This window comes from Eulemur rufifrons, chromosome 9 (genome assembly GCF_041146395.1).
Source record: "Eulemur rufifrons isolate Redbay chromosome 9, OSU_ERuf_1, whole genome shotgun sequence".
NCBI lineage: Eukaryota > Metazoa > Chordata > Mammalia > Primates > Lemuridae > Eulemur > Eulemur rufifrons.
In genome coordinates, this window is record NC_090991.1 from 34,604,182 (window position 1) to 34,729,394 (window position 125,213).

At 51.3% G+C, this 125,213-nt stretch overlaps 9 protein-coding genes across 13 annotated transcripts; all 9 read left to right on the plus strand.

Annotated features, from left to right (window-relative positions):
• Positions 1 to 11,205: 11,205 nt before the first annotated feature.
• On the plus strand, positions 11,206 to 16,423 carry HOXB9 (homeobox B9). Its single transcript, XM_069481270.1, has 2 exons — positions 11,206 to 11,811; positions 14,430 to 16,423. The coding sequence occupies exons 1-2, from the start codon at positions 11,295 to 11,297 to the stop codon at positions 14,663 to 14,665; spliced, it is 753 nt and encodes a 250-aa protein (XP_069337371.1). The 5' UTR covers positions 11,206 to 11,294; the 3' UTR covers positions 14,666 to 16,423.
• Positions 16,424 to 22,343: 5,920 nt separating this feature from the next.
• HOXB8 (homeobox B8) lies at positions 22,344 to 25,330 on the plus strand. Its single transcript, XM_069481272.1, has 2 exons — positions 22,344 to 23,368; positions 24,174 to 25,330. Exons 1-2 carry the CDS (start codon positions 22,945 to 22,947, stop codon positions 24,479 to 24,481), a joined length of 732 nt encoding a protein of 243 aa, XP_069337373.1. The 5' UTR covers positions 22,344 to 22,944; the 3' UTR covers positions 24,482 to 25,330.
• Positions 25,331 to 26,746: 1,416 nt separating this feature from the next.
• HOXB7 (homeobox B7) lies at positions 26,747 to 29,506 on the plus strand. Its single transcript, XM_069481273.1, has 2 exons — positions 26,747 to 27,146; positions 29,253 to 29,506. Exons 1-2 carry the CDS (start codon positions 26,747 to 26,749, stop codon positions 29,504 to 29,506), a joined length of 654 nt encoding a protein of 217 aa, XP_069337374.1.
• A 2,851-nt stretch (positions 29,507 to 32,357) lies between these two features.
• Positions 32,358 to 41,596, plus strand: HOXB6 (homeobox B6). The gene is made up of 3 exons (XM_069481274.1): positions 32,358 to 32,873; positions 39,148 to 39,672; positions 40,720 to 41,596. Exons 2-3 carry the CDS (start codon positions 39,258 to 39,260, stop codon positions 40,977 to 40,979), a joined length of 675 nt encoding a protein of 224 aa, XP_069337375.1. The 5' UTR covers positions 32,358 to 32,873; positions 39,148 to 39,257; the 3' UTR covers positions 40,980 to 41,596.
• A 1,973-nt stretch (positions 41,597 to 43,569) lies between these two features.
• Positions 43,570 to 46,108, plus strand: HOXB5 (homeobox B5). Its single transcript, XM_069481275.1, has 2 exons — positions 43,570 to 44,228; positions 44,889 to 46,108. The coding sequence occupies exons 1-2, from the start codon at positions 43,667 to 43,669 to the stop codon at positions 45,134 to 45,136; spliced, it is 810 nt and encodes a 269-aa protein (XP_069337376.1). The 5' UTR covers positions 43,570 to 43,666; the 3' UTR covers positions 45,137 to 46,108.
• Positions 46,109 to 47,124: 1,016 nt separating this feature from the next.
• On the plus strand, positions 47,125 to 88,623 carry HOXB3 (homeobox B3). 5 transcript variants are annotated; one of them, XM_069481277.1, is made up of 5 exons: positions 47,125 to 47,237; positions 63,511 to 63,688; positions 81,767 to 81,854; positions 84,814 to 85,413; positions 86,256 to 87,110. In XM_069481277.1, the coding sequence occupies exons 4-5, from the start codon at positions 84,966 to 84,968 to the stop codon at positions 87,107 to 87,109; spliced, it is 1,302 nt and encodes a 433-aa protein (XP_069337378.1). In that variant the 5' UTR covers positions 47,125 to 47,237; positions 63,511 to 63,688; positions 81,767 to 81,854; positions 84,814 to 84,965; the 3' UTR covers position 87,110. The 5 variants fall into 5 exon arrangements, with proteins under 5 accessions (XP_069337378.1, XP_069337382.1, XP_069337380.1 ...); XM_069481279.1 differs by lacking the exon at positions 47,125 to 47,237 and adding an exon at positions 55,077 to 55,165 and having other exon boundaries at positions 85,080 to 85,413; positions 86,256 to 88,623; XM_069481282.1 differs by lacking the exon at positions 47,125 to 47,237 and adding an exon at positions 62,416 to 62,474 and having other exon boundaries at positions 85,350 to 85,413; positions 86,256 to 88,623.
• Positions 59,141 to 60,752, plus strand: HOXB4 (homeobox B4). The gene is made up of 2 exons (XM_069481276.1): positions 59,141 to 59,597; positions 60,454 to 60,752. Exons 1-2 carry the CDS (start codon positions 59,141 to 59,143, stop codon positions 60,750 to 60,752), a joined length of 756 nt encoding a protein of 251 aa, XP_069337377.1.
• A 3,681-nt stretch (positions 88,624 to 92,304) lies between the features above and the next one.
• HOXB2 (homeobox B2) lies at positions 92,305 to 94,737 on the plus strand. The gene is made up of 2 exons (XM_069481283.1): positions 92,305 to 92,894; positions 93,646 to 94,737. Exons 1-2 carry the CDS (start codon positions 92,507 to 92,509, stop codon positions 94,320 to 94,322), a joined length of 1,065 nt encoding a protein of 354 aa, XP_069337384.1. The 5' UTR covers positions 92,305 to 92,506; the 3' UTR covers positions 94,323 to 94,737.
• An 8,746-nt stretch (positions 94,738 to 103,483) lies between these two features.
• HOXB1 (homeobox B1) lies at positions 103,484 to 105,934 on the plus strand. Its single transcript, XM_069481284.1, has 2 exons — positions 103,484 to 104,163; positions 104,607 to 105,934. The coding sequence occupies exons 1-2, from the start codon at positions 103,587 to 103,589 to the stop codon at positions 104,936 to 104,938; spliced, it is 909 nt and encodes a 302-aa protein (XP_069337385.1). The 5' UTR covers positions 103,484 to 103,586; the 3' UTR covers positions 104,939 to 105,934.
• The last annotated feature ends 19,279 nt before the right edge of the window (positions 105,935 to 125,213 follow it).

Consider the following 125,213-nt stretch of genomic DNA (forward strand, 5'->3'; position numbering starts at 1 on the left):
AAGGAGAGTGACCTGAGTGCCAGCCCTGGCTGCCCCTTGCTTTTGGGTTTATGGAGCAGTCATGCATCCGACAAGTTCTCTTAGTTATCCGGCCCTATTTCACAAAGTGTTCACGTTTTAACACATCCCTTTCCAGTAGGTCTTCTTTATCTGGGCCTTTGAGGGCCTAAGGCACTTGGCCATGATCACACAGCTGGGGAGGTTGTAGGTGACTACCTGGCCATTTCCCTGAAGGGAGGGGGCTGGATTTGTCTGGATTCTGAATCCTGGCTGAGCTCTCCCTATATCCACCTCCAGTTTTCTTATGCACTCTCCCAAATCTGAAATCCAGGAAACCCCAGAATTCCAACATAGACAGTCCTCAAAGGCTGCCTTTCTGAAGATGAATTTTGCTTACAAGAAAGACATGTTTAAGCCCAGCACAGGGGTGAAAGCCTGTAGTCCCAGCTTCTAGAGAGACTGAGGTGGGAGGATAGATCCCCTTGACCTCAGGAGTTTTGAGATGGCCCAGGGAACCTAGGGAGATCCCTCCAAGAAAGAAAAAGAGAGAGAAAGAAAGAAAGAGAAAGAATGAGAAAGAAAGAAGAAAGAGGAAAAGAGAAAAGGAAGGAAGGAAAGAAGAAAAGAAAGATGTTTGTTGGGTGGGTAGTCCTCATAATTTGGGGTAAGAACATTCGATTTGGAGTTTCATCACTTTTAATAGCTGTTGTAATCTTGAGCTAACCACTTAATTCCTTCGGAACTCAGCGTCTTCTTTTGCCAGTTGGGGGAGGGGGTTTAAGACGCTGGCGCTGTCCTCTAGCTGGCCGCTGGGGAGATCAAAGGAGATCCAGGCTGTGGAGGGCTCCCTAGCGTCGGGGATGGCGGTAGGGAATGGGGGTGGGTTGGGGCGGATGGGGCTTTGATTCGCTGTCATTTCTTTCCCAGCGCACTCGTTTAATCGTGTCTTTCTTGCTTGGCAGAGGGCGCCAAAGGCGACGTGTGGGCGGCCAGCTCCAGGCCAAGCCCTGTGCGCCGCAGGAATCGGCCCCTTCACCCGGCGCGGGACGCAGAGCTGCGCAGAGAATCTTGTTCGGCGCGGACTCAACGCCAGGGCGCCGCCTAGAGGTCTGTTTCTGCCTCGGCCTCACCCGCCGGAACCACAGAGCTGCTTCCTCAGCAGCCTGCCACCAGAAATTACAAAAAAGAAAAAAAAAAAAAAAAAAGAAAGAAAGAAAAACCCAGCTTGGGTCTCAGAGACTCGGCTTCAGGCACCTCTGACTTCTTCGAGACTGCCTCCCACCCCCTTGCCCCATAATGAACCCCAGAAAGGGAGAGAGGCCAGGAAACCCCAGAAATATTTATTCTTGTGGCTCTCACTAAATGGAAGAGGGTCTCAATTTTGGTTTCTTTAAGGATCTTGTGTTTTGCGTCTGTGTCTACACCACCTCCTCTCACCATTCAAATTGTCCAGCCCCAAGCAGTTATGCTAGAACTTTGCTTTACCTTCAAGGAAGAAAGGGAGTAGGGAGAAGTTGCCCCTAAATCCTACAGCTTGGCCAGCAATTTTCTGAATTATTTGGAGATTGACGTGCTTTTGGAAAAGTCTTTGGAAAACGTTTGAGTGTGAAAGGAAGCACTGCCTAAATGGCGTTTACTCACTAACCGGCAGCTCGGCTAATGTATGAGCAACATTCAGGAATGTGCTTGGCACCAGCACTCCTGTCTGTGGGTGTCCATGCTGAGCTTTTGAAAGTTGACTTCTCTTTTGGAGCCAGGTGACCTCGGAAGGAGACAGCTGGCATCTGTGGAAACAGGTCTGAACTGTCCTTCAGCCCCTTGCAGAGAGTTTAATTTTTTAAACTGGGATCCAAGGCCTAGGTTCTAGGGATGGGGGTAGGGAGAAGCCACAAAGCCCCTGAAAATGTATGCAAAGTGTATGTGTATGCAGGTGCACAAGGTTCTAAGGCTGTGACCGCTTCAGTTTTTCCAAAGAGTCCAAGACTATAAAATATTTCCATCGGCCACGGAGACATGGAGACTTAGATCAGCAATAGGCTGGAGCCAGCACCTGATCCACCCCCAGTGCAGGCTCTGATCGGGCACCCCACAGGGGATGGGTAATAACAGCCCTGAATGGTCCCACAACTGCTGGCCCCTCAGTCCAGCCCTGCTCCTAGAGGGAAATCCTGATAGGACAGGTGACAGGCAGTAGCTGCCTTCTCAGCATTTTAAATAAAAATGTAGCATGATAAAGAGCAAATAGAGGGAGTTGGGGCACATGGTAAGGAGGGGAGTTAGAGGGACCTCCTATCTTAGAATTTGAATGTTGGATAAAAATGAGATACTTCCTATCCTCCAGCTTTTAAAGAGCCCCCCCCCCCGCCACCCCCCCATCCTCCCTCTTGGTGCCAAGAAGGAGCCACAAGGCACTCCCCTACCACACCGCCACCCACCTCTGGACAGGCCAGGGCACAGTGGGACTGCCTGCAGCAGAGTTAGCCTTTCAGAAAATTTGGAAACTGTAGAACACAGTCTAGTATTTTCCCTGCCCATTCCATTTTTTTTTTTATCAATTTTTAAAAATCTCCCCCAGCACTTTGGCGCTTTTTCTTGGAGGGGGAGTGGAGTTGGCTGGGTCAGTGTCGCACCTGTGTGTCTGTAGGAAGGAGGGATGCCTTCCGTGCACTGAACCCCCTACTGGGCCTGCAGCTGGGCCGAAGTCCTGTGCCCGAGCCCTGCCTGAGCCCACGCTAATCTCAGTCCTTTGGGGTGTCTCAGACCCGAACCCTTGGTGTTTGGGGGGTGAGTCACTGTGGGGCAGGATGGAGAGCTTTTTTGCTCTCCTGCCCAGAAGGGCACCTAACCAGGCCCCTGGAGCAGACCAAAGGAGCAAGAAGTCAGTAACTTCCCTTCCAGTTATCTGAAGCCCAAAGCAAGAAGGGATTTTTCTTAGCTTTGGTTCACAGCGGCCTAGTGTCGAAATCTGGATTTCACAAAGTTTACAGCAAATAACCCAGAGCAGAAAATAACTATGGAGAGGAAATTTGAGGCCCGGGTGGTGGTCGTTTTTGTTTGATTTTGAGGTTTTTAAGGAGCAGGAGAAGAGCCGGGGGTGGCCCTCAGCAGAGGCCGATTTGGACACCACTCGGCTCTGACTGTCACTCCCACTCCGACGGAGACCGGCCCCTCAGATTTCTGCTCTGGGAGCCCCTGGCCGGCTCAGCCCCCTTTAGGCCTTGGAAGTCTTATCTTCTATCCCTTTCTAGCAAGTACCTGGCAATAAACGGGCGGGGCAGGGCAAAGGTCTGGACACTAGAGACGAAAAAAGAAAGAGAGAGGGGAAAAAACCCGCTTTCCGCGGAAAGATGCAAAGAATGGAGGCCACAGGGCGTGGTTGGGAGAGCCGGGCTTGAGCAAGGAAGCGCCAGCGCGCCCCGCTCTGCCATGGCGAGGAGCGGGAGCCTCATCCGGAGCCTGGCGGGCCGGCCGCTGGATGCGCGCGGGGCCCTGTGAATTTTGAGTTTAGGTGACAGCTTCCAGTCTTCGCCATCAGGCCACCCGGGCTGCGCGCGGACAACTCCTGCGAGAGGACAGCACGCCTGGTGGCGGGGACCGCCGAGGCGAAGGCCCGAGGCCGAGGCTTCTTCTCTCCAAGCGGACAAAGTCGGTGCAGGCGAAAGAAAGGGGCCGAGGCGGGTGCTTCTGCCGCTCGTAAATTTGTTTCCCCTTCCTTTGGCCGTCTTTCTTTTCAGGACAGGAGGGGATGTAAACCGTTTGAAGTTCATCAACACAGTGAAGTTTTATTGTATTTCCGGTCCCCAAGATTTATACCCGGGAGGGGGAGCGGGCGGCCAGGCGGATTCCCTCCCTACCTCGGACTTCCCCGCCGGACACGTGGCCACTCGGACACTCGCCTCCGGGGCGAGGGCGGGAGGGAGCCGGGCCGGACGGGGATGGGATTGCTCCTCCGCTCCTTCCGACGGCCGCTCCCGCCCGGCACCACCGGCCGCCGCCCAGGTAAGTCGGCCGCCCTCGGCCCGCACGCCGGCACGCCGGCGGGCGGTTGTGGATGGGTGCGGGGTGCGCTTTTGAGCACTTGTGAGGATGCGGGTGTTTGGAGAGGCAGGGGTGGCGAGCGGCAGCGGAGGATGTCAGGGGGGAAAGGACCCAGACTGAAGGTCAGGAAGGAAGAAGCAAATTTGTTCTCTGTGCCCCAATCCAAGTCCTTAGCCTCCCGTTCCATTTGTGAATTCGGAATGGATTGTCTTACCTGGGACAGCTCAGCGTCTGCAGAACCAGGGCTCTGGGACGTTTTCCGGAGGGTGACTTCACAGCAACTGTCTGGTCAACAGGCTTTCCCCTCCAAATCACACTCTTCCTCTGCTCCCTAGAGTTCTTAATACTTTCTGACACTCTGCTTTTCCGTCTTTCTCTCTCTCTCTCTCTCTTGCTTTCTCAGCACTCTTTGCCCCACTCTTCTGTCTACACCCCAGTCTCAAAGCTGGGGGATGAGGTAGGGCTTAAAGAATTGGCCTCTCAGAACTACTCTGGGAGGCTGGGTGACCCTGGAATACAGGGACTAGGCCCATGGTGAGTGTAGATACACCTTCATAACAGTTTGAAGTTGAGAATTCTTTTTATCTGTGGAGACCTCCAGCTGCAGAGACTGGCTGAGGGGCAGAGACCAAGCAGGTGTACCAAAGAGGCCCTGCCCAGGTCCAGGGATGTGCTAGGGGCTTCTCCTCTGGCCAGGGCTCCTGGAAGACAGCAAAAGTCTGGAATCTGCAAGGATCAGCTCCAAAATGGTTTTGCTTGGAGTCCTGGGTTCAATTCTTTGGATATGTTGTTTACTAGCAACTGGGCTCTTCTGTTTGGGGAAGAAGTAGAGAAAAATGAAGTTAAGTGGCTTTTTGACCCACAAAAAGGGCCACAGGGCCTACCCCAAGTGAGCCCTTGACCCGGAGCTTGACCTGGAACTGCTGAGTGAATTAGGTAGTTTCATGTTGTTGAGCCTGGGTTTCTGAACACAACAACACTGAACCACCTGATCCACAGCAGTTACTGCTCCCCGCTTAGCTGGAGGAGTAGGGGGAGGAGGAGCAGAGGAACCAGGACTGTGTATCCCCTTTGCAAAATGGTGAAGAGGTTTGAGGTCCCTCATCCAGAAGCAGCAAGGATGCTCCAGAGAAGCAATCTGGGAAGTGTCTTCCCACTTTGGAATGTTTTTAGGGTGTGTTTGGAGGGAAAGGCAAATGGGGAGCATTCAATTCTCCAAAGGCACCTTCCTGGCAGTTGTTGAGCTGTTGTGCAGAGCTGAAGGATGGCAGTCAGAGCTCAAGCTTCCTGCCTTAGGGTCTTAGGCTCCTGTGTACATTCTAGAAACTTCTGGAGACTTCTCTAGAAACTTCTAGAGAAGGTCTCCTCAACTTCACAAATACTTGGTTTCAACGGAGACACAGGAGGTCCTTGAGGCTTTTGTAACTCCTTGGGAGTCCACCTCAATAGTTAGCTTCAGGTCCTTGAAAAGGGCACAGTAGGTCCCATTCTGAAAGAGAAACATTGGGATCTCAGGGTCCCACCTAGGGCCCCCTAGTGGACCTGGACCTACAGAGGTAGGTTAAAAAAAAAAAAAGTACTTCATTTTCTAATCTCTCAGTTGGCTCCTTTCTTGCTCAGTGGCCAAAGGGTTCCCACTGGCCCTTGGACTGAGCTGGGGATTCATATAGGTCCTGCAGGCCACCCCCTGGGAGAGGAGCCTGACTTGCAGACTAGTGGGGAGCCCAGGCTATTGGGTGACTCAGCCCAGACTGATGCAGTGACAAGAGATGGAGCAGGGGGGTGGGAAGGGTGAGAGACTGTGAGACCCTCTCAGGGACCCCAGCCCTCTTAAGGCTGCTGGCTCTGTGCCCAGGAAAGGAATAACCAGAAGTGCTGGTGGAAGGAGGGGGACTGTTCCAAAGCATAAGCTAACTTTTGTTCCCAAACTTTCCCCCTGCTCGAGGCAGAGGAAATGTGCAAAGGGGCCAAGGAAAGAGGCCCGACCGGATGGGGCTCTGGCGCCAGGCTGGCTTGGAGGGCCAGGGGGGTCTTTCAACAAGGGGCCTCTGCTAGGGCAGAGGAGCACTGGGAAGAGCCACCCCCAGCCCAGGGGAAATGCAGCCTTCAACCACTGTCCTGATAAGCAAAGGCTAAGAGCACTGTCCCTTGACAGTGTCTCACCCTCCGGTCTGGGTGAAGATAGTCTGGCATGTCCCTGCAGCCTCATTTCGCTTCTCCCTGGGCCTCTCACAAACCTGCCAAGTCACTAAAAGCCTGACTGTCTTCCATCCCTATCCTCCCTTGGTCACCCCCTCCCAGGAAAAGTGCTGTAAAAAGAAAAAAGGGGGATGTTAGAGAGAAAGGAGGAAATAAAGTCTTTGGAAAGCAGAGTTTTACAACAGCCACAGGTTTTATGGAAGCAATTCTGTAATAACCTTCTACCTGCTCGCCCCCTTTCCGCTGGCCTGCCGCCCACTCCGTTTGGCCTCCTGGATACCCCCTCCCAAGGAGTCAGCCACCCCCACTGCCTGCCTTGGATATCCTTGATGGCTGAGAGTTGGTAAGAAGATTCCTGAGGTCGGCTTGGGCCACTGACCTCTCCGTCCTTCCTTTCACCTCTGACATCCTGGGAGGGAGGTTTGGCAGAAGATTTCATTACTTCACAATTAAGATCCCCACTCAGAGAGTGTGGAAGTACAGAGGTTTGAACCCGAGTCTGTAGATTCGATGTGACACCTGTTTTGGAGGCAGTTTTGTACAAAGGGCGAGGGTTCTGGGACCTTGTGTGCCTCCCCAGCTGGAACAAGTGTCTTCATGCCTCACACTTTCCCAGAGGGGGTCTGGACTCTGATCCTGAGTCAGAAGAAATATCTCTGGTGCTTGGGGGCATAGATTTGGGGACTTTCCTAATTTTGTTCTACACAGCAGTGCTTTTGCATGACCCCCATAATTGCCTGCGGACTTTAACACTCAGCTCAGCTCTGTCTGCCTCTGTTTCACACTTGTGTGGGACACATGTGTGCAAAAGTAACTGTGCTTCCACCCCTGTGCCCAACACTACCATGAAATAAGGATCACCCAGCACACACCGTCCCTGCAGTTTTGGGTAAGGTACGAGGCAAAGAATTTCATGGTCGAACAAAAAAGTCACAAAATTTCATGATCTCTCTTGGGTCAATTTGAGACATTTCCTTCACCTTCCTGAGAAATGTTTTGGAAGGAAATTGTAATAGAATCCAGCTTTAAGTCACATGCATTTGTTTTGTTTGTTGATACGGTATATATTTTTCCTTGAATATCAAGTCAAGGGACAGATTTTCAAGTGAGACTTCTGAACTAGCTAATATTATATTTTATAGCCATAATTCAAGTACACGAATACCCAAGTTTTTGCCTTCTCCATAGGTGTGTGATGGCTATTAAAATGTACACACAAATTTTTGGGTCACTGATCTTACATGAGCAGAATCGTAAACCTGCATCACTCACAGAGGTTATACACGCATCTACATACGCACGATTAGATCTTATATATGAACACCCAAAATACCCAAGTACATTTAGTATTATATTTGGGAAGATTTATTTATTACATATCACATTCTACATACAGTATAGAGCACACTATATTTGCACACTGGGTTCCCCATGCAGAAATATTGATTTGAAATATACAGAATACAAACATCTATTCAAGTACAGCATGCATAAATTTCAGCTTAGCTTGTTAATTAAAAACAAACTATTTTTCCCCTTTCTCATTTATTGTTTTTATTTTTCCTTTTTTCCATTTTCTTACCTCTCTCTAGATTTTCTCCACCTTCTTATTCCCATGGACCCTCCCAAAAGTCACCCCCAAAATACGAGCACTCACCGGCTGGTTCCGGCCAGCGTCGGTCTCTGTTTTCCAAACCTCAACCTCAATTTTAAGCTGCTCTGGGCCCCAGCATGGCCAGGGGCTGCCGTTTTTCCCTGCCTGCCCTTCGCCAAGCTACCAGCTACTGGCCCCAGCTGTGTTCAGGGCGAGGCTTCAGTTCAGGGAATGGTAAGAGGCTCCAAGGGAATGCAGAGTTTTTCCTTCTTTCTCTTTAGGATTAGGAGTGGGATGTGGAGCGGTTTTGCTCTCTCAGGACAAAGTGACCCCCACTAAAGTGACCACTCTGTTAAGTGTCTTTGGAAGCTGTGCTCCAGGGGCTGAAATCCTGTTTGCTCCCCTTCGTCATAAAGGGTACCCGTTGTCTGGGTTTAGAAAACAAGGTTTTGAGGGGTACACATTCTCAGAGCACCCATACAAGGGAAGCCTTCTCAACTGACCCTTTAATCATTTGCCTAGGCTGGGGTTGAACTCCAGTTTGAGGCAGCAATGCTTTCTAGAAAGCGTGGCTGGGGTGGGACTCATTGCTTGGTGTATCCACATCTTCTGGAGGGCAGTGAGCTGGGATGTAGAGTCCGGGACTTGGGAGCTAGTTCATTCTCTTCCCTCTGGAGTCACCTCTCCCTAGAAGACCAAGACCTCCAAAACTTGTCATTTTGAAATTGTTCCATGCTCCACCTTCTTTGTGAGCAAAAGCTAAGCTCTAGTCTCAGAAAAGAGGCCTGGGTCCCCTCCTCACCCAGCACCCAGGAGCCACCAGGTACTAGGGAAAGCTTCCCAGGCAGACAGCAACACACGACCTGAACCCTGTCTGCTGGGAGAGTTCACCCTTGCTGGGCACAAGTCATGAACCCAAATGTTCTTCTAACTTCCCTAAACTAAGAGGGTCTCTTGACTCCTCTCTTGTTGCAGGGAGGCAGCCGCAAAGCCGGGGAAGGGGAACCAGGAGAGTGTTAGTCAGAGCCCAGGGCCTGTAGAGCTTAGGTCTTAAGGACAGCCCAGTACTGTGACTTTTCCATAAATAAAAAAGCCCCAGTCCACAGTCCACATGTCCTTTTGGGCCGTAATTTATATACTACAGAAAATCATATACTCAGCCTGTCATGCTTCATAACGCCATTATTTATGTTTGGGGAGGGTTTTTTTTTTTCCTGAAAAGTATATTTATTACAGGTAAAGCTGACAGCAGACTCCGTGCGTCTGGCAAATCGAGAACAGGTGCTTTGCCTTAACTGTGATTCATTCGCTCAGCGCCCAGCTTTCTCTCTGGCGAGTCCAGGGAGCTCCCTCGACTTTCCCAAGCGTCCAACCGCTACTCAGAAGAATTTGCATCGGATTTTTGTTTCCCCACTTGGGTCCTATGGAAAAAGCAGATCTTCACGCTGTTTGATTCCGGATCTGCCGCGCTGTCGCCCTCGGAAAGCAGGGTTGGAAAAGGAGAGGGCCAGCTGGGCGCCGGCATTGATCTTTAAAAAATCATTTTGAAATCGCCATAATGTGAAGAAATATGGCGCTTCACCCTCGTATTTCACACGTAATGACACGAGATGGCTTCATTTGGAAAGAAAAGTGGGCGGGAGTGTGTCTGTGCTTGTGCAGAGGTGATCCGCAGCCTTCCCCAGGGCAGAGGGATGGGTGTGTGGCCAGAAAGATAAAACCCCAAGATAGAGTGGCCCCGCTTTTGTTAAAAGGACCCAGCTGAGGGCAGCCTGCCTTATAATGGCTCTGGGTCAGAGACTTGCCGAGAAATCCACCCCGATCTGCCCCTAAACCCAACCGAGGAGGAGAACTGGGTCTGTCTGGGGGCCGTGCCTCCCCGAGAGCGCGCCCCTTGCTAGGACAGCCGACTGCACCCAGGCAGAAGCTGGAGGAGCAGCGGCTGGGAGAGGAACCAGGAAGCCAGCCAGCGGCCTCTGGGGAGTCCCAGCGCAGGGCCGCATAGTAGATACCAATAAAAAGGGCTATTTGGAAGCTCCAGCGAGGGGCTCTGCAGGAAGGCAGGCAGCGAGTGGGTGACAGACTGACCCCAGGGGCTCCTTGTCCATACTGGTGTCCTATGCCGGTATTCAGAAGTCATCCAGAGCAGCAATCCGGAGTGAGAGGAGCAGCACAGGAGGGCGGAAAACTCGGCCTTGGCTCCTTCCTCTCTGGGTGGAAGGGGAGATAATTCGGGACCTCTTCCCATGCTGAGTGGGGATCTTTTCCCAAGGCCTCTGCTCTGGTGACACCTCAGGGAAGTGCCCTTACCCTTTTTCATGTTCAACTCCCTTATCTGGGCAATTTTAAGGACCTGGGTGGTTATTCAGTGGAGAGAAGGAGAAATGGTTCCCCTACCCCCTCCATCCATCCCCCTGGCCAGGGCCAGAGAAAGGCCCTAGACGTTTAAAGGAGCTCTGTATTAAACTCTTTTGGAGGCTCAAGTTTCCAAGGCCTGATGAATCCCTTTAACCTCAGGCAGGTTCTAATTTCAGGACAGATAGTGAATCCTGGGGCACTCATCCTGTTTTATTCCCCTCTCTTCTTCTCCCTCAGCTACTGAGGGGTCAGGAGAAGCACCCAGAAACCTAAATCTCCACAAACAGTGCACAGAGAGTCCCTTCCAAATCTGAAAACGTCCTAAAATCCCCAACTTCTCCCCCATCCCTTCTACTTCACCTCCTGTGGATTGCTGCTGCTGCTGTTGTTTAATAAACATCTTCTGTCAAGGGGACAGAGGAGAGGAAATGAGTGCCTGCGGGGTGGAGGTGGAGGTGTGTGTGCAGGACCACCTCCTCTTTAATTATGCTGTCGGGCCTCTCTGGCTGCTCCCTGGGCTGGGGCTCTCTCCCTCCCTCTGCCCTGGCTGTCCCTCCCTCCCTCCCCGACCCGCCTGGGGAGAGGGCTCCACAGCTTGCGTCCCTCCCCGAGGCAGCCCGCTGCTTCCCTCCGCCTCTCCTCCGCCCCCGCAGCCCCACGTCGAGAACTCCCCCCCCCCTTCCTGCAGCGGGCGTGGGGGGGCGGGCGGCCGGCAGCTCGGGCTGAGGTTACGTGGCCGCCGGAGCCCTGACGTGATAGCACATTGCATCAGCATAAAACAATCCATCCTCGATATGGAATGCGGTGCAGACGGATGACAGCGAGAGCGCAGCCCCCTCGCCCGATTGATTTATGTCGGAGCTGACGCTTTATCAGGCAGTCGGAAAAACTTTGACCAATCATTTTGCAAGGAGCGCTGAGCCGGGCTGCTCCACTGTACTTTGTTGGCTGAGAAGTTGAGCAGGGGGTGGGGGTGGGAGGGTGGGGGGCTGGGGGGGTCGCGTCCGAAAGCCCTCACACCGGTCCGGGTGCCACCTCTCCCTGCTTGGGCGCCGCCGCGCGAGTGCTTCCCTTCCCCCTGCGAGCGCCCGGATAATGTCTGAGAATGTCCATTTCTGGGACGCTTAGCAGCTATTATGTCGACTCGATCATAAGTCACGAGAGTGAGGACGCGCCTCCAGCCAAGTTTCCTTCTGGCCAGTACGCGAGCCCGCGGCAGCCGGGCCACGCGGAGCACCTGGAGTTCCCCTCGTGCAGCTTCCAGCCCAAAGCGCCGGTGTTCGGCGCCTCCTGGGCGCCGCTGAGCCCGCACGCGTCCGGAAGCCTGCCGTCGGTCTACCACCCCTACATCCAGCCCCAGGGCGTCCCGCCGGCGGAGAGCAGGTACCTCCGCACCTGGCTGGAGCCCGCGCCGCGCGGCGAAGCTGCCCCGGGGCAGGGCCAGGCGGCGGTGAAGGCGGAGCCGCTGCTGGGCGCGCCTGGGGAGCTGCTCAAACAGGGCACGCCCGAGTACAGTTTGGAAACTTCGGCGGGCAGGGAGGCCGTCCTGTCTAATCAAAGACCCGGCTACGGGGACAATAAAATTTGCGAAGGAAGCGAGGACAAAGAGAGGCCGGATCAAAGTAAGTTATAAAAAGTGAGGAAATACCCAGGCCGAAGGCCAGGCGAGGGGGAGGGGAGGGGAGAGGCAATAAACTGCGGACAATGTGAAGGGAAAACACGGCGGTGGCCGGAGAGCGAGCGGGGGGTGGGAGGAGGAAGGAGGGAAGGTAAAATCTGGGTGCCCTAGAAAGGGAGACTGAGGCCGCTGGAGGAGCGCCACCCCCACTACTTCAAGTTCTGCAGGGCAACTGGGGCTCAGGGACCAACTCGCTGCTCTCTCGCCTTCCCTTCCCCCTCTCTCCCTGAGGCCGCAGCAGAAAGCCGGGCTATAGACCGGCGACCGCCGGGAGAGGAGCTGGCGGGGGCCGGGACTGGCGGCCAGTGAGGCCGAGAGCCGGCGCGGGCAAGGGCCGGAGTGCACGGGGCTGCCCGGGACCGCGCGGCTGGCAGAGCTCACCGCGCCACGCGCAGACCGTAAAAGCCGGCCAAGGGGAAGGGGGAGGGGGCTCATTAGGATTTTATTTGCGATGCAACAGCTTGGCGGAGGATTGTTCCTAGCAAATCTCGCGCAGCAGCCGTGCAGGGTCCGCAGTCGGCCCCGGGAGGGGCGGGGGAAGCCCAGGACGCGGTGACTGAGCCTCCTCCCCGGATGCGCCGGCCCCTCCCGGGAGCCTTCCCTCCGGCGGCCCCCTCTCTTCCTCCGCATCCTTGCCTGGGCCGCAGCTTCCTTTTCTGCGGGCCACCTCCTCCCTCCCGCTGCTCTCCGCGGGGCTCCGTAGCCCAAGCCTCCGCTGTCCGCCTCGCGGGGAGTCTGGGAATCGCTTCCGAATTTCGGGGGCATCCCGAAGGGACCCAGGGGAGCGGAGGGGAGGGGAAAGAAAGGATTGCAGAGAGGCGGAGAACTTTACCCTTCCTGGGTAGTTTCTCTTCACCTTCCACTCCTCAAAAGCACTCCTGCCTGTACCCCAAGTCTGGCCAATTTCCAGGAGGTGCTACCCGGTGAGAGGAGGGGGTTCTTGTATTTTTTGTTTTTAAGGTTGAGAAGGGCAAATGGATTAGGGGGTTCTTAGCCCCAAACAATAACCCCGAAGGCTGGCAGGTCAGGTCCTCACCCCTGGCTCTTTTGGGGACGTAGGGAGTCCGATTTTTTTAGCCTCTCTGCCCTCCTTGCCAGATTTCCCACCAACAGAGTGGCCAAGGGCCCTCTGGGACATCCTTGCTTGCTGGAGAGTAAAGAGCTGCCCCATTCCTCTCAGGTCCCTGCTGGGTCCCACCAGCTTCAACCTGCCAGGTTGAATCAGAAGAGCTGGCATTTGGGGAACAGGGCTCTTCCCAAAGCCTCCCGGGCACCCCCAAACAGACTCCCTCATCCCAAACCCCCAAACTCTGCCTGGAAAGCTCATTATTGCAAGGCGGCCATTTGGCTGGGATCAATTATTAACAGTTTTTTTCTTCTTTCATATTTAATGCGACTGTGGGTCCCATCCCAGGCAATCACATTAAGGAAATAGCAGTGCAAATTGGTAAGACAGGGTACTTAGTGTAGGATGAACCGAATTTTTTTATTTTAAATATCCAGAGCTTTTCATTTGGGGAGAAGGAAGCTAGTAGCGGGTGGCTGTTATTTTTAATTGGCTTGGCTTCATTTGGCAACTTTCCACATTCCAGGGTAGGGGGTGAGATGCTAAGGAGAGGACAAGCCTATTTCCTCTTTTTGCTCCTCTTCCACTCAATTGCCCCTTTCTCTACCTCCCTCCCCAAACACACAGGGCCAGGTAAGGCTAGGTGTGCTGTGAAGGGCTTTCGGTTACCCTCACATGGTCTCTGGCTCCCCACCTTGGGACTGGAGCGATTTTGCTCCCCAATTTCCCTGCACTTGTGTTAACCAAACTATGAGCTGAGCAGGAGCAGAAAAGGAGAGACTATTGCAACCATAAGTTATCTGTGAGCCCTGGCGCTCCCCTGTCCATAGGCTGGAGTTGATAAATGGTTGCAATTGCGTTGCGTGTGAATTGGAGTGTGCTGGATGTTTGCGGCTCTAAGTGCAGACCTGTATTTGTGGTGTGTGGTGGTGGCAGAGTGGGAGATTTCTCCACAGACACACATGCCTGCTGCCATGTGGCCTAGAGATGCAAGCTTATGATCAAGGCAGGGTGTACTCCATGGACTGAAGGGCTGAGAGGTCTCTTGGCTGTGGCTGAACAGAAATCCCTCCTCCCCCACCCCACCCCTCCTCTCACCTCCTAAACCTAGAGCCAGCACCCTTCAGTTCGGCCACCCCTAGACAGTCTGGTGGCACTGGTGGTGGGGCTTCAGCCATTCTGGGCTCTGACCTAGGTCCTAAGAAGTTTGGACCCAAGTGGAGAAAAATTGAGACAGAACTTAAGATAGACAAAGCTTTGGAAGTTCTGAGGAAGCCTGGGCACACTCTGGCTCCATCTTCTCAAAATAACCTCTCACCTGGAGGTGTCTCTAGCAACTGCTGGCCCGTCTGTGGGACCCTTTCTGGGAGTTTGAAGGCTCAGGTGCCTCCTCTCCAATGCAAGATGGGGAGTGGAGACCAGGGGTGCACCCTCTTGGTCTGGGGCCCTTCACCCCCACCTTCCTTTCTTTGATTCTATCCCTGCTTCTCTTTCAGCCAACCCCTCCGCCAACTGGCTGCACGCTCGCTCTTCCCGGAAAAAGCGCTGTCCCTACACCAAATACCAGACGCTGGAGCTAGAGAAGGAGTTTCTGTTCAATATGTACCTCACCAGGGACCGTAGGCACGAAGTGGCCAGACTCCTCAATCTGAGTGAGAGACAAGTCAAAATCTGGTTTCAGAACCGGCGGATGAAAATGAAGAAAATGAATAAGGAACAGGGCAAAGAGTAAAGATTACCCTCAGCCCTCCCCTGCTCTTCCCCATCTCTTATTTATGTGATGGCTGCGAAGCCAGTGCTGTCTGGGATGTATTCAAGTGAATGGGGAAGGGCATCTTTATCTCCAAGTCCTTTTCCTGCACCTAGAGCCTCTCTCCTTTCCTTTGCCCTTACCTGTCTCTCTTTTCTCCCTGGGCATCAGGAGAAAGTTTTGTTGATTTAGAAGGTAGAAGTAGTTGGTTCCTAAGAAGGTGATGGGCCACAAGGAAAGAGAGACCCTAGTCAAGCTCCTAGCATCCCTTGTAATTTTTCCGGGACGCCCCAGCCCTTTCCAGCTTGCCTGTTCCCTCCGTGCACCTATCCAAAAGTTGCCCAGCGACACTCCGACTGCACACAGCCCAGCAGATACCCACAAACATACAGCCTGGAGTCCACAGTAATAACAGGGAAGGCTCACAGCCACCATTCAGTCAAGTGAACTGACACCCCAAATGCAGACTGTCAAATATCAAATCTGGCAGAACAGTCCTCAGACCATCAGGCAAGCCTGGGTTCTACCCCTGAAGCAAATACGCACGGAGAAGATGTGTAGAGACAGAGACAGACTCCTGAATGAGGCGCTGCAGCCCCAAGGTGTCAGCATTGCAATACCTTCCCTATGGAGTCCCCGACTATACCTAGGCCATGGGGCCTCAGGTAGATGGGACAAACCTAGCTCCCAAGTTGGTGGGCTAGAAAGGGCAAGAAAAGGTAGCAAGTGGTCTTAGGAAGATACCTTAGGTGGAGCTTTCCCCCATTCCACCCCCCACATTTTGTTGCAGGAAATATTTAATTCTGCATGATGCTTTCCTCTCCTTCCAACAAAAGGAGGTCAAACTGTGGGTCATAGAGCCCTGACAATGTCGTCCTCCTGTTCTTCTGTGCCCCACTTGACAGACTGTAGCTTCTCTTGCTCTCCACCAGCCCTGCATTATTCCGCGTCCTTCCTAGCTCTGAAATCAACTCTCTGTTCGGCCAAATCCACCTTGCACCAGCGAGCCAAGCTGCCCCTTGTAGAAAATCCCCTCCACCCTCCACACTCCCCCCACCCCAGGTTGACCCCACCACTGTAGGCAGGAAGTCCGGCTCAGTAGAACCCGATTGAGAATTTATTGTGAATCGATTCCTGAGCACCCTTCGGGGTAAGTTAGCCGGGACAGGGAGGAGCTATGGCCCCAGCGCGCAGAGCTCGGCGCTGTTCCTCTCCATCCTGCCCGCTTCCCTCGCGGAGGAGCCCTGGGCTAGGCGGCAGCCGACCTAGAGCCAGAGGAGACTGGCCCCAGCGCCCGGCTTTGCCTCCCGCTACACCGGCCTCGGTGGCGATCTGCGCGACTGGTGCGATCGCACGCTTCTGGGGCAGCAGTCCCGCATGCAAAGGAAAGAAACTAAATCGCACCTAAGCATCAGGCAGAAGCTTACTCTCTGTTTCCCCTTCTCCCCCCTAGTCCCCCAGCTCTCAATCCCCTCCAATTCCTTCTTGCTCCTGCTTCTCCTGATCCTGCAAGGGAGCATCCCAGTAGAAGATTTTTGCTTTGTCGGTGGCTGTCGTGAAATTGTGCTTGTGTTTTGTGATTTCTTTGGGGGTGATTGTCTCGCCTGTTTTCAGTTGTCGCTTATATGGGAGGGTTGTGGGTGGGAGTGGGGAGGGTGAGGGGCCTAGAGCTCTAATCGTTTGTTTTGGAAGAAAAAAAAAGAAAAAGAACAAAAAATATATATGAATCTAGAAAATAAATCTCTCTTTGTGTCTTATTCTGTGTTAGCTCTCCCACCTGACCATAGGTAGAGATCTCAGTTGCCAGAATCGAGGATTGGAAAAAAGAGACTGCTGTGCCCAAGAGCTTGCTCCTCAGACCCTGCAGAGCAAGGTGCCTCTGCAGAGCTCCCTGCTCTGGTGGAGCTGAGAGCTGGTCCCCGACACAAGGTCCCAAGACCACTGCTTAAAGTGAGCAAGAGTCTCCCAACAGGAGAACTGGAAGGCTGGAGGAGGGAGGAAAGGGAATATGGGTGGTTTGGAGAGGGTACTGGGTCTTGGAGAGCAATGAGGTCTTCTCCCAAAGTTGCACTGTAGACCTCCCCACCTGTGTAAGAGCAGGAGGGAAGGCAAGTGTCCCTGCAACTCCTCTTTCAGCCACTGAGAATGTCACCTTGGTTTGGCCACTTTAAAATGCCGAGCAAAAGAGCAGCAACTTCCCTCTGCTCTTCCCTGCAGCAGGGTGGCTGGGTGTAGACAGAGGCCTCAGGCAGGCTGGGCTGTCCTTCCTTCAGCTCACAGGGAGTGAGTCCCTTAGTGTTGTCAGCCCTCACTTGGGGTTTGAGGCACCAATGGAGGCCACAGGGTAGCTGCCTTGGTCTGAGGTGGGCTGGGTTTGGTAGGGGCTGAAGCCCAGGGAAGCAGCTCCCAATGGCCGGAAAGGGCATTGAGTGTGGATCAGAAATGTCTCAGGAGAGAATAAAATTCTACTCCCAAAAGGATCCCAGAATTAAACTCGGGTTCGGAAGGCACATTTCTGTCCCTCTGGTGTCCCACCAGAGCCTCCTATGAAGACCGCAGTTCTCGGCAGCTTGCCTTTCTCTCCTGGCGTTAGGATTCCACTTCGGCCCGGCTGACTGTCCCCAGCCGGCCTCCCGCCCGAGCCTGTCACCAGAGCCACCCGGGCGACACAGAAGCCCGCGGACATCCTGCGGGTTGGGGTAGTCATGGGAACAAAGCGTGGCCCAGTGAGGGGAGCCGGCAAATGGGAAGACCAGGCCTACCCCCCTCGAACGAAAGGGTGTCACGAAAGGATCGGAGAGATAGCAGGAACCTGGAGAAGCGAAGCTCCGGGCAAGGCAGCCAGGACAGGCACTCAGCAAGGAGGGTTCCACTGGGGATACAAAATGAATCTGACATTACAGCTGGTGTAGACTAGGCTGCCTCCCCATCTTGAGCTTCCGGAGCCCGGCAGGCGCTGAGAGCGAGCGGAAAAGGCCGATTTCTGCCAAAAGGAAAGTGAGGCTAGAAGCGGACGCCGTGCAGCGGGGTAGGGGGCCAGGCGCCTGGAGGGGCCTCCGGCGGCGGCGTCTGGATCCCGAGCCCCGGGTTGCTTCTTTAAAGACAAACAAAGGCAAAGATGCGGAGGCTCCGAAGCCGGAGATGGGGAAATCGGTTGTCATAAAAGAGAGAGAGATTCAGAGGGAGAGACCGGGAGAGTGCGAGGCAGAGAGAAGCCGGGAGAGGAATTCAATGCCGTGTGCGCAGCAATAAAAGAATATGACCGCTATAAAAGTTTATAGCGTATAAATTTCTGAAGGTTAAGAAACTAAACAGCAGCAAAGCAAACAGTGAGGGGAAACTTTCCGGAGCTTAGAGAGCCGCAGCTGGGCCTGGGCTCCGAGCCTGGGCGGGGGGGGGGGGGGGGGGGGGGGGGGGAATGGGTGGGCCCCGCTCGCAGCCCCCACCTTCACCCGCCCAGAACGCGGGGCTTGGGGCTTCCGGGGGCCCCAGGGGGCAAAGAGGGGAGATTAGGGAAGGCGGAGAGGGAAGAACACTTTGTTGTCGCAAATGCTTCAGAGATCGCAATTCGCAATTCGGACTCTTGTCTTTGTTCTTCACACCCCCTCCAGAATCAGGCACCATAAATGAGAAGCTCCCTGCGCGCGCACAGACACACAGACACACACACACACACACACACACACGCACACACACATGCAGGTCCGGCAGGGCCAGACGTCTGGGCGCGGGCAGCCCCTTGATCCTTTTACAGTCTCATCCCATCCTCTCAGGCCTCCTCTTCCCCCACAGAAAGCCCAATTGTTTCTCCTCGGAGTTTGAAAAGTGCTCAGTTCTCCCTTTTACGGGCCATAAACGGGTGCACAGCTTGGCGGTCTCCGCTAGAAATTAGGGGCTGGTGGGGGAGTGTAAGTAGAAAAAAAAAGCCTATGACTTCTTTTTTTCCTCCCCCCTCCATGTTTTTTTTTTTTTAGCTTATCTGCACAATTTCATGAACCATTTCCTGATTCCGATGCCTTTTCTCTGGTCCGCTCTTGTATCCCTCCCCCTTTTCTGCTAATAATGAAAGTTTCTCTCGCTGGTCCCCTCCGCGGCTGGCTGGCTCTTGGAGAACCTGGCCGAGCCGGTAGCGGCGGCGCTTTTGGCGGAGCGGCCGCTAGATGGCACCCTTGCTCCACGTGAAAATCCCCGGTGCGGTGGCTGCGGACATCCGCGTCTCCGCGCCGCACCTTAGTCGGCTCTCAATCTATGAACTGAGCGCTACCAAAAGTCATGAATAATTTGCACGTAATAAAAAAAATAGGGTTCGCTATGGCCTTCCCCCCCATTTTATAGATTTCAGATATAGTGGTGTTCCCCCCTCTCCTCAAATGGTCGATTTTCTGAATTTCCCCCACGAGGAAGGCTGTGCTTCTCACCCAGTTGCTGTACTCGCTGGGGCAACAAATGCGTGAAAACCGGGAATAATCGTAATAATAGGAATAATGGGTCCAAATAGAAAAGGAGAATTGATTCGGAAAAATGAGATTTTCCGTGGAGGGGGGCGAAAGGAATGTCCTCGGATGCCGGTGAGCAGGTCAGGTGAGAGGGGTGAACCGGCAAAATGAGGTCCGGATGGAGAAGCAGCTGCCCCGAGGGGGCTGCCCACTCCAGCTGGAGAGGGAACTGGGTGAGCCAGCCTGGGAGGCTCCCAATTCGCGGGGGATGGAGCCATGGTTTTTGGAAAATTCGGAGTTGCCCAAAGCAGGAGGGGCGGCTCCGCTCGGGGCGCAGGCTCCAGAGCCTTTGTACGTGTCCGGGTCGGGGCTGGGCGCGCGCCGGGTGACCCAGGCTAGGGGCTGGGGGTCCCCAGGGCGGCGGGGTGCGGGAAGGCTCGGATATCTCCTCAGGATGCTCTGAACGCCCCAAGTTAGGCCGCCAAAATAATACGCGTTTTGCGGGTGGGTGTGAGGCCAGGCGCGGCGTCGGGGAGCAGGAGCTGAGTTCTCTGGGCGTCCTTCGGCTTCCAGGTGAGAGCTGCGGCTCCCGCGCGCTCCGGCCCTGACCCCAGGCAAACCTGGGGGCGCAGGTCCTTTCATAATTTAGAAGCTGGAGGCCTGAATGCGGGACACTTTCCTACTGAGGTCCGCGCTCCGACTGTCCACAGCCCCTTCCATTCCAAATCTCCTATTTCCTTCAGACCCCGTCAGAACCCTGTCCCGTCCGGACAAATCTGCGCCAGCAATAGATACTCCACCCCCCTCAAAATTACCCTGGCCACAGCCTCTCCTCTCTTCCCCCAGGACCCAGAGCAAAGAGGCAAGCGGAGTTTCTCCTCAACTTGAGTTTCTCTAATAAATCTGTGCTCCGTTGGGTGTTTATAAATTATCTCCTCGCTCTTTCTTGTTTTTTCTTATAATAGAAACATTTTCCTTCCATCAGGAATTTCTGGCACGGTGTAGGGATGATTTAGAACAAGCCATTGAATTTCTACCTCGCTGGTGAGTCCTCAAATCATGACCATAAAATCCCCGGCACTTGATAAAAATGTTTGCTTCGGCAACAATTTAACTCTGCCTTCCTTTGCCTCACGGCCCCCTCAGCCACGCGCTGAAAATTCAAAACGCTCCTTCCTTCTACTTCTTTTTTCTTTTCTGTCTGTCTCTCTCCCCCTTTTAGCCCCTCTCCCATTCTCTGGATTCACTGTTGTAGATGTGACCCCACTGGTAACTTTCCCTTGGAAAAGGTGATAATTTCATTTTTATAAAGGTTGGGGTCCATGGGGGTTCCCAAAAGGTACCCCTCTAAAAGCAAACCACTCTCTCTTGAATAAACAATGGATTGAATGTATCTGTAAAGCCTCCACTTTTGTAGCTAGAAATTTTCTTTCTCTCTTTCCTTCCTTGCCTTTCCTTTGCCGATAGGCTGCTTCAGGAGGCCATTGGTTCTGACCCTAGAATGGGGCCTTCTAAAACCTGGCCATCACCATCATTAGGCCTGGTAGACAGGGAAGGTGGTGGGCATAGAATGTGCCCCCCAATAGCTTGCTCCAGCATTCTGTGTTTCAGGCCTCTGTTCTCCAGGTCTGCAGGGAGAGCCAGGTTTAACTAGAGACTCTCCAAGGGGAGAGAAGAGAAAATGGGGTACTCAGCTCTATCTGAATTCCCTCCACCCTAAAGTCAGGTTAGGTAGTGATAGTGGCTCAAAGGGTGTTGGGGACACTGAGGACAAATAGATGTCTCCCTCCAAACACATACCTTGCAGCCACTGCCCAGGGCAGCCCAGAGCATAGAACAGCAGGTACCAAGGCCAGGTGCCAGGGCCCGGTTGCCCAGCAAGAGCCTCCATTGCCCTTCCCTCCTTTTGATGTGTGTCTGTGGTTGACCGTACCCTCTCACCCTAGGGCACTGCAGAAGGGGGGGGGGTGTTGGCCAGGGTAGGTTGGGAGCCAACTGGGCTTGTTTACTGGGTTCCAAGACCTGAGTGCAGGTGCAGGGCAGCCCCCTGGGGTGTCATCCCTTTGATAGCCTCAGACCCCTCTTCCCTCAAGCAAACTCTGCCCTGAAAGCACTGACTGGACCGAGGTGCCTTCCAGAGCCCCAGTTTCAGCACTCCTGCCAGCAAGCCTAGATTGTGCAGAACCGCAGAATCTGCAGTCGCAGGCGAACTTTGCTCGGTGCTTCACCACCGCCCATTAACCAGAAAGTTTCTTCTCCCCCTGCCCGTCCCTCTTCAAGCTCTCTCAGACCCTGCTCCACAGAAAATCCTTGCTTATTTGTTTAATGAGGGAAAGTTGTGTGACTGGCCAGGTCAGGGCGGAGAGGGGACCCTTTGGGGGCTCAAGAGATGGGGTGTGGGCAGGTGCTTGCCAAGGCTGAAGGAGGCAAAAATCTCGGGAAAAGTCACCGTTTGCGCCGAAGGGGGGAAAAAAAACACCCATAATCGTTCTCATTTCGGTTTCGTCACCCCCACCGTGCTGCAGTCGGGCGGCGGGGGCGATCGAAGCTGCAGTTTTATAGCTGTAGAGGAAAGAACTCGTAAAATGCTAACAGCTTTTATGCGCTGCGGCATAAACAACAACAGACTCTGGCTTTATTGCGTTTTATAGTTTGTTAAAGAGTTTACAGCCGTTTTTTGGGGGGCCGGTTACCCAGCCAATTCCCTCCACACGATAGTTAAACCTTTATCAATAATAAGGAAATTGATCATTAAAGCTTTAAATATGACTACCTCGTTTGTTTGAAAATATGTTTAGGAGAGGAAGCTGTATGATTTGATAACTTGTATTAAAATACCAATTACATTTATAGGACCTTTTAAAACTCGGCGCAATTAAACCGTGTTCTTTTACATTTTTCCGAAGCGACCCTGACATTTAGAAAGACTCCAATTGCCTCGTTAAAATCGCGAAATTAACAGCGTGCCTACGCCTGGCGCGTTGTGTATGTGTGTGTGCGTGGTTTTTTCCGTGACTCCCCCACATCAGTCTTTGGGGGTGGTCTGCGAAGGTATTTGATTTGTTGTGAGGGAGAGATATCTCATTAATGTAGGTAGTTAAACAGATTTAATCCGTATTCATTCTCTCTCACCCCCTCTCCCTCTCCCCCTCTGTCTCTCCCCCTCTCCCCCTCTCTCTCCCTGGGTGTTTTTTTTTTCTTCCCCTCCTCTTTTTTTTTTTTTTCGCTCTCTCCTCACTCCCTGGCGCTCTCTCGCTCTAGCTCTCTCTCTCGCTCGCTCGCTCTCTCTCGCTCGCACCCTCGCTCTGCGTTCTGTCCGGGAGGAGTACGAAGAAGCCAATAGGATGCGGGGTCTCTAATGGATGCAAATGATCATGAAAAGACAGTGCAAAATATGAAACAACTCATTTGCAGGGAAGTAAATCACCGAAAACTGTTTATGAACTGGCATCCCTTCTTCGAAATGTAAAGCGAGGACCTCTTTAAGTGGCGGTATATTTTTGTTTGGGGGGTGGGGGGTGGGGGGAGGGCGAGCGAGCCGCGGTTGCCATGCAAGCTTAGACTTTTGGAAGCTTCTCTGTCCTTTTCTATTCCTGGAAATCACAAAAAGTGTGGCGGCTTCGAGATCTTCTTCGCCTTTTCTTTCTTTTCTGTTTTTTTTTTTTTTTCCTCCTCCCTTTCCCTCTCCTTTCCTGGCGAGGGTGACTAGGAGCCGGCGAATCCGCGTTTTTTTTCTCTCTCTCCCTCCCTTTCCCCTCCCCACCCCCTCCCCAACAGCCCCCAACTACAGCCTCCGCCGCCGCCGCCGCCTCAAAATTCAATAAAATGAGCTCTTATTTCGTCAACTCACTGTTCTCCAAATACAAAACCGGGGAGTCCCTGCGCCCCAATTATTATGACTGCGGCTTCGCCCAGGACCTGGGCGGCCGACCCACCGTGGTGTACGGTCCCAGCAGCGGCGGCAGCTTCCAGCACCCGTCACAAATCCAGGAGTTCTACCACGGGCCATCGTCGCTGTCCACGGCTCCCTACCAGCAGAACCCGTGCGCCGTGGCGTGCCACGGGGACCCGGGCAACTTCTACGGCTACGACCCGCTGCAGCGCCAGAGCCTATTCGGTGCGCAGGATCCAGACCTGGTGCAGTACGCAGACTGCAAGCTCGCGGCTGCCAGCGGCCTGGGCGAGGAGGCTGAGGGCTCGGAGCAGAGCCCGTCGCCCACACAGCTGTTCCCCTGGATGCGCCCGCAAGGTGAGCTCGCGGCGGGGCCGGTGGGGCAGGGCGGGCCGGGAGGGCCCAAGGCCGGGTAGGGGGCCGGGCAGGCCCGGGAGCATTCCCTGTAGCTACTGGAAGACTTGCGGGCTCCGTTCCGGTCGCCTCCCGCTTCTTCCTTTTCTTCCTTCCTTCCTTTCTTTTTCTTTTTTTGGGTTTCTTTCTTTCTTTTTAGTTTCCCTTGAAGGGGGGTCGCTAAGCGACATTTCCTGAATCCATAAACCCTTCACCCTGCCTTACTTTTCTTCTCCTTCCCCTCCTTTTTTTTCTTTTACTGTTTTATGGGGGGTAGTGGAGAGAGGGTGGTGGGAGTGGGGGCGCTCAACTTTTGCACTTCTCAATTGCTTTATAGTTTAATTACCCTGAAGAAACTTTTCTTCTGGGGCAGAGGCTCTGGGGGCTTTTCAAGGTGGGTCCATTCGTCCCCACCCGGCTTTTTTATTCTTATTTTTCCCCCTCCTTCACATCCTTCCTTCTAAAGTTTATGGCACTTTTAATAGATTTGAACCACCCTCCACCCAACTCTGGTGCTGGTTACTAGGGGAGGGGGCTCCCCTTTCTGGCTCCCTTGGACTCACTGGTGTCTGATCCCCCTCACCCCCCCCTCCGCCGACCACGGCCTCCCTGCGCCCCCCGCCCCTGCATGGGGTAGAAGGTCCTTTGCCCTTATTATACTGGTCTCCTAGGCTCGTTCACGAATCTTCCAACCTTCTCCGTCTCTGTCCCCTCCCCCACCTCCCCTCCCCTCCCCTCCCCTCTGTCTCGCCCTTTCCCCCATTCCCAGCAGCCGCCGGACGCAGGCGAGGCCGACAGACCTACAGCCGCTACCAGACCCTAGAGCTGGAGAAGGAGTTCCTATTTAATCCCTATCTGACTCGCAAGCGGCGAATCGAGGTATCGCATGCGCTGGGACTGACAGAGAGACAGGTCAAAATCTGGTTCCAGAACCGGAGGATGAAGTGGAAAAAAGAAAACAACAAAGACAAGTTCCCCAGCAGCAAATGCGAGCAGGAGGAGCTGGAGAAACAGAAGCTGGAGCGGGCCCCGGAGGCGGCGGACGAGGGCGACGCGCAGAAGGGTGACAAGAAGTAGGCTTCAGCTGGGACTGCCAGGGCCGCGGCCTCCCGCACGTCCGCGGGTCCCCGACCGCGCTGCCGCCACCCGCCCTCGCCCGAGAGAGCTCTGGCCCCGCGAGCGGAGCCAGGAGCCGAGCCTCCCACCGCAGCGTCCCCGCCGCGCCAGTCCCCGCTAGTGGTAGTATCTCGTAATAGCTTCTGTGTGTGAGCTACCGTGGATTTCCTTCCCTTCTCTTGGGGGCCGGGGGGAAAAGAAAAGGATTTTAAGCAAGGACTCCCTCGCCCTGCGAGGGCGAGCGGCCGAGGCCCGGCTGTGCCCCCCCGCCCCCCGCCCCGTGTAAAAAGCCCCCTTGTGCAATGGTCTTTTTTTCCTTTGAACGTGCTTCTTTGTAATGACCGAGGTACCGATTTCTGCTAAGTTCTCCCAACAACATGAAACTGCCTATTCACGCCGTAATTCTTTCTGTCTCCCTGGCTTTCTCTCTCTTCTCTTCTCTCTCTCTCTCTCTCTCTCTTGCCGCGTCCTCATTTCCCCTCCCACCCCCTCTCTCCCTGCTGCCCTCCCTAGCTGGCTGGCTTTCTCTCTTGCTTCTCTCTTTTCCTCCCCCACCCCCACCTTTGGTTTGACAATTTCGTCTTAAGTGTTTCTCAAAAGAGGTTGCTTTAGTTAGCATGCGCGCTGTGGGCAATTGTTAAAAGTGTTCTTAGGTTTACTGTGAAGAGAATGTATCCTGTATCCGTGAATTGCTTTATGGGGGGGAGGGAGGGCTAATTATATATTTTGTTGTTCCTCTATACTTTGTTCTGTTGTCTGCGCCTGAAAAGGGCGGAAGAGTTACAATAAAGTTTACAAGCGAGAACCCGAGACTGGCCGGGCCCGCGCTCCTCATTTGCTCCTGGGCGCCTTGCAGAGATGGGGGAAGCCTGTCACCGGGCTCCTGCGCCTGCCGAGGCTAGGCCACGGAGAGGAGGGGGCGGGGGCTGGAGGCAGGTGGTGAGAGTCCCTTGGCCCAGGGGCGCAGGGGGTGAGGGAGGCGGCTGCGCGTGATTGGAGGAGAGAAAAACGAGGGAGGGTAGCCAAGAGAAACCCCCTCCCCTCGCGTTCCGAGGCTGCCTGGCCCCGGAGACCCAGGTGCCCAGGCCAGGCTGGAGAGATGCGCCTGGGCTGGTGGCTGTATCCCCCACCACCTCCCTCTTTGTTTCGATGTGTGTCCTATGAGTGGGGTAGGGGATAAAGGTGGAGCGCAGGACTGTAGAGCTTGTTTAGATTTTTATCTTTCTCGAACTCTGGTGGGGGGAACAGGAGAAGGGAGATCCTCTTCCCCACCTCTCCCTCTCTGGGACTTGGCCACCTTCGCTCAGCTCCAAGGCCTAGGCTCGCCGCCTTTCTTCCTTCCCTGCGTCTGCTTCTCTGGTAGCCACGCTCCACTGAACCGTCCAGGAACCGGGAGAGCAGCGTGCCCGGGCCGCCCTCCACTCTTCCTTTCTTTCCCCACCCCATCCCACTCCACCCCATCCACTCAAGCAAACACCCCCGGGGTTTTTTTTTTGTTGTTGTTCTTTTTACTTTCAAACCTTTTTTTTAGCCCCCAGAAACTGCAGCACACAACGCCCACGGGCTGGATCCTGTGTCTTAGGAGCACCTATGAAGCCTTGCTCCATCTCTACTCGTATCTGGGGCACCGAGAGAGCCGTGAGCCAGGTTTACCTCGTTCCTCGCCTTAGGAGAACCGGACCAACTTCACCCAAAGGCCCTGGTGAATTGGCCTGGCTTAATAAAGACTGACCTGCCCCCACTCACCACCCACCAACCAACCCAGTTGCGTGCATTCAATTCCTGCGTTTGTCTCTCACTCCGTCGGTAACGGGCTGGAGAGGATGGGTGGAGGGTGACAACGCGGATTGCTGGGAGGTTATTTATTTTCCCTTCCACTCAATCCCTTCCTCCCCAAATCTCGCCTGCAAGCTGCCTCCAGCCCGTGGGGGTCGGCAGCGGCCCTTGAGCCCCCAGCCCCAATCCACAGGGCTCGGCTTTCCCATTCATTATTGATCATATTTTATAAATCCAACGCCACACAATTTTTTCCACATTACCGGGAGCCGTGGGGAGGCTGCCCGGCCATTGGCGGAGGGGACGTCACGTGGGCGGGGGTCACGTGGTCTGGAGAGGAAAAAGGGGGTCCTTTTTGGTGTAAATCTGGACTCTAATTCTGTAATATATCAAGGAATCTCGTAAAACCGACACTAAAACGTCCCTGCCTACAAATCATCCGGCCAAATTATGAGTTCATTGTATTATGCGAATGCTTTATTTTCTAAATATCCAGCCGCAAGTTCGGTTTTCGCTACCGGAGCCTTCCCTGAACAAACTTCTTGTGCGTTTGCTTCCAACCCCCAGCGCCCAGGCTATGGAGCGGGTTCGGGCGCTTCCTTCGCCGCCTCGATGCAGGGCTTGTACCCCGGCGGGGGGGGCATGGCGGGCCAGAGCGCTGCCGGCGTCTACGCGGCCGGCTACGGGCTCGAGCCGAGTTCCTTCAACATGCACTGCGCGCCCTTTGAGCAGAACCTCTCCGGGGTGTGTCCCGGCGACTCCGCCAAGGCGGCAGGCGCCAAGGAGCAGAGGGACTCGGACTTGGCGGCCGAGAGTAACTTCCGGATCTACCCCTGGATGCGAAGCTCAGGTAACGCCGCGCACCAAACTGTCCCGAGCCCCAGCGGGCAGGGCACATTCCCTGGAAAGCGCCCCCTTCCCGGCCGGGCAACCCTTTTCGCGTCCAGAGTGCTCCCGGCCTGGGGTCGGCCCTGGGGACGCGGCACCCCCTTGGCTTCGACTCAGGGCGCTGCCCCCACCCCCATATTTGCTCGGTGCTCTCAGGCTTGCTCTGCTTCCCGGCGGATCTCTCTTCGCCGACGCCGCGACGCTCCGAGCCCCTATCCCGCCTCCCACCCCTCCTCCCGGCCTTTTAGCTTTAAATATTTATCAGCAGCGCCGGCACGGGCTGGAGACTAGGCCGTTTGTCTTGCGGAGGAAGGCTGGGGTTTGCAGAGAATAGCCATTAGGTTCTCCCCCTTCTCTCCCCCATTCCTCGCCAGGGATCTCAGTTCTGGGTGTGGCCCCCAGCCCCTGCTCCGATAAGGTATGGGGGAGGGAGTCGTAGCGTTAAGCAATCTCCCCTCCCGCTTCCTTCCCAGCCAACCCCGCTCCCCCATTATTCCCAATAGGACAATTAGAGGTGGGCTCTAGAGGCCTGGGGGGAGGAGATGAGGACCCAGCCAGGGAGACAGAGCCAGAGAGGCAGGTGCAGGGAGGGAGCTGAGGCCAAGAGAGATGAGGCTCCTGACCCCCCAGTGAACTTGGGGGGGAGTAGGAGAACTAGAGAAAGGGTCAGAGGCCTCCTGAGAGTACAGCTGGCTTCCTCAGGTGCCCTTCCCAGGGCTCCTATGCACCCCTGGAGAACTAGCCAACAAGTTTGGAGGTGTCACTCTAGAAAGGTGAATCTCCTCTCAGGGAAGGGGCTGGGATTCCATGGAGCCAAATCCAGATTTAAAGAGTGCAGGCCACCCAGCTAGCTGCTGCAGGAACTCCAAGAAGCCAGGGATTCCCTGGGTCTCCTGCCAAGCTTGGCCCAGACATCCTTTTTAATGTTGTCCCAAGGCAGATGAACTTGGGGGCTAGCCCCAAGGTCCAGAAGGCCCAAGATTTGTGGTCAGAGGCACCCAACTCAGGGAAGCTGGGGGCCAGGAGGAACCCAGCTCTCACACTGTCAGTATTGGTGGTCACAGTCCCCATTACCTGGTCCATAATTCAACTGCCTTTACAGTTGATTTATCAAAGCCCCAATTTTTCTGCTCGTAAACATTTCAGCTTGGCTATTATCTGACTTGAAACAAGGCCCCCTGGCCCCTCCTCCCGCATCTCCTTTCCAGGAGGGCTGACATCAGCACCTCTCCCAAGTATCTTCAGGTTCTGGGCCTAACCTGGGAAGTTTCCCTCTGCCCTTCAGCCTCACCACCCAGATACTCCACGTTCTGCCCTAACTCAGGCTGCTGTCGCTGTCTCTCCTCTTCCCCTGGGCCTTCCTGGAGGCCGAAAGATCACTTTGGCCAGCTGTATTGTCTGGGCAAGCAGGAAGACAGGACAGCCTGGCCCTGGCAGAACCTCACCCAATCACTGGAAAAGAATCATAGGGAGGGCAGCTGCTCTCAGACCAACTCCATAGTCCAAGGAAATCTGCAAATTCTCACCTCATTCCACAACAGGATGGCCAAGAGACTGGGCCTGTGAGGCCCCTTTGTCTCCTTTTCTTCTTGGGAAATACTCCTAGGCCAGGCCTGGAGCCCCACTCCAGGGCCACTTGCATGGTTCCCATTGCCCTCTACCTCCAAGACCATCAGAATCAGCATCCAAAAGGGGAGGTTTAGGGTCCCTGATCTCAGAGAGTGAAAGGAGGATTAAACTTCCCTCTTCCTACATATACCGGTTAGGAGCAGAACCTTCGAGAACCAGCAGGTTAGATCTTCCTGGGTTCAGAAGCTCCAGGCTGAAAACGACTTCTTGGATGGAAAATAGAAATATTTTCCTCGGGAGGCCTGTAGAATGTTCTACACATTTAGGGGAATGGGCAACGTGGAGCATGGGCTGAGGTATGGAAAGAGAGAATTTAATTTAGTGGGAAAATGGGATGCTTCTGTCCGCAGACTTCACACATGGGGTCTAAGAGGGAGGTGGGCACTCTCTTGGCGGTTTCCCCACTCACTGATTTTTCTCCTCCAAATACCATACGCAGGAACCGACCGGAAGCGAGGCCGCCAGACCTATACCCGCTACCAGACCCTGGAGCTGGAGAAGGAATTTCACTACAACCGCTACCTGACACGGCGGCGGCGCATCGAGATCGCGCACGCGCTCTGCCTCACGGAAAGACAGATCAAGATTTGGTTTCAGAACCGGCGCATGAAGTGGAAAAAGGAGAACAAGACCGCAGGCCCCGGGAACACCGGCCAGGACAAAGCCGAAGCAGAGGAGGAAGAGGAAGAGTGAGGGACAGAGAAAGGCAGAGGAAGAGCGAGATGAGAAAGGGAGAGAGGGAGAAGCCCGGCTCTGGGAACTGAACCAGGAAACTCAAATAAGGAAGAAAACACTATTTAAATGAAAGCAGTTAAAAAAATTTTTAAGGAGAGAGAAAGGTGAAATTTTGGTTTCTCAACACTGAAAAAAAAAATACTACCTATAGGAAAGCCTGTCGGGTTTGTTTTTGTACAATATAAGAAGGACATTATCTATCTTGTTCTGTAGCTTTCTGGAATTTGCCTCCCCTTTTCTATGTTGCTATTGTAAGGTCTTTGTAAAATCTTGCTGTTTTGTAAGCCCCTTTTGATGCTGTCTTTGTGAACTGTGGGTCTGGACTAGTGCCTGTGGTTCCCCACCCTCCTGAGCCTCCTTCCCAGTAGCGGAACCAAAGGGGCCTTAGGGAGCCCCAAGGACCCACCGACTAGGGTGTTCCCCCAGCGATTAGGGTGTCCCCCCCAGCACCTGCCCACTGCTCCGTGCTCCTGCCAGCTCCCCACCTCACCCTAGGCTCCTCTTTACAATCTATGTGTGTGTAAAGGATGGAAAAATAAAACGCAATTAAAAATAAACAGATGCCTTATTTTCTGTGTCTCCCTAAGGCTGGGAGGGGGTCAGGGTTAAGGATGGGCAGGTGTCCCAGAGCCCCTCTGCTCTGACTTCTGCTGTGGGCCCATTTCTGTGCTGGGTTTGCTTTTTTTCCTGGTGACCCCAGATCTGGGGAGCTGCCAACTAATGAACCCCAATATTGCACACACTCATTCCCTTTACACTCTTTACACATTGACATACACGAATACACACAGTCACACACCTTTTTTACAGGCTGACATCATATATGAATATATACACTGTCACATGTTCTGAAATTGATATGTTCATAAATAAACATATAGGCATTCACATAATCTCAGCTCCACACCCACAAAACATTCATTCATATTCACACACACTCACAAGTAAACACACATTCACACTCACTCACAGACACATTGATAAATACCAATGTACATTCACACATTGGCTTATAAACAAATTCACATTTGCTCCCAAGTAAACACATCCATGAGCCCACATGCTGGGTCACACACACTCACAAAACATAATAAAACAAAATTTTAAAATCTCACAGTTCCACAAACCCTCTTCCTAATTCAAGCTTTGAAACCAGGCTGTGGGATCTGGGCCGCAGCCCAACACAAACACAGAGCTGAAATCCAAAATGGTAGGCCGCTAGGAAGGAAGAGTGGAGGGAAAGGGAAAGTGAACACCCAAATCCACTTTGGCTTCTTGGCTAGCATTGGACAGAAGCCAGGCGGGTGAGTAAAGGCCCTACAGTCGTCCCAGAGAAGCCTCCAACGTCAGGGCGCTCACGGCTTCCTGCTTGCTTGACAAATATTTTTGGCAAGGGCTGTTCCTTTATTTTATTTCAATTTATTTTACTTTCATTTGTTTTAATTTATCTCATTCTAAATTGACACAGGCGACCCAAATAAAACTTAACAATGGGGGTGGAAAATGAGTCCTGGAGAAAGCCCGAGCCATGGGAGTTTACCCGGCTAGTGTGGCCACATCCCCGCCGCACTGAGCCTGGCCGCGCTGCTCGCTGGGGGCTTCCTCCTAGCCTTCCTGCCCGCTCTCCGCGCCACCAGCAACCTGGAACCTACTCCGGAGCACAGAGAGAGGGAGAGAGAAAGAAAAACATATTGTGAGAGGTTATTTCGTTTCCTGCATTTGGGTACTAATAGCTCAACTCAAAATACGGGGCTATTTCAGGGGACCTGGGAAACATGGGCTGAATTTTATTTTATTTTTTGCTCCAAAACACCCCCTAACTGCGGGACAAAAACCTGAAGGGTGGTGTCTATGCAGCTAGACTTGTGGAACTGATTTTTAGTATAAATTCGATTACAAACGCTGGATTGTTTAAATTTAAAGAACAGACATCGGACAGAAAATGGGAGGAGGGTTGATTTTAGGAGAGAGTTTAATTTGAGTTTGTAAGTAAAAGGCTCCTAAACCTGCAATTTCCCCCATTAGTGATCAGAGAACTCCCTGGAGAGCCCGTGAAGCTGTCACAGAGAACCTGGACTCGCCTGCGTTTGGGCGGGAGAGGCCAGGATTTGGCTTTACCCTCCTCCAGTTTCTGGGGAGCGGAGAGCGAAAGAATCGGACTATCTGCCTTGGCCTCCGTGGCTCCCATCCAGGCCACCTTTCCTCCTGCGGCAAAAACTAAGCCCTTGGAGATCTAAGGCAAACCGGCAATGCTGCAAGCCTCACAGGTGGGGGTCCTGCCATCTCTAGGGCTGGGAATCAGGGAGCCAGTTGCGAGGGCAAGCGGGGAGACACTGAAGCTTTCATTTTGCCCTGATGCAGATGGCAACTCTGGAAACAGGCTGTTGCTCCCGCCTTCCCCCAAAATCGCCTCAGACCAGTCCTATCGGGAGGATTTGTGGTGAATTTTTACTAGAGGAGCTGGCAGAGCTCCTACGGAAAATAGGGATGTTCGGGAAAGAACCCCCTTCCCAGCTGGATTCTTGTGGCTTCTCCGTTCTGATTCCCTGCCCCCCAAATCTCGCCCCTTCTCAGATTGGGGTTTCCCCAAAAAGAGAAGAGGAGAAGAAAAGAAGATGGCGACTGAGAAAAGGGTTGCTGGTGGAGCAGCCATGAAGAAATGCAATAAATTCCTTGTTGTTTTATGAAAATTTACAACTTTGTGATAGAAGTTTATGAGTGGTTGAATCCAGCGATTGGCCAGCGCCGGTCATGTGGGCAGGCGATCGTGAACATGAACTTTTTATCATTTCCCTGGTGGTTATAATGCAGCATTCTTTTGGACACCACACCTAGGTCGGAGCACTGTCGTCCTTCAGGGCTCCAGCCTCTTGATATTTTTATACTTCAGTATCAGCTCAATAGAGCAAAAGAGAGAGAGGAAGAGAGAGGGGGGAGAGGAGAGAAAAGAGAGAGAGGGAGAGAGAGAGAGAGAAAGAGAGAGAGGAGGAGGGGTGGGAATTACACAAAAGAGAACCAAAAATAATTTTGATTCTAAATTAATTTGCTTGCTGATCTGGGATTTTAGTCATCATGGAAGGTGAATGGACAATCTGCTCAGGACTGCAGCCTGATACCATTTTTCAAAGCCAGAACTTACTCCATTTTCTATGCAAATGTGAGAAAAGCGAAACACCCTCTCTCCCAAGTCAGAGAAGGGGAAGCGACGGCTCTCAGGTTGGGACAATATTATCTGGAAGCTGAAGAAGAAACCGAACGCTCCTTTTTCCCCCTCCCTTCCCATCCCTTTCAATCCAGAGGAAAAAAAATCCCAAGGTCTGCAAAGGTAAGGGAGATTCTACAATTCTCTTCTTGTTCGTTAGCATGGCTTTTGCAGGGGGTGGGGCTTGGGTTTTTCTTCCTCCTCCCCCGCTCCAAGACGGGGCTGAACCCCACCTCTGGGCGCTGCAGGGAGAGGCTTCCCAGGAAATTCAGTAGCGGGGAGAGGGGTGGCTGCTTCCTGGAGGGGGAGCCAAGGCAGGGAAGATGGGAGAGGAGGAACTGAAAGGGGCCACGAGGCCAGATCTAAGTCGCCTTTTTAAGCTTGGAGGAGAGGTTCACGCAAGGGGACTGGGAAAGAGAGGATGGGGGTGTCTGGGCTTCTATGGCATCCGAAGAAACCAGTCGCTATGGCTTCTGTGGGTTTGTCCCCTTCCTCCCATCATCCCTCCCTTGTCCTGGCCTCTCCCAATTGCCCCGGCTGAGTTCTCTTGCCTGGTGCGGATATCGGCGTTTTCCCGGCAGCATTGGCATGAGGGGCGGTGGCGCTAAGGGACGTCCTGGTCTCCGTAGGGCCTGGAATCTCCGCAGAGGCCGGCGAGGGCGAGGAGGCGGCTAGAGAGACACAGAAAGAACAATTCACAGAAAAATGTTCACTATCTCTTTTGGTGACATTTCTGAAATTAAAGGGCTGTGGGTGGAGGCACCCAAAGCGAGGGAGACCCCCCCAAGAAGCCTGCCCGAGAATGCCCAGGTCTCTCGCCACTCCTGCAGGAGGGAGCCACGCTCTGCAGGGAGACAGTTTTGTGGTTTTAACGCGGTAGGTTACAGCGTGCTGGTTTCTGAGCGATATTGACTGTTACTTGTGTTATATTGGTATGGTAGGTGTGGATTTCGGTGGAGGAGAAAATCGTCGTGTGTATGTCTGATATGGAAACATTTCAAACTCTCCTGGATCCAAACGTGGTGATTGTGAAGAAGCTGTTTAGACTGTTGTTGCTTTAGGCTTGTAATAAAAAAAAAAATGGAAAAGAAAGAAAAGAAAAGAAATAGAAAACCTAGTTATGGGACCTGATGGTATTTGAACTAGAAAGCCGACTGGCGCTGAGCTCGGACAGTTAGTCGTGTACCTCCGGTGCCCAGATTTCATCCCCCCCGCCCCCCGCTCAGGCCTCCTGAGGAAGGGAGGTGGAGAAGAACCTTGGGGGGGAGATAGAGTCCTAAAGTAGCTGGGGGTGGAAGAAGGCATAACCCTTGAGGCAAGGACTTAAAAATGGGTTGACAGAGCTTCTGAGGAAGCTGTGAGCCTAGAGATAAGTGACATCAGGCGGGCGCGGAGGGCAGGAAAGACTGTGATTTAGTTTTGTTTGCATGAATAGGTGATTGCTTTTCTCTTTCTTAAGACCAGATGCAGGGCGTTCATCCTCAGGCCTGTAGTTGCCCGGGAATTGCCGGGTCTGCGGTGTGTGTGTGGTGGAAGTGGGGAGGAGCATATTGGCTTTCTCAGTTCTGAGCTGGGAGAGGGACGATGCAGCCACTTGTGGCGCGGGAGGGGGCCCCTGGGGGCGCAGGTGGATGCCCTAGGCGCAGGCCCGGACTGGGCGCCGGAGGGACCGCTTGGCTTCGTAGCGAGTCATTCTCCGCCAACACCCACGACACTCGGGGCCTAGTCTCAAAGGAAAAATTCCCCAAACCCACCCATACTAAAGGTCTTTTTCTCCTGTAGTCTTGGCGGGTTATAAATCCTCCCTTAGACAGTTTGCTCTGACCCAAATTATGCGGTTTGCTGCCATCTACCGTCCGTTTAGAGACACGCGGCTTCGGCGCCGCACGCCCCACGGCACTGCCTGGGCAGTGCCCGACGCCTGAAGCCCCAGCCGCACAGGTTCGACAAGATTCGGGGGATTTGGGGCCCATACCGACGCTCCCTGCTGGATCTTAATTCCCAGGTGTAGATTAGAGAATAGAACAATTTCCTCCCGAAGTCCACCATCCCGAACCCCATACTCCTCCCTGTCCCCGCCCATCCCAGCCTCAAACCCTGCGGCTGGCAGGGGAAGAGGCTTCTCCTAGAGCTTAGTTAAAGAGGACTAATGCTACATTCATTGGGCAGGGGGCCCTGAACCAAAGGGTTGAGGGATCAGACCCACAACATCACCACCACCACGACCACCCCTGCCCCACCAAGGCGCGGGAGAGGATCGGGGCCACTGGAGAGATCGGAGGCCAAGGCTGTTTAAGGTTTATTTGGTTTTCTCCTCAGCCAAGGGAAGGGCCGGCGGGGAAGGCGCCGGCCCCGGCAGTTCCACTCGGTTGTCAAAAGACAAACCGGGTCTGTGTTCTCCCGGTTGGCTGGTGGGTCTTGCTAGTTCCTTGGCTGGTGGATCCGTGGTGAAGGAATTAAACCGAATTTTCTGGAAACTGTTGATGTCTCAAGTGAGAGTCTATCCCCTCCCCCATTCTTGATCGTTTCTAGCGAAATCGACGCAAATGTGCTTCGGGGAAAAATTGGGAGTGGGACTGGGGCTAAACCATTAAGGAATCACACGGTTGTAATTTCCGTTCCTGCCGGACCCCTCCACTCGATTAACGCTACCGCTTTCCCAGAAGCGGGTGGCGAGGGCGGGGGTATGCGCCTGTGCTGCGGCGTTTGAATATTGGCCCCTGTCTCACGGGTTACTGATTAGCTCGGGCTTTCAAGCCTCAGGAGGAAGCTCTGGCAGCTCCTTTAAAGGTGCTGTGGCCCCAATTCCTGGGCGGGGGTGGGGGTGGGGGTTCCAGGAAATTGCCTGCGGTGCCAGGCTAGCCGAGGTGTTGCTAGGGTCTGGCAAGCAGCTAGAGGAGCTGCCGAGGTCCAGGGGCCTGGCAGTGCTGGGGGCAAACGCTGCAGCCGCGGCCCCCGCGCCCTCGGCGCCTCTTGAGCCTGGGCCTCTGGAGCAGTTCTTTCAGCTTTTCCGTAGCGGAGTGACTTTCTGGCGGCTGGAAGGCTCGGCTTAGTGAGTCGGCTCTGCGGGAAGCCTCGAGGGAGCCAGCACGGAAGGTCTTGGGCCCCTAGGAGATTTTTTTTTTTTCTTTTGAGCAATCTGAAGGACAGGTAGGGAGGGGAAGTCGGGCTGATAGATTGAAACACTTCAGGGCTCTTAGGGTGCTCGTGGTCCTAGAGGGAGAGGACAAGGAGAGCCGGCTCAGAACCATCGCCCACTCCCCCCGGAGATCAGAGAGGATGCCGCTCATTTGCATAATGGAAATGAGGTCTTTGTACCTCAATTTGGACCGGCCAATTTTAGGGCAAAGTATTTCATCTAAAGAGCCTCCCACAAGCTATGGGAGGAACCACAGGGGTACCTCAGGTAACATTTATGTTCCTCAAACCCAGGGAGTCAGAGCCCAGGGATAGAATTGGGTTGAAATGTTTTCATCTGCCCCACCCCAGCAAAGTTGGGGGTGGGTGGAGTGGGGGAAGGTGCCTACAACCAAAGTGCTGGATTGTTTTGGGAGGGCTGGCGGGGGGCTTTGTAGCTTAGAAGAAATAGAAAGCCTGGACAATATCTCAATCCCTACTCCCACCCCCCCAACACATACAGGCAAATACCCCTCCCTGAGGTTACCCATCAAGAAGAATTTTACTCCTGAACTGAACACAACTTAGGAAACATTTTCCTGAGAGCTGGAATGTGCATGCTTGCCCATAGGATTGCAGATTCACAGCAGAGAAAATTACAATTATAAATCCTGCCTGTGGTGTATCTGTACAATCCCTCTGTTATGTACTTATGACTTAGTACACATTTATATCCACTGCTCTGAACACACACTTCCTCCTTGAGGCAGGGAGACACCCTAGACCCGCAGAAGGCTGTGCCCACTGTGTATTTACATATTCCCGCGTGGAGGCAGGCAGACAGACAGAGGTGGACTGAACCACAGACAGATTTGTAAAGATCTGGCTCCAGAAACCAGGCGGTCTCTGTCCCACCCTGCCTGCCTGTTCTTTTTCCCAAACAAACGGATCAGACGAATAAACGCTCATAAATACCTCTGGGCTTAGATAAGAGCGATGAGGCGCTATTTCCTTTCATGCCCGACTCCAGGCGCCCGGGCCCTGCTCTTAGTGGCTCCATCTCCTGACAGGCAACCTGCAGAGGTGAGGTTAATTTGGGTACTGCGACTCTTGGAATAAGGCAATTATTTTTCTGCTTCCATCACAGGGGAAGGCTCCCTTCCTCACTGCATCTTACTTTGCTCAGACTCCACGAAGAAGACCACACCACCCAGTGCTAGGATGGGGACATTGTGGTCAGGAAGGGAGCAGGGAGGGCTGAGGCCCAGAGCTCAGACTTAATGTCAGGGAGGAGGGAGGTGCAGGCAAGCACTCTTCCCCACCTTGTTCCCCCTGTTCAAATAGCCCCTACTCCTCTCTTGGAGTAAGCCCAATCATAACTAGATTTGGAACATTTATATTCATTATTAGGGGTTTTGAGTTTCTTCTCTTAAATCCTCATCAAACCCCCCATAGAATCAGGCTAGGAAGTGATTGGAGGGACATCCATGATGGCCACTTTGCCATGAAGGTGCAGCCTAGAAATTGCCCTGAGTTCAGAGAGCCCTAGAGACCACTTTGCAACCAAATACGTTCCCACTCTTGGTTACCCAACCTCAGCCCTGTACCACCTTCCCTAGTGTCTTGTGCCATCTTCAGCGGGCAGAGCTGAGTCATAAAAAGGAGCCCTAAGGACTAGGCAGAGGAGAGTCAGCCTGGCCAGACATCAGACTTTGTCCCACACCCTGGCCCCTTCCTGTCCCCAGGTCGGAAGTTTGTCAACCTTCACTGCCTGGCCTGTGTACACATATTAGAATGTTGGAAATGCATTGTGGTCCCGTCTCCCACCCTGGGCTCAATGCTTATTTTCCTCGGATGAGAGAGCCAGAGGCATACACTCTTATGCCCAAGCTTGTAAGGCAGCAAAGCTGATGATCCAAACATGGGGTGTGGGAGGGAATTGTAGAGATGCTGAGAGACAGACAGAAGGGAGAGGGGATGCAGGCTGATGGTTGGAAACTGCCTGCTGAGTCCCCAGGAGGACTGGAACACCTCCCTCCTAATAAAACTAAAGCAAAACCAAGTCTTGGGAAAGAAATTATTTTAAAAAGAACTGCCAGCTTCTAGAGAGACCTGGAAAAGGGGCGAGGGCTCCTCTTTTCCAGGTGGTTCTCTGATTGCTCCAAATATTAGGAGGATTTGAAGACCCACAATTGCAAGAGGAACAATTTCTTCCTTGTGCCCAGATTTACTTGGATATTCTTGATTCCTAAAAATCTGAGCCCGGGATATTTCCATGTCTTTTGGAGTATCAAGGGGTACTGGAGGGAGGGTTGCAGGCAGGATGGGGATCAGACAGATAAAGTCACGTAGAATGAAGGGTACCCCTCACCCTCTGACTCCATATCCCCAAGTGAGGAGAGGGTCAGTCCTTTTCCCCAGTGCCTCTTCCCTCGCCCGGAGTGCGCAGCAGCCGTATACTAGAACCAGGCGGGATGTCTTGGGCAGCAGCAACCGCAGCCTTCCAAGAAGCTCCTAGCCTGGCCGCAGAGCCAGAGGGGAAGCTGGGGCTCAGAACCTCCTGCGATCTCCCCCTCTTCTGGGTCTTCCAGGCAGTGGGATCTGACCTGCCCCCCTCAGACCATAAGAGTTGTGGAGAAGCAGGAATAATAAAACCAGGCTTGGAGGAGAGAGAGAGTAGGTCTGATAAACAGAAAGAAATGATTTTCAAAACCTGAGAAGGAGGGTGTTTCTTCTTCGCTTTCCTTTCTGAAACGATGCAAATTATCAGAGGAGTCTTATCACCTACCAACATAAAATCCTAGAAACAAACCTTCTCCTTTAGCTCTCTCTCAAGGAGATTCAGCAACATTTACCCACCCCTCCCTGAGGGAAAGGGCCCAAGCTACGCAGGGGTTAACTTTTCTGAAAACACAATTAACTTTTTCCTATCCTGCGTGGGGTGAGGGGGACGGATATATTTATTTAATCACTGGGGGATGGGGTGGTCTCCATCCAAATGTTCCCTCCTCCCTCAAAGGCACAGCGCCTCTTTCGCAGGTTCTGCGTAGGTGGAACAGGACTCGTGTTGTTGGGGAGAGAGAGAGAGAGAGAGAGAGAGAGAGAGAAAGGAGGAGAAGGAGGGAAAAAAAGGTTGATAGGTTTGTGCGCGGGTCCCTCGTGCGGGCTGCGCTCCTCCAGGGTGCTATTTGACAATTCCTGCCTCTGCCATTGGTCAGTGTTGGATCAGATGGTTGTATTTCCTTCTGGCCCTCACTGGCACCTCGCCATCCCCCCTCAGCTAAAACCCAATCTCGGATATACTACTAATAGGCGCGGCGCTCAGACTATAAAACACAACAAATCATAAACCCGGCGGAGCAGCAGTGGCCGCGCGCGCCTCCCCTCCCAATGAGTTCCTATTTCGTGAACTCCACCTTCCCCGTCACTCTGGCCAGCGGGCAGGAGTCCTTCCTGGGCCAGCTGCCGCTCTACTCGTCCGGCTATGCGGACCCGCTGAGGCACTACCCCGCGCCCTATGGGCCGGGGCCCGGCCAGGACAAGGGCTTTGCCACTTCCTCCTATTACCCGCCGGCGGGAGGTGGCTACGGCCGAGCGGCGCCTTGCGACTACGGGCCGGCGCCGGCCTTCTACCGCGAGAAGGAGTCGGCCTGCGCGCTCTCAGGAGCCGACGAGCCTCCCCCGTTCCACCCCGAGCCGCGGAAGTCGGACTGCGCGCAGGACAAGAGCGTGTTCGGCGAGACGGAGGAGCAGAAGTGCTCCACTCCTGTCTACCCGTGGATGCAGCGGATGAATTCGTGCAACAGTAAGTGAAGCTTCCCTCCGCCGCCGGTCCCTGGGTCCCCCACCCCGGGAGACAACTAGCGACATCCCCCCCCTTCTCCCACAGGGTGCTGGGTGGTATTCTCAGTTAGGAGATAGGGGAAGATTGGGCGCCTGCACGGAGTCTCCCGCTCTGTCCTCCGGTCCACAGGAGTTATAAAGTTTGCAAAGTCCTCCTGCACTGGGAGCCAGGGGAAGTGAGTGGGTTCTCCCGGAGCGCCAGACCAGAGGGGGGATTCCAGGTCAGGGAAAGAAGCAAGGGTTGCAGTCACTGGCTTTGCTTTCCTTTGGGCCCCAGCACCCCTCCCCCTGCCCTGGTCGGATCCCCCACCCAAAGAGGGCTCCATTAAAAACCGAGTGCGTCATGGGAGGGGGGGGCGGCGTGACGCTGGCGAGGAAGAGTTGGTCTGCCTGGGACTGTGCTTCCCTGGGGGTGGGGAGCTGGGGAAAAAGAGGTACCAGGAAAGAAGTGGTAGTCAGAGGAGAGAGGGAGAATAGAGGATAGAAAAAGAGGGAGGGGACGGAGGGGGAGAGAGGGAGAAACAGACGCCTGGGTCTCAGGTTGGATTATTTGTCGGCCTTAAATCCCAATTGATGTCCATTAGCGGGACACCAAAGTAAGGAGCCGTTAATGTGGACTATGGATCGATTCACGTCATTACGGATTAAGGGCCTGAATCTATCATTGGGTGGGCGGGGGCCAGGGCCTAGATGGATGGAAAGGGAGAGAAAGAAAAGATGTAGCTAGGAAAAGACACACCTGGCCAGGCCCTCCCCCTAGGCTCAGGTGGGAGTTCAAACTGCTCCTCCCCTCCCCCACAGACAGTCTTGACTGAAGGCACTTGCCTAGGCGACCAGGAGGGAATCTCGAGGGGGCGCTGGAGGAGTGGAGAAGTGGGGGGGGGACACGGAACAGAGGGTGTGGAGGGTATCCCGGGACAGGCTGGAGTCCATGTTTGAGGGTCCAGTGGGGGAGGGGAGCTCTGGGCACTGTGACCCCAGGCCTCAGCGTCTCCACTCTGTGTAACAGGTTCCTCCTTTGGGCCCAGCGGCCGGCGAGGCCGCCAGACCTACACGCGCTACCAGACGCTGGAGCTGGAGAAGGAGTTTCACTACAATCGCTACCTGACGAGGCGCCGGCGCATCGAGATCGCGCACGCCCTGTGCCTGACCGAGCGACAGATCAAGATCTGGTTCCAGAACCGGCGCATGAAGTGGAAAAAGGAGAGCAAACTGCTCAGCGCCTCTCAGCTCAGTGCAGAGGAGGAGGAAGAAAAACCAGCCGAGTGAAGGTGCTGGAAAGTGAGGGGGGATGCGAAGGGAGAGGCCTGTGGGGAGCCGAGGGCGTTGGAGAGTCCGGAGAAGGCTCTGCGGGCGGAGGAGCCCAGGGACCTGCTCTCCAGCGCACGACAGGCGGGGCCCAGCGCTCTACTGGACGCCTCTGCCCGCAGAGCTCTTGGCCGGTGCTTGGAGGCCGCGCCGCCCGAGCCCACCCAGCACCCTGCGTGCCCCCTTCCTCTCCGAGGAACCCGCCTCGGCCCGGTCGGGCTCTCCGTGAGAACTGAGGATAGGACTCACTTGATGTTTCCTGGAAGCAGAGCAAAATGCTCTTGTCCGTGTCTCGTCTCATTTCGTCCACGTCCCTGTGCACGGTTCAATGGTAGATTCGCTGTGCCCTCAGCGGGGGGCCTCGAAAACTCCCTGACCCCAGACCTGTCGTCTCTCCCACCCCCTCCCCAAAGCCACTGGAAGGAGCACATACTACCTAGAAGAAGAGGAGCCTCAGAAGAAAACAAAGTTCTATTTTATTAATTTTCTATGTGTTGTGTTTGTAGTCTTGTCTTAGCTCTGGACGTGAAATACTTCGGTAATAATATTAATATTATTGATAATGATGATAATAATAATAAAGACGTGAAAACTCGCCGCTCAGTCACCTCCAATCTTCCCTTGTAATTTTTTCTCTCTCCCCACCCCCCAACCACTCCATCCTCCCAGAGCCTAAACTCCCCAGCAAAGGTGAGAGCCCTGGTCTGCCTCGGGCCTCCCCAGCGGGCTCGACTCGATTCGGAAGTTACAGTTGGGATAAAGGCTGGAGCGATCAGTCGCTCCCAGGCCCCAGCGCTGCACCTGGACAGTGCTGAGGCTCACAACCGCCTCTCCCTGTACAGACGTGGGGGACGGAGAGGGGCCGTTTTTCTCTTATTCGCTAGCCTTTCCTCGTTTGTCCACAGCACTAGGGACGCGCCACTGATGTCCCCTATCCCGAAGCCCCTACAGAGACTGAGCCTGGCGAGCCTCGGTGCCTCTGCAGCGCTTTCCTATCCTCACGGTTGCTGAGGCGCCTGGCCTTTGGCCCGCCCACACCGTCAGGCCTCCTCCAGCCCTGGCCCTCGGCTTCTGGCCTGTGGCTCCGGGGACTGAAAAATGGGGCCACTGGGTATCTCTCCGCCATGCAGCTGAAGGGGCCAGGTGCCCTTTCCTACCTCAAGGAGAAGCTCAGTGACAAGTAGGGGAATGTAAAGCCGCCAGCAGGCACTGGCAGAAGGACATGACTTTCCCTTGCTTCTTGGAGCTCCGAGGGCCGGAGGCCAGGTGATGGGACATTTGGGTCTCATCCTCTCAACCCAAAATGGCCCATTCTCTCTCCACCCTCACCCGCACCCAGGCGGCAAGCTGCTGACACTGTTTTCCTTTCTTCCTCCTCCCTCTCTCTCGCTTTTTTATTTTTAAAGAAAATAGCTGCCTGGCAGAAGGGGCCCAGCTGCAGCGGTCTCTGGCCGCCCAGCGCGCGCAGCAAGGCTCCGCTGTCTTCGGAACCCCTTCCCGGGGAAGGCGGTGGGCTGCCGGGAAAATTCTCAAACTGCCCAGACACCAGCGAAGGGTCTCAAGTGGGGCCTCTGAATGCTATAGCCAAGATAAGGAGGCCAAGGGGTCCGGCTTTAATCCCAAACTCTCAGCCGTTATCACCCAAACCCGAGCCGCCGACGCGGTGACCGCTGCAAGTCTTTCCGGCAAAGTAGGCCGCTTAGCTACAGCGGTGCTCGTCCTCCGGGGTCCCTGTATCGTTTTGCCATTCCCCAGGCTTGGGCTAAGGACAAGAAGGAGGTCAGGAAGAGCATTCCAAACTTCCAAGGGGCCCAGGAGAAGTGAAAGCTTCTCCTGCTTCCTCAAGCCTCCGGCTCAGCCCTGCTCGCTCGGCCTGGGCGCTGTGGATCGGCCTCTGCAGTTTCGCCAGGAAGCAGGCCGGGCTGAGCTCGCGGCGAAGACCCATTGCAATAATTGTTTTTCACACACAACTTCCAACCCTTCCCCCCATTTCCGCCCCAACCAGGAGACTTGCAAAGCTCGAGTAAGGGAAAAGCAACTCAATCTTTAATCATCTCATCCAGAGTTAAAATAATAATGATGATAGGGAGAAGGACACAAATAGAGAGACTAAGCCCACCCCAAGAAAGTGGGTAAAAAGCTCAATCCTCTCCTCTAAAAGGCTGAACCCTACGAGTGAGCCACGGCCAGGGTTTCTTTCTCTCCCGGCGGTTGCGGCGAGTCAGCGGGGAGGCTGTCGCCGCCGCCATGGCTGTCTTCGGCCCGCGCTCCCGCCGATCGCCGGGAGGTGGCGCGCTCTGCTCAGAGGCCAACGCCAACCTTCTCCCTGTTTCTCCCCCTTCTCCCTTTTCCCCCTCTCTCGGAGGCTCACATTGAATCGGCCCTAACGATTCTCGGATCGTCATTATTTGTAACCATAGAGCATGAATTACCTCTTGAGGTCATCAGCGAGAATTTACGACTGGTCAACAAAAGCACGTGATTCCCTAACGCCCCCCCATCCCCCTTCCAACCCCCCCCATATTTGGCCGCATACATAGCAAAACGAAGTACAGTGCATCGCTATAATTCATTAATACATCATAAATCGTGAAGCACAGGGTTATAACGACCACGATCCACAAATCAAGCCCTCCAAAATCACCCAAATGAGCTCGTACTTTGTAAACTCCTTCTCGGGGCGTTATCCAAATGGCCCGGACTATCAGTTGCTAAATTATGGCAGTGGCAGCTCTCTGAGCGGCTCTTACAGGGATCCCGCTGCCATGCACACCGGCTCTTACGGCTACAATTACAATGGGATGGACCTCAGCGTCAACCGCTCCTCGGCCTCCTCCAGCCACTTTGGGGCGGTGGGCGAGAGCTCGCGCGCCTTCCCCACGCCCGCCCAGGAGCCCCGCTTCAGGCAAGCGGCGTCGAGCTGCTCCCTGTCCTCGCCTGAGTCCCTGCCTTGCACCAACGGCGACAGCCACGGCGCCAAGCCCTCTGCTTCGTCCCCCTCCGACCAGGCAACCCCGGCCAGCTCCAGCGCCAATTTCACCGAAATAGACGAGGCCAGCGCGTCCTCGGAGCCTGAGGAAGCCGGGAGCCAGCTAAGCAGCCCGAGCCTAGCTCGGGCGCAGCCAGAGCCCATGGCCACCTCCACAGCCGCGCCCGAGGGGCAGACTCCGCAGATATTCCCCTGGATGAGGAAGCTTCACATCAGCCATGGTAATTCTCTCTGTCTCTCTTTTTTGTCTTCCCAGCTTTCCTTCTCTGCATTTGGGGGGGGGGGGGCGAGGAGAGCTTGGCTTTTCCTCAAATATAGATTTATTTTTCCAAGGGGGAGAAGTCTCTAAGAGGGTCCTCAAGGCTTTGTGGACAGAGCCAGACAGGGTTTCCAACTGGGAGGGGGGTATTTTTAATAATTTGTTTCCAGCTTCTCTTAGGTTTTATTCGCTTAGCTGCACCAGCTTTAGAATGAAGGATGGGTTTTATGTAATGTGGGGAAATGTCCTTCTTACCCCCGAAATTTTGAGATTGCCTCTAGCAAAGAAGGGGACAGCAGTAAAATGAGCTTTCCAGGGCAAAAGTGCAAGCTCTCTCCTCCCTCCCGGGGCGAGCGACCGCCTGAGCCCAGCCAAGGGTGAGGCTCTGGCAGGGAGCAAGAGACAAAGCCGGGCGCATTCGCTGCCGGCAGAAGTGGGGGCTGCAGGAGAAGGGGGTGCAGAAATCCAGTCTGGATGTCGGCATTTGGAGTAGGGAGGATTGGAGCTGTGGTGAGCTGGGTGCTGGGGACGCCTGGGTCCTGCTCCCCCGCCCCCTCCTACCCAGTGCCCCCTCCCTTGACCGGAATAACGTTGTCTTGCGGCTCTACTCTTTCTGCTCCAGATATGACCGGGCCAGATGGGAAAAGGGCTCGGACCGCGTATACCCGCTACCAGACCCTGGAGCTGGAGAAAGAGTTTCACTTCAACCGCTACCTGACCCGGCGGCGGCGCATCGAGATCGCCCACGCACTCTGCCTGTCCGAGCGCCAGATCAAGATCTGGTTCCAGAACCGGCGCATGAAGTGGAAGAAGGACAACAAACTGAAAAGTATGAGCCTGGCTACAGCCGGCAGCGCCTTCCAGCCCTGAGCCTGCCCAGAGGAGCCCCAGGCGGCCCAAGAGCCCAGACACCCCAGCCCCAGCCCCTCTCATCCTCCCCGCGCTGCGGCCGCCCGCTGGGGACCGGTTCCCACAGCCTGCCTCGCCCTGGCCTTGTGTTACAATTTTTCGTTTGGTCTTAGGTCTTCCTATGGCTCCCTCTCTCCTGGACTGGTTATCTTGTTATTATTGTTAATAATAATTATTATTATTATTTTCCCTCCATGCTCCCCACTCCTTTCCGATGGCCCCAAATCCGCCAGTGTTTCTGAATGTTCGTGTCTGTGGTTGCAGTCCTTCCCCCAGGGGGAAAAGAAAAGAAATTCGCATGTTTAATGTGAACTTTCCCCTTCCCATCTGTGTTCTAACTTATTTATAAAAGGATGATCACTGTATTTTGAGTTTCAGCTGGAAACTTCTCTAAGGGGCGGCCGTTGAGGTGGGGTAGCGCCGCAGCACGGGGCCCAGCTGAGCTGGCCTGGGAGATGGAGTCCATGACTGTGTCTCTTTTCACCCTCCTTCTCCTCCCCTCTCCCCACTTCCCAGGCCCAGGTCTCCCAGGGGCTTGGTCCTGGGGTGGGAAGGGGCTAGAGAGAAGCAAAGGGGTGATGCTGAGAAGAGCAAAGGAAAACAGTGAGATTTAAGTTCCTGCTGCCTGGGTAGGCCCCACAAGGCCTGATCTGGGAGTATAAGGAAACAAAAATTATCTTCAGTGTAAAATGTCTTGTGTATTTCTCTGTGAATCCATGGGTCTGGCTAGAGGGCCCAAAACTTGTAAATATGGGAATAGTCTAGGTCAGACCCATCTTTTCCTCCTTACCCATTTCGCTTCCAAGACCATTTGTAGTGAGCGAGTGGACGCTGTGCTACGTGTGAAATCTGTCTTTGCCGGGCCTGTCTCAGTGATTCGCTTTTGGTATTTGTAGCTTTCCTTGAAGTCAAATAAATGTTTCCCCCACTCCACTACCCTTCCACTTGTCTTTTCTGATGGGGGGGGGTCTACCTCTCCAATCACCAGGCACACCCTAGACCATTCTCTATAGATCTGGGGTATAGAAAAAGGAATGTAGGATGCTTCCCAGCAGCCACTCTCAGCTACCTAAGTCACTGGCTTGGTCAACGGTGTTTGGGCCAGGGAACAGGCCTTCATGCCTGGGGGACTGAGAGGCCCAGAAACCCCATGTGGGGCTGGGGCATGAGAAAGGCTGAGCTGGACTTCATTCTGGCCTTCCATCAGCTGGCCAGCAAAGCCTCTGGAAAACTCTTTAGGGAAAGTAATTTGGGTCTAAGTCCTAAGCAGGAGGCTCCTGGCCTTTTGGAAGTGGTAGAGGCCTGCCCAGCTCCCTTTTCCCTGCTACAAATCCCAATTCAGTTCTGCCACTAAGGCAAAAAGAAAAAAAATCAGGTCAATTTCAAAGGTTTTGTCTTACCACCTTCAGCTTTCTCTACACTTATCTAGGGCTCCTTCTCTCCAGGGCCTAACTGATCTTCATTCTTGATTAGCAGTTGGGGTCCCTCCTGAAAGACCCCTGGTTCCCCCTCCAGCCAGACTGGCCCAGGGCCAGGGCCCAGTCCACCTCCATCCAAGTTAGCCTCCACCCTGAGCACAAGAGTCAAGTCTTGACACTTACCCGGTCAATCCCTTCCAGCTTGGCCCAACTTCTGACTGGATATGGGGGGAGGGGGAGCTGGTGAGGAGGCAGCCGAGGGTCCTGGAGGCTCTACTGGGCCCTCCTTCCCCTTCACCCCTTGACTTTGTCCCCCTTTGTCGATAGCAAACTATCCCAAAAGTCGCTATGACATTTAGATGTCAAATGGATAGGGGTTTTATCTCGAAGTTAGATCGTAAAAATCGCCGAGAAGTCAGACAGATACCCCTCACTGGCTCGAGAAAGTCACGTGAGGTCCATAAAGTTAGTTTTATGGTTTTGGGGAGTTGACACCGCGCGGTATATTTCACATTCTCCAGAATGTTAAGTGACACTTTAACTGCTCGCTGTGGTGGGGAAGGGGGCAGAGGTAGGTGAGCGCTCTCCCAGCCTAGAGCAGCCGGACCAGCCCAGAAGGCGGCGGCCAGGCCAGCACTCCCGCAGTAAGTCGCCTCCAGCTTTCGCTTTCTCCCCTTGCAATTCTGGGGCTTGGGACTGGAGGAAGGAAATTTTGCCTCCAGCAGGGCTGTGAGGTGCTGTAGGGGAAATTTAGCCTGTTTTTGGCAGCCAGTTCTGAAAAACTGGGTGCCTAAAGTGGGAACATTTATTTCAATAAGGCCTCAGTGGTCAGGCGCCTGGTTTTTATTTGCAGGAGTGTCTGACTCTGTGGGGAAAGGGGGTTGTGTGAGCTCCGTGTTCCTTCGGTGCCCTTGGAAATTTAGGGGACAAGAATGAGGGGTGTGTATTGCTGAAAGAAGGGACCATTCTGGGGGCTGTTTCACTGTTGGATATCTTCAGACAGATATCCTTCCACCCTGGGGAGGTGGTGGGATGAAACTTTATGACATTCATTTGTCAGGGGTGTGTGGGGGTGCGCCGCTGGGCACTTTTATACATCTGAGCTGAGAAAAAGCACCAGGGGAAGTGGCTGCTGTGGGCTGTCTTGCCCTGGGGTACTCGCTGGCTTTCAGATCTTTGAACCTTATAAGAAAGGGTCCCTCCAGTTCTCCATGGCTTCATCAGGGCTGTCCAGGATGGGGAGCACAGCGCTTTTGCACCCACCTTTAGCCTTTTGGTCCCAAGCTAACCCATCTGCTTGGCTCTAAGTAGGCTCTCTAAGGAGATCAGAGTAGGGAGGACACAGAGGGGGCAATCCCCTGCGTTCCAAAATCTAATTCCTGGCCAGGAGTAGGGGAAGGGGAGAGCTTCTTCCCTTGCCTAGAGGAGTCAGGTGTTTGAATAGATCTCTGACAAGCCCTTCATAAATAAAACCTGCTCAAGAACACAGATCTCAACTGTCAGGAGGGAATAAAGAGACTCAGGAGCCAGGAGAGAATATTGCAAAGGTGCTCTTTTTTCTCTCCTCTTCTTTCCTTTTCTCTCCTGGGCACACCCTCAAAGACCCCTTTGTTTTGTGGCACCACAAACCAGAGGGACTTCAGGATTTGACCCTAGAGGGCCTGTTATTTTCTAAGGAAAATTTACCCTTAATCTAAAAGCCATAGGCCTCTTCCTCACCAAATTAAACATCCTCTCCCTATTTTAAGACCCATGGGGCCAAACACCCTGTCACTACTGCCTTCCCCAGCCCACCATCTCTTGATTCAGTTCACCAAATCCCTGTGGATAGTCCGTGGGATTGGATATATGGCACCTTGAGGGGCTTCTGATCTTTGGGACAAGGAAGGGGTCATAAGGCTCCCTGGTTCCCATTAGGGGACATTGAAACTCTCCCCCTCTTCTCTTTCTCCTGAAGCCACTTTATTCCCTGAGCTCTTCCGTCTCTGCCCAAGCCTAACTTACAGGAGACCCTTAACAGGATTTGAGAGCAGAGTCACCCTGGTTTGAAGACACATCATCCCAAGAATGATGGGACATTTGTGTCCCTTGGAAAGGAGATTCTGGTCAGCTCCAAAAGGATCTCCAGCACCATTTAAAATATTAAGAAATTTTGGAGGCATAGCGGGCTTCCACTATCTACAAGGCAAAGGGGTTGAGAGAGGTGCGGAGGAAGAGCAAAGCAGGGGGAGATCTGACCTAGGGCCTCCTGGGGAACCCCATTCCTACTGTGGCCCTGGGCTCACTCTAATGTGCTTCCGTCTCTGATCCCAAAACCCTAAACAATCAGGCCTGCCCCTGAAGATTTTTTTTTTTTTTTTTTTTTTGCTCCCCTCTCATGTTAGTTCTGCCCGCTGTTAGAGAGTACAGGGGGCCAATGGCCCAGGAACACCTGCTGGGCATAACTGGACAGATTTTCCAGAATGGCAAAGAGAAGCCCTGGGCAGGGGTGCCTGCTTCCACCTCAGGGACCAAACCCTTGGAAGGTTTCGTCTCTCACTCTAATCGGATCCTAGAGAAGACACCCTGGCTGGACTTTCCTCTTCCTCTCTTTGGCTCTCTTGGCAACCTTCCTCCTGGAACCCAACTAGGACAAGCTGGGGGAAGGGATGAGAGGTGTGAAGCGGTTTCTGTTGTAAAGAACTCTGTCCTCTGCCCCAGACTTATGCCCTTCCCTCCCACCTTCACCTTCCCCAAGTCATCTCTCTCCGGGAAAGCTGCCCTACTCTCTCTCCAACCTGCTTCCTCTCCCCTGCTGGTCCAGGCTTCAACCTTCTAAACTACAAGCCAACACCCTCTGGCCAAATCCTCAACTTGGGACAGGACCCAGGAGGTGGCAGCTGGGGACTAAGGCTGCAGTTTCCCTTTTTCCTCTGAGGCCAGCCTGGCCACTACTCAGTGGACAATTTGATTTTGATTTTTTTGTTTTCTTTTATTTGATTATTTGTTTTGTTTTGTTTCTCTGAGGCCAAGGGGTGGGAGGAAGTATAAAGAAGTGTAAACAGGAAAGCCAGCCGGCCTAGAGTTCCAAGCGCCCATATTTCATCGGCTTCCTCTCCATAACTGTGGCAGGGACATTTAACCCTTCCCTGACTGTGAAAAGCTATTCACTGACAGTTGGTGGGGCAGAATGTGGAGATCCATGAGGAAGTTCCTTTCCCTGCCCGGTTCCTTTATCCCTGGGATCTGGATACTGGGGAGGACGCAAAAGATTCAGAGCAAAAAAGACGACAGACTGCTCAACACAATCCCCAAACTCAGTCTCTTCCCAGGACTGCTCTCCCCTGCATGGGCTCCCAGCTTGGGGACCAACCTGGCCAACCTTGGTGGATATGGCTAGCAAGAACCCAATCCTCTCTTTTAGGGGAGAGGCTACTGGTAATCCTCCCCATTTTTGGAGTTTCTCAGAGTAATTGGATTTTGAGGCTGGGATCTGCCCACAGCGGGATTTATCGATTGCTGCAGCGCTGTTACACATCCATATTAATTAACCCAGACAGGCCTGGAAACCAAGCTGTTTGAGAAGGGGGGGGAGAAGGGAGAAATGGGGGCCCCTTAAGGAGAATGGACATTTCTCCCTAAGTGTCCCTGAGGCCCAGACTGGAGAGTTGTTCCCCACCAGAATCCTGTGGCCTTCCCCAAGCTTGAAGTCTCTGGAGTTCACAGCAAGGGTAAGAGTGACTTTGTCTTCACATTTGGACTCCACACACGTCTCCTAGGGGGTGGAATTAAACACCTCCCAGGCTGGTTCCTGCAGTCCCTGCCCCACTCCTCCTTGCCTCTAGTTGGTTTCCCAGCCCTCTAATGCTGTGTTTTTGGCGGCTGTTATCATTGCAACCTTTCTAGAGGGGTTAACGCCCCCTCCTCACCGTCCTTGCAACTTTCCAAAGGTAGAAACTTTTGATGGTTTTCGGGTTTGTTTTGTTTCAGTGTCCCGTTTGTTGCTGGTGGTAGTGATGATGTTATGGTCTTCCCCTTTCTCCTATCCCTCCCTCCAAAAAGTGATTAAAATCTGTTAAAGGATTTAATTAAGAGAGTTAAATGAAAAGGAAGGAGGCGCAAATGAGTTGGGGGAAAAAACCCACACCAAAGCTATTCTCAACGATTAAATCGCCATTTTAACAATATAATGGAGTTTGCATCCTGAAAGGGGAAATCAACGCTCATATCTCATCAATAATTCATAGAGTCTGGGATCACACAGAGGTCAGCAGACGGGGGCCGCAGCGCCGGCCTACATGGGGCTCCAAGCCGAGGCCGCATACATTACAGGCGGCTACCGGCCGCACTGCCGCTGCCACCTCCGCCGCTCCAGGCCGGGGGCGGGGGCGTGCGACAGGTTCAGGCGGATCTTTCATTCTTTCTTGGCGAATTCACTGAGACTGGGATTGTAGGTTCTAAGAGGAAGAGGAGAATTTGGGGGCCTGGAGACGATTGAACTTCAGGCAATTCGGCAACCTGTCGGATGCCGAAAATCACCTCCTGCTCAAGTTTTAATTTCTCTTTTTCTGTCTCCCTTCTTCCATTCTTTTCCCCTTTCTCTATGATTTAGGCATCTCTTGTCCTGTCTCTTCTCTCCCTAAATTTCCCCTTGGAGAGAAAAATGCACTTTCTGCAGCATCCTCTAGCTTCACCTGCCTGGACACGGCTTCCAGGCTGCTAGGCCACGCTCTGGCCTTGCTCTGGGGGCCGGCAGCCCGGGAGTGGATTCGGGCTAAGCCCACGCAGCTGCTGCCTGGGCTGCTGCCTCTCAGGACCGCAGGTGGCTTTGGTTGCAGCGATCCCTAACCTTGCAGCCCGGTGGGGTAGGGATGAATCCGTCTAGGGAGGAAAGGTACCTTGTCAGCCCCAGATCGGCTTGCCTAACGGAGAGATGACCCAGGCCAGATGGAAAGGTGGGGAGTCAGCATGGGAAGAAGCATTTAGGGGAGAAGTGGAAGGAAAGCGTCAGCGTGGGGGGCGTCTTCTCTTCGGGAGATTTGAAGGCAAGATGAAGGATAATCCCTATATTCCTATATCGGGGCTTCTGCAGGCTTGTTCTATTCTTTCTCTGTGCATCTCTGTAACTCGCTTTCTTTTCTGCTTTCCAACTCCTAAGGGCCCCTAGGGAAGAAAGAGCGAAACCCGTCCGAACCGTGAGAGGTGGGGTCCTAGAAGGCGATATTTGGGCGGAAGGAAAACCGAAAGCGCGCGCGGGTCAACTGCACACGACCGCTGCGCTGAACAAGCCGCAGAGCCTGTAACATCCCCAAGCTGCCAGTAGAGTCCGCCTTAGACCAAGTTCACAGCCAGGGTAGGGCCTCCGAGGCGCCAGCGATCGGCCGCGCAAGGTGGCCCCGGGCCCTGCATTGTTGGGACACTGAGCTCTCCCTCCAGCCCTATGGGCACAGTGGCTCCCTCTGCTCCCTAGGATCCCCTGCTCCAAGCTCTCCCTACTGGAGTGAAAAACTCCAGAAATACCATTGTCTAGATCAGCCAACAGGACCCCCTCTCCCAGCAACTTCGGCCTCACTCTGCGGGCCAAGCATGAGGAAGAGTGGGTGGTCAAAAGCGCTTCCAAGTATTCCAACGGAAAAGATTGGTGAAAATGCGGGAAGTGGGGTCGGCGGCGTTTTTTCCAAGGAGATTTAATAGTCAAAGACTCCTCTTCCCCAAGTCTAGGGCCCTGGGGGTGGAGGTGGGGGTGGATAACATTGGCAAAGGGGGAGGGGTAAGGAAGGCGTTTTGTGCTTGGGTTTCTGCAGCCGGCGTAGCAGAATGAGACCCTGGGCTGTGAGACCAGTGTTATTGCTGGAGGGGTCGCAAAGTTGGAGGGTCAAAAGTTTACAGCTTGCGTGAGCTGCCGCGAAGGCGTCTAGCGGCGGGGGCGGGGTGGGAGGGTGAGAGAGGGGGAGGGGGCCGTGTGTGTGAAGAGAGAAGGACAGAGCAAGGGATACTCAAGGTAAGGAAGACTTAGGAGCTGGGGGAAGTGGGGGAGCAGAATTGGGCAAGGAGGAGGCAGCTATCTGGGGGAGGAGAAAGTGAGGAAGGAAGAAATCCTCCTTCAAAAACCGAGCTGCGCCGGTGGTGGTGGCGGTGGTGGTGAGCTGCACAAAAGAGAGGCTCAGGGCATGGTGAATCCTCCGCCCATTTTCTCTCCCAAAGACAACCTTTGAATCACCATATTAAATTTAATTAAAACCTACCCAGCCGCACACATTTTTAAAATTCAATTACCCACAAGTCTTTGCAGGACTTTTGTTGAGGCCAAAGAAAGCTTCCAAGGTAAAGAAAGGTTTGATTCTCACCAACACCAGCCCCACCTTGCTTGCCCTAAAGGGGTCAAACTGCTGGCTCCTCCCCCTCCCTGATCCCCCCAACAGAGGTAGGCTTGTTTTCAAGAACCCCTAACCCCAAGGCTGGCTCTAGGCCGCTGGGGTCCATGACCACGGGCCAGCACTGGAGGCTTTCCAGACTCCTATTCCTCTTTCCAAATTGTTGGGGTATTAGAACTCGGATATTGAAAGGTTAGCTTGCTAATTCTCTCACTCTCTCCCCAAACCTCCATTTGTATGTTCATCCTGACTCCCTCTCTTCGTATTTGAACAAGGGAGGGGAAAGGCAAAGGAAAAATACCAAATGGCCTCATGGAGATCTTTTTAACTGGAGTTGAAACAGGCGACCTGAAATGAACCTTGAATCCATGCATTAAGCTTAGCTCATAAGTGAAATGCCTAGAGAGACTCTGTAATTATAACACCAGGGCATATGCCTATTTTGGGTCTTTAAATGACTGTTGCCTTATGAGATGTCATCATATTCTCTTCTAAGCATTTAATATAGGAGGTGCACTGTGGGTGTTTGTCCTCCCAGGGTGGAGATAACCTGAGAGTTTCTGTAAAGATGCCTTTTGAAATATGGCAAGAAGAGACAAATATTTAATATCAAATTTCAACCAGTTTGACCCCAGTTTTCTTACTAAACCAACTGGGTACAGGTCCCTATTTCTACTTAGTCCTCAGGTGAGTTTCTCTGGGGTGTCAGGCCAGGGAGGAATTCCTGGAGTCCTAAGGAGGTAAAAGGCAAAGCCTGAACTGGGTCTCCTTTTCCTCCCTTTCAGAACAATATGTTAGCAAATTTAGGGATATGTGGAATAGACTAGAGCAGCCCAAGGTCCTGGGCTAGACGGGCCTCAGGATAGGGAAGAGGTGTCATCTGCTATCCCAGACCAAGCTGGGTGCTTTGGGGGGCTCTTTCCAGACCTCTCTGTATTAGGGGGATACCACTCTGCCCACTCTCCCCTTAGGTCTAAGCCTGGTCTCAGCCTCCAGACTTGAATTGCGTGGAAGGGAAGTCACCTCTGCTGGTCCCTTGGAGGTTGGAGAAAGGGAGAAATGTGTCATAGGTAACCCACAAGATTATAATCCTGGAGAGACCAGCCCATGAAAATCTCACTATTTTAAATGTCTCCTGGATTTGCTCCTCAACCTCCTGTGGTAGTGATGGAGGTAGGCAATGGAGTTACTGAGAACTTTTTGGGGGAGTGGGAGGGAGATATTGTTTTGTTTTAAAAGGACAATTAAAGCCTTTGAAAGCCATGTGTCCAGCTTTGACCAGTTCCATCCAGACCCTCTCTCAGGGTTCTATTTCGCTCAACCTTGCTGGACTATGGGCCAGAATCTTGGCCCAAGAGGTGAAGAGGTCATTTCTGGGCCCTGGAGCCTCCAAAGTTTTTGCAGAAATGGGTGTACCCTGGTACTTAGGGGAGCAAATAAAGCAGATGGAGTGTGCAATGGGGTCAGGACATAGGCCCTACTGGTACAGGCATTTAGGGAGAAGGTTGAGGGAAGGGGCCTCTGGCTCAGGCCTACTCTCTGGGGCAAAGATGCCCAAGGCTGAATTTTCAGTTTTCCCTGTGCCAGCCTCCTTCTCAGGCTTCAAAAGTATCCCCCATTGCATCCTACCCTCTCCCTGGAACAGAGCTGACAAAAATATAGGAATGATAAAAAATCAAAGCAGGAGTGGGCTGGCTGAATCCTATCCAAATGGGACTTTTTTTTGGGGGGGGGGGTAGGTGAGGAAAACAGAAGGTTTGGCTAAAAATCGAGCTCTAGAGAGGATAAGCTGAATCAAATTCCTGCTCTGTCATTTTTCTCCCAAGTAATGACCTACGCAAAATTCAATATGACCGAGCGAACTGCGCGAGCGTGTTATAGTAACTGCCTGCTCGTGGGGGAGGCCCGGAGAGGGGTGAACCACAGGTCACGGCGTCTAAAAATTATTAAAATGTTCGAGAGCCTCGTGACGCGCCTTGCTGTTTAACAAAGACTGCCAAAGTATGAGATTAATACGAAAAACTTGCGCTTCAAAAACAAAAACACACTAAAAAAAAAAAAAAAAGTCTTGTTCCGGCCTCCGAGGGGGCCCGTGGCTCCTCTGCCCGCAGCCGCGGTTCGGTTTTCCGGACACACAATAGTGGACAAGAGCGAGCTCAGCTGTTGCCCAGCGGGTCCGCGGGCGGGTCGGCGGCCGGGAGGGCGCGGGTAGCGGCCCGGTGAGTACTCTTGCCCTCTTCCCCTCTCGGCCTGCCTCTCCTCCACCCCGCTGCTGATGCGCTCGGGAATCGCCGCTGCTGCACCCTTCGGTTTCCCTTCCTCGCTGCATCCCTTCCTTCCCGCCGACAAAAGGTGGATGATTCCTGGCGGGCTGGGCACGCCCAGGACGGCGGGAGGGGGGGCTGGGCAGCAAGAGGTCACACCAGCAACCTGTGGCTGCCAGGATAAGGTCGCCGGCCAGCCGCTGAACCCCCGGGAGCGAAGGGGAGGTGGTTCCAAACGCGCGCGAGCCCCTGTTCTTATTTTATTATTGTGCGCATTGCTGTTAGTATTCTGGGGGGAGAGGGGAGAGGCAGCCTCCCGTTCCCGCGAAACTCGTCCTGGGAGTGGCTGATAAACCCTGTCCTCCACCTCTGGTGGCTGGAGGGGGGTGGGGAGCTGCGGGGTTTTGGTGGGATTGGCAGGTGGCTGCTCCCAGTGCGCAGAAGAGAAAATCTTTGCTCTCTGGCCCTAGGATTAACCATGCCCAACCCCACAGTGGTGCTGCCCCCATTCCTGTCTCTTGGGGTGCTCAGGGTACCTGGGCGGTATCCCTTGTGAAGTGTAGAGCAACAGAGAGGCCCAGTGGCTGGCCCAGCTGCCTTCGCAAATTTCCGAAACGCCGACGGGTTGGACGGGTTTCCGAGAGCGGGCGAGTTGAGGACAGGAGGTATGGGGTGGAGGAGGGGCCTGGCCGGTTGGAGTGGATCCTGGAGCCCCTGAGTGGCCTTTGAGAAAACTTGGAAAGGTCCTTGCTTGACGCTAGGGAGCTGGTGGGGATCCTAACAGCACATTTTGTCTGTGGGCCTAGGGCCAGACTTCAGTCTCCTGAAGGCCCCAAATGGGGGTCTGAGATTACCTATTGGATCCCTCTTGGCAAAGATAGCAGCTACAGTGTAATAGTTTGCTTTTCTTCCCTCAAATATGTATGAATCCAACCTGGCTGGGAGTGTTAATGTTAGAAATCAGGCCCAGAGGCCAACATTGGCAATGCCGAGATGAGGGATTTTAAAAAATCAGAGGGTCTCTGGACCTAGTTGTGGGCAGGTGGGAGCTCTCCTCCTACCCACCTACAAGGGTCCCAGGACTGGGGTTAGGCAGAGACCTCTGGAGTGTGGTAGTTAGAGGGTTGTTTTTGTTTTGTTGCTGTATTTGTGAATTAAATTGATATTATTCTGACTTGCTCACTAGAGATGCAAGTATTTCTCAGATCTAGAGATTTAGGTAGGGAGTCTGGTGCAGAGGAGGCTTCTGTGCAAACTGTTTCACAATGTTGCAGATTTCACAGTCTAAGCCTCAGTACCCTCCAGCCCAATCCCCAGTCTCCCAGTTTAGTAGATTCACCAGTTCCTGGGAACCCCAGGAAGTCAGTTCAGAAACCCCAGATCCCCATTTTGGCTCTACCACCAGTAACCCAAGCAGGTGTCTGGGCAAGTTTGTGTGTTCAGACTAGAGGACCCGCCTGGGGCTAGGGAGGTGGAGAAATGGGGTTCCTCCCCACACCTCCAGGGGATTGTCTCCCTCTTCTGGCCCCCAGGAGGTGTGGGAGGCTGGGAGGGGCTGGCATATCATCTGGCTGCATCTTTTATGGTTCCTCATTGCCCTTCATTCGGAAATGAAACGCCTTTGATCTTTTTCTCAGGTTGTAAACGGAATTGCCCGTCATTAAATATCCGGGGCCCCATCTGCTTGGTCTCCCAGCATTTTTCTTTACAGCTGTTTCTCTCTCTTTTTACCATTGAATTTTTCCAAAAGGACTTTTATTACACCCCCTTCACACCCAGCCTCCTCTCCCTCCTCTCTTCGCTGAGAGGCGCTTTGGAAAATATCTAGATATTCGTTTGATCGAAAACTAAAGGCTTAGAGGGGGCACGGAGGAGCCGATTGGGGTTTTGTTTTTTCTTTAAAAAAAAAAAAAAGTCCTGGGGGGGAGGGGAGGGGAGCGAGGGCACCCAGAAAGGCCTGAATCTGACTTCGCGGCAGCCTCAGAATGACCCTTCCTCCTTTTGTGCTTAGCTAATGTTTACATCTCATAATTCATGCGCCAGAGAGTTGCACAGCGGCCGCGAGGTTCGCGTCCCTTTGCGAACCGGCTGCTTCTATTTCTCTCTAATGGAAGAGCAGAGTTGAAAACCTTGTAATCCCAAGAATGGACCCGCAGTGCCTTTTTCTGCTCCCAGAGCTCAAAACTAGAACAAAACGAAATAAAATCAAAGCACTCAAACCACTCCCCAAACGAAGAACGCGCGGAAAGTAGGAGAACTGGAAAATTTCTGGGCCAAGAAGATCTGTCTGTCTTCTGTATATACCCTGTAGATCCGAATTTGTGTAAGGAATTTTGTGGTCACAAATTCGTATCTAGGGGAATATGTAGTTGACATAAACACTCCGCTCATTTTTTTCCAGAAGAAAAATATATCTATTATTTTTCTAAATGAGGACAATCCGGTGACTGACCACGCGAAGATTCCTTCCTTTTTCTTTCTTTCTCTTTCTTTTCCTCCCTCAACTGATTAGAGACGGAGGAATCATCTACCTGAACTCTACATCCGTGCCCCTGGGAGCCTTGGTCCTTTCCACTTTCCTTAAGACGTTAATGTTGCTGATGATGTTTTTAATTTATGCTTTTGCCCAAAGCCCACCTATTTTCTATTCTGGGCTCAGCAAGGCTTTATTGGAAATCCCCCAAAAATGACTGTTGTTTTCAGTGTACTAAGGCAAAGGAAATTCGCTTTACAAACGGATGCTGAAGTCGCCTTTCCGTTTGGGTTCAGAACAAGATGCCCTGGACATACGCGATTTGGGGGCGGGATGGGTGTTATTGTTTGTGGGGGTCACCTCTGGTTCTTCTAACCCCAGCGTCACAAAGATGTGAGATTTCCATTCGCCGCGGAGGCGGCGGAATTAGCGGTTATTAGAACGTTTCAGCGCCATGGTTAGTATTGCTCGGGTGGTTCTGGAAGTAGCAAATTGCTACCCAATTTTGCTCTCAAAAGTTGCAGGTTTTTTACTCCAGCGCTCATCTTTAGTGTGGGAAACCAAGTCGTTTCTCCCGGCTTGGGCCGTGAGGCGGGTAAAGGGAGGAGTGGATAGCAGAAGGGGTACAGAGCTACTGACTGACACAGCCAAGCTAATCGCGCAGCTAAATGCTATTTGGAAGGCAAGGTCTCCCCGAATTAGTGCATGAATTTCCTATCGATCCGCCCGCAGTTCCATTCATCTCTGACAAGTCCCTCTGCGCACCCGCCCTCTAGCTCTCCATGCCTTCTCTCGCACCCCCTGCCCCTCCCATCCCATCCGGCTACAGAGAAAAGCCCCAGGTTCTGTGCCCCTCGCTCCATATGTGTTCCCCTTTCAAAGCGAGCCCCCAACCCACCGATCACTTAATTCCTCACACAGATGCAGGGTGCGTGGGCTCCCTCCCGCCTTGGGAGGAACTGGGGGCCTATGGAAGGCAGAGCATGCTGGGCAGAGGGGAGGCAGGACAGGAGGGGCTACACCTGGAGCCCCAACTTCTGAGGGGATACAGGGATTGCGCTTTACCCAGCGCCCCAACAGGCCCTCCAGTCGCAACCTTCTCGCTCCCGGCGAGAGCTTTCTTTCTCTCTCGCGCTCTCTCTCTCTCCCTCTCTCGCATCCCAGAGAGAGCAAGGCGAGGAGGGGGTCGCCCCTCAGGAGCCCTATGTAAATCCTGGTGTTGGGTGGGTGGGGAGGGGGAAGAGAAGGGGAAATAAACCTCTTTGGCTAGAGTAGGGTCCGGGTGAGCAGATTTCCTTATCCGGGAATCGCAGGCGGGGCGGCCATTGGCTCGGAGGATCACGTGGGCCCCTAACTTTGTTCACTTGACAGTAAGTAGGAGGGCTTTCGGAAACAGGAAAACGAGTCAGGGGTCGGAATAAATTTTAGTATATTTTGTGGGCAATTCCCAGAAATTAATGGCTATGAGTTCTTTTTTGATCAACTCAAACTATGTCGATCCCAAGTTCCCTCCGTGCGAGGAATATTCACAGAGCGATTACCTACCCAGCGACCACTCGCCCGGGTACTACGCCGGCGGCCAGAGGCGAGAGAGCAGCTTCCAGCCGGAGGCGGGCTTCGGGCGGCGCGCGGCGTGCACCGTGCAGCGCTACGCGGCCTGCCGGGACCCTGGGCCCCCGCCGCCTCCGCCACCACCCCCACCGCCCCTGCCACCGCCCGGGCTGTCCCCTCGGGCTCCTGCGCCGCCACCCGCCGGGGCCCTCCTCCCGGAGCCCGGCCAGCGCTGCGAGGCGGTCAGCAGCAGCCCCCCGCCGCCTCCCTGCGCCCAGAACCCCCTGCACCCCAGCCCGTCCCACTCCGCGTGCAAAGAGCCGGTCGTCTACCCCTGGATGCGCAAAGTTCACGTGAGCACGGGTGAGTGCGTGGGCACCCCTTCCCCCTCCCACCCCTGGAGCTTTACACCGAAGGGGCCTCCGAGGCGTTGGGGGGGGGGGAGTGGTGAGCTGGGGGAAGCCAATTGTCCTCGCTATAAACTCGCCATTGCCAGAGATTTACGGTCGCCTGTTTTCAGAGCCACATAATTACATCCCCCATAAATTTTTATGGCCTGGTGGGCCCTGCGCCTTTGAAGTCGGTTCCCCATCCTCTTCGCCATTCTCACCAGCGACTTTTTCGCCAGGGAGATGCAGTCTCAGTGAAGTTGGAAGTTGGGGAGGGGTGTGGGAGGTGGGGGAGGAGAAGGAGGAGGAGGTGATCCGTATTTAAGCAGAGTTGAGTCAACTCCCGGTATTTACTTTTTCCTTTCCTCCAGTCTGACTCCTTGGCTGGAGAAGTGGGCAAAAGTTTTTACCCGGGGCAGGCACTGCTTGGAATCCGAGAGCAAGGGGGGCGGGGGTGAACTAAACAGAGGAAAGGTTTAGGGAAGCCCCCTCCCTCTTTTCCACCCCTCATTCTCCCATTCCAGGGGGGCTCTGGCCAAGCGGGAGAGTGGAGCCATTCAAACCCTGGGGAGGTTCCTCACTCCTCTCCCCCAGACACCCAAACAGCAACAACAAGGACAGCACAACCCTCCAAAACTTGGGGATCTCTTTCTTTTCCTTGGGTCCTGCTTTCTTCCCTTTTTGGTTTTTTCCCCCTTTGAAGGAAGCAGAGGTGGCGGGAGAGGGAGGGAGGGAGGGAGACACTGTGTTAGCTGGAAGAAAAGGCTCTCCCTCCTCCCTTTCGGGGGCAATAAAACTTTCTCTTTCTCCCTCTCTCTGTGTGTGTCCAGTAAACCCCAATTACGCCGGCGGGGAGCCCAAGCGCTCTCGGACCGCCTACACTCGCCAGCAGGTCTTGGAGCTGGAGAAGGAATTTCACTACAACCGCTACCTGACTCGGCGCCGGAGGGTGGAGATCGCTCACGCGCTCTGCCTCTCCGAGCGCCAGATCAAGATCTGGTTCCAGAACCGGCGCATGAAGTGGAAAAAAGACCACAAGTTGCCCAACACCAAGATCCGCTCGGGTGGCACCGCAGGCGCAGCCGGAGGGCCCCCTGGCCGGCCCAACGGAGGCCCCCCCGCGCTCTAGTGCCCCCCTCGCGGGGAGCCGTGAACCTCGGGGTGGCGGTGGGCAGCGAGCGCGGAGGTTTGGGGGCGGGAGGGGGCCCTGAGGCCTGGGGCTGGAAAAACCTACCTGCCCTCCCCCAACTTTATCTATATAGGAATAAATGCAGAAGAGGGGGAGGGGAAGCTTTATTTATAGAAATGACAATAGGGAGCCGGAGAGGCCCCCCAGAAGCAAGGTTCAAGTCTCCTGCTTTCTTCCTTAAAAGAAAGGAAGGAAGAAAATAAGAAAGAGAGAGAAAGAAAGAAAAGAAAAAGGAAGAAGGAAGAAAGAAAAAAAAAAAACAGAAAGAGAAATAGGAGGAGGCTGCAGCTCCTCGTTTTCAGCTTTGGTGAAGATGGATCCACGTTTCATCTTTAATCACGCCAGGCCCAGGCCCATCTGTCTTGTTTACTCTGCCGAGGAGAGGACGGGTCTCGGTGGCGACCATTACCTCGACACCCAGCTAACAAATGAGGCCCGGCTCCGCCGCCGCCGCCTCTGCTGCTGCCGCTGCTGGAAGACAGCCTGGATTTTCTTTCTTTGTCCCCCACTCCTGACACCCAGCGAAAGCACCCTCTGACTGCCAGATAGCGCAGTGTTTTGGCCACGGTAACAAACACATACACAACCTCCCTCCTCCTCCGTGCCCTTCATGGGGGAACTGTGACTGCTCACCCCCTTCCACCTTGGGGCTGGGGGGGGAGGGTGGGGAATAGAAGGAAGGGAACAAGTCGGGGAGAGGGCAGCCTTGACAACACAGGAGCGAGCGGGCAGGGAAATTGAGTCCAAGGAAAAAAGAGAGACTCAGACCGGGAGGGCCTTCCTCTGGAAGGCCAAGCCATGCCTGGCAGGCTGAGGGGCCACTTGAATTCTGGGAGCCTGTACCACGCTCTCACCAATCCAGAGTTGTACAGTGGAGGCCTCTCTCCTAGACTGAAAATGAATGTGAAACTAGGAAATAAAATGTTGTGTCCCTCCCAGTGTGGGAGGAGGATGTTGCAGAGCCCTCTTCCATAGTTTATCATTGTTGCATCGTTTATTATTATTATTACTATTATTATTATTGCTATTATTTTATGTCATGTGCGTCCTCTCTCCTTTTCTCTTTCTGACATTCCAAATCAGGCCCCTTCCCATTTCTGGGGCTGCCTGAGTCTAGAACCTTTCGTTGGTGTGAAATTGTGTGTCCTGTACAGAGTGACAATAGAAATAAATGTTTGGTTTCTTGTGACCAGCACAGCGTGTTTTTGTTGAAACCTTGATGTAAAGATATGGACAAATGCCACCCAGCATATATTTTAAGCACTCCAGTGGGTTCAGCCTCACATTGTATGTGGTTGAAGATTTTCGTCAACGAGTCTGATGGGAATTTCTATCTCAGAGGACTCCAAATTGTGGTAGCTCATTTGTTTTCTTTTGGGGGTGGGTGTGTTTTGTTTGGGGCTTTTAATTTTTTCCCTCCAGTCCAAAAATGGATTGAAAGGACTGGGAGGACTGATTCCAGTCCCTAATGGGGGAAAATGTTTCATTGTAGGACACAAGAGGCTTAAGTATGGAAAAGCCTTTCATATCATGATTTATTTGTCATAAGCAAATAAAATGCGGTTAAGCTGTCTCCTACTAGACAGACGGATCTTTGGTTATTAAAGTTCCGAGAGAGGATTCTGCGTGCGAGGCCGGCCTCTTTCCTCCCAGCATAAGAAGGTATCACTTTCCTCTGAGGTGTTTAAGGCTTTAATGAGTCTAATTTTTTGCACAGATGTTTCTGGGTGTTTGCAGGTTTTCAGAGTATTTTTATATTACAAAGGAGCTAGCCGGTGCCATAGCTCAAACTCTGACAAGCAAATAGATAATCAAGAAGACAAATGGCCTCTTTTGTGAAGCCCTGCTCCTGTATTAATTTTCATTTTCTTTCTCGTAGAAAGTATCGAAAGTACGACTGGGGACCAAATAGCTTTTTGTCTCTGAGGTCCCAGTCACCCCTAGAATAGAGTGGGGGAAGGGGAAAGGGGTGCGGGTGACCCTTAGAAGCTCTGTCAGGCTTGGGCCGCTTTTGTGCAGCACCATGGAAAAGTTCTAAGGTCTGGGGACTCCAGCCTTCAGGTCTCTGGTCTGGTGGTGGCCCAGGGTGCAGCCACCTCACCTCCAAAAAGCTCAGGGTTCCGGAGAGCATATGCAATTAAAAGTCGTTTTTTTCCATCCCATCTCCTTTCAGAAAATAAAAAGAGCCAATCCCATCCATACGTTTTATTCTTATTTATTTTGCTTTCCTCTGGTTTGCAGCGCCCGGTAGTTGGAGGCTGAGTAGGGCCAGGAACCGATGGGGCCGGTGTCCCCAGCGAGGGAAATGGTGGTTGAACTACCCGTTTAAATGCTGCTGGGAGAGTCATAAAAAAATTACCCTGGACCTGGAGGACAAGAGGGGCAAGGGCGAGCTTTGTTTGGTAGGATCTCGGTGTGATGTTTTTAGCTGCAAGGGGATGCGGCAGCCCTTAGTCTAGGGGGAAAATAGTTCTTTAAAAGCATATGCCCCCCCAGGAATGTCTCTAAAGAACCAAATCAAAGCTGCTCCTTGGAAGGTATGAATAGAATTTTAAAAAAGAGATTTCTATGGAGCTTAAAGTTCACAGCCATTCTGTGGTAGACAAGAGCTAAGAAAAATGTGAGAATTATACAGAAAACCATTAATCACTTCTTTTCTTTAAATACGTATCCTCTCTCCTTTGTTATTATTCAACAGCAAATCTCTGCAGACCGGCTGTTGGGGGAAAAAAGTGTTAGCCGTCTCTCCCGGATCTGCAAGGGGGAAAAATTTTGGAACCATAAAGTTGAAAACTTTTTTCTCTCAGTTTGGAAGAAGCCGTTCGTCATGAATGGGATCTGCGGAGCTCAGGCCAGAGGAGGCGAGAGGCGCAAAGGTAACAAAGCCCTGGTCCCGGGCTGGTGGTTTTTTGGTTTTTTTTTAAAATCGTTTTATGAGCTCTTTTCACAAGCGAAAGAAGAAATACTCTCTCGCCTCCTCCTTTTTCTTTTTCAACTATCTTTGCTGGGTTTTTATGGTGGATGCTTCGGCAGGTTTGCTGCCTTTTATGATGACTGATGCTTGGGTCAGAGGGAGAGAGAGGGGCCTAGAGACCTGGAGAGTGTTTGAACTGGTTGGGACAGAGGTGTCAGGGCCCCTGAAAAAGCCCAGAAAAGAAAGTTGTTTGTGAGGCAGCTCAGAAGAGCTTTTCTGATTTTGGAAAACGCAGGTGGGCCTGGTGAGCCCCAGCATGTGTGCAGGGGTATGACTACAGAGGTGCACATGTGGTCCTTGTGTTCCTGTGACTCTGGCTGTCTGCACTGGGGGCTTCTGTCTCCTATGCCTGTTTACCGGTGAGATGTTGTCACTGCTGCCAGTTCTCGGATGGAATGCCCCAGCCTTGGAGTGGGTATAAGTGGATGTGTTCGTTTTTTCTTCTTTTGTCTAGCTTGGGATTCTAGACAAATACGTGCTACTCTGTGGAGCAGGAAACTGCTCAGTTCACGAGGCGATGTGCATTGACGCAGAAATATTCCTCTTCTGCTCTGCCCCCCTGGCCTTCTTCCTGAAGTGTTAGCTTTGGTTTCCTCTTGTTCTCTTGGTTTAGGGGCTCTGCTCTCCTCTGGGGCCCTGCTCCTCAGGTCCAGGGAGTCAGTGCGCTCTGCAGCAGACCAGAATGTGCCGGCCCTTTTTCCCTGAGGCCTCACTTAGGGTTTGGAGGCGGGAGGCTGGCAGGAGAGAGAGTTCATGGAGAGGCCACGTTTTCTAGGCGATTAGCTCAGTATTAGAACCACAAAATGACCTCGGAAGCCCCTTGACCTCTCTGAGACTGGACATTGTGCTGGCTCTTGCCTCCTGCCCAGGAGGGAAAGTCACACCTCTGCAGGGAGGAGTCCTTGGGCTGTCATATGTCCCATCTTCTCCATCCCCCCTCTAGCCTCCAAACCCTTCTTTGCTAACTTGGAATTTCTGGGTTATTTTTCTATTATTGTCCATTGAGGAGAAAAGGAATAAAAACTGTAGCCTGAGGGTCCAGTTGGGGGAGAAAAGAAGGGTACTGATCTGTCTTTCTGTACCCAGACCCTTCCCTAGGCCAGGCACCAACCACCTCCTCCTGCCATGTCCAGTTCATCCCTCCTTTCCTATTTCTGCTTGGAGGGAGCTGAGGGAAGAAAGACAAAGAGAGAAGACATGAGATGTTGGAGGGGCTCAATCCACAGGGCTTCAGAAGGCCAGAGGAATAAGCTCCTGGCTTGTAAGGAGAGAAAGTCTCCCACCAAGAATATTCCTTTGGAGGTTGCCATCTCTCTGAGGGCTGACATCCAAATCCACAGCCTCTGGACCCATTTTCTGAAGTTCCTTTGTTTAGGAAGCTATCTATAATCATCTTTTCCTTCTTGCCCTAATCCACAGCTCCCAGGTACAGAGCCCCTCAGTGCCTCACCCATCGGGGAGCAAGAGAAATGGGAGGAGGATCAGTGTGGGCTGTTCTGACCACTTTCCAGGGCCAGCTCTGCCATGTTAACCAAAGTTTCCAGAAACTTAATTTTAAGAGATGGGGGAGGATTTGCTAGGAGGTAAGCCCCGAAATCTATAGTCTATTTGCTGTATCTTGAAAATCATACCAGCAGCCATCCTTTTAGGGAGAGACAGAGACAAAGAGGGAGAGAGACAGACAGACAGACAGACTCCGGCTGGAAAGAGGAAATGCTCCCCTCGGGTTAAGATTAGGAGAGGCAGAAGCTTGCTGGGATATGTGTGGGTTGTTGGTTTACATTTTGCAAATTGTTTCCTGTAATTTGGGGACTCTGTCTCAGGCAAGAAATAACTGGAGTGGTTGGTATCCTCTCCTTTGTCCCTGGGTGGCATAAGTGTAGGGGCTGGAGGCCTCAGGAAGGAAAGAGGATGAGCAGAAAGGCAAGCTGGGTCCCTCCTGGACTGAAAATATTTTGGGATCAGGGGAGATGTGTGTTCATTACCTCTAAGGGCAGATAACCAATTGTGGACCCTTTATAGGCCCAAGTGACAAAGACCTAGTTGCCTGGGACTTTTCAAAGTGCTCTCTGCAATGTGAGGATTAGTGGCTTACCAAAGCAAAAGAGGAGAGGGATCACAGTCAAGGAAGGTTGGGGTTCTCTAAAGGGTTTCAGCCTCACAGGCCCAAACTGCAAGATCTCCCCTCTCCTTCACTCCCAGACAACTCTAGTGCTGCCCTAGTCCTCCCAATCTTTTGACCTTTCTCCCTCTTTTCCTCCCAGTTTCCTGGGCCCTCTCTACTCTCTCTCCTACTTTCACCTGCCTGGCCTGGGCAGACGGGGCTGCCGAGTCCTGCCAGAGCCCTCCGAGGCAGCCCCCAGCACCAGCGGCGGGCGGTCGCAGTGGTGGTTGCGGGTCTCCTCGAGAAGCGGAGGCTGAGGAGGGGGTCTGGTTGGAAAACGGAGTTGGGAAGTTTCCCAGCGTGAGTTGAGCGCTGACGGATTTGTGATCAGCCATAAAACCGGCGCGTTCAGATTCGTAAATCAATCTCGCCTTTCTCACAGTCTAAACGTTCGCTTTATCGGCAGCAAGAAAGCGCTCAACTCGCGCTCAGGCGCTTGTTTATTTGAACATAGAGATTCCCAGGGTCTGCAAAGAGTGTGGGCATTTTAACAGAACCTGTCCCGAGTGCCTTCTCGTCATTTTGCTGTTCTTTTTCTTGTCTTTAAAAATAATATTATCTCAGTTTCCGAGATTGCTGTCTTCCCATGTCCAGCATATTATATTCATACTCTCATTCACATTCATTCTCTCTCTCTCTTTCTCTCTCTCTCCCTCCCTCCTATTTTTGTTTTAGACTTTAGCGCAGTGTTTTTCTTTGGAGGACCATTTTTTAATGGATATGTGGCCAGAACTTTGCCTGGAGTTGCCCTCGCTGGAGCCGGGATCAGGCTGAATTCAATACCAGTCTGTGTTTTGTATCTGGACAATCAAAGCCGACCACCCCCTCCCTTGCAGAGTCTGGGCCCCGCCGGCGCCCCCACCCCGTGTGGCGCGAGCGGGATTTCAGCGCCTTTGGTAGGGGCGCTGCAGCCTCTGCTGCTGGAACCTCCGAGACCCAGGCAGAGGCCGACATTGGGGTGGCTGTTTCTTTGGGGTTTGTTAAGACAACTAGGTCCTTAGATCTTCAACCTTGTCCTCATTGAGTTGCTTTTGATTCAGACCTCTCCAAACTAAACCAGTGGAGGCCCCTCTGCCCCACGCTCTCCTAAACTACAGCGTATTTTTTCTTCCTCCATTCCCTGACTGCCTGGGCGGCCGTGGTCCAGGCTACTCCGAGAGCTGCTGAAGACAGATAAGGCTGGGAATGTGCAGCCAGGGGCTTTTTAAGGAATGTCTTTTCTGCTTCCCTTTGCACCCCTACCCCCACCCCATGCTCAGGGCAAGAACTCTGATTCTGGTTATAACTGTTCAAGTTTGGGGTTTTGTTTTGTTTTGTTTTGTTTACATTTGAGGTGAAGGGGTCAGCATAAGTATCTCTCTTTAGGCCTAGGGCATAGATTTCTCCTATCCCTGGTGTTTAACCCTTTAACATGCACCCCCCCATCTTTTTCCCATTGATCAGTCTCCATTGTCTGCTGATTGGAAGCTCAGGGTACTAACACCTGGGAAACAGGGACCCTGGGGCTGCCAGGCAGACTTCAAAGCCTTTCTTTCCTTTCCCTCCACTCCTGTTCAAATCTCCAGCTGTCTTCACTGGTGTGTTTGGGGGGCAGGGGTGCGGGGAGGACAGAGACAGGGTATGACATAGGTAATAGAGGCTGAGTGTCCACTTCTTTTGTGTAGAAACCTTAGTCCTGGTCTTTGTCTCTAGACCCTATTTTCAAACAGTCAATAGAATCTGGTTACCTGCGGTAGTAATGAAACAACGGAAAAAAGTCCCCTTTGCAGTTGTCCTCAACTCTGGAAGCTCCAGAGTCATCGCTTCATGCTGTCCTTTTTTTGCCCCTTCAAAAGGTACCAGAAAAGATCAAAAAAGAGATTTAAAGCCAGAAGTGCCATTCTTTATACATATGTAACAAGGACTTTTGAAGTGTTTCTTTTCAAGCTGGTCCCTTCAGAAATTTTGTCAATTATTTAGGAAGAGAGTGGGTTCCACTAAAACAAATACCCCAGGAGAAGGGGAGAAAATGGAGTTGGGGAGAGAATCTTAATCCTAAAGGATGGGGAGAGAAGAATTGGAAGCTGAGACATCCAGGGACTTGGAGAAGGGCTTCGTGCCCACCCCACCCCCACCCCTCAGACGCCCCTGCAGACTATTTCTGCACCTCCACGAACTAAGCAGAAGCAGGAGGAGAAGGGAGAGAGAAGAGGTGGGCTGTGGGTAAGTGTGTGTCTGGGGGGGGGGGGTTAGGGAGCTATGGAGGTAGTAGGTACAGATATGAGTGTGGGAGAGAGAGAACTCTATTATTCCATTGGTGGTGGTGGGGGGGAATTATTTTGCAGGAAAATTTCTCCTCCTGAAGGGGAAGGTCATAGTGGTCCTTTGAGCCTGAAATCGAAAGACCCCCTTCCCCCTCCCGGTCACGTGATTCATTAAATAATTAATGCCGAGGTTGCAGAATAGATATGTATTCGTCAGGAAAATCGCAGGCTCGGTCTCCCTGTTTCTGACGTGCAATTCAACTGTCCTTTGAAAAACAAGCCTGTACCCCGAGAAAAAAAAAGAGAGAGGGGGAGAGAGAGAGGGAGAGAGAGAAAAAGAAAGGGAGGCAGCAATAAAACAGCCCCGCAGCCGGAGCCGCACCGCGGGCTGGGGTATTGTAAGTAGAAGGGATTTCTCACTACCTACCGCGTCTTATATGTCCATGTAAATTTATTGTTTGTTATTAATGTTATTGTCGTAAAATGTGACAAATAACCATCTTCATTTCCTGCCATTTCTCTTCACACGGTACTCTGTGTTTATACCCATTGAGGCATTGCATAGAGATTTTAGGAATATTCCTCCTCTCTCTCTCTCCCTTTCTCCCTCTCTCTCTCTCCTCCAACCTTTTTCTTGATTTATAGCAATATGGGTGTCAGCATCTCGGCCGGCATGCCAACCATTGTGTGTGTGTGTGTGTGTGTGTGTGTGTGCGCACGCACACGCGTCTGCCTGTGTTTGTGAGCCAGTTGTGTTGTTTATGGCCATGTCTTCGATAAATCATTTCTCATGGAAAATGATGTGGAAGCTGGGCTGTTTCTGCGGCCGGGAGAGAGTCGCTCTCGGAGGCACTTCCTCCCTCTCTGCTCTGCTCCCAGGAGTTGGTTATTTCAGACGATTTACAGTAATATATCAGCAGTTAATATGAAAGCTCTATAGCTGGAGGTCTTAAATTACAGCATCTGTGATTATCAATTAAGGCGAGATTTGTATAAATTTGGTAAACCAGAAATGCCTCATTGGCATATAAACCCAGTCAAAGACCACGACCTAATATAAAAATTATATTTGCAAGCCTGATAGGCCAACATTCCTGCAGCTGCAGACAGAGCTTCATTTTTCAGCGGTTCCCCTCCAGGAGTTTGGCTTCTCCAACTCCAGCCCCGGGTGAACAAACCCTACTCTGAAGCAGAAGGAGCCTGGGAGCAAGAGAGGTGGAAGCCGAGGAAGAAATTACTGGAGTTGAAGGCAAAGATTTTTTTGTAATTGATGAAGACCAAATCAAAGTTCTCTGCAATTGGAAAGGGGCAGGAGAGATTCATTTATAGTATTAAAACTTAATTTATAGGACTGATGTGTATGGGGGATCATTGCGGGTGGAGGAGTTACCCAAATTGGGGGAGACAATGGAGGCAGGCAAAGGGTGAAGGGCAGGGAGAGAAGCTGAAAGCCTGGACTCCCCACCCTCCTGGCTAACAAAACAAGGAAATGAATTCACACCCCAGGAGCCTTCCTCCGACCTCCCAAACAAAGAAAAGTTTCCTGAGCAGCAGATACTATGTGTTCATTGGGGATAAAGGGAAGAGAAGTTCTCTTAAGTTTTTCTAGAAATGTTCTAGGAATCAGGTGGTCTCAGAAAATTGGAGAGTATTCGAGGACATGGGGTGTGTCCCCAATCCAAAGAGGGAGAAAATGGGATGCAGACTGAGATGGGGAGAGAGCTGGTAACTTTCCCTACAGTTTCATATGGAAGTCCCAGTTCCTTCCCATTAGGAAAAAGGCTACTGGTCAAGAGCAAAACCAGAGGTGGCTTCTGGGGACATCCTGCATTGCACCCCAAAGTTGTGATAGATGAGGGGCAGAGGGCCAGAGCCTTCACCAAGTCCAGTCTGGGCTGCTGGCTGCTCATTCCCTGATTGGTGCCAGGCCAACTGACTTTATAGCCATTATCATCTGTGATATTTAACTTTGCCTGCTAGTGTAAACCTTTGAGCAGGAAAATCAGAATGACAGGCACCCAGGTGTTAATTATTCATGGCATCAGCAGCAATCAGCAGCATGGAGTGGCACCTTAGGCCCAAGTCCTTGCAACCTCCAGGAGCTTGCTCCCACACTCTGCTCCAAGTGGACACTGAGCCCCATCCTTGTTAACAGGTGATTTGCAGTGGTGGGTGACACCTCCCAACTTGGGAGTCTGGGTTGCAAAGTGTCTGGAGAGAAAGTGGAGAAGGCCAAGACCTTAGGCTGGGATGGGAAGGGGCACTGCTTGGCCTGGATAAAGGAATTGAGGAGTGTCTAGATTCATGGACAGCTTTGACAGGGCTGGAGATTGTGGGGAGATGAGAAGGGCTGGGGGAGGCAGCAAAGAGTCCTGGGGGCATAGGGACTCTAACACTTTCAGTCCCATTCCCCACTCCCTTGAGTGTTGGAGCATCCCACATATACTCAGTGTGGGAGACAAGCATTTCTACTTCTCCCTCACCTGCAAAGTGGCTGGAGAGGGGCAGTGAGCATGAAGAGGCTGAATTCACCCCCCAAACTGGTGCTCCAGAGTTTAGGCCAAAGTCTTGGAGTCCCTGAAAGGAGGAGAATGATCACCTCTTCCTTGGAGAGGAGGAAGGACATGAAGGAAAAGAAATAAGGTAGAATCAGAATCATTTTTATTAGCTTCTGATTTCAGCCTATTTTGGAAGATGGGGAACAAAGTGGGGGTGGGGGGCTGAAGGATTTGCTCTTTGGGCCAAACTACAGCTAGCAGGGAAAGCCAGGAGCCAGTCGCATAGGCCCCTTATCCCCGTGTTTGCAACTCCTGCTCCCACCCCTTTTCCCTCTCTCCTCCCGCTGCTGCCTTTGCCTGTGACTGGAGGTCTGACCCCCCTCCCCAGGCCTTTCCTTTTTATTCTCTCAGCCCCCTTCAGGTCTTTGTCTTCTCTGGCCCTGGGAAGGGGAGGTGGCACTAATACTGCCTCCCCCTCCCTCTCCCCAACACACACACAGACTCTTCCCCAGGAGACAAAGCAGGGGGACCATCCCTGTCACCATTATCTCACTAAATCCCCCTATGTGAGGCCTGACGCCCTCCATCCAGGCATCTAGGCCTACCCCCCAAATCAGCAAGTTTGAAAAGACTTTGTTAATATATCTGTCTGTCTGTCTATCTATCTATCCATCTATGTATATCTCTTTAGTTCATTTAGCCATGAAGCATGCTGTCTTTTACCAGTTCTGTACTCCTCACCCCTCTGATTTGCTTTTGTGTTGTTCAGGGGATAGGGTAGAATGTATTTGGTGGACAGGGCTTTAGGAAGGCTGCTAATTCCATCTTCTCCCCAGACTCTCTGCTGGTATGCTCTTTCTCTATATAACTGTAATGTTTATCTCCATGCCTTTAAGAAGCCTGGCTGCTAACGCTTTGATGACTGGGGGAATTGGATAGAAAGATGAAGAGTGAGAAGATGAAGGACAAGGAGAGGGACCCAGAGACAGAACAAGAAGCAGGATCCCTTTCTGGGGTGAGAAGTCAAGCCTGAGCCCAAGGAGAGGATGACAGGGAGAGCGGAGACAAAGACCAGTGGGGGGGGGGGGAAGGGAGGCTGTCCGGGAAGGAGCCACACAACTTAGATGGACACACACACACACACACACACAGAGTTAAGTGAGAAGAACAGAAGTGGAAAGGAAACCACTCACTTTGCCCCTTTCTTTCTAGAAGAGAATCTCTCCACGACAGAGGGTGGTTCTCCCACAGAAGAAGGGGAAGGAAAGAGGCAGCCTAATGAGCCAGCCCAGAAGTGATTTCTGGAGACACTCCTAAGTCCTTTGCAAGGCTCAATTCAAATTCACTTAAGACATGGAGAATGGCAGTGTGAGAAGACAAAGGGGCTGTGAGAAAGGAACAGAGACAACAGAAATGGTTAGAAAAGGCAGAGAGAGAGAGAGAGAGAGAGAGAGGAGAGAAAAGCAGAAATAGAGACAGAAACACAGAGAAAGAGCCTAACCCCCTTGGGGAGCAGGCACAGAAGGAAGCTTCTCCAGACTCCATGCTCTCTATCTTCCCAGTAGCTTTCTTACAGGACGCTGCCCAAAGCCAAGGCCATCTCAGAAGGACCCTAGAGTAGGCCGTTGGGGATGCTAAATCAGGTGTGACGCAGCTGTGATAGGAACTGAAGTGCCAGGGAATGGCCAAGATGTCTTGGATACTTCAGTCTTCACCACCGCCACCATCAGTAACAACCATCGGGACCTCCCAAAGCCGAATTCCATCATGGGGGTAGGGCGGGGATTGAGGTCAGTCTGAGACACCTGGACCCTGGAATTCTTCCTTGGCTTTTCTTCCCCCTTGTGGGCTTGGTCTCTTCTTTCTCTAGGGATTGGGAGAAGTTGTTGATCTTCCAGCCACCTAAGAGAGCTTTCACCTCCAATCCACATCTCCTCCCTGACACCCCCAGCCTTAAGCAGCGGATGCTTCCCTTACTAATCTCTTCCCTCCCCCATCTTTCAGGAAAGAAAAGGAAAAAGGAAAAAATGAAAGAAAGTTCCTACCAGCCTAAGCAGCTTTAGAAAACTCGAGGGAAAATGGAAAATGCAAACTTCTCTCGCCTCTCCAGTCCTTCCCATTGCCCCCTCGCTGTGCTTCCTCCATTGCGCCCCCCACCCCCCTCTCTTGCCCAGAACTCTCTCCCTTTCCCTCCCTTCTCCGTCGGGTCGGACATATGGAACCCATTTCGCTGGTGACATTGAAGAGCCGCCGGTGTACCCGCCTTCCGCCATGGCGCCCCCCGCGCTCCCCGCGCCGCGCGGTGCCCCTGTCAGTCGCCGTTCCTCTGGCCCAGCAACTTGGCGTGCTCTCAAGGCCCGAGCCCAGCTCGGTGCCAGACCGGCCCGCGATTCCCGCGGCCCCACGAGGGCCCTGGCGGAGCGGGAGCTCCGGCTTCTCAGGACGCCCGGAGTGCAGGATCCGAGCGAGCCTCGGCCGGGCGGCTGAGGAGGCGGAACAAAGCCGGGGGCGGGGGCGGGGGCGGGGTGGGGGCGAGCGCATCCGGGCCTCTCCCCCAACTCGGCGGGACGCTCCGGGGCTGCTGGGGGTTGAGTGACCAGGATGCGGCCGGCCGCGGTGGCGGCGGCGGCGGAGCCCCAGCAGGGGCCGAGGGTCCGAGGCCTGGCATTCGGCTCCCGCGCGCCCCCCGCGCCCGGCAGCCCGCCGCTGCCCGCGCCCTAGCGGGAGACCTCACAGGTAAGTGTGGGGTGCTGAGCCAGGGCGCTCAGGGTGGGCACAAGGGATGGACAGACCCCCATCCCCAGGCCTGTCTCCTGGGACAGGCCTGGATCCCAATGGAAGACAAAGATGAGAGCAACTTAGAGATGGGGTGGGGGCTGAGAGGGGGGTAGAGAGACCTCGGGTGCAGGGTGAGTGTGGAGGAATGTGGAGCTGTTTGTGTGGGGTGTGGACAGGGTCTAGTTAGGAGATGGGAGAGCTCTCCCTCACGAAGGGTGTTGGATGCTCTGGATGGGTTTTCTAGGGGAGTTGTGAGCTGTGGGTGTTGAGGGAAGTGTGAGGGGCATCTGCTGGGGCCAGTGGGGGTGGGGACGGCTGAGTCCTGCTCCCACAGTCCAGCTGCCACCGTGGCTCAACCCTTTAGCACCTAGCGGGTTATTTGAAGCCAAAACTACAAGGGGTTGCGCTGAGGCTGGGTGTTAAGCTGAGAAGCTAGGAGAGGAGGTGATTTATGGCTTCAGAGAAGCTGTGTTTACTCCCCGCCTGCTCTGGAAACCAAAAACCAAACAGAACAGAGGCCTGAGAAGCCCCTCTTCTTGGAGTGGGAGGTGATGCCAGGCTGATGTGCTGAGATTTATTTTCCCAGATGTGGGGAGATAGTGAGAACTGTTGCTTTGCAGGCACCTGGTGTGGTAGGTCTGTGTGAAGTATGAGGAGTGTGCGGGCATGCACATGTGTAGGTGTGTTTGTGTATTGTGTGAGCGCATCTGCACATCCACATCAAGAGGTGCGTGCGCTCTGGTCAGGGCTTGTCGGATAGGTTTGCAGGATAACTTTGTGAACAGGCATACTGGGAGCTGGGAGGGAGACTCCGTGCTCTCTGGTTCTGGCACTGTGGGATGGGGTAGCTCTGGATACACTTTGCTGCCCCTTGCCCTGTCCGTGAAGTAGTGCTCCTTCCTGCCTGTCCTTCCTTTTTCCACAGCCACATGCAGCACAGCTCCCTTGGCCCAGCCTTTGGCCCCCTGCCCCTCCACTGTTTCCTCATATGCCCTCTGCCCACGCAGCCTGATCTTCACTTTGAATCTTTAACTTTGCAGTGGAAGATTGAAGAATTAGTGAGCATGGTTGGGTAGGAAGAGGAAGGGGGAGAAGGAAAAGGCCTGGTGTGGTAGGGAAGATCTCAGGAGATCCGTGGTTGGAGGGTGAGCCTTGGCAAGCTTGGGTCCCACCATTACTGCTCAAGTTCCCCCAAAAGTCTCTGCTTAAAAGGGGGGCAAATGAGCACAAAGGCAAACACGGGGAGGGAGCCATGCAGGGTGATGGGGGTGGGGAGAAAAACATTTTGACTCCCACATAGTTATTTCCACAGGCCAACTAGTGGCTTTTGCATTTCTGTCCAGACGCCCAGCTTTGCCTGGAAATTGTTTTGCATTAAATTTTCTCAGCCGCAGAATTATCTTTCCTCGCCTCCAGCTAAACTTGCATTTTTCCACCAGACACTTGGGCCCCGCACCAATGAAATCTGAGAGGAAGCGGCTGGGCCCTAAGTGGCCGTAATTTAATTGATTTTATCATAAATCATCAACTTGATGAAGAACCCGAGGTTTCAGTGAAGTAAATTGATATTAATGGGAGTTTCTTGAAATGCAAACTCGCTGCATTGTTGGGGCATCTTGAGCTGGGAAGGTGGATTACATGTTTCCCAAGAGCAGAGAGCCTGGACCTGGAGCCCAGCATAGCTTTGGGGGGTAGGGAAAGCAAGCTTGGAGGGGCAGCTGCTGGCAAACCGGTTGCTGTGGGGGAGCACGTAGAGAATGGCACTTTGTTGGGAGGGAGCAGAATCGGGCTCTGTGGACCCTGCTGGCCATCTGGGGAATGCTGCTTTCCAACTGTGGGGGAGGCAATTGGGGAGGCTGGTAGGTGTGTGGGCAGAGGTGGGGGTCGGGTGAGAAGGCTAGGCTGGTACAATGCGTGCATTGATGCCTGGTTAAAAATTGCCAGGTTGAAGGCTTCCTCCTTTAATTGTACAAATTAATTATTTACTGCTTAGGTTGCTACATCCCAAAATAACACTTTTGATTTGGTGATGAGGGTAGAAAACAACCCCCCCCCACCATAGAAAAGCAGTAAAACCTAGTACATGAACCTCTGTGGGGCAGATGGAGGACCAGGAATTGGGTTTGTGCTCAGTGGTAGGGTACGGTATGTATAAGCATTTAAATCCCAAGAGGAAATACTCTGCATTTAGTGAAGATGGTGCCTGTTATTGTCTGAAGTCGGTTTATTACTGCTTATTGTCACTCGCTTTTACATGAGCACACAGAGAATTACTTTCAGTCCAAAACAGGGATCTTAGAGATCATTTAGCCCAACCCCTCCCCTCCATACACATTTCTCAACTTTACAAAAGGGGACACAGGCTCAAGGAGTGTCCTACCTCATATCGCACAGCCAAGCTGGATTGCCTAGAATACAGGCCTCTCAACTACCAGGCCTATCCCAAGCATGACTCTAGACAAATCACTTCCTCACTCTTGGCCTCAGTTTCCTTGCCTGTAAGAATGGCAGGGATGGACTGGACACTCTCTGAGTTCTCCCCACTTCTGAAATTAGGTGCCAGCTGTGTATCTATCCTCTGTGGGACAGTGCTTGGGAGCAGCTCCCTTGCATGTCCTGGAGTTCTGTGGGCATTTGGGTATAGGTTACTGCATGCTTATTTGTAATATTCAGAGAGTTTGTATCCACCTCCATCAATGGATGGTTACTCAGACTAGCTCCAGGAAATCCACTGGAATCTGGGCTATTTTTCTTCCTGAAAGTGTCCTTATTCTCAGCAGAGGAAGAACCTAGCAGAGAGCAGTGAAATTAGAAGGCAGCAGAGAGGGGCTAGCTAGGTGGGATTGGCATTTGGAGAGGGGCTAAGGAAGGAGGGGCTGGGTCCCACTGAGCAAGGCCCTTTCCCTGCCAGGCACTGGGCTAAGGCTGGAGTCATTTAGGATGTGGCTTTTGAGATGCCTCCTACTGAAGCCCAGGGACTGAATTGTGGTTTCAGAGTTTAGATTCTGTGACAAGGGATACCACCTCCCCAGCCTCACCCTGGTCCCTGGGCCTTTGGGCCCTCTCTTCCTGGGAGGAGGCACACACAGGGTGCCACAACACTCTACCAGGTCTCCTTGGGGCCACCAGGACAGAAGGCCTAGATGGTGGAAGACTCCTACTCTATTCTTGCTCTAATTTCCATCTCTCCCCCAACTGGGACAAGATAAAATTAGAAAGAAGTGGTGGCTTCTCAGGTCCATGGTTGTGAGAAGGGCAATTTCTTGTAAGATCACCGATATGAGGAGGCCAGCAGGGGAGCGGAGGTTTCCAGGCTGCCTTGGGAAATGTGGTTTGAGATATGAATTCTAGGGGAAGAGGGAAGTGAGAAGAGATGAGAAACAACCTCATCTTTGGAGCTCTGGAAACCTCAGTCTATGGCCCAACAATCTACTCCCTAAAGTCTAGCCCCAAACACTATTTTGGGAGAGGAAAAAAAAAAACAAAAGGCCTGGCAGGCCCAGATTCTGGCCCTATCCCATTCTGACTTTGGAGTTTTATATTTGGAGGCAATTTGGAAGGCCTTCCACTGATTGGTCATTAATCCAGTGAGTTATTGTCTGCTAAACAGAGGTCACTGGGAGAGAGACATCCAATCTGTCAGGAGAGATCCGTGCAGCCACTTGCAGGGACTGGGCCCCTGCTCTTCTCTTGCCTGCTGCTACCTCTCTTCCCCAGCATTCCTAGCCCTCAAGCTGTCCAAGATTAGCAGTCTCTCTCCCTCTGCCTTCTCCACTCTGCCCACCTTTGTCTCAGCATTCGCTGGGGGTGGGATTTGCCAATCCAAGACTGCTTCTAGACGAGTCGGGAGTCCTAATTCAAAATGGGAGGTATCGCCATCAAGGAGCCTGCCTTGCTCGTGGCTCCCAACTTCTCTCACCGCACTGCCCTCCCCTCATTATGGTGTTCAGGCTGCCTCCATGGTCACAGTAGACTTTGCGGACCCTTGTGGCTGCCCTGTTTGTTCCTGCCTCCCCTTCTCTTACTTAGCCAGGAAGAGGGCAGCACCGCCACGCCTGGGGTGGGGAAAGTACAGCTTGGATATTTCTTCTCCCACCCTAGCGGCCTTTTTCTTCTTTGGATCTCAATACTGCTGAGCAGGGGCTACACGGGCTTCTGTGGAGGTGCAGAGATCTGCTCCTGCCCAGTGCCCCTTTGTTCCCTCCTGCTCTGGCCTATTAGAGAGTTGGGGATCGGGGATCCAAATGCCAAGAGCCTTCTTCATTAGCAATTCCCTTTTACAACCCCCAGCTTTGAAATCTTTATTAATACTAATGAGGAGACGGGCGTGTGTGTGTGTGTGTGTGTGTGTGTGTGTGAACTTTACACCACTCTGCTGCAGCCACAAAGTTGGGCAATGAAGCTGGAAAAGTGTGGAATCAGGAACCCTGACAGGGTCAGAAAGACCCATCACTAAATACTTCGCTCTCAGGCCCCCAGGCTCTCAGGTCCCAGCTCCCCAGCGACCAGCGGGCCAGGCGGACCAGGCACATTTTGTGTTGTTTGAGCTGGGGATGGGATCCTTGGCTGCCCCAGGGCTGAGATCAGAAATCAGTTTCAAAGGAGCCAGACAGTTTGCCATTATTGAGAGAATTTTCGTTTGCCTGTTGATGAATTTTTGGGGGAGAGAAACAGGCGTGCTTCCACCACCAAGATCCTGAAGTGTGGTGGCCAGTGATTGCTCAGGGGGGTTTAAAGTGCTCATTGTCCCGTGGTACTGGGTACCCAGTAGAGGTGGGAGGAGGAGTGACAGAGAGAGTGTTCTGGCTCTGTGGAAATGGAAAGGATGTCTATAAAGAGGGACATTTCCTGTATCTTTTATTACTATTTTTGCCTTTATTACTTTACACTAGTGTCTCTTAATTTTTCTCTCAGTTTTTTTCTTTTTCGATTTCTCTCTCCCCGTCTCTCTCTCTCTCATACACACACACATACACACTTTTACACACACAGAGTTGCCCAAGTTTCCCTCCCCGAATCCAGGAAGAAATTGTTCCCTCTTCTCTCTCTCTCTCCAGTCTATTCCTTAGTCATGACTTCACTGTCGGGGATGATAAACCCTTCTCCACCCTCCCTTCTTTTCCCAGACCCCAAAATCTTCCCTCAGACCCCTCTGGTGTCCTCCATGGCAAGTTCCCTGCCCAAGCTCCTCGCTACCCCATCTTTGTCCCCTGGAGTTTGAAAAGCCCCTAGCCTGCAGCACCTTAAATGAAATGGGTGCCTTGGGGATGCCTGTTTGACCGTCTGCCCTCCCAGCCCCAATCTGGGGCAACTGGCCTGCTGGCCAGAACCCTCTGAGAAAGGAAGAAAAAAAAAAGGCAAGAAAGAAACCAAACTGGGATCTAATTGCCTACCAGGAATTACAAATGGGCTCTGTTGTCCAGAATTAAGAAGCCCCCACTCCATCTCCTACCGAATTTGTGAGTGCATGTCCCCTGAAATTTTCTCCAGGTTCGTTTCCTTGCTCTCCAGTCCTTCTTTTCACTCCCACCCCACTATACCCCACCACCTTGTGTAGCCAGAGGGACCACAAAGGATTGAGGAGGCTTGAGGACAGAAGGGGTTGTCGCTATCTCTGGAACACTCCTCTACCCCCAGTTAGTTCCAGGCCTGCTTTGCTTCTCCGAAGCCCCATCTCTTCTCGCAGGCCCCACAGCTGGCTGGGTTTCCTCCAGGCTCTCTTTTTATTCCTTGAGGAAAAGTTGCACAGTCCCACAAGCGATCAGGTTCTCCTTTTCTCTCAATTTCACAATGGCCTTCTCTAGCCAGTGATATTAACAGCTTGGAGAGCTGGAGAGTCTGAGGTATACAGTCTTGACGTTTTTATTTTGACGAGTGAGAGAAAAAAACCCAAAGGTGCTGGTTCCCTTAAGCCTCTGGAAGCCTCCTTGGCCCAAGTCCCTGACCCCCTAGGCCTAAAGTTACATGGGGTCTAACCCTGTAGGTCTCCAGTCAGGGTTGTCTAGAGATCTCAGGACAGACTTCTTGCAGCTGCATACTCAATGGCCCTAATGGGTCTCTTTGAGGGTCCTGCTTTCAGCCCCAGCACTGGGTCTGGCTTAGACATTTTCTTTTCTTAATACTATTAATAAACACAGAAAAATGGCTCACACCTTCCGTCCTCACTTTTTCTCCCCACTTGCCCTGATGACCAACTCTTTAGGCAGGAGATAGGATCCTCAGGACATCGCAGCCTGAGGCTGTGCATGCGGGTCCAGTTGCTGAAGGGTAGGAAGGCCATAGGTTCCCTCTGTTTAGAAGGGCCCCAGGAAACCAGCTGCTCCAACTCACCTGGCTGCACTTAGCTGACCTGGAAGAAATGGGGGCCAGAGTCCAGGGACCACTCCCTTTCTCATCCCAAAGCACAGCCTCTGAGTGGGGAGTGAGAGGGTGTGAGGGAGCTTTGCCAGACGCAGCCATCCTCTTCTGGAGGGGAGACAATAGCTGGAAACCATCTCTCACCTTTGTTTCCCCCAGTCCCATCACCTCTCCTGGTGCATCCAGACGGGAGGAGGCAAAAGCCAAGTATTCTAACGAGGAAATCACAGGGTGTAGTGGCTGGCTCTGTCTACATGAAGTTAAGAGAACCAGTTTTCCAAGCTGCCTTTGTAGAAAAGAGAAACTTTCTGCCTTCTGTTTTATCTCCTAAGCTCCGAGTCAGCAGTTAGGCAGAGTTGCAAATACTTTTGCTTTCGGAAGAAATGTCCTGGTGCTCTTTTTGTCTTTTTCCTCTCATCCAGTGGCTTTTCCCCACCCCCATCCCAAATCTGCAGACACCTACATTCTTGGCTCCTTTCTTCCTCCTACGGGCCTCCTCCTTGCCTTTTCCTGCCCTGCTCAAATACACCCTAAGAACACTTTAGCTTTTGTGGCCTTCCTCGCTTGTGCCAATAGTCATAAATCTTGCAGAGCAGAGAGAAACAAACAGGTTTGTTCGGAATAATAATAATAATAACTATTCTCCTTCTCTTCCACCGGTGCATTTAAAATTAAGCCATTCTGCTAGTTCTTCTCATCTTCTTAGAAGCACAAATGTCCGTAGCACCTCTTAGTCCCCCATGCCTATTCATAGGTGAGAATCTTAACAGAAACTTCTCCATAAAGTTCTTACAGCCCCTCTACTGCCAGCCAGTCTGGAGCTCAAGCTAAACCCAGGGTCCTCCTTTTGTCACCCTTTTCCCAACCCTCCTCCCCCTGCAAGATGTTCTGGGTTTTTAAAATCATCACTCACCGCTTGTTGTCTGTGCTAAAAAAAAAAAAAAAAAAAAAAAAAAAAAAAAAAGGAGGTGGTTTAAAAAAAAAAAGAAAGAAAAAAAAGTCTGTCTTTCCCTCTCCCTTGGTTAGAGACTGGGCCTGGAGATTTGCCGGAGAGAGAAGGAATAGAGGAGAGGGTGTGGAGGAGAGAAGCAGCGGAGGCTGGAGACTCCAGAGGAGGGAGACACCGAGAGGCGGGAGACCCAGCCACCAGTCCCGGAGGAGTGAAACTACTTTAAAAAAAGTCCTAGTGTTCCAACCGCGAATGAGCTCAGAGGGGCACTCAGCACCCCCACCCCTAGGCGAGGCCTGCCTTTGACTCGGCCTCCCAATGCTACTTCTCAAATTAGCATAATGGTTCACCAGTGGGGTGTTGGGGGAGCTGTGAACTTCACTGGCTTTCCTTGCCTCTGCTCTCCTCTTCCTCCCTGTCTCCCCAGTATCAGTTTAAAAATTTACCTGTTCTTTAAAAAAAAAAAAACCACTCTCCACCTTCTTTTCTTTTTACTCTTTTGTGGGGGGGGGTATCTTAAAATTCCCCCCTCCCCCATCACCACCGCCACCTTCCCTCCTTATCAGGCATCTAAGCTTGCTAAAGGGGGAGAGGTGGGGATGTGTGTGAGCTTGTGTGTGAGTGAGTGAGTGTGTGTGTGTGTCTGTGTGGTTTTTTTTTCCCTGTGCAAAAGCAGAGGCCATTGTTACGGAGAGTAGGGCGTACCAGTCTTATAGGGCAACCACACTGTGGCGGCTTGGCCATGCTGGAGCCCGGAGCTGGATTCTCGGCGAGCTGAGCCGCCCCGGCACCTTTCGGTCTTCTATTTTTTCCCCCACCTCCCCCACCCCCTCCCTCCAGCGCACCCCCGCTCCTAAGCCGAGTGAATTGAAGCGGACGCCGCGCGACTCCTCTGGCCGATCTGCCCCTCGGGCTCCCCAGCCGGGGTGGCTTTGGGGGGGGGGGGGCGACGCAGCTTTAAACAGTGGTCTTTTTTTCCTTTGCCTTCAAGGAGGGGAGATTTCTCGCCTGCCGCTCGCGCTGGGGCTCGATGTGAATATATATTATGTCTGCCTGTTCTCCCCTCGTCGGTGGCTAAGGTAAGCTGGACTGAAATAGGCTATCAGTTTGTGAATGGCGGAGAGTATGTCTCAATGATTTATGGCCCATATGACTCCAATCTCGGTTCAAGAAGAGTTCACAAGCTTTAAGCTTCCTTCCACGCAGCGACTCTCTCTCTCTCTCTCTCTCTCCCCCCCTCTCTCTCTCCCTCTCTCCCTCCCTCTTTCTCTCTCTCTCCCCTCTCTTCTTGCTTCTCCCCTTTTCTCCTCTTTTCTTTCAGCAGCCAGATCCAGGGCTGAATTTTCCCCCGGCTTCTAAGAAGAGACTAACCTTTCTGTCTCTTCCTTTCTTGTTCTTTTATTTTTCTTCCTTTCATTAATTTAAGTCCTGGAAGGTGGCCTATCCCCTCTCCCGAGGCTTCCCCAGCTATTGTTACCCTCCCTTACTTTCCCCGGGGTGTGCCTGGAAAGGTGGGGTTCTTGGGGGCTTACCTCCCTTCTCCAGAGAGACCCTTGGGGGAAGCCGGGAGCCACGGTCTCCCTCCCGCCCTCCCTCCCGAGCAGCCATATGGAGCCTGAATTTTTCCAACATGGAGGCAAGGGAAATAGATATGTTTGGCTTGGTAGAGCTGTTCCCCACCCCCTCTTGTCCTGGATCCCTGATCTCGGATCCCCTCGGCACCTTTCCCTCTTCCCACTGTCCCGTCAGCCAGGCCTCGGCGCCCTCCAGCCCGGAGCCCTGCTGAGCAAAGTCCCGAAGCGGAGTTGCTAAGGCGCCTTTTAATTCGGTTACCTCCAGCGCCCAAACTTGCTGCTGCCCGCGGGGCTCGGCCCTCGCTGGGCCTGGTGTTCTTGGAACCTGCCGCTGATAACTGTTTTGGTGTCCTGATCGCTTTCTCTTCGCCTCTTTGGGCCAGCGTAGTAGGCTGGTAGCTCATCGCCAGCCACCGCGGCAGCAGCGGCCGCCGAGACAGCCCGGCGGCGGCAGCCCGGGACTACCCGGGTGCACAAACCTTCCCGGCCCTGTCTCACCGCCGGCGGAGTCTCCATTCTTTCCTCTTGAGTCTCTGGCTCCTTCGCTTCCCACGCTCGCCTGGCCCCAGTCCTGCGACGGTTTGGGGTTTATTGCAGGGGGAGCGACAGGAATTTCGGCCCCAGGCGTCTAGTCAAATTATTGTTTTATTATTATTACTATCATCACCATCATCATCATCATTATTATTGCTGTAACAATCATTTAGACTAAATAAAGCTAGGGCCCAGCCAGCCAACCCCCGCCAACGTTTTTATTTCATTCTCTTCTCTATCTATTAATAACAAACTCAACTGATGCCTGTTAATTAATTCCCCCTTCGGCCAGGGCTGCTTCGAAGCTAATTTTGGTTAAATCATCAGAGGCTAATGGTAATAATAATAAAGGGATTGGGTCAGCCTGGTCAATTGAACTCCGGTTCTCCCTGGAAGGACCTGCTGCTTTGCAGACCCATGTGTATTTCCAGAAACCAATCGGAACTCAGGGCTACACTGGCTCCCTTTTGAGTATAAATCTGTGCCATTAAGAGGGGGATTTATGTGTGGGAGGGACTTCCTTCACCTGCACTCCCTTTATTTTCCTATTTTTAGTTTTCTTTGGAGTTGACCAGCTGGGCTGACTGAGATTTAAGTTTTCCAAACACATGTCAGAAGAGAGAGTCAGCATGGAGGTTTTATGAAAAGTGGTGGTGAGGGCTTGGGAAAGACAGGGGAAAAAATGAAGCCAGAAGTTTTAGAACAAACAAAATCATACGATAGCTTGATTCTTTATTTTTCTGGCACACTTTTAAAAGGCTGTATTAAAATAGTGATTGTATTTTATTTTTTAGTTTTTGTCTCGGGGAACCTCAGTCAACAAGGGTACCCCCTCTATTTCCAACCCAGAGAATAATATTGTTCAAATTGCTTTGTTGGCTTTTTTTCCCCCCTCAGGAATAATTTTCTCTTTTAGAAAGTGTTTTTCCCATTTTGGCAGAAAGTCCAGCAGTTGTGCGATTTTTTCTTCTTTTCTTTTGGAGAAATCAAAAGACTGTCAAGGAAAGGGTGGGAAAAAATTGTCTGATGGAAAAGGAAGAGAGGTGAGGAGAGAGACCTAGGCCAAATGGTCACAGCACCAACTGGCCTGGTCTGGAAAATAGCAACAATCCTGCTCCTTTTGGGGGCCCCATGGAGGCCCTGGCTGCCAGGTCCCAGGCTTGGCTGGGCAAAGATTCCGACTGGAGGTGGTGGTACCTGCAGCAGGGACATGGTCGGATGAGGCTGGGTTCAGCTGACTCTGGAGGTTAAAAATCTTCAGAAAGTTTGTAGGTCAGGCTGTTGCTGTCCTTTGAGGGGAGAGGATACCTCACAGGAGAAGATTCCCTGCTGAACTTGTTTCTCCCATCTTTTTCTGAGATCCTCTGGTTTTCCTCCAGGCTAGACTTTGCTTGGATGAGAGACCTAAACACACGTGGAGGGAGGCAAAGGCAGGAGGCAGAGAAGCCTCTCAGCTCAGAAGGGGGTGTAGATGACACTTTTATTTTGGCGTCTCCTAGTGCCTCCTCCCTTGAGCCTCTCTATCCTAGTGCCTCCTCCCTTGAGCCACTCTATCCCAGAATTGAGGGGGGAGGTAAGGAGAGGGAGTTGGTGAGGTCAGGGGCTAGTGCACAGACAGGAGAGAAGCAATGGCCCTTGTAGTAATAGGATTCTATACCTAGGCAGTCCCCAAAGGAGTACAGTTCTTATTTTTTAAGTGGCAATGAAAACTGGTGGGCTTTTTTCTTGAAAATTAAAGCATTGAAATAAGAAAAATCCATTTCAGGTCAGGGACCTGGCCTCAGCATCTGCTCTGGAGATGCTGGGGAGGAGAGAAGAAAAAAAAAAAAAAAAACCCTATTGATGTCAGTTCCCTTTTCAGTTCCTAAGATGGATTCGAGCCGAGCCCCAGTCCTCTTCTCCCCCTTGTGTCTCTTCTCTCGCCCCGCAGGTCAGCCGCTTGGAACGTACCCGGGAGGAGGGGGGCAGAGAGGGGAGGGAGAGGGTCCGGCTTGTCACGTGACCCCCAGGGGTGCCAATGTCCGATCCTGAGGGTATCAGGCCCTTGCAAGTTGCCACCCACTGCCCGGGCCTCGCCCAGAGATGCAGAAAGCCACCTACTACGACAACGCCGCGGCTGCGCTCTTCGGAGGCTACTCCTCGTACCCTGGCAGCAATGGCTTCGGCTACGACGGCCCCCCCCAACCCCCCTTTCAGGCCGCCACGCACCTGGAGGGCGACTACCAGCGCTCAGCATGCTCACTGCAGTCCCTGGGCAACGCCGCTCCTCATGCCAAGAGCAAGGAGCTCAACGGCAGCTGCATGAGGCCCGGCCTGGCCCCGGAGCCCCTGCCCGCCCCGCCCGGCTCACCCCCGCCCAGCGCCGCACCTACCAGTACCACTAGCAACAACAATAATGGGGGCGGGCCAGGCAAAAGCGGTCCCCCCAAGTGCGGTCCCGGCTCCACCTCCACCCTCACCAAACAGATATTCCCCTGGATGAAAGAGTCGAGGCAAACGTCCAAGCTGAAAAACAGCTCCCCCGGCACAGGTACCAGCTCTCTGCCTTCCTCTCATCAGCTTTTGTCCAGGCCAGGAATGTCACTGTTATTCTAGCACCCAGCCCCTAGGCGCCCAAGAGGCGGCCTGGGAACAATATTAGGAGGTGGCAGCGCATTTTTAGTACCCCCACCCCCTGACCCCTGACCCCGCCAACACCCCCTCCCCTCCAGCCACCCTCCACCTGAGCTTCTATGAGCTCCAGAAGGCCGGGTGCTGGGCCTCAGAGACCTTCCCAGGGCCGCAGAGCCTAGAGGCGCTGCTGGAAGGATGCAGAGTCGTCAAGGATTGATTATTATTAAGTATGATTACTGTGGGTATTAATCACAATCGCTCTGGCATCCCCGGGTCCGGCCTCCAGGCACGGTAGCCTTTTAGCTCCACATTTCGGGGTCCTGTCCACGAGTGTCCAGCTTCCCCCAAGGGTTCTTCTCTGTCACCTACCCTGTCCACAGGATGGGACAGAGTAGGGAGAATGTCTTCCCAGACATGAAATTGGGGATAAGGGGGAGGAAGTGCGCACGTGAAAATCCAGCCCTAAATAAATGGCCGTGCGGCTCTGTCTGCGTGACATGATCAAATTTTCATAAGCTGGGGCAGCGAGAGGAGAACAGGTCTCTTAATAAATGCCACTATTATAGAGTGTCCGCTAATGCGACGGGTGGTGGGGGGGGGTGGCTAGCGAGGAGGAGGCGGGGACGCGAAGGGGAGGGCAGCTGGGGCTCTGAGTCCAGGCCTGGATTTATTAAGAAACGATGCATTCAATTTCGGCGTGTTCAGTAATTATCTTTTATTTCATTTTCTCCCCTTTCCACCCCTCCCCCTCGGATCCAGCAGAGGGCTGCGGCGGCGGCGGCGGCGGAGGAGGAGGCGGCGGCGGCGGCAGTGGGGGCGGCGGCGGGGGCAGCAGCGGCGGCGGGGGAGGAGACAAGAGCCCCCCGGGGTCGGCGGCGTCCAAGCGGGCGCGGACGGCTTACACGAGCGCGCAGCTGGTGGAGCTGGAGAAGGAGTTCCACTTCAACCGCTACCTGTGTCGGCCTCGCCGCGTGGAGATGGCCAACCTGCTGAACCTCAGCGAACGGCAGATCAAGATCTGGTTCCAGAACCGGCGCATGAAATACAAGAAGGACCAGAAGGCCAAGGGGCTGGCCTCGTCGTCTGGGGGCCCCTCTCCAGCCGGCAGCCCCCCGCAACCCATGCAGTCCACGGCCGGCTTCATGAACGCCTTACATACCATGACGCCTAGCTACGAGAGCCCGTCCCCGCCCGCCTTCGGCAAAGCCCACCAGAATGCCTACGCGCTGCCCTCCAACTATCAGCCCCCTCTCAAGGGCTGCGGCGCCCCCCAGAAGTACCCCCCGACCCCAGCGCCGGATTATGAGCCCCACGTCCTCCAAGCCAACGGTGGCGCCTACGGGACGCCCACCATGCAGGGCAGCCCGGTGTACGTAGGCGGGGGCGGCTACGCGGATCCGCTGCCGCCCCCTGCCGGCCCCTCCCTCTATGGCCTCAACCACCTTTCCCACCATCCTTCTGGGAACCTGGACTACAATGGGGCGCCCCCTATGGCCCCCAGCCAGCACCACGGACCCTGCGACCCCCACCCCACCTACACAGACCTCTCCTCTCACCACGCGCCTCCTCCTCAGGGTAGAATCCAAGAAGCGCCCAAATTAACACACCTGTGATGCGAAAGGGAAGGTGGAGGAGTGAGGTCAAGGGCGAGGGGTGGGGGGGTGAGAAAGAAGAGCAGAGCTGTGGAGCTCTGGGGGCAGCCTGGAGATCTGAAAGAGAGGCCAGAGAGGTGGTAGCCAGGCTTCCTGGGCAGAACAGGCCTGGAGCTCCTTCTCCTCCCCCTCCCCCTGGCCTGAGAGGTTGCTTTTAAATCCTCCACCCCTAGTTCCATCTGCCTGCCAACCCATCAGAAAGGAATCCACAGCAGATTGGAGATGACCCCATCAACCCCAGGGCTCCAGCACTACCAAGTTGGAATTCCACGCATGGGAGTGGGGTAGAGGAAGACGAACTAGAAAAACAAGGCAGAGAAGCACATTTTAAAAAACAGACAAGATGGCCAGGCCATCACCAACTAACCAACCAACTTACCTTCCATCTCTGCGGGTAATTTCCCCAAATCTTAATTTTTTTCCTCTCAATTCTCCTTTGAAAAATAAGAAAACACATTTCAAATCCAAGGGCACAAAGCACGTTCCCCTCCCACTTCCCTGAAACCTCAAATTTCCTCCCCTCTATTTGAAGTTTATTGGGGTCCCTTCTCCATTTCTAGCCCCATGTTTTTCCGTTCTAGGACATTCATATCTATACCGCACCCCCATCAATTACAGTTGTTAGAGGGCTCAGGGATGGTGAGAGATCCTGAAAGTCAGAGCTGCCTATATCATAAAAAATATATATATTTTTTCTTTTAAGGAAAAGTTAGGAGGCTAGGGCAGGCAAGTTGTTAGGACTGAAGGTTTGCCCATTCTGCTGCCTCTGTCTCAGCTCCAGGTCCATCCCCCTCTCTCCACGGAAATCAGTCAGAGACACGAGGTTCTACACTTTTCTTTTCTTCTGTTGCTCTCTTGACTTAACGTGAAAACAGGGTATATTTGAACAAACTGTCTGTCCCAGGCAGGAGCTGCAGCTGGGCTTATGTGCCTTGCTCAACCTCCTGACAGGACACTTTTGTTGCACTTAGAGTTTACATTTTAATGGATATAAAAACAACTGTGAGAGATGCCTGGGCCTGCAGAAGTCCAGCATCGCTCAAAAAGCGTGTGTTCTAGTGAACATTTTCATATATATTTATTGGTTATAGCCTGTTAAAATATTTTCTTTTTGTATTATTTATCCTCCTACATTATGTATTTATATGAGGGAAAAAAGGAAAAAATTGTACTTTTTTAGTATTTACTTGTTATAAAGGACATTGTGTTTTCTGTCATGTAAAACCAGCTATTTTAGTTATTGTACTCTAGAAAAGAGCTGTAGATTTATGTTAAACTCGTACTTATGAGCAATTGTAATTAGTTCTAAAAGGCATGAACTCAGCTCCTAATCGTCACTGTATAGTCCTGAATTTGTAGAATTAGAGTTAATTCCCTCTTGGAACTTTCTTTGTTCTTCTGTAGTTACTTTTTTCCTTACCTAAAAGGGTTGTCTGTCAAACAATTCTTGAATAAACTTTCTGTTATCAATTTTATCTTGTCCTGGTGGTCCAATTTAGATAGCAGAGCAAGGCTGCTGACTGCCCAATTTCCCTCAAGGGAAGAAAGACTAGGGGACGTTGAAGACCCTTTCCAGGCTTTTTTGTCCAGAGTTCAGGTTCCTATCTCCCCCTTTATGTGTCTCAGGTTTAAATACTGTTTTCTCACTTATATGATCCTGGAACATTCTGCCAACTTCTTTGGCTAAGCTTTAAGTAACAAGTGGAAGGGAAAGGGGACTCCAATGCTCTCGGTAGGTCTTTCTGTTTGGCTTCTTTGCCTTTCCGTTTTTCTCATTCATTGACCTTTTGTCTGCTCCCTCCTTTGGCCACAACCTCCTCGAAACCCCACCACCACCGCCACCACCACCAACAACAAAAATCTGGCCCATTACTGTTTCTTCCTCACAACCTAAACTTCACAGTCCTCTTCCGGAGCTACAAAGAAGTCGTCACGTGACCTGAAGCCCAACGGCCATTGGGTCTAAAATGAAAACAAAGGAAAATGATTAATCTAAAAAAAAAAAAAAATCTGAGGCCTAGACTTCTCAGGTCAAACTTTAAAACTAAAGTGAAATTAAATCACTAAATAAAACTCTGGGCGGAGGAAGAGGAGGCATGTGTTTGATTTCCCCTGCCAGAGAAAGGGGAGAGGAGGGTGGGGGAAATGGTTGTATCCAAGCGTAAATAAAGTGGTCCCCAGGCTAATGAGCAGCTCTTCCACCATCCTTGGGAAAACTTCATTTCTTAGTCGTGGTTCCATAAAAGTTTTATCACATTGGAGCGAGGATAGAGAGGGTCTGTCAAAGATGAAATGTCACCGCCGCGTCGCTGGAGCCGATAAGAGCCAGGAGACAGGGAGGCTGAAATATGGAGCTAATTCGTTGAAAGAGAAGCGATGGCTGCTTGCTGAAGAGTTGCATAATTCTAATTGTAAGCGATGCGCCCGCATTGCTTAATTAGGAGCATATATTTGGTGGTAGAGTTGGGGGGGGGGCAGTGAGAATCGTTCCAGGCCCTCAGCCTAAAGCAAGGGCTGATTTTCATTTTTATGTTGCATTCTGGCAGTCCAAGGTTAGTAATTGTAGTCTTTATGCAACAATAAATAACAATAAAAAAGCAACCTGAATTCTACACCCCCCCACCCCCACCACCAAGTAGGATTTTAACTGGACTCGGCTCATCCAAGCAGCAAGCAATTTAGCACTGGGTCAGGCTATAATTTAAAGGCATAAGAGCGTGCAAAGTTTGATTGGGATCAAATAACGCTCAAGGGTCTTTCCTTCTTTCCTTCTCTTCCTCTTTCCTGAATAACATTTTCTGAATGATGTAACTAGACGAAGCGCCATGTTTGGCTCTAGGGGTGGGTTGGGTTGCTTATTTATCTAGCGGGAGAGAGGCAGGCCAAGAGAGAGAATTTAGCTTGAGTTTGAAAAACAGAGCTTTGGCTTGAAGCTGGAATTGCAAACAAGAAAAATAAGAGCCGACTTGGCTTGGTGTTCCCTACCCTTCTCTCTGGGAGATTCCAGGCGCTCAGCTAAAGCAGTCAAAGACGTGGGTAAAATATCTGTGCTGCAAGATTCACAGCACGACAGAGGGGCAGGGGAGGGACGTCTCTGGGAAGGAGGGCTCTCTTGGCCCCTTTTAACACCCAAGTTTTCCGCTGTTCGCTAATCTGGCCGTAAAATCTGTCAGCGAGGGTTAGAGAGAGCTGTATTTCCTGCAGGGACAGTCTCAGGGCCGGAGTTGCCGAGAGAAGTGCGAGATCCTACAGCCAGCTGGAGAGGCTGTTACTGAACTTCCAGAGGTGCTCAAGGGGGTGGCCAGAGGGAGAACCCTCTCTTAGGCCTCCCTGCACAACTTCCAGACAGCTACTATTTGGATTCTTCCGTGCCCACCCCCATCCACATCTCCAAATGGCAAAAATTGTTTTCTTTGAAGCCGAGTTACACACAACCGTCTCTGGCCAGTTTACCCAGGTCAGAGCAGCTCTTTCTGTTCTGAGCCCTCCAGAGCCTGCCTCCCCTTGTCCCTATAGCCCCCACCTCCAACTCCCCTTTCTCCAGCCCACTATCCTCCACCCCCACCCTTCTACTGAAGACTTCTCTGCCCTTCTTTTTAAATACTCACCACCACCCACGCCGATGTTACATTGACAGAAAGTTTCTAGTTCCAGCTCCCGGCTGAGTTGCCATTTCTCTGCTAACCAGCCTGCTCCTCCTGGCTGGGCAGCCGAGAGTGAGGAGGGGGGAGGGGAGGCCAGAGCCGTGGGAGTTCTCCAGGCAAACTTTCCACCCAACTTAGCATCTTCCCTCTGTCCCCATTTCCCATCTGTTTCCCAGCTCTCCCAGAATCACCTTTCTCTCCCCCCCGCCTCCCCAGCCCCAGGCCTTTTTAAGGGATGTGAAATTTCGACTGTTCCCTCTGCTTTTCCAAGGAGTAAAATTCTTTGATGCAATCGGAGGGAGCTGTCAGGGGGCTAAGATTGATCGCCTCATCTCCTCTCCGTCCCTCTGACCCACTTATTTAAAAATCTTTCCCCAGATCGACTTTTCCTTTTCTGCTTTGAGGCCTAGTTTCCCACCAATTGCTTGGGGCTGAGTCTTGTGCCTCCTCCGTCTAGAAAATTACAACACTCTAAAGTTCAGACCATCTTGGTTCCCTCAAAATAAAATAAATTTTAAAAAACATTTTCCCCAGGGGCCAGAAATGGAATATCATCTCGGTGGCATTACTTCCACCGCCTCCATCTTCAGCGAATTCTTTTGTCAGGGATTTTTTTTTTTTTTTAAACTAGCACAATGGCAAAAATGAGCTTTGTCCTGGGGGAAAAGCTCCCCGAGGCCCACACACACGTACATTGACCTGAGCTTTGAGAGTGCTCTAAGTTAAATCAGTGGCTACCTTGTTCATGCCTTCGAGTGGATACATATGCATCTTAGATCCTGTCTGTTTGAAGGGGGATGTCATAGAGAAGTGTGGATGCCACAAGTGAGGAAGGCAGGTGGACCTAAGGGGCAGGGCCAGTGCTGTAAACACTGGGCAGAGAAGGGAACCCAGGCCACACAGCTATGGAGGCCAGAGGCCCCAAAGTGCCCCTCACTATCTTATCTCACTCCTCTGTCAGCCTGGGAATGCCTGTCCATTTTCCAAGATTTAACTGTTGCTTTTGAGGGGTGGGATGGGGATACTGGTGCTGAGGATTGTAAATCCATCTTCTTTATTTGCATCTTAATACTACCTTTTTCAAAGAATGGAAGCCTCTTTCTACTCTTCCTTTAACATTAAGATTCTCATTGTCTTTCCTTTTGGAGGAGGGGAGGATGTTGCTGGCCATAAAGAAAGCGTTAATTTACTCTATTAAAAATATCTGGAAAAGAGGAAGATTTCTCTTTTAGATTCCCATTTCCCAGGCTCCCACAATCTCCCATCCTCTGAAGGGGATGAGGAAGAGGTTCCTCTAGCTTTTCCGGAGAAAGGGAGGCCTTGGAGAGAGAGTATAAGGCACTGGTGTAAGAATGGGGGCTCATGGTGTCCAGGTCGTGGTCCTCTGGAGTTTTTGAATCAATTAAAGCAAATAATGCTCTCTCTTTTCCACCAGGCCCAGACGAGCGATTGGCCGAGGCTGGTCCCGTGACCATGAATTCCCTGCAATTTCGCCGGAGTCCTGGGTTTAATAGAGAGAGTCCCCATACGCTTGTATTTATCAGCAATATACAATTATAAAGGCCCAAAATTTAAAAAAAGAGAGAGAGCGAAATCTCCCCCTCCCAAAATCGCTCCATCACATAAACCTGGGGGGGGCAGGAGGGGGGGTCCCTTCCGATCCTCCCTCCTGACGCCCCCCCCCAGCAGGCCCCCTCCCCCACCATTGAAAGCCATGAATTTTGAATTTGAGAGGGAGATTGGGTTTATAAACAGCCAGCCGTCGCTCGCCGAGTGTCTGACTTCCTTCCCTGCTGTCTTGGAGACATTTCAAACTTCATCAATCAAAGAGTCGACATTAATTCCTCCTCCTCCTCCTTTCGAGCAAACCTTCCCCAGCCTCCAGCCCGGCGCCTCCACCCTTCAGAGACCCGGGAGCCAAAAGCGAGCCGAAGATGGGCCAGATCTGCCGCCGCCACCGCCGCCGCTCCCCGCTGCCCCCCCAGCCCCCGAGTTCCCCTGGATGAAAGAGAAGAAATCCGCCAAGAAACCCAGCCAATCCGCCACGTCTCCTTCCTCGGCCGCCTCCTCCGTTCCGGCCTCCGGGGTCGGATCGCCTGCAGGTCGGTAAGCGTGGTGAGGGTGGGGTGAGGGGCAGCTAGAAGAGAGAGGGAGAAAGAGCGGTGGGGGAGGTTTAAAAAAAAGGTGGCGAGCCTGTTGGGGTTCCTTGCCCCGTCCATTCCTGGGATGGGGAAGTAGAATATCCCGCTGGGGTTCAGGCCTAACCTCTGCCAGCATTTTTTTTTTTTTTTTCCTACAGCAGATTTTGGAAGCTGGTTGGGGAAGCGCTTTTACTCTTCTAGAAGAAAAGGATTCGATTGAGGTTTTCGCCCGTAACTGTAGGGGAATGAGTGTGTTGTTGCTGGGATTGAATCTGGAGGCAGGAAAAGAGGAGGTCCTCCCTCCCCCAGCCCTAAAAGAACAGAGGGAATTAGAGAGCTGGGAAGAGGAGTGAAGAACAACCTTTATGAACCCAGTCCCGGGTTGGGTTGGAAAGTTCCGACTGAGGGGTCCACTCGGAGGAGTTGTTATGGGGGACTCTGAGGTTCTGGGCGCGAAAGGGAGCGGCTCTTCGCTCGTTGCATGGCCTGTGGGCGGCTCTGAATACTTTGCCCTGACCCGGGCCACCGCTGTTGGCTAGGGAGAGAGCGCAAAGAACCGAAAAGCAGTGAGAGCGAGCCTCTTTGGTTGTGGGGGAAGGAAGGAGAGACTGATGATATTGTTTTTGGCGGATGGGGTAGTCTTTATCTCAGCTGAACTGAGGTTGGGCTGAGGACACGGCCCGCTGTGACGCCCAGCCTGTTTTCCCTGTAGATGGCCCGGGACTGCCGGAGGCTGGTGGCGGCGGGGCGCGCAGGCTGCGTACGGCTTACACTAACACGCAGCTGCTGGAGCTGGAGAAGGAATTCCACTTTAACAAGTACCTGTGCCGTCCGCGCCGCGTCGAGATCGCGGCCTTGCTGGACCTCACCGAGAGGCAGGTCAAAGTCTGGTTCCAGAACCGGCGCATGAAGCACAAGCGGCAGACGCAGCACCGAGAGCCGCCCGACGGGGAGCCAGCTGGTCCTGGCGCCCTGGAGGACACTGGCGACCCCGTTGAGGAGCCCGCGACCAGCCCAGGCGGTCCCTCCGCCTCGCGGGCGGCGCGGGAAGCCTGCTCTCACCCGCCTGAGGTCGCGCCGGGACACCTGGGCGCCCCAGGTCCCTTGCCTTTTGCCGATCGCTTGGAGGGTGCGCCGAGCCCCGGCTGCGTGCTGCGCGGGGCCGGCGGTCTGGAACCCCGGCTATTGCCAGAAGACGCCTTTCCAGAGCGGCAGGATTCGCCTTTCCTGCCCGACCTCAACTTCTTCGCGACCGACTCCTGTTTCCAGCTGTCCGGGGGCCTCTCCCCGAGCCTACAGGGTTCGTTCGACAGCCCTGTCCCCTTTTCCGAGGAAGATCTGGACTTCTTCACCAGCACGCTCTGTGCCATCGACCTGCAGTTTCCCTAACCCGTTTCCTCCTCCCGGCCCTTTGGACCCCCGCCCTTCTTGGCAGTTTGCTGGAAAAATTGAGCCTCCCCGCCCCCCAGTTGCGTAGATATGTGTTTTGCTAAAATTCAGGTATTATTGAATTAGCATTTAATTCACTCTCTTTCTTTCTCTAAAGTATTGGGCACTCGGGCATCTCTTTCAAATCACACAGAAAAATTCCATTTTGTAGACTCCTTCCAACGAAATCTCAGGAATAATTAAACTCTAGGGGACTTTCTTAAAACGAACTAGAGGGACCTATTTTCCTCTTTTTTTTTTTTTTTAAGTTTTAGGCAGTAGATTATTTATTAAAATTCCTTAATAATAGGAAAAGGGGAAAGTATTTATTGTACATTATTTTCATAGATGAAATAAATGTCTTTCTAATACGAAAGTGAGTGCTTGTGTTGGGACTTAGTCCCCTTCCCCGTGTCCCCAAAGGCCGTCTTCATCCCTCCAGGACCAGCTCGAAGTTTGTCGGGTTCAGTAGCTCACGCGACAGCTAAATCCCCCGGGCCGGCGAAGTCCGGATGGTACAAAGGTAGTCCCGATTGGTGGCCGCTTCTCTACTCACGAGTTGGGGGATTGCTGGAAGCTCAGTCACTTCCCCCCGACACATACACAGAAGGACAGAGGGCCTTTGGACCTGCGCCGGTGTTCCCTGGGCCTCTGCTTAGAAATAAAGGTGGGCAGATGGAGGGACAGGGTGTGCTGCGAACAGAGCAGGGTGCAGGAGAGGAGGCCCAGGGACAGCTTTCCGCGACACTGAGGGGGGCGCAGAGGTTTAGTTGAATTGAGAGGGATCTTAGGGCTTCCCAGGCTTCTTGCTTCGGTGCCGAAGCGGAGTGGAAGGCCTTATTGGGAACGCAGAAAGGCTGAGGACCAGAGGCCTGGGGCATGAGCGGGCCTCCCAGGAGCTGCAGGGTGGCCAAGGAATGGAGTGGGAATGGGGGTTTTCTCGGGAAGCAGGGCCCCATATCTAGGGATGGTAACTGGCTTCCAAGTGGGCAAGAAAAGAGGTCGGCTGAGAAATGTGGCGTTGCCAGTCACCCTGGAGTTGCCGGGGTTGGAAGAGCATTCGAGAAGCAGCAAGGCGACAAGCCCAGGGAGGCCGGGGCAGCGTTGGGAAGCGCTCGGCCCGCGGGAAGAGTAGGAGGAGCGAGGAGAGCGGGAGGGAGACAGGGAAGCAAGGAAGATGCTCAAAATGGCGCTGGGGCCGGGCGGCGGGGAGGGCGAGGGAAGAGACTGCGGCCGCCATGACAGCCGCTTCGGGATGGGCCCGGCCCGGCCCAGCCCCGGGGCTCTGCCCCCGCCCCCACCCTCTCCCCGCTGGATCTGCTAGACTCCAGGGAAGAAAGGGACACTGGGAGCCTTCTATTAGTTTTTGTTTGTTATTTGTTTTTTTTTTTATTTTTATTTTTAAAATGAACCCAACGGATGCTGAGGACGCGAGATGGAAGGGGAGTCCGGGTGGACGTAGGGAGGGAAGGAGAGTGGTGGGTCTGCGGGCCCAGGTTTGCCTCGCCTAGTCTCTTTTGATCCTTCGCTCTGGGATTTGAAGCCAGGCCAGGGCTTTCTCCAAATGCAGACCCACCTGTCTTGGGCCAACAACTTCATTTTCCATCTCAACACCATGTCCAGTCTCCCACCCCACTTTGCCCAGCTCCCTGTAAACCCGGTAATCGGGAACCAAGGATCAATCTCCCCCATCTGCTTCCTGGTTTGTTCTGGGAATGCGGAGATTTAAAAGGCCCTAGAAAGCCATCCATCCTCCTTAGGTTTACTTAATATTTCTCTGGCTCAGAAATAGACACTGCTGGGCTACTTCCCTGGCAGATGCTGCCATTCTCTAAAAGCAGTTTATTTCGTGGGCCTCTCAGACTTTCCCCTGGACCAGCAGGACATGGACTTAGAGAACCTGGCACTGAGAGTCAGCAACTGTCAGGATGAGGAGGGAGCCAACACAGGTTGTGACATAGAGGACTAGACAGGCAGGCCCTTTGCATATTTTTTTAACAGGTCCCTCAGTGTGGAAAGTACACACATTATTTAGCTGGAATTTAATCCCTTAAACTGTCTTAATTTAGAATTCATCTCATGCATTAAATAATCTTATGTCATGTTGAATTGCACTTATTTCTCTCATAAATAAATTAATATAGAACAATTAGATGTGTTATTATAATAATATCATGTATCTTAGTTTATTTTCCCTCATAAAATATATAGGTATGAAATAAATTCAATATATTAAAGCAATAATACACAGCTTATTGGCTTGTGTGTTTATTTTCCCCATAAATAAGTGAATATACAATATATTAAAACCACACTATACATCTCATTGGGCTGTGTGTTTATTTCTCCATAAAATATGCCCACAGGCAGTGTTGAACATCTTAAAAATCACAGCACATAGGCCATCTCTACACTAGCAAAATGAAACAGACATTTCAGCTGGGGCTTTGATTTCTATGGACAACCAAACTAGATAATTTGGTCTAATTAAAAATGCTCTTGCAGCTATAGCAGGTTGTTACAAAGATCAAGAATACCAGAAAGATCTTGCTAATGGCCCACCTTCTGGGTTTCTTTGGTGAAAAGGAGAGCTCTCTTCATCACTGCCAAAAAATGCAAAGTCTGCTCTGCTGGAGAGAATTCCCATCCTAGAATGATGGTCTGCAACACTCAGGAGCCTCTGAGGTGCCAGTTCTCTAGAGCCTGGCTACTCCACAGGCCATCAGCACTACCTGTGAGCTACTTGGAAATGCAGAATCTCAGGCCCCACTCCAGACCTACTGAATCAGAATCTGAAATTTAGCAGATCTCCGAGTGATTTATATGCACATTAAAGTTCAAGAAGTACTGATAGATCACAGTACTACCTTGCTTTCTTCTTTCCTTCATGTTTAAGAATTTTTGACCCACTTTACCTGGCCACTGCCTACCAATTCTCCCAACCCAAACCCAGTGGCCCAAGGGGCAGGGAATCTCAGGTCCTGCCTGGGGTTACATCAGTCCTGATTTCTCCCTGCCAAAGTGACTGAGGAGCCAGTAGGTTCCAGCCAAAGGTTCAATCTACCTGTTTAGAATCAGGTACTTTGGATATCCTAGGGGTGAGAAGTTCCCAGTCCAGGTATTTCCTGTTGGCTGATTATCAGAGACGAATTGGAACTCTTTTTACAGGAAACATACAAGATTTTCCATCTCTCTCCTTTCTCAGATTCACAAAACTCACCATCTCCGATAGCACCATAGCAGAACAAAGAAGCAATGCATTTCTAGAAGGAAATGATTCCCATCTTCAATCTCCCCACACAACTTCAAATTCAAGGGAATGCCTGGAAATTTGGGATTCATAAAGGATTGGGATTCAGGATGCCTGTGTGTTCCAAATCAACTCCTTTTCCTTTTTTTCACCTCTGGGATCATCCTGTTTGGCCCAAGCCTTCCCAGTTGGTGTGGAGAAGGAAAGGGAAGAGGAGTGGTTCCCAGACAGGGCAGCAGACCGCCCCGCCCCAGTGCTGATGGCAAGTTAGAGGGCAGCACCAGGCTGCTGGACTCACTTATCCCATCTTGACTGGGGCAGGGATGCTCTTGGGTCAGGACCAACTGTGAGTGGTCTGTAGTATAGACTGGTTATAAATTGGCAGGGGTTGGAGTAGGAATGTTCAGTGCAGCCCAGAAAGCTGCTGGTCAGTCTGCTCTGCTCTTAGTGGATCATTCTTTTAAGATCTATGGCTCATTAATATGGTGAAAGCAAAGGACCATTAGACTGAGGAATTACTTGCAATCGTGATAACCCTGAGTCATTAAAAAAAAAAGTTAACTTATGCATGGGCAAGTCCCTTCCCCTTTCTGGACCTCAGTTTCTCTATCTTGTGAAATAAATGGAAGAATTTAATGCCACTAATGTACTCTACATTAATATAGGCTAAATGTATATTTGCTAGTCTTCCCAAGCAATGTATTAAATATTTATTATGGCCAATGTCATGTGGTCTTAAGTGACTCTTGGTGTTTGACAACAACTTACCTCCCACATATCCAGTGGGGCCATTTTAACAAATTTTAATTTGTATCTTTATACCAACAATCATGCCTCAATCATTATTTAAATAAGTAGGGAGAAAAAAATCTTTTCAATAAGCATGTAATTGGCAGCTGTGCTGTGTGCCAGCTAGTCAATAAATATGAGTATTGAATAGTGTCTTAGCCAAGTTTTCCTCTGGCTTTCATCGTCTGCCACCTTCCTCAACATTTGGTTATATTTACTCTTGTGTTTTTCAAAAAAGTAGGCCATTTCATATGAATAGATCCAACAAACTTCTTGTTTGACATGGTGTACTAGATTTTAAAAGTCTCCTTTAGTTAGGTTTTATCTGATTGCTGAGGCATCAGATCATAGGCACAATTTCTGAGTCTCCCTTAACAGCACTACTGAATTCCCCTACCCACCTCTGTCCCAAGTCTCTGGCAAGCACTTGATCCCCGACTGCACCTCTTTTTAGAATGTGCACTCAGTCACAGGCATGCCCTCACTTTGCAGAAGGTGCTCCAGGGTACTCCTTCATCCCCTCTGGCTACTGAGCCTGGCATGTCCCAGATCCTCCACTGACTCCTCCAGCTTAGCTCTGCCCCACCCCTCTTCTCTATTCTGGCTCCCAAGCCCCCATCTCGCTCTCCATGCTCAGTGGTAAGGCAACTAACTATTTAGGGCCTGAAGGAGAACTAACAAACTGCTTCCTCCTCAGAGGTGAGGGTAAACAGTAAAGGAAACCCCTTAAAACCTTCTCTAACTCCCAACCACCACAGAAAAATCACAGTCTGGACAGTCATTCAGATCCAAATTCAGCTTGATCAGTGTTTGATAAGGTTTCCAAAGTGGACATTTTGGCCAAAACTATCATACTTAGATAAACCCAATTAAGTAGAAAATTATTTCAATTCTTCATGTCACTCTAACCTTTCCTTTTAGAAAGATCCCAAACATTATTTGATCATGCCCCCAATTATTCACTCAAGATGAAAGTTTACATCCTGTTGATCTATCTAGATCCCAGAAGTCAGGTTCAACCCCTTCCCCCTCTGGGAAGGATAGTTTCTAACCTAATCCCTTATGGAAAAAGAGACAACCTCCTCCCTAGAAAACTTTTCCCAAATATTTGGAAAATCAAGAAGTTTTTTCTAATATCCAACCTGAAACCTTTCTACTGCAATTTTAATCATTTGGGTTCTTTATAGCTATAAAATATTAGGCTTTAGTTTTCAAAAAGATCTTTAGCTTAGAAGAAAATCCTTTGCCTAAACAGAGCCAACCTTCTCAATTCTCAATGAAATTTTCATATGATAAAGTACATATTGCATAATATGTAGTGATATGTTACATGAAAATATAGCACATATACTATTCTACTATTACATATTTCCATATTTTAATAATGCTAGTTATATTAAAAAACAGAAGACTGACTCATACTATTTCAGAATGTGTATGTAAGGTTAATACCATACATTTAGAGAGTTCTCTATGGTTTATATTTTCTTGTTTGCTTTAATCCTACTAACAATGCAGTGAAGTAAGTAGTATTAAACCCATTCTTCTTCTCTGAGGCTCAGACTCAGAGAAGTCAAGAAACTTGTCCAGGGTCATAATGCTAAAAAATGGCCAAGTAAAGACTTGAACACAAGTATTCTGGCCCCAAACCTGGTACTCATCCCATTACAATATGTACCACCCACAGTCTAGGATTCTCAACCAGATTCATTGTGATTTAACTAGCATGTATTAAAAGAAATGACATCGAATTCAGACTTCATCCTTCCTTCAACAGCAACAAGAAGGCATATCTTTGTTTTTTTAATTTAATTTTATTTTTTTCAACACCACAGGAGCCCAAATTGCAAAAAGAGCCATCTCTCATAGTGAAAAAATTACAACCCTGATTATTGTGTTAGTTCTTAAGCTCCAACCTTTGATCTTGGATTTGGCCTCTCAAGATTTGGGTTGAGGAGAGGAAACAGAGACAGTTAAGGCCTCAGGAAAGAACTGTTAGATTGCTCCTGCCAATCCCCCAAGGAAAGCAACTTCCTCCACAGAAATCATAATGTGAGGTTTAAACTTCTAACATAGCCCCGTTCTGGTTAGAATGGTCTCCCTACCTTGCATTCTCAGTATGATATGACCAACAACCCTCAAATATAATTTCAGTTCTAAACATGTCTAATTTTGTCTTTGTTCTTTTATATGTAAGCAGATCACACAAACTAGGAAATAAACTTTATTTCACTCTGGTGTTGAGTCCACCCAGACCCTCTCTAGTGAATTTAATTTAGTCAACCCAAAAAAAAAAAAATCCTCTAGTGCATAGATTACTCCAGCTGGTGAAGCTTCTTTTAAGGAGGAGGAGGAGATTGGTAACCTACAGAACCAAGTTGCTTGGTTCTCCCAGTCCTTTCTGCTGAAGCTGGGAACTTTGGGAAATTTTAAAATACCTGCTACACAAGAGAAGGTGGCAAGACCTAGGGATGCATAGGACAGCATAGTGAATTTGGAGGACTGAGGCCAAAGTAATAACTGCAATGGGCAGTATAGCTTGAGGTACTTTTACCCCAGCCTTTTCTTCCTGTCATTAATAAAATACTATTGGTGACTTCAGCTGTTGTAGAAGGGATGCATTTCTCCAACTCCCAGACAGATCCGTGCTGCCCTGGTAACTGATTGGAAATTTACTTTTTCCTTTAGACCTCAAATTGTTCCCTTCCTTAGCGGGGGCAAGGGATAGGGTGAGAAGGTTCTCCCTGGGATGAGGAAAAGGTGGAAAGTGAAGAAGTTTCAAGTGTCTCAGAAGCAGGATAACCAGATCAGATCTAGGCCTAACTCAGATTTGGGGTTACAAGACAAATCCTAGTTCCCTCCACCCAAAGTCTTCTCCAAAGGTCTCAGCCTGTGTGTAGGACATCTTAAAATGAGAGGAAGAAGTTGGGAGTATCTGCAAATCCCTCTCCTCAAAAAAGGTGAAATAGAAAGAAATAAGCTTGCTCCCATCTCAATAATCCTTTTCTCTTCAATCTCTATGCCAGGCCACTCCCCCGCCCACCTCAGTTCTCCTTCCCTGTGACTGTCCTCATCCCTTTGGCAAGTGAACATTCTCTCACTCTCTCCCATTGCATCTCTCTTAAGGAGTTCCCAGCTGGACCCCTTCCCCCAACTTGGAGCAGGGTCTGAAGCAGAGTACACAGAGGGAAAGGAGACAGGGGTTCTGTGATATGTTTTGAGCTCTTCCATACTTGGGGGCTAAGCCAGGCCCACAGTTATTAGAGAAGAGAAGGGCAGTGTGATGCTGGTGACAGAATAGAAAGCAGGAGAGGGGACCATAGAGAAGGACAAGCAAAACCAAGGGGAATGGGAAACAGAGGATGGAAAGACACAGAGACTGAGAGAGACAATTTTGGGGTCCCTTGGAGAGGGAGGAGTACTCACCCTACACTTTTTGGGGTGGAGAAACTTAAGAAGTTTTGAGGGTCCTCGCTGAACCTGTCCCACCTGCTTCCCCTTCCTCTCTTCAACTCAGTTGTTTACAGAGGTCCCTCCCTGAACTCTTGCCCTCCTGGACTTGCCCGAGCTCCAGCCCCAGGCCTCCGTCCAGGCAGACACCCTGACAGGTTACAAATGAGTGTGGGTGTTAGATTGCGCCAAGCTCTTGTTCTCAGAGTGTGTCCGGAGGAGGAGGGGGAAAAAGAATCAATGGGCTCTACCTAAGAGCTTCTCTTCTAGTCCCTTCCAGGTCTAGGGTCTGAGAGAGTGAGGAAGGCACTTCCTGTTTTCCTCCCCAACAGACAGTGAAGCAGAAAGGGGTGAGATTCCACTCCAGAGCCTTAGAAGTCAGAGCCTCAGGGCCACCACACTGATTCTCCCACTCTCTGAGCAAACTCCCCTTATCAAGTCTAGAAAATTCATTGAAAATTTGAGCAATCTTTAAGATTTAACTGGTATTGAATTTATGGATTTGAGGCTTGGATTTTTTTTTTTTTTTTTTTTTTTTTTTTTTTTGGAAAGGGATAAAGGGTGGTGAAGAGAGAGGAGTAGGAGGGAACCAGAAGAATATAGGGTCTCCATTAGTTTTAAACACTTCGAGAAGAGAATAAAAATTCGCCTCCTCTTCACCCCCCTGTAAACATCACCTAACTCTGCTCATTGTGGCTCTCTGGAGAGATATAGGGAGTTATTTAAGTCTGAGTGAGTGAGCCAGCTACAGCTATGGATGGCTAGAGAGAGGATAAATACATCTAGAGAGATGAGTTGATGGATAGGTAGGGAGTGAATATAAATATGGAGAAAGATGGACGAACAGAGAGATGGATTGAGACAGAGAGAAAATAAAGAGAGGCTGAGGGAGAGAAATGGATGTGTGAATGAGGAGAGAGTGCTTATACAGAGAGTTGGAGAGAGGAATGGGGTGTTTCTCATCCTTTTCTCCACATTTCTGTAGTCCTGCCTTGCTCCCTGAAATGCCATTTTCCCACCCCTCCCTTAATGAATTCTTCCTCGAGAATCCAGACCCTGCCTCACACCCTTAGGTGTTTTTGCAGCCCCTCCCTTCACAGTCATCCATTTGGCCCAAGATAACATACCTCACCCGGCTGTCCTAGCCCATCAACCCCAGACAAACTGGGAGAAAGAAACATGGAGTAGGAGTTCTGGGCAAAATACGGAGGCTAGATTCCCACCTCCAGGTCTTGAGGGGAAGGTTTCTTTGAGGGGTGGGAATGGTGAGGGGCAGCTGGGTTGAATTTGTCCAAATCTAATAACCCAGGAGCCTATTGAAGGCCTTGGGGGCTGGGAGGGGAGGAAAGTCTTGAATATTCTTCTAACTTTCCCCCCCTCTCCCTCTGGTCCCTTCTTTCCAAAAGTCTTTGAAGAAAGATGTTTTTGACGCTTCCATGTCGCTCTCAGATGGATGGGCTGAGGGTGATTGAAGTGTCTTTGTCATGCTAATGCTTGGGGGGTGATGGATGGGCGCTGGGGCTGCCAAACTCTGGCCCGCTTTGCCCATTGGCCTGGGAGAGATCACATGTGCCCCCCCCACCCCCACTCCCTACCCCCTTCCTAGGGGAGTGCTGGCCCAGGCGAGCTGGACCAGGCCATGGATGCGAGCCTCAGCGCTGTGACATACTGCCGAAAGGTTGTAGGCCAAGAGGGTGTCTCCCCCAAACGGGCCGACCCTCCTGCGGCCTCGACGCATGGACTATAATAGGATGAACTCCTTCTTAGAGTACCCACTCTGTAACCGGGGACCCAGCGCCTACAGCGCCCACAGCGCCCCAACCTCCTTCCCCCTCAGCTCAGCTCCAGCCGTTGACAGCTACGCAGGCGAGGGCCGCTACGGCGGGGGGCTCCCCAGCCCCGCGCTCCAGCAGAACTCGGGCTATTCCGCTCAGCAGCCGCCGTCAGCGTTGGGGGTGCCCTTCCCCAGCTCTGCGCCCTCGGGGTATGCCCCGGCCGCCTGCAGCCCCAGCTATGGGCCTTCTCAATTCTACCCTCTGGGTCAATCGGAAGGAGACGGAGGCTATTTTCATCCCTCGAGCTACGGGGCCCAGCTAGGGGGTTTATCCGACGGCTACGGAGCCGGTGGAACCGGCCCGGGGCCGTACCCTCCTCCGCAGCCCCCTTATGGGAATGAGCAGGCGGCCAGCTTTGCACCAGCCTACGCTGATCTCCTCTCTGAGGACAAGGAATCGTCCTGCGGGTCAGAAACCAGCACCCCCACGGCCCGGACCTTCGACTGGATGAAGGTTAAGAGAAACCCACCCAAGACAGGTAGGGCTCAGACGTGGCCACCTCCTCTCCGGGGACCAAAGTAGCTCCACTGCCCTTGCACTGAGATGGCCTGGGCAGGGTTATTCTTTTTCAGCCGCCCCATAGAGGCAGGTAAGAGCATTCTCAGGTCAAGTGAAGTCTCCTCCCCAGTAGGAGCCCGGTCACCCCCAAGAGTAAGTCTCCATACCCACTCCACTTCCACATCTGAGCACCCTGCACGGGGCCCAGGACCTAGTGTGCGTGGGGGTGGGGGTGGAAGTATGGGGGAGGCGGCTCCAGATTTGGAGATCACCATTGGGGGTCCCTGGTGATCTGTGGGAACTTTGAGAACTGAAGGTGGACAGAATGGTGGATTGAGGCGCAGAGCTGGCCCGGGAGGAGGGGAGGAGAAGGAGAAAGAGGTGAGAGAACTGACGTGGCCTTTCTCCCCGCCCCGCCCCTAGCGAAGGTGTCGGAGCTAGGCCTGGGCGCGCCCAGCGGTCCCCGCACCAACTTCACCACGCGGCAGCTGACCGAGCTGGAGAAGGAGTTCCATTTCAACAAGTACCTGAGCCGGGCCCGGAGGGTGGAGATCGCCGCCACCCTGGAGCTCAATGAAACGCAGGTCAAGATTTGGTTCCAGAACCGACGCATGAAGCAGAAGAAGCGCGAGCGGGAGGGAGGCCGGGTGCCCCCAGCCCCACCAGGTTGCCCCAAGGAGGCGGCGGCGGGAGATGCCTCGGACCAGTCCACATGCACCTCCCCTGAAGCCTCGCCCAGCTCCGTTACCTCCTGAACTGAACCTCACAGCCCAGGGGTGTTCCAGGCACTGGAGCGCCCCAGTCCAGCCCTCTCCCAGGTTCTCCCCAACTGGGGCCTCGGCTTCACTGTCCCGGTGATCCTCTCCAAGGCTGGGACACCAGTTCAGAGCTGGGGGGATGGGGAAACCTTTTCTCAGATCTGGGTGGGGAACTGATGGCTAGGGACACTACAGGACCAGAGGCCTGGGAGGCGCCGAACCTGTCAAATGTGGAGGGAAGGCCTTTCATCTGGGGATTAGCTCACCCTCAACTTGTGGGTGGGGGTGGGAGCCAGCCCCATCCTCCTGGATTCTCTTTTCCCTTCCAACTTCAGTGTATTCAATTCAGTGCCTTTGAGCTTCAAGAATTCTCCTCATGAACTCGTATCCTAACTGCCTCTTCTGGGCCCAGGACAGACGGAAGGCCTTGAATGTTCTTGTGTGGGAGCTGTTTGGGTGCTGGCATATTATTACCAATCCTTAATCCAGTCACCACAGACCTTACAATAGCACCAGCTGCCTTGTGACAGACCAAAAAGCTCCCCATGTAACCCTATTAACCCTCTCCTGGCACATTTGTATTGCACTAATGCAGACTCCAGAGGTGGTTTTCTGAGACCTGCCTCCTCTCACCAGCGACCTCATCACTAAGTCACCAAAGTGTTTTGGAACTTGGTACTCCAGAGACTTCTGGAACGCTGTGCAAGGCCTGTCCCCATCAAACCTCAACCAGGAAGGTGCAGGCACACCCCCACTAGTTCCTCCCCTATTTATTGCCTCCTGGAAAACCCAGGACCCTCTTCCCCATCTCTACTCTATGTCTGGGGGGCAGCCAGGGAGGCCCAGGTACTGTGAGGGCTCCCAGTCACAGCAAGCATTTCTCTGAACCTTGGAGACAGTGGAGGCACCATCCAAGTTTCTGGAAACCTGAGCCCCAAGCAAGCTCTCTCTGTACCTCCAACTACCTCATTTCAATAAAGTCTGTGTTTTACCCCTCTTCCCGCCTGCTTCTGCTCCTCCATCTAGGGGTAGAGGAGGCCTCATGCTCCATCAGCCCTGGGGAAGAGGTGAGGAAAGAGTGGTCACTGGCTGGTTGGGCTGGAAAGAGCTGAGCTTTAAGATCTCAGCAGGATAAAGAGAAGGACTTACTGGGTGGGGGCCTAAACAGAATAGGGCCCCAGGCCCCCAGGCCTGACAGTGTCAGTCCACTGGTCATTGGGAGAACTCAGAAAAGCATGGAGAAAGAAGATTGGGGAGATCAAACAGCTACCAGAGGGTCTTGAGAGGAAGACAGGAAAGAGGAGAAACATCAGTTTGGAGAGGACAGAAAGAGGGTGCAAAAGGAGGAGGGAGTGTGAGGGAAGGCGAAGCAAACTACCCCTTCCCTCCTCCTCAACTCCCTCCGTCCCGCCAAGAGCAAGGCCTGGCTTCCACCCGTGGGTCGCTGGCAAACTCCAGATTGGCATTAACCCCACCACCCCACCCCAACCCAGCGCCCTTCCAGTGGCTCCGCGGGGATGTCGGGATCCAAGTGGCCGTGAGAGTCTGGCCTCAGCCTGCCCTCCTCCAAAATGCCTTTCTGCTGGGGCTCAAGGTGAGCTCCCTCGGTCTCCGGGCGCTGGACGGCAGGAAGGAGGTGGCTGTGAAAGGGCCGAGTTGGGGGTAGGGTGCGGGAGAAGGGGCGGAGAGCCAGAGGTGGGGGAAGGGGAGGCCGTGGGGGTGTGGGGAGGGAGAAGTCGCAGGAAAGTCCGGGGCCTGGGGGTGGGCGGAGGCGACGGAGGTAAATCCGGATCCCGCGCTGACCTTTTTACCTCCAAGCGCCTCTGGGCTTTCCAAACAAGCTAACAGCGCGCCCCCGGGGGCAGCCATTGTCTCCGGGCGGGTCCCACTGGCAAACCTTTGGTCGACAGAGGCGTGGGGGCCGGGACTCAGGAAGCTCCGCGGCCGCCAACAAACCGCCATCGCTCACTCGCCCCGCGGTGCCGTCGAGATGACGCGGGCCTCCGGGCTCCGGCCTCGGTTTATTGATTCCGGTTACCGCGAGAGCCCATGTGCTCCGAGGGCAGGACAGCCTGAGGGGAGACGGGCAGCAGCGACCAAGGTGGGGTGTCTTATCTACACTGCCATCTCTTTAATTCCTGACCTTTCTAAGGAAGAGAGGCAGCTAAAAGGACTAGGAAGGTACATAAGAAACGCTGAGCATTTGCTTCCTAATGAAATTGGTGCCATTATAGGAGAGGCAGCGTTATCAATAATTGTACAGCCCAGCTGGAGAGCAAGAGAAGTGTGTTGCAAGAGGAAGCCTAGCTTTCCCAGAGGCTGATGTCTTGCCCTCTGTCTTTTAAAAATAAATCTATTAACTGCTTTTCTGCATTTAATTGAAATTGCCACCAAGCTTGGCTTCCCCAAAGGGGTCACCTTGGCAGAGGGGACAGAGTGAGTGTCTGTGGAAACAAAACTCCCTTTGCTTGGAGCCATTCAGTGTGAGCCAGTAGAGCTTTCTGGTTGGGGTATTTGTGGATCCTCCAAACTTTGGACAAGTGAGCAAGAAAGCAGGGAGGAGGAGGAAGGTGCAGTGGTTAGAGCGAAGCCCGCGTTAAGGAAGGATGGTGGAGCTGGGTTGCAGACTGCGGCTGACAGGTCCTGGGGGAGGAGTGATGGAGGGGCCAGGAGGAAAAGGGAAAGCTGGCTGGGTTGGTTTTTGGCTGTAGCAAAAGAACTATCAGATTCCTCCAGGGAAGGAAGAGGGGCAAATCAGTTCTCCGTTAATACAGGGGCGGACTCCAGATAGTCTACAATGAGTCTGAGCCTCCCATCTTCTTAGATGCAGAGATCCTGAATACTTCCCCACTTTGCACTCTCCTACTTGAGTCCCACTTCCAATCTGAGGCCCCAGGCAGGTCTACACTGAAGACATTTGTTTGGAGAAAGAAAAGATCATTGTATATTTTTCTAGCATAAATGACAAAAGGAGAGGATAGTGAACAAACAAAAACACATTTGCTCGCATTGAGCTAAACTGATGGTCTTGTTAAACTTTCCCCCAATAGAAGCCAAACTGCTTCACTCCTAAACTCCTCAAAGCCTTTGAGATTGCTGGTTTTTTCACCGCCCTGAGGAAGGGAGGGATTCTGTTTACCAAGAGATCTGAAAGTACATTTTTTGAAAAATTTGAAAGCACTCTACCCCCACATCTCTATTTCCCCGATCTCAAAAAATATCTCCAGTTTTGAAAATAAAAATCTTGAGGGTTTTTATTTTGTTGTTGTTGTTGTTGTCTTGATTCTTCACAGGAGGAGAATTCACAGGGCTGGTTGAAAGTTTGTCAAGTCTCTGAGGGGCGCCCCCACCAACCTGGCAGTCCAGTTGAGGGGGGCAGTCAAGCCTCTACTCCACCCAACTCTCTGTACCATCTGTTTCTCAGCCCAAGTGTGAACTTTTCCTTTCTCCTTTTCCATTTTCCTCAGCGTTTGTTCTCCAAATGTGAGGCTCTTTGATCTCCTGGACCAGAGAGAAAGAAAAAGAGGTTTTTAAAGCCCTGAAGTTCTTACTTTTAATGTGGGTTTCTTTGTTGTGAATATTCCTTGTGCCAACACCACGGGGCTGCTGGAAAGGGGTTGGTGGGATGGGGCTTGGAAAAGGGTGTGGATAGGGAGGCTCAGGAGGAATTTCCAGATGACCAAATGAGGGAGGTCAAAATGAGTCAGAGTGCAGGACCAGGGAGTTGGGGAAAAACATCCAGGAATGTGGGTTCAAATGCAAGCCCTGCCTCTCCATAGCCAAGTTGCCTAATTCTCCATGCCCAGTTTCATTATTCACAAAATGGGAATAATAACAGCTCCTGCCTCATGGGGTTGATGCTGGGATTAAATTAACATGAATATGTGTAAAATGCTTGTAATAGTCCCTAATAAATAAATGTAAGCTATAACAAGTATTGTCATTATTAAAGGGAATATGTGTTCTTCCCTTTCTATAGTCTCTAATCTATTCCAGAGCATAGCTTGACTATGCCCACTTCTTATACTCATATCTTGTTTGATTCCTGATAGGTGTATTGGGCTAGGGACAAATAGAAGGGATTCCCTTCCCAGCAGCTGAGAATCCTCAGGTGTGTTTGGCTGAGACTTCTTCCTCTTTTTCTGGTCTCAGCCTACTCACCTGTAGAGGAGAAGCATTATCCTCACCTCCCATACACTTTCCCTTCCTTTTCCATTATGGGAAGATGGACAAGAAGTCTGGAAGACACTTCAGTTCCTTATTTAGGGCAGGGGTTCTGGAGTACAACTTACTTTTCAAAGTGTTCCCCTCTTATTAGCTGGGTGGGCACGTGCCAGTTGCCCAATTTCCCTGTGCGCCCATTTCTTCAGATGTACCATGCAGGATGTTGAAGAATAAATGATATAGATGAGAAATGCTTAGAACACTGCCTGGCACATAGAAAGTGTTCAGTAGCAACTTCCTATTTTATATATTCACATTTTTATGTTACTTTCTTACACTGAGTTATTCTTGGTCTCGGCATAATGGAAGCAGATAGCCTCCAGCCTCGGCCCCCTGCATTACACCGGCAGACCTGCCTGGCACCATCACTTGGGACTTGCTGCTAGGGAATAGAATAATAATGAACTGAATTAAAGGGATCAGGGGAACCCCATAGACTACTGGCTTACAGTAAATACAATATCATAATGAGGAATGCTCTTGACAGGTCGGCCTCACTGCATAACCCTGGGAGAACATTCTCACTGCAGTCCATAAGATTGGTGCCCCCTGCAACTGTACCAGATTTTTTTTTTTCCTGGTTACTCAGTCCTGACTCTAAGGACTTCCTTGCATGACCTTCCTTGAATGACTCAACCAGAGTATTCCAGATGCTTCAGCTTTTGCTGTTTCCCTGGCTCTCAAAATGCTTTCTATAATCAGAGTGTGTCCTGGGTGGGACAGGAGTTGGAGATGTAAAATGTTTAATGTCCATTTCTGGGAGAACGGGGAGACTCAGGCAGCAGCAGACTTCAGCCCAAAGACTGACCTCCTGACCCTCATCCACTCTTGTTCTCTTCACTGGGAAAGGAATGGCTCAGATTCTTCAGCGAAGATTTTGTAGGAAGTCAGGAGTCCTAAGTTTTCTCTACCAAGGGCCTTCTTTGTGTTCTCAGGTAAATCACTTAACCTCTCTAGGCCTACTTTCCCAGTCTTTAATATAAGTTGAATTATCCCACTGCAGCTTGACTCATCCTTTTCTCTGAGGATAGAAGAAGATGTAGGTAAGAAAGAATATAAATTGGGTGGAGGATAGGGAGATGGGAGGGTGGGGTGGAGAAGCATCCTGTATTTATCCTACCTGCCTGTATTTATCCTGCCTACCTCTAACGAGCTAATTAAAATCACTCTTTCTCTATCCAACTCCTCCCTCACCCCCCATTTCCTTCAAGCTCTCAAGATCATTGGCCTGGGTCCAGGCAATTCTCAGCCCTGAAGCCTTTTCTGCCTGGAGGGGAACCGAGGAGGGAGGGAGCCCCACAAAGCATGCGCCCTCTGCTCCTGAGAGGCTGATGCTCCCTTCAGTTTACTCTGGCCTGACAGCTCCATTTCAACCCCCACCTTGGAGATGAGGCAGCTCAATATTTACTTAGCCAGAGAGGTTTGCCCAGAAGCCTCCCCTCTCCAGCCTGCCCCACCCCCTTCTCTTCCCAGTTCATGGAGAGTTCAGCCCTGAAATGGCTTGCAGCCCCCCCTCCCCAGCCCCAGCGGCTCAGCAGAGGCTCCTGTCCAGGGGATTGTTGAGCCAGAAGGGCGGGGGAAGGGCCCAGTCGTGAGGTCATGCCCTGGTCTTTCTACTCTTACTGGACCAGCAGCTTGGGCCTCCAGGAGGAGAGAAGACTCAGCAAATGATTTTCTTTTGGGGGAAAAGGAGCAAGTCGTGGAGATTGGAACTATCAGGTTGGGGACATGATCCAGGACTGCAAAGGAGTCATGTATCTGCATGTTATAAGTACAGTATCATACACCAAGCTTTATGGTAGAAAAACTTGGTAAACTTGTGACAACTTGGACTCTTTTTCCAAAGACACTAAAAGAGTTAACACAGTAAGAAGTGACACTTGTGTTCCCAGCAACCATGTATGAAAACCAATCTCTCACCTCCTAACATTCTAGAAAGTAAGATCCATGAAGGCAGGGATTTTTGTCTGTTTTATGCATCACTCCATTTCTAGTTACTAGAACAAAGCCCAGTACATAGCAGATGATCAGTAAATATATGTTGAATAAATGAATATTGAAGCAAGATTCTCCTGCTTAGAAGCAAGTACCCCCAAAAGGGTATCCTGAAATGATGAGAGCTTCTGATGTTTGATTAGTCCAATAGTATTATAATCAATGTATTAATAAGAAGATAATGAAAGTAGGGTTCCAGCTGGAAGGGGACTTCGGAGGCAGTTTCTTCATCCATACCTTCTATTCAAGCTGTCTGTCTCAGGTAAATGACAAAGAGCTCACTGGTTGCTTTTAAGGCAAGTCTGATCAAAGAGTTCTTCCAGTTTTTGTTTGTTTCCATTTGTTTTGTTTGGGCTTCCTTTTATTTTAGCAAGTATAAACCCAAGACAAGACTCAACTTTGGAAATGAAAAGGATTTGAAGGCCCAGCTGGACCTTTCTATTGGTAGAAAATGGACAGAGAAGCCATCCTGTAGCGAGACCCAAGAGAAATGCATTTGTCTCAGACAAGCCTTCCTCTCCATCTTCCAACTTCCCACAGAGGCTAGTGTCAGGCTCCCCTGCACCAATGCACCAAAGTTTTGTTTTATCTTTTTAAAAAGATGCGTGGGTTGTCTACTCGCTTCTAGGGCCAATGAGGTGAATTCACACAGGGCTGTGCTTTCAGTTTGTTTGGGATCAGAAAGGGAATGGTGAGGTGAAGCATGACTTTCAATGCTTACTGGAACTTGAGGGCAAGGATGGTCATCTGTTGGAAATGTCACAGAGCCCTTGGGAAGGTCACTCAGCCTGGGGTGGTCAGTTACCATCCTTGGAAATTCTTGGGAATAGATGGTGTTGGCTTGTTTCCTTCTCCTTCTACACATGTGGATCCTGACACCACAGAAACATGACCTGGAGCCCGACCTGAGTCAGGCAGAGGGAAGGGGGAAACAGTCAAGGAAAAGGGAGAAAAAAGGTCACCTATTAATCCCCTGCTCTACACTGGGGGGAGATTTTTACATCAGGGACCCCCCAGGGAGAACGAAGCCAGGGGAGGGGATATTTCTCAGCAGCAACTAAGGAAAGCAAAGCTTTAAGGGTGGGGCATGGATCTGACAATTTTGGCCAGAGTTCTTTGATTCCCCATTTCAGACAGTGCAAAGCCTCTGCCGGGAGCTGTCACTTTTTGAGTTAGGGAGTCTGAAGAGGCAAAATTTGGAGAACAAGCTGTGCAGGGGGAAAAGCCTCGAGGTGTGTGTCCCTGGAAACAGAGGCTGGCAGATAGTTGGGCAGGAAGAACTGTCATCATTCTTCTCAGGCCCTGAACTTCCCATCCTTCACCTCCAGTTACTCCACTCTTAATTTTCTATCCCCACACTTGGACATGGCAGGGGAGACCTTTCCCAGGTTGCTGAAGCTGAGTAGAAAGAGAGGAAGGCAGCGAGGCATCCCTGCAGGATGGGTGGGGTGGGATGGGGCAAAGCTTGAATCCAGCTTGGGGTCTCCATTCAGAACTTTCAAATTCAGTAATCTGGGGAATTGCAAAAAGGACTTTGAAAGGGTCGGAATGCTTGCAGGTTCCCACCTACTGCGCCAACATTTCAAAACCCATTGAAAGCCACACCTTGACACTTTGCTGCAGACTGAAGGCCTCCATCACACAAGCTGGTCTGTAAACAAGCATTGTTCCTTGTGTTCCCAACCAGAAAACAAACTGACCTTGTACACAGCTTTGCAGCCATGGCTTCCACACAGCTGCAGAAAGCGGGCTTGGGAGACAGGGGTTGTTACCTGGATGGAAAAGGTCTCTTTCCTTTCCGCTCTTTGGAGTTTATATTTTGACTGAGGTGCAAGATGAAACTTCAGAGAAATACGAGCAGAAAGCAGAAGGGTTCTCGGCAGAGAGGTGAAAAAAGAAAAGGGCCTTTTGCTAAAACTCCCTCAATCTAATCTATCTTTACAGGATTCCCAAAATGGAAATGAAAAGGAAAGAGGCGAGAAGTCAGCTCTCTATGTTGTGCAGATAAATACTTAGGGGAAAAGCAAAAATTATGATAAAGCAAAACAAAACCAAAATCCCCAACATGGTTGTTCTCCTACATTTTCTTCACAGAATACCAAAGATCCAGATAGCTGATTTTCCCCTCTGATTTTCATTTGCGTGTTTTGGACCCAGAGCTTAGTAGGATTTAACTGAGTTCTCCTATCTTAAGTAAGAAAAAGAAAAAGAGCTTGTCTTTATCCTTAGAATTTAATCATAAAAAACAAAGGTACAAATACAAAAATAAAAGAAAAATAGCATCCAGTTAATGCCTTTTGAGTTTTTCAACATCCTAACCTATCTTGAAGAAAATAAAAATTTCAAGTGTGCATTAAATAAATCTGCCAAAAATAATCTTTGAGTTTTTTCCAAAATCCTCTCCTTATGAAAAGCTTCCTTAAATTCACTAGAGAAAAATTTTGTTTTTCAAAATACCTCTTTTTGAATAAGATGAGGAGTTTATCTCCAAAAGCGATGCGGCTTCTTTCTGTCTCTTTACTCTTTCTAAATCAAAAGAATATAGGAGACTGGAAAAAAAAATCAGTACAAATTTTGCTTTACTCTTTCTCTTCCTCCAGCCTTCTTGTATACAAATCTCCTGACAAAAACAAGATCCTAGGTTTCAATTTAATAGGTATCACAAATCCCTTGTTTAGTATGTCCTCTGAGTTGGACAGGTGCTGAGCTGCTCCCAATATCAGATTCCTCCCTTAGAAACAAGAAAATACCTGGTTTCCTCTTTTTTTTTTCCCTTCCCAGAACATTTGAGTTTAATTCTTAGTTTTATTTTTGGTGACAAGTGTAAATGTTTGCCTACTCACTGAGAAATAACTCAGATTCTTGTCTTGGGTCACGTGGAGATCTAGAGGAGTAGCCTTCCACCAGCTCCTTTCAACTGAGGCAGGTTTCAACACTCAGATGATATTCCTGCAGTCACAGGGGGTCTAACTCAGCATTCCTGGAGCCCCTTCCCACTCCAGCTGGGAACTGGGTGGGAACAGTTTGCTGAATCACAGGGTCCACTCTCTCATGAGGTCTGAATCCCTCCGTTGATGGAATGAGGGGAGAGAAAAGGTCACAGGTCCTTGATGGGTCTGAATAGCAGGTCTTTCTACACTAAGTATGTCTGGAAAAGAAAGGACTTCCGTCTCTTCCCAGCACGTACACACACACACACACACACACACACACCTGAAAGCTTAATACAGGAGTTTTGTTGTTTAAAGAAATGTAGACAGAGGAGGGGTAAATTACTTGTAAATCTGTTTCCAGCAACAGGGAGTGGTGTTTCTCTCCTGGCATTTGGCAGATGTGCAGAGACATTCCTGCCCTAGGAGGAGATGCTAACTCATCTTTCATATCAACATTGCCTTTGGACATGTTGATGACCATCTAGCTGCTTCTTAGCTCATAGAGAGCTGAGGAAACTGCACCATGGAGTCTTTTCTGTTCCCCCAAACAGAAAGGGGGGGGGGGCCAAAGCCTTTTATTTCTCCTTCAGGTGAATGAATTTCCCAAGACATATATCAATGTTCAAGTGGACGATTGCCGGGAATTTCCCACTTTTCTTGACCTTATCAGTGCTCATCTGAGATAGAGAATGAGGGTGGGGTAAATCCAAGCAAAAGAACAGCCAAAAGCTTGCAGATAGAAGGAATATGAAGACCGTATCATCTATGCCTTCACTCAATTTTGACTACAACATCTGGGCTCAGACACTTCTAGCAATGGGGAGATCATGACTTACAGGGAAGACTCCCCTAATGTTGGACTGCTCTAAATGATAGAAAATGGTTCTTTATATGGAATAGTCGTTTGCCTTCTTTGGACTTGCACCCATTGATTCTACTTCTTTGTTGCCTTCTGGAGCCAACACAAGAACTCTTAATTCCTTTTTCACATGCTACCCCTCCAAATATTTGAAAACAGCTATCATGTGTGCCCTTACATTGTTCCTTCTGTAGAGAAATGCACATTCCAGATTCTTTCATTTGTTCCTCCTGAGACCCGATTTCCAGATTTTTTGCCATTCTGCTCTCCTTTCCTTAGCTAATATTTTCCATAAAACAAGGTGTTCAGAACCTAACAGAAAATATAGTGTGATCAGATCAGTTCTAATGCAGTGGGAATATTATATCTCTTGAGCTAGCACTGTATTTCTATTGACACAGGCAGGATAGCCTGGGCAGGGAAGGACTATGGGGAGGGCAGGTGGTGAGAAATGGAGAAATTCTCTTTCTCTTGCAAATTGTGTCTATCTACTTGACTTCTAGAGCTGTATCAGTCACTGATACCTTAATCCATCCAAATCCCCAAGCTCAGGAAGACAGCCACCACATCGGCAGCCACTCGTAGGGAGCAAACATTTGCTGAGCAGAGTCTGTGTAATTTGTGAGAGGAGAAAGGAGAGTTCCTGGTGAGACACAAGGCAGACAGGTGAGGAGGAGAGGCCCTGTTATCTCAAGGGAAGGAAGTGCAGATGACCCAGGCCAGGGCAGCTACTCTACTTCCACTCCTTTTTATCATTGCTGTCCAGGTAATTCTACTTCTTTCATGATACTTTACCCTGACCTCCTTTTTGCTGGCAGCTGTTATTATTTTTGTTATTGTTCTTATTGTTGACATTTATATAGCTCTTTGCTATTAGCTCTTATTTCTCACCAAATCTCTGGGAGGTTAGCATGATCATTAGTCTCTCTTTATATACGAGGAGCCTAAGGATTGGAGAAAATAAGTAATGTATTCAAGATCACATATCCGAAAAGCAACATATCACTTTATTTTTCTGCCTCTGGTCCTCAACAATTTATACACATCCACATGTGTGGACTATGCAATACATTTAGGATGATGGCCTCTTTCCCTCTACCCTCAACATCACCCGTAACTGTCAGACCATAAGGCATTGTTTAGTGCCTTAGGTCACTGCCTCTTGTTTTTCCTTTTGGAAAAGAAAAATCAAGCAGACTACCCAAATAGCCAAGATCACCAGGTTCAACAGGGAATATCCCTCTCCAGCAAATAGAGTCCAAGTCTATTTTGTAAAAACCTCTAATGGTCCAGGGTTTGGCTATGATGGGAGGTTTTGCTTTAAGAATTTTCCACTTGGGGTGATCTTCTCCAAGTTTGGAAAGATGTAGGCACTTTGAACATGACTGATCTCCAAACTGAAGGGCTCAGGTTTATATATTACAGCAAAACTGGGAAAATGAGAAGGGGACTATTAAAATGCATTTGGGAAGCATTCTCTTTGAGGATACCTCTTTCCAAATTCTTCCAATAAGCATGGGATGCTATGACGTCCCAGATAGCGAGAGTCATGATACAGGGATGGGTGAGAAGTAGGGGCTTTTGGCATCAGGGCTAGAGACCACAGCGCTGCCTGGTTGCCTGCTTTCACATGAATCAGCCTCCCTCCACATCCCATCCTCTCCCACCTTGCTGGAGACCCCCATCATGGTAGATACATAGGTCAGAGCTTTAACGACTTTGGAGGAATAAGCAGATTAAAAGTCCAAGTTTCCAGCCCCTTCCACCTGTGAGCTCCCTCATAGGACTGCAGGGCCTTGTGCAAGGCGATGAAGGCAGAAACCTGGAGGCCACAAGCAGCTTCCCATCCCATAACTCAGCCCAGGTCCTGGGGATCCATAGAGGGTCCAGAATTAATACAATGAGGAGTCTGAGGAAGACAGAAAGAGGAGAGGGAAAGGATAAGAGAGCCAGATTAGGGCAGTAGATCACTTGGGTCTGGCATCTGCTCTCCTGCTTTATGCAAATGTTGCTTTAGCCCCAAAGAAGCCACATTCTGGGACTAGCTTGCTGTTTATTTAAAAGTATGCAGACTTTGCAACCCGTCTGGAAAGCTCTGAGGGGGCTCCTGATAAGAGCATCTCCTCATATCCCAGCAGCAGGGCAGTAAATCGAGAACATGCAGAAACATCAAAAAAGCCCTTCCTTGATCAGATGTTGTAAAGAATTTGCCAAGTCTGCAGATAAGGAGATCACTAGAGTGCCTGTGTGAGTCCCTCAGAGAAAGCCCATTTATTTTCTCCCTCCCGTTACCTTCTGTGCTCTAGATGAGCCAGGCATGCACAGGAAGGGGGAGGTGGGTGAGCCTGGCTGCGAGGCCACGCCGTCCACATCACATATGGCCTCCCCTCGCCATGTGCTCTGACAGTGAGCTCCGTGCGAGGGTCTTGCCTTTCCTTATCAGTTTTGAAATACAAGGCACAGAGACTTGGCGGCTGCCAAGGTAAAAAGCTATCACAGAGCAAATACCTGAACGAGAGAGACATATTTGAGAAAGAACAGATAACATTTTCAACATATTTAGAGATCCCAGCCCTCCAGCTTCGGTATCCCTTCACCTGAGCTTTTCCCAGTAAGAGGCGTCAAACAGATTAAATAGTTTATGGGAAGGCAGGAGCCAGGCATCTCACCAGTCCTTTTTTCATGTGTAGGAGCCAGCCTGGAGACAACCACGCTGAAATAATGGGCTTGGTAATTTTCACAAGCTAAGGGACTCCAAATATGTCATATTTCACTTACTTTGCAAATAGTCACTTGGCTCCCTGACCAAAGGGAATATCAATTTTTGTCTGGATTCAGCAAAAATCATTAAAGGACAGTAAGAGTGTAAGGGAGTGGGGTGGGATTTACAGTTTCTTTTTACAAGGCCAAGTTAAAGCTTCTTGAAGCTCCTTCTCCACTCTCACTTTCGTCCCAGCCATCATCAGCCCTGGCTGTCAGCTAAAAAAATGGAGATGGAGGCCAATGGAATTTCAATTAACTGGAGATGATATTGGAGGAACCCAAGAGCTTTTCACACATCACAAGCTTTCAGGGAATGTCATGATAGGAGATCCAAGACAAGCTCCAAAGTGTAGAGTGGGCAGGTAGGATGTATTTGGAGAGGTGGAAAAATTTGAAATCTACAACCAGGAAGGAACCAATTCCAGGTTGCTATATCTGCCCAGCCTCTTAAAATGCAAGGATATCTGGGAGGAGAGAAAACTCTAAGAATGAAAGGATACTGGGTTTTAGGAGAGGGGCTCTGAAAGTGGGAAGAAGAAGAAGAGAAATAGAAGGCTAGGTGACTAAGAGACTCTCTCTCTCTCCTTTGAGAATTATGACAAATGTCACACCTTGCTAACATTCCTGGCTTTTCATATTTCCTTGAGGTTCAGTCTTACCTGGTTAATTGTCTCTCCAAAACATAGCACTCTTTCCATCTTGACTTTTAATAATTTCTTCCATTTACCCAAATGGTTTTCTGCCCGTTCTATGTTTGGAAAATCCTTATCTTCCAATACACAGTTCAAATGTCACTTCCTTAAGAAAGCCTTCTCTACCATCCCTAGAGAGAGTGAAACTGTCCTTGTTTGCTCTACCTGTGTGGTGATCGCCCACCCACTGCTGGCACTTATCACATGGCTGTTATCTCTTGTTTGTATGTCTATTCATTTCTGTATCCTTAGTACCTAGGAAAATATATATCTTGTAAATATATATGAAGTATTGAAAAGACTAAAAAAGGGATGCAAGAGACAGATCCAATACTTAGCATAGATGGTATAATATTAATAGCTGACAGATATGTTAAATCTATTCAATTTTTGGTTTTCTCCCTTCTTCATATAAAATAAAGATCTTCAAGATTTAAATAACCATGGGAGACATTTGTCTCACTAACTCAAATCTATAGTATTCACGTACAGGTGCCATACTTTAAAAGCATCTTAAGCTCTCTGAATTGGAGGGAACCATAAAGATCATCTGGCCCAGCCAGGTGCTGTAGCACACACCTGCAGTCCCAGCTACTCAGGAGGCTGAGGCAGGAGGATCACTTGAGCCCAAGAGTTCTGGGCTGTAGTGTGCTTTGTCGATTGGGTGTCCTCACTAAGTTCAGCATCAGTATAGTGACCCCCAGGAAGCAGGGGACCACCGGGTTTCCTAAGGGGGCGTGAACTGGCCCAGGTCAGAGACGGAGCAGGTCAAAACTTGAGTGCTGATGAGTAGTGGGATCGTGTCTGTGAGTAACCACTGCACTCCAGCCTGGGCAGCATAGCAAGACCCCATCTGAAATGTACCTAAAAAAATTTGCAATAAAACCCAGTCCATATCAAATTTCTCTAATTTTTTAAAAAAGTTTTTTGTATGGTAAAATACATAAAACAAAATTCACCGTCTTAATAATTTTTAAACATACAGTTCAGTAGTGTCATGTACATTTACAATATTATGCAACCAATCTCCAGGTCTTTTTATTTTGAAAAACTGGAACTCTATAACCATTAAACATCTCCCCATTCTCCACTCCCCCTGGGTCTCTGGAAACCACCATTTTATTTTCTGTCTCTATGAATTTGAGTGCCTTTTCACTCTATTGATTGTGTCCTTTGATGTGATGACTTTTTGAATTCAAAATAGCTTAACTTTATCCCAAATAAACCTCATGACTTTGCATATTTTCATCCCTGTCCTTCTGCCTTCCTCTGGTTTGAATGATTCCTATGCATCCTCTAAGGCCCATCCCAGGTTGTCCCTTCCTTCTTCCCTGAGTTAGGAGCCCTTCCTCTTGAGTACTCTATATACACATCTGTGCCTTGGCTTCAGTGTATTATAATCCTCAGATTATCCTGAAGGCAGACCACCTTTTTAGTCCTGTCTTCCCAGTGTCTAGTACAGTGTTTGGCTCACAGATGCCAATTGAACTAACAAATGTTATATTTGGCTGAACATTCTGAATTAGAGAGCTCCAGAGGAGGTCAGGCAGAACAGAGTGATGCTGGTGATTACAAAGTGTATGTATAACGTTTTATAATTATCAAATAATGCAGGCATATATTATCTCATTTAACCCTCTCAACCCTAAGTAAGGTATATATATTTAATCTCCATATTATAGAGGAAGAAAGTAAACCTCAGAGAGGTTAAATGACTTTCCCAAGGTCACCCAGGGTAACTGGTGAAGTTAGGACTTGAACTTAGGTCTTTTTACTCCCAGTTCATTGTTCTTTCCCTGCATAGGATTTGTTGAAGTAATCTGAAATGCTCAGCTTAGAGGAGAAAAGACTTAGTGAAGACATTATAGATATTTTCAAAGATTTAAAAAAAATGTCACATGGGGCTCTTGAAAAGGCTTCCATTCATTCTGTATTGTGTCTGCGAGTGAAATTAGGAAGTGAATAGGAAGAACTTTTTTAAAAAAATAAAAACCGTCCAAAATTGAACTGGGCTTCCCAATGAGTTCCCTACCCTACCTACCATTTGAGGTGTTAAAGCATCAGTGTATGACCATCTGTCAGGAATATTGTAGGGGAGAGTCTTGGGTGGGAGCTTGGAACACATCACCCTGAGATCTTTCAATGACTCTAGGATTCCTTTTGGGTCTTCCCTATGCCTTGTCATGTGAATATCTGCATGCCTGTCTTAGCCACAACCACCACCGAAGATGGGCATCACTTCTTTTTTTTTTTTTTTTTTTTGGAGATAGAGTCTCGCCCTGTTGCCCAGGCTAGAGTGCCGTGGCATCAGCCTAGCTCACAGCAACTTCAAACTCCGGGGCTCAAGTGATCCTTTTGCCTCAGCCTCCCAAGTAGCTGGGACTACAGGCATGTGCCACCATGCCTGGCTAACTTTTTCTATATACTTTTAGTTGTTCAGCTAATTTCTTTCTATTTTTAGTAGAGATGGGATCGCTTTTGCTCAGGCCGATCTTGAACTCCTGAGCTCAAACGATCCACCCGCCTCGGCCTCCCACAGTGCTAGGATTACAGGCGTGAGCCACTGAGCCTGGCCGGGCAACACTTCTTTGTAGAGAAGTAAATAGTATCTTGCTCCTAGAAGCAAATAAAAGAAAACAACACTGAAGTGGAAGAAACGAACACTGGTTCCCACTAGGAAACATATTCCTTCCAATGGTGGAACCAGGAAGTCACGATCTCCCAAACTCAAAGCTGTGACCAGCTAGGACTAAGCGGAATAGCTGCATTAGGGAGAGGCCAGAGGAGATCACTGAGCAAGACTTCCCACCTGCAGGCCACATCCTTCTCCTGGAACCACTTTGCAAACTTGACCCTGGATTCTTCCCCGGGAAAAGGAGAAATCAGGAACCCGGAGAGTCAGAGTGGGAATCAAATTCTTAGGACATAACCCAATTGTCAAATGTCCTTCATACTCCTCCGATAGCATGAAGTCAAAGGCTTCCAGGAGATTGGGAGCCCTGACTGCTCGGGGCAGCACTGAGCCCGAGAGGAATGGGTATTGAGGAACACTGATGTCTGCACACTCAGGATTTAATAATCCAGACGCATATTGTGCTTGCTCTGCTGTGAACTCTGACCTTCCTTTCAAGTCCCTGGCCTCCAAGTTCATTAAAAACTCGGATCACCAGTGACCTGGGCCCTAGTGTGCTGACACTGCCTGGGTCCTTTCATTTCTGCTCTCACCCTGACATGCTCCACAGATGCAAAACAGCTGGGGCTCAGTGGTGAGAAAATCACTGGCTGGAGAAATCTATCTACAGCAGGGACCTCAGTGTGGAGCTAGGAGATGGGAAAAGGACAGCTGGAAATAGGAGGTTTTGCCTTGCTGAGCAGGACAATATTGTTTTCATGGGCCACCAGGAGGGAGAGGTTGGGGCAAGGATGAAATTCTGAAATTCTCTTCTGTCTAAAGGAAGAAAAACAAGAGAGAAATAGCGTCTCTCCAGCTGCAGCCAAAATAGCTTTAGGGCCAACCTTTGGGTCAGACATCCCTCTCACAGCTTTAAATTCCATATCTAAGACTTATCTCCAAATATTTTTTGAAAGGGTGATTTGGGTTGTATTCACAACAGCTTCTTTTTCAAAATGTAATTTTGAGGTCTTGCCCACGGGCTCTGTAATTCTTACTCTAAGCCTTAATGGAGATATAGGACCGGAGACTTTTGACATGATTTGAAATTTTCTAGGCCTTGACATTGAACAAGGACATGTGGTATGCGAAGTGACTCTTTTAGTTCAGCAGGATGTGCATACAGTGTCGGAGCGTGATGAATAATCCATCCTCTCTGGCCTAGTTGCCTTAGTGACGACATTTGCAACGTGACTGGTGAAGCTCAGGGGTGCAACCTAAAATTGAAGAGGTTTTCTTTTTTTTGGCATGACCTAGTACTTAACAATAACCTCAATGAATGTTTGTTGAGTACATACCTGGTCTTGTACATAGTGAGAGGTGGGCCATAACAAGTGATGTTTATATAATGCTTCCTATTTGAATCTCTTTCGTGGACATCTCACTTCCTGTACACAAGAGCCTTGTGAAATATGTATGGCAAGTATCATTATTATCAACTTCATTTGATAGATGAAGAACTTTTCTTTTTAAAAGACAGTCTTGCTCTGTTACCAGAGTGCAGTAGTGTGATCATAGCTCACCGCAGTCTGGTATTCCTGCCTCAGCCTTCTGAGTAGCTGGGACTACAGGTGCACGCCACAATGCCTGGCTAATTTTTTTCAATTTTTTAGAGACAGGGTCTTGTTATGTTGCCCAGGATGGTCTTGAACTCCTGGCCTCAAGAGATCCTCCCACCTCAGCCTCCTGAGTAGCTGGGATTATAGCTGTGACCCACCTCCCCCAGCTCAATAATCTTCATTTTACCAAGAATCTTCATTTTGCTGAGAATCAAAAGAATTGAGTGACCTGCCCAAGGTCAAGGGTGGAACACATTTTTGAACTCTAAATCTAAAGTTCCTTCCCTTGTAAGAAAATACTTACACTTGTGGCCAAAATAACTAGCTTAAAATGGACTAGGCTTATCTGGGGAGGGGTGGGTATGAATGCTATAAAATTGGCCTTCTTTGATAATTGTTGAAGCTTGGTGTCATTGGGTATATGAGCATTCATTATATTATTTTACTTATGTATATGTTTGAAGTTTTCTATAATAAAAAGTTTTTTTTTTTTAAAGAATAAACCTGTGTTCTGTGCTGAAATCCTGCCCCTTTGAAACTTTCTTAGATAAATCCTGTCTTCAAGTTTTCTTTTAATGGTTAAGATCTCATTACTGACAATGACTGCCATTTACTGCACCGTATTAAGTGCTTTCTTTATATGTCTTAAGCTTTTAATCCTCACAACCACCCTATGACTTAGGTACTACTGTTCCCGTTCTGCAGATAAGGAACTGAAGCTCAGAGAGATCACAAAACTTGCCCAAGATCACACCCTTAGTAAACATTAGAGCTGAGACTTGAATTCAGGTCTGCCTGGCCCAAGATCCCCATTTTTACTGCCTCCCGGCCTTCCCACCAGAAGGGAACATCCTTCTCGTGGAGGGAATACTATGTGGCATGTGCTTTCATTCTCCTGTCTTACAAGAAACTCCCAACATGGAATTGGAGACATCTTCATCTCCACTGCCGGAAAAAATAGGACTTGTAAACAGAATGGCTCTTTCATTCAGCCAGGTCTGTCTGTCCCCACCTCCCTGAGGGGATTCAAGCACTTAACTTTGTTTTGTAATCTCAGGTTGATGAAACTGGCATCTCTTTACCATCGGAGCACAAGAGCCATGGTTATTTTTTGAGTTCCTGCAAGGGAACCTTCTGTGAAAGAAGCGGGGAGGTAGATGGAGTAGGGTGGGGAGGGGAGAGTTGCCTTGGAAGGGGATTTATGTTCCATTTCTCTTCATGGGTTTACAGAGGACCAACTCCGGATGGGCAAGGTCTTTGTCCCTAATTGGGCTGGCCAAAGTTAAAGGACACCCCCACCTCAAGTCCTGCTGATTTCAGCCAAGTCTAGCACTGGCTCAGCCTCTCTCCTCCCTAGTGGCAGCCTTCTTGAACCAGCGGGAAGAGCCTTGGGCTGTTATCTGATGCGGTATCAAATATTTAGCTGGAGAACGTTCAGAGCGCTTCAGGGACGCAGGGAACTGTTTAGATATCAGATTCTCTCCTGCTAGGTCAAGCGAACCCCCTGGTGATGAATGGCTGTGTTTCCTCAAGCGTCTTTCCCAGTGGTGAGCTATCTTGTGCGCCCTTTAACTTTCTGTCCAGCTGAGAGGCCCCAGGCCTGCAGAAGCTGTTCCTCTAATCCTCGTCTCAGGCTCAAGCTGCTGCAGTGGGCGACGGAAGATTGTTTACAGAAGATGAAGGCTCACTGCCTCGCACCTGGTTTCTGTCTGGCCCACGCTGATGGGGATGAAGGATACTTCATTTATCTCAGCCTCTCTTCTCAGGCAGCTCCTGCTGTCATGGCAAGCTTGGGCCAGTGTTTCATTCCCTGATAAGCAGCTTTCTGAAGAGCTGGGGAGAGCCACTTACAGGCTTTACATACCTCTCTTGAGTCCCCCACCCCAGTTGCCAGGGGCAGCAGGGCTGGATGGGGCAGGGGCTGCTGAGGGTTTATATCGAGGGGTCAAGTGGCACTTGCATTCCAGCTATCTGCTGGGCAGGGCATTTGGTTCTTTCTCTATTTACAGATTTTGGAAATAGGCAGTCAAATAACCCATCTGTCCTTTTGCCTGCAGGGAAGTAAGAGAGAAAGGGGCATCTGCTGGGCAAGGGGCGCCATGAACACATCTCATTATCTGAAGGAGAGGGACAGACAGACAAAGAAGAGGAAGACTCACTGGCACAGATGTAGAGTTCTGGAAGGACGCAGTTGGAAGTGAAGTGGGAGGAAGCCCCCTCCCTAAAAGCCCCTAAAGATAAAGAGAAGCTCATGATAATAACTAACATTTATGGGGTGCTTGCCATGCACCCATGCCCTGTGTTAAGAACTTGATCTCATTTAATCCCAAGAGGTAAATACTTTTATTACATCCGTGTAACATACGAGGAAATAGAGGCTTAGAGAGATTAAATACACAGCTAATAAGAAGAAGAGCTGAGATGTCAGCGTAGCATGGCTTGGCTCCAGGGCCCCAGCCCTTACTAACCATGCTCTAGTAAAGAGACACGCCATGGGCAGCGTGGCCTGAGGGTACAGAGATCTGTGGGCACAGATGTGTGCTGAGCGTGCTCAGTGGACCAAGTGTCAAACTGTC

Excerpts from the sequence above, each read along its gene's own strand:
- HOXB5 (XM_069481275.1), top strand. The coding sequence starts at position 43,667 with ATGAGCTCGTACTTTGTAAACTCCTTCTCGGGGCGTTATCCAAATGGC. Across the intron at positions 44,229-44,888 it reads GAAGCTTCACATCAGCCATG|ATATGACCGGGCCAGATGGG; the intron begins GTAATTCTCTCT and ends TTTCTGCTCCAG.
- HOXB4 (XM_069481276.1), top strand. The coding sequence starts at position 59,141 with ATGGCTATGAGTTCTTTTTTGATCAACTCAAACTATGTCGATCCCAAG. Across the intron at positions 59,598-60,453 it reads CAAAGTTCACGTGAGCACGG|TAAACCCCAATTACGCCGGC; the intron begins GTGAGTGCGTGG and ends GTGTGTGTCCAG.
- HOXB1 (XM_069481284.1), top strand. The coding sequence starts at position 103,587 with ATGGACTATAATAGGATGAACTCCTTCTTAGAGTACCCACTCTGTAAC. Across the intron at positions 104,164-104,606 it reads GAGAAACCCACCCAAGACAG|CGAAGGTGTCGGAGCTAGGC; the intron begins GTAGGGCTCAGA and ends CCCCGCCCCTAG.
- HOXB7 (XM_069481273.1), top strand. The coding sequence starts at position 26,747 with ATGAGTTCATTGTATTATGCGAATGCTTTATTTTCTAAATATCCAGCC. Across the intron at positions 27,147-29,252 it reads CCCCTGGATGCGAAGCTCAG|GAACCGACCGGAAGCGAGGC; the intron begins GTAACGCCGCGC and ends TACCATACGCAG.
- HOXB3 (XM_069481277.1), top strand. The coding sequence starts at position 84,966 with ATGCAGAAAGCCACCTACTACGACAACGCCGCGGCTGCGCTCTTCGGA. Across the intron at positions 85,414-86,255 it reads AAACAGCTCCCCCGGCACAG|CAGAGGGCTGCGGCGGCGGC; the intron begins GTACCAGCTCTC and ends CCTCGGATCCAG.
- HOXB9 (XM_069481270.1), top strand. The coding sequence starts at position 11,295 with ATGTCCATTTCTGGGACGCTTAGCAGCTATTATGTCGACTCGATCATA. Across the intron at positions 11,812-14,429 it reads CAAAGAGAGGCCGGATCAAA|CCAACCCCTCCGCCAACTGG; the intron begins GTAAGTTATAAA and ends CTTCTCTTTCAG.
- HOXB2 (XM_069481283.1), top strand. The coding sequence starts at position 92,507 with ATGAATTTTGAATTTGAGAGGGAGATTGGGTTTATAAACAGCCAGCCG. Across the intron at positions 92,895-93,645 it reads CGGGGTCGGATCGCCTGCAG|ATGGCCCGGGACTGCCGGAG; the intron begins GTCGGTAAGCGT and ends TTTTCCCTGTAG.
- HOXB6 (XM_069481274.1), top strand. The coding sequence starts at position 39,258 with ATGAGTTCCTATTTCGTGAACTCCACCTTCCCCGTCACTCTGGCCAGC. Across the intron at positions 39,673-40,719 it reads GCGGATGAATTCGTGCAACA|GTTCCTCCTTTGGGCCCAGC; the intron begins GTAAGTGAAGCT and ends TCTGTGTAACAG.
- HOXB8 (XM_069481272.1), top strand. The coding sequence starts at position 22,945 with ATGAGCTCTTATTTCGTCAACTCACTGTTCTCCAAATACAAAACCGGG. Across the intron at positions 23,369-24,173 it reads CCCCTGGATGCGCCCGCAAG|CAGCCGCCGGACGCAGGCGA; the intron begins GTGAGCTCGCGG and ends CCCCATTCCCAG.